At 37.6% G+C, this 108435-nt stretch overlaps 3 protein-coding genes, 1 long non-coding RNA gene and 1 pseudogene across 4 annotated transcripts; 3 read left to right on the forward strand and 2 right to left on the reverse strand.

The window, feature by feature from the left end:
• The first annotated feature begins 5136 nt into the window (after positions 1–5136).
• LOC114458454 (protein ANTAGONIST OF LIKE HETEROCHROMATIN PROTEIN 1-like) lies at positions 5137–9062 on the forward strand. Its single transcript, XM_028440824.1, has 3 exons — positions 5137–5904; positions 7787–7883; positions 7965–9062. The coding sequence occupies exons 1-3, from the start codon at positions 5198–5200 to the stop codon at positions 8421–8423; spliced, it is 1263 nt and encodes a 420-aa protein (XP_028296625.1). The 5' UTR covers positions 5137–5197; the 3' UTR covers positions 8424–9062.
• Positions 9063–22785: 13723 nt separating this feature from the next.
• Positions 22786–52916, reverse strand: LOC114458434 (potassium/sodium hyperpolarization-activated cyclic nucleotide-gated channel 2-like; annotated as a pseudogene).
• A 5163-nt stretch (positions 52917–58079) lies between these two features.
• LOC114458418 (uncharacterized) lies at positions 58080–63700 on the reverse strand. Its single transcript, XR_003673037.1, has 3 exons — positions 63601–63700; positions 58332–58401; positions 58080–58152 (listed from the first exon to the last, which is right to left on the reverse strand). It is a non-coding gene; the product is annotated as an uncharacterized LOC114458418 (long non-coding RNA).
• Positions 63701–67028: 3328 nt separating this feature from the next.
• Positions 67029–79980, forward strand: LOC114458423 (SURP and G-patch domain-containing protein 1-like). Its single transcript, XM_028440788.1, has 13 exons — positions 67029–67150; positions 67220–67323; positions 69295–69543; positions 69628–69739; positions 69812–69930; positions 72131–72254; positions 73537–73877; positions 73991–74097; positions 76189–76366; positions 77467–77573; positions 78129–78274; positions 79363–79492; positions 79632–79980. The coding sequence occupies exons 1-13, from the start codon at positions 67032–67034 to the stop codon at positions 79656–79658; spliced, it is 1863 nt and encodes a 620-aa protein (XP_028296589.1). The 5' UTR covers positions 67029–67031; the 3' UTR covers positions 79659–79980.
• Positions 79981–81572: 1592 nt separating this feature from the next.
• Positions 81573–105515, forward strand: LOC114458424 (serine/threonine-protein kinase STK11-like). The gene is made up of 11 exons (XM_028440789.1): positions 81573–81754; positions 85006–85774; positions 90143–90226; positions 90333–90422; positions 90659–90791; positions 91927–92063; positions 92159–92286; positions 100398–100455; positions 100545–100738; positions 102607–102832; positions 105049–105515. Exons 2-10 carry the CDS (start codon positions 85491–85493, stop codon positions 102798–102800), a joined length of 1302 nt encoding a protein of 433 aa, XP_028296590.1. The 5' UTR covers positions 81573–81754; positions 85006–85490; the 3' UTR covers positions 102801–102832; positions 105049–105515.
• The last annotated feature ends 2920 nt before the right edge of the window (positions 105516–108435 follow it).

The following is a 108435-nucleotide window of genomic DNA, read 5'->3' on the forward strand; positions in this document are numbered from 1 at the left end:
ATTTTTAATGAATTATTCCCCAAGTTGATCTGCACAATTTCTCTGTGATTGTGATTGATCTGACGCCATAATACCCCCCATTTTGGTGACGTTCTGGCTACCAACAGAAAATATATAGACATATGTCCCATTATTTTCCCATCGACACTGTGGAACTTTAAAACTGTAAAATTCTGACATCACCACTGTTGATGATGTCACAGTCCTACTGATACAGTGATGACACTGGTATATGCTCAGGTGGTGGAGGGTCGTCTTCTGATCGAGAGGTTGGGGGTTCGCAAGCAGTACCTGACTATGTGTCGAAGTGTCCTTGGGCAAGACACTGAACCCAATGGTCGACTAGCGCCTTGCATGGCAGTCCTGTCCCACTGGTGTGTGAATGTGGGAGTGATTGGGTGAATGATCTGATATGTAAAGCGCTTAGGTTCTACTTCAGTGTGGTGATAAAGCGCTATATAAATCTAGTCCATTTACCATTTTACCATATATATATATCAGCCTATGCTGAGTCAGCTTTGGTGAATACCAAAAATGAGAAAATAGCACTCGTTGAAATCACAATATTGACGTGTTTGTGACAAATCTTAAAAATAATACATTTTAAATAAAATAGTACACTGTGGTTTCATAAATCCCTTGACGGAGGTCAGCGCTCTCCGAGGGCTTTTCTAGTTCATTCATGTTTTCTCTGCAATTTTTTCTTTAAACAGAATGTTCCCGTGAGCCGAACAGAAAGCTCTAACGAACCAGAATTGGCCCGCGAGCCTCCAGTTAGACACCCATGATTTAGATGTTGTAATATTTCTCAATCAAACATTGACTGTAGTATTATTACACACTAGAAACACATAGTGATGTTTCAAAATGTTCTCCCCAGCAGTGGTTTCTAAGCTAGCGTAGCATCTGAACTAACAGAAAAGACTTCAGAGTAATTATAATCAGTGATTATAATGAAATCCTCGCATTAATTGGTTCTTAGGATTGTGTCACAGCTAATTGACCCTAAGAATGAGGTGCATGTGCACAACTAATTAACCACAATCATAGAGGCGATTAGCGGTATTAGCATTATTAACAGTGAGTGTGTAAATGAAGAGCTAACATCAGATCTCTTGGCCTCAATTAGGAAAAATTATTATTATTATCATTGCAATTGTTTTTTTCAAAGGCTCTTCCAAGACGTATTTGGAATGGGAAACGTTTCTCACAGCAGGGCCACAAACATGTGATTGTATCTGATCATTAACATTTAGCATTAGAATAATGAATAATCAGAGCATTAACACAGGAAACAACAAAGGTGTTTTTGGAGTCATTTTGTGTATTTTTTTCATCATTTGTATAATATTTTTTGTCTTATTTTGTTATTATTTTGTATATTCTGCTTTCATTTTGTGTATTTTTGGAGTCATTTTGTGTCATTTGTTTTTCAATATTTTTTTGTTATTTTATGCATTTTTGTAGCAGTCTGGTGCTTTTAGAGTCATTTGAATCTATTTTGCTATTGTTTAGTATATATATATATATCATTTTGTGTATTTTTGGAGTAGTTTGTTGTCATTTTATATATATTTTCATTTGATTTTATGCACCTTTGTAACCGTCCTGTGTTCTTTCTGTTGTTTTGTGTAATTTTGCATAATTTTTTGGTGGGCATTTTGTGTGTTTTTGGAGTCATTTTATTTATTTATTTTATCCTATGTGTTAATATGTGCATCCACTTACATCACTCAGTGGTCCTAATGTTATGGCTCAGTGTGGACACAGTGTGAGGTGTTAAAGCTGTTATTAATAACATGTCCCCTGAAGGGCTGATGCTGGGGCTGATGCTATTTTTTGCTGCTGGATGTTTGTCTGCTAATGGGCGGGGCTCTGAGTCTTGCTCAAGGACAGTGGGGCAGGGCTGTTATATATCGACTAATGGAGATGCAATCTGAGCCATTCTGGTTCAGAACAGACATGGAGACCCTCAGAGGACACAGACCCACTCTTAGTTCTACTCAGTGAGAAAAATCCTGATCAGAGCTGCTGTTTGATGTACAAAGGTGAATTAGAGCTGTATCGTGACTGTAATTGTAACTATAGAGCTGTATCGTGACTCTCTCTTTCCTCTCCAGTAGTTTTTTTGGACTCTTAACGACTGCCCACGCCTTCTCTCCACTGTTCCTCATCCTTTAATCTGTGTGTGTCCACAGCCCTGAGTCACTCTCTATCACATCTGACTCCTCTCCTGTCACGCTCTGCAGCTCTAAAGGTGCTGCTGACGTTACCACTTAAACCATATGTGTCAAACTCAAGGCCCGGGGGCCGAATCCGACCCTTTGGAGCATCTAATGCAACCCGTAGGAGAAAATGAAAATGACAGAGAAAACATAAATCACTGTGTGAATGAAACGCAAACAATATTTGCAGGTGCTCACAGTTTCCCACTGCGTATATTACATGATTAAAGTCATTTTTACTGTTGAAAAAACTTAAAACTCTTACAAAATCCTATTATTTCCCTCAAATTATGACATAATATTTCCCTTTAGTAAATAGAAATTGGTCACAAAATCTAAGGAATTTAAATTGAAGCTCCTGTTGGGACTGATATCTGTCAATTATTGCTGGACATTGTTGATTTCTTACATATTTTGTATTGTATGTATATGTAGAAGGGTAAACTAGGGAACAATAATACGTATTTGGCCCCTGAACTAATAATAGTTTGACACCCCTGGCTCCAAAGATGCTGCTGACGTTCCCACTAAACCATATGTGTCAAACTCAAGACCCGGGGGCCAAATACGGCCCATTGGAGCATCTAATTCGGCCTGCAGGAGAAAATGAAGATGACAGAGAAAACATAAATTGTTGTGTGAATGAAACTCAACAATAGTTGGTGCTCACAGTTTTCCCACTGCTTCTATTACAAGATTAGTCATTTTTAATGTTAAACTTTTGAAAAAACTCAAAATTCTTACAAAATTCTATGATTTCCCTCAAATTATGACATAATATTTCCCTTAATAAATAGAAATTGGTCACAAAATCTTGGGAATTTAAATTGAAGCTCCTGTTGGGACTGATATCTGTCAATTATTGCTTGGATATTGTTGATTTCTTACATATTTTGTATTTTATGTATACGTAGAAGTGTAAACTAGTGAACAAAAATACGTATTTGGCCCCTGAACTAATAATAGTTTGACACCCCTGGCTCAAAAGATGCTGCTGACACTGCCACTAAACCACCTATGGCCCACTTAGATAAAATGTTCCGTATTTGGCCCCTGAACTAAAATGAGTTTGACACACCTGCTCGAAATGAATATTCATATACAATATGTATGTATATGTATATTCATTATTCTAATGTTGACGTGAATGTTGATCATGTGACCCTCAGATCAGATGTAATGTGCCAAAAAAATAAAGACAATACGACTAAGAATACACAAAAAAAAGCAGAGAAATTTACAAAATAGCAAAAATTCACAAAAGGACAAAAAAAATACAAAAAAAAAAACACAAAGTAAAATAAAAAATGAAAACAAAAACACATAATTAACCAAAAGTTGCACAAGACAACTAAAAAAAAATAACGAAACATTTACAAAATGACTCCAAAAATACCAGATAAGAAAAAACAACACAAATACACAAAAATGACTCCAAAACCCAACTGTCATTTGTAGTTTCCTGTGTTAATGCTCTGAGTGGTCGCCCCCTGTGATAAAAGCTTTAAAGAAAACACTTGATTCTCCATAATCTCCTTATCGTACGATCTTTACTCTTTTTGCTAATCTAATTGGGTGGAACTGCAGCTTATTCTCATTCTTCTTTTATATGAGCTCCTTGCTGTGCAGCACACACACATGCATGAGTCACACACGTGTGCACGTTTGTCTCAGCAGGATCTCTGTCTGAGCCCAAACACACAGAGCCAGAGTTATCTCCTTCTCAAATATCCCATCATGCTCTATTTCTGTCCCATCGTCTCAGTCCAAGTCAGTGTGAAACCTTCATCAGATTATGTTTGGCTTCTCATTTACTTTATGTGTTGATGAGCTTCCCCCCCCCAAAAAAACCTCATTACAGCAATGAAATGTTATTTTTATGTTCAAAAAGCAATTAAGTAATGAGACAGTGAGTTAATATGAAGGCAGCAGAGGCCAGTGGAGTGTGAAAAGGACAGAGAGGGATAAAGGCTGAAGGAGGCAGAGGATTATTTACACAAATGGAACCTCTCACATTGTCGAGTCGCACAAAAGGACAAAAATCTGCAGCCCAGCTCAGGCTTTTTCAGTCCTGCAGCAGCTCAGAGGACACGTTGTGGGGGTCACGCTCACTCATACTCATGGGGAACTGCTGGTACTAACAATAAAAATCTACAAAATGAGTCCAAAAACACACAAAATGACAGCACACACCCTAAATAACCTAGGGCATATAAAAAGACAACAAAAACAGACAAAATGACAGAAGAATAAACAAAACAAGGAAACAATAATGATGAAATGACTCCAAAAAAACAATAAATGTCAACACAATTACAAAAAATGGCTCAAAAAACACACAAAACAGCAACAAGAAGACGGAAATGATGTAAAAAGATATATAAAAGAAAAGTCACCAAAAAGAACACAAAAATATAAAAATCATCTTTTAAAAAAACACACGCAGAAAAACACACACAACATGAGAATAGAATGACACACAAAAAATGACAGAAAAAAAAAATAATGATGAAATAACTCCAAAACACAAAAAATTCAACACGATGGCAAAAAACAACAAACCAAAAAAGAACCCAAAAATGTACAAAATGTGTCAAAAACACACACAAAAAAGACACATATACTAACCTTCAAAAATAATACAGATAATAATAATAGAATAATACACACAATGACATAAAAATGACTTCAAAAGCACGATCAGCAGATATAACAAAAATAATTCCAAACATACAAAAACGATGACTCAGAATTGTCAGTAAAACACACAAAACCTTTGTTGTTTCCTGTAATAATATTTAGATTTGTTTATTATTTTATATTGTGATCCTCGAATCAGAAAAATCACATTTTGTGATGAAAGTTGCCCATCTCCACTCAGAGGATATTATGTGACTTGTGCGTCAATCCCACAATACTTTGCGCTGTGACGTCACACGTCGTAGCAACCCGGAAGCGCGCTAGTCTTGAAGATGGAATCGCTCGCTCCGGTGATGAAGCTCGTGGTCCTGCTCGCGTTTCACCTGAACGTGACTCAGCAGAGAAACGTCCTCCTCGTGCAGAACATCATCCGGAAGCGGCGAGCTCAGCGCGCCTTCCTGCGTCACATGGCGAGGCTTAGCATGCTGCCTTTACCGCCACCGATAGCCAGGAAAGTGTGGATGAAAGTGCGGGACAAGGACTGGTGGGAGCGCGTGGTTCTACTGGAGTACACCGACGTGGAGTGGACAGAGAACTTCCGCATGAGGAGACAGACGTTCATGAAGCTGTGCGCGCTCATGCAGCGCTATATGGCTCCCAGTGACGTCAGCGTGCGCACCCCTGTGCCCCTGACCATGCGCGTGGCCATAGTGCTTTACAAACTGGGCAGCGGGGCGGACTACAACTTCATCTCCAACCAGTTCGGGGTCCATAAGAGCACGGTGAAGAAGTTCGTGTACATGTTCTGTAGGGCCATGGTCCAGGGCCCCATGGAGCAGCTCATCAGGATCCCAGATGAGACGCAGGCGCAGGAGATCTCCCGGGGGTTCGAGGAGCAGCATCACATGCCTCAGATCATGGGAGTGATCGATCGGATCCACATTCCGATCCTGGCGCCTTCAGACGTGCTCCAGGACTTTATCAATGAGAAGAACTGGGCCTCCTACGTGCTGCAGGCGGTGGTGGATAACACGTGCAGGTGTGTCACTGGTCAGCTGATCACAACCACGTGCTTTCATATCAACACTTCAACAATATAGAGATAAAAAACTTCCAAGTTTGATCTACAAATATCAATGGAAATTTAATTTAGATTCAATGTAATAAAAAACACAACTAAACTAGGGCTAAGACGATACGCAATATATCGGTTTCACCAGATCAATATAATTAAAAACAGGGGGAAAGAAAATACAGAAACTATGTATTAATTATCATCATATTTATTCAACTTTAAACTCTTAAGTTTTTCAAGTTCAAAACCAAATATACAATAATGGCATTATAAAACAGCAACAAAAACATGCAAAACGTCTAAAAGAAAACCACACAAAATGGCAAAAAATATATATATATATATAATACACATGAAAAGTACGTGACCCGGAAGTGAAGCGTTACACATTCCGCGATAACTTTAGCTTTACAACACATAAAAGTCTCTAAATCCTCCGAAATGTCCGTCAGGAGGTTCTGTGCCCAACAGCAGCTAAAGCGAAAAGGACACGTTTCGGATGCACAGTTGGAAGCAGCGATCTTGTCATGCCGTTAGCGTCGGATGACAGTACACTTCCTGGTCACGTACTTTGGCAAATTGGTAATGGAGAAAACAAATAAAGGTGTTTGTTTTTTGTTTTCTATACCCAAGCAAAAGAGCTTGAATTTGAAAAACAAAGTGTTTAACATTTTTTTCATTTTGGTTTTGGAAACAAATATGGGTGTTTTTTTTTTTTTTTTTTTTTTTTTCCATGTTTTTGTTACATAATGAAAAACGAATGATTCTTATCCTTTCTCATCATATTCTTGACTAAATGAACCAAATCAAGGAGCTACTACAGTATATATGTGGGTTATCCACATTACTTTGGTTTCCTAGCACTGTGCTATTGTTCAAACACACAAGCATGTTTACATTTTCAGACGACGGGGCTGCTCTCTTCTTCTGAACAACATGTCCAGTAATAACCTCTGGTACAGATGGAGCAGGTGTTGCCAAGTAATTGCGTGCACTTGGAAGCTGAACTTTCTATCCAAAAGAACTTTTTCTGTGTCCATAGCTCCGCGCTGCTCTGCCTTTATCTGCAAACACGTGAATAGCCAACCACGCACAAGGTCTTTATCGGTGGTCGGCCTCCACCATTTGGGGCATTACTGCTTTCTACTGACACGGAGTGTGAGGAACAGCAAGTTGGCCGCGTTAATCGCACATTTAAAAAAAAAAAATAGTGGCGTTAAAGAGAATTTGCGTTAACGTGTCAATTTTGACATCCTATTAAAAACCCAATAAAATGACTTAAAAGATGTCGTCATTGACATGATTACACGCTGTTAAACGTCCTGAAGTTGTGCCAAACATGCTTAAATGATTAATGTTGTAAACTGTTGTCATTAGTTTCATATTTCTGCTGTATTTGCACTGAAATCAGACACAATTTTGCATGAGATTTGGCGTCCAGCTACATATTGTAAATGTGTGATATTGTCCCAAAAAGGAGGCTTGATTGATCAATTTTGTTTAAAAAAATAAATAAATAAAATCTTTAATTCTTTGTTTCTTCTTTTAACATTTTTATTTTTTTCCCCCCATTTTTCTTGTTTAAATTATTTTTTTCTTTTTGCTCCTTTTCTTTTTTTTAATTCTCCGCTTTTTTTCTTCTGTTTATTTATTTTTTACATTAATTTTCCCGACTTTCTTTTTTCATTTCTTTTTTTTTTTTACTATATCATTTTTTTTATTTTTTATTTTAGAAAATAATAATATTGACTTCCATTTCAGGAAGTGAATTCCGTATTTTTTTCACAATGCGATACTAAACATTTGTTTAGTTGACTTCAGTCTCTCACGCTGACGCTTGTTTCAGTTTCTGGAGCATCAGCTGTGAAACACCGGGTGGATCACGTGATGAGGAAGTTCTACTGCGATCTGACCTGTTCCAAAGAGCTGAGCTGCTTCCAAAGGTAGCATTAGCTCGCCGTTAGAGCCGCACTGTGTTGTTCCTCAGCTCTGATGTAAAGTGACGTCCATCTCTCCTACTCCAGGGTGTGAGGACCATGGAGGGACAGGACGTGCGTCTCCAGGTGGTTGGAGGACCTTCTTATCCTCTCTTGGACTGGCTTCTTAAAGGCTACGCTAACGCTACAGCAGAGGAGGAGTCGTTCAACATCTACCTGAACTCTCTACGCGATACCGTGGAGAAAACGTTCCACATGTTAAAGTCCAGGTGGCGAGTTCTGCTGAAACGCAGTGATTTCCACTTCTCCTTTTCACCCACGGCCATCGCCACGTGCTGTGCGCTTCATAACTTCTGTCAGAGAGAAGGAGAGCACGTTAGCGATAGCTGGATGAGCTACGCTAAAGACTTGGACGCCTTCTTTCCTCAGCCGTGGGCGTCGGCTAGCGCACAGAGAGCAGCTAGTGGTAGCGTAGCGAGGACTGCACTGAAGAACCACATGACCAGACACTATCCACGGTGTACGGTCAACACTGTGCACGACTGACACGCCTTTATCCTTTTATACAAGCGTGAAAGAACAAGCTGAAATATTCTCGTCTTCTAAAGTGGTTAAACTAACATTTCCGTTTCATTGTCTTTTCCTAGTAATTAGACCCAATACAGGCTGTTAAACTTAACCACTTAACTTGTCATTGTTTTTATATTTATGCTAATACTAACATTAGCCCACCAGTTTTACAGCAAAACAAATGGAGGAAATGTGTGATTGTTTCAAATATAAACATGTTGACGAGGGTTTAGTCCATATCATAAAGATATTTACATTTCAGCAGGTGAAATGCTCATATTATGCCAGATTTTGTGCAAGAATTGACATTTCATATCCGTTTTCTCCAATTACCTAAAATCTGAGGCTTTATTTCAGATACTGGCATTAAAAACGAACGAAACCTCACGTTCCAGGAGTTCAGTCCAAAGTCAGATAGTCATGGGTGTAAAGCACAACCCTGTCACTGTAGCCTAGGATTTCTGTTACAGTACAGCTGCTTTAGCTTAGCCATCTGTTTATGTTTCACTTGATTTTTATTTTTGAAAACATATTTATTTTGCTATTCTAGATGTTTGAATATTTTTTTGTAAAATGTGACATGTCTACCAATAAAGTCAAGTTGGTAATTCACAATATTTTCTCATCTTTTTATGAATTTTCTATATTTTTTCTGTCATTTTGTGTTTTTGTTGATACTTTACAATGATACTTTCTGTCATTAATTGTATTGTTTTTGTGCCCTTTTTTGTCACGTTGTGTGTTTTTGTAGTTGTTTTTTCTGTCATTTTTTTGTGATTTTTGGAGTAATTTTGTGCATTTTTGTTACTTTAATTTTGGAATGATATGATGAATCTTTCTGTGTATAGTTCTTGTACTTTTGGGTTGTTTTTTTTGTCATTTTGTGTGTTTTTGGACTCAATCTGTGCATTTATTGGACGTTATATGCTACACGCAGTAGTGCACAGTGAATATCCAGCTATAGGAGAGTTAATAAGGCTAATAAAACATTGAGTCTCTCATTAGATGCTGCTGAATCATGAGGTTTGGCTTCATTTTGTTGTATTTTTCATTTTTTTGAACCCACGCAGGTTTCAGCCTGGCTGTGTGTTCCCAGGTGAGGTGAGGGAGCAGTGATGATGATGGATGAATAGATGGATGCTGTTGGGTTCCTTTATCCTCACCCCTGAAATAACGGCTCACTTTAGATGCATCCACACACACGCATCAATCTCTTTTAAAGCCTTTGAGATGAGATTGTGTTTGAGCCGACATGGCAACATCTATAGAAACACAGGAAGGAGAAAAACATTGGACACAACGCAGCAGGCAGGCAAGGAAACTGAACAAAAAATGTGCCAAATTATTATTGATAGAAAACACAACAAAAAATTCCAAAACCAAACATGAATGCCAGAAATGATCTCTGTATTAATTTTATTTTTTGTCTTTTGTCTTAATATTACTTTGTCTTGTTTTTTGTCATTTTTCATAGTAGCAATAGTAATGGATGAAAATGAAGAAAGAAAAAAAAAAAAACGACTGGAAAAAAAAAGGATAAAGACCTAAAAAGAAAACAAAATAACCAGACAAAAAGAAAAAAAACTCAGAAATGGAAGAAGAAAAAAGAAATCAAGACTTTAAAAAAAAATATATATATATATATATATATATATATATATATATATATATATATTATCAAAACCCACAAAATAAAAATAAAAAACCCAGACCACAAAAAAAGATAATCATGTGAATTTAAAAGTGTTCTAAAATTCAGATTTTTTTTTTTTTTTTCACTAGTGCCTGTGTTGTAGATTTCTTTTAGTAGCCCTAATCCTTTCCCGTATACATTAACTTGAGAAAACGGAGCGCAAAAAAAAGAAAAATTCATTGTATGGCCACTCGTATTGAAATATTTCTGAATGAAAATCAACAGCCATTAATATGAATGTGCAATGTGCTGCAGGGTATATTTTTGCCACAAAAATCTAAAAATGTAATTTATTTTTGTTATTTGAAATTCTTGGCACTGTCAGATTTCAGATCAGGAACATGTGTGGGTGTGGGTGGGGCAATCATTGAACAATACCAGTTTTATGGAAATGTTGGATGGAAAGTTTATGAGCTCAGTGTGATGAGTTAATAAGACGTGTGTGTGTGTGTGTGTGTGTGTGTGTGAGAGAGAGATGAATAGTCACACACCGTCAGTGAGTGCAGACCTTGACAGAGCAGAACAGATGAGATGATTCACAGGCAGAGCAGACCATTGTCCACAGTAAATATTATCAGAGAAAATATATGATGGAGGGAATTATTGAGCACATTTCTTCTGTCTCCGAAGAGGAGGAAAAATATTTCTGTTAACCCAACAAAATGACATGCTACGCTACAGCTGTGTCTGTAGATTCAGAACAGACATTAACAACTGACGTCTCCTCAAAGTAAATACGCAGAATGACATCAAAAATACAAATAAACTAAACAAAAACAATATGGCAACAAAAACTACACAAAATGCTTCAAAAACACACAAAATGAGATAAAAATACAGAAAATGACTCAAAAACATAAAATGAGAGAAAGATGTACAAAATGAGAAAAATACGCTATATTCCAATAAATAAAAAATAGACAATTACCATATACAAAATGAAAACATTCACAAAATCACAGAAAATACACAAAAGGCAAACTAAAATACACAAAATGACTCTAAGATTACAATAAGGAAATATGTAAAATGAAAAAACACACAAAACAAATCTAAAAACATACAAAATTATTGAAAAATATACATGACAAAACAGAGACACAAATTTACTCCAAAAACACACAAATAGATAAAATCATACGATTTGACAACAAAAACACAAATTTAGTGAAAAACACACAAAAGGACAAAATTGGGACCCAAAATTACTCCAAAAACACACAAAATAGATAGAATTATACAAAATAACAACTAAAATACACAATTATTTAAAAACACAAAATTTGATCAAATTAAACAATGAGGGAATATTTAAAATGAGAGAAAAATACACAAATTGACAACAAGTTACACAAAAATGACTCTAAACCCTAAAGCACCAACAAAATGACAAAAAAAAATCAAGAGAGAAAACAATACAAAAAACATAATCTCATTGTAGTTTCTTCATTATTCTGATGCTGACAAATGTTGATCATGTGACCCTCAGATCAGAAACGATCATATGTTTGTGGCCCTTGCTGTGATAAAAGTATAGCGTGATGCTAACATTGGTTTTTCTGCTCTTGTATCTAATATGTGAAACTAGTACAGTGCCTGTCAGAAGTATGTATTCATATAGTGGGAGGAGCTTAAGTAGAGTTGTCAGTTATGGCCAAACGAGTATGTGTTTGAAGGTTGCATGTATAAAGAGGTGTACATACTCTGTACTCTGTAGTGTTGTGAAGGTGTTTATTTGTGGGTGCAAAGTCAAATAGTGTGTGAGACTTTGCTGGTTTAATTCTATGAGACATGATCATGATAAATTGATAAATAGTAGGGCTGGAGCTATCGATTCTGTTTGGAATAGATTAATCTAGCACTTTATCAATCGAATAATCGGATTATTTTTTTTTTTGCGTTTTTTTTTAAGCAACCTAAACAAATAATGAAAAGGAAAATGACGCGGTTGTAGAATGATCAAGCATTTGGCTTTTATTTCTAAAATAAACAGCAACATTTGGCTCCAAAACTGAGCCCATTTATTGCAATTTAACCATGTAGTGTTAATAAGTGCCAGTGCCAACAATGAAATAACAATACAGTTAAGTCAACTAACTAACTACTAGCAAATAATATATCATTTCCAGGGTGAGCCTATTTGTTATGGTAACCTAGAAACGTGTGTGTATATGTGTTTGAAAAACACTGGAATTATGTTTTTAGTCTATCTCAGGCTTAATAAAGTATTTCTATTCTATATCAGAATATTGTGCTGCTGACATTATTAGAATTGTCACAGTGATGATCAGAGACAGTGTTTACAATCCATAACACTTCAGAGACGTACCACAATATTTAATGCTACAATTTCTCCTATTTAAAGCCCTTTTTCTCAAATGTAAAGCTTTTAAGGCCTTACATGTGGCTACATCAAATTTAATACTTTACCTTTTTAAGGATTTAAAGACCGTCCACCCTTGTTTGTGTGTGCACGCGTGCCGTGCGTGCTTCAGATCACACCGCTGACGTCTGGTACGAGGCTCCGCTGCTACACAGGCCGCTGCGTGTAGCCGCTGTAGCAATCTGTAGCTAGAGTTACAGCATCTACCAGACTATAACTGTTTGATTTACCTAAATCTAAGATTACCTGGCGGTCGTGTACTATTTTAGAATAATTACGCTGCAGGTTCACTGAGAAATTATTAGAACTGACTGAGTTATCTGCTGTTTTATATCCGTTGCTAACGCTAACCTCTGCAGCCACAGCCGACAGGCGCGTAGCCAAATACACATGCATATGTCAATATATCGAGGCTGGAAAACTTCAGCGTTTCTTTTTCATTTATTATGCTGTTAATTTATGTATTTATTGATTATCGGCCCAGGCCAAAATTAGCGCTACATTAGCTTGTTTCAGCGACGCTTGTTGAAACAGCATGTGGATGCTTCTGGTTCATATGCTGAATCATTGAAGTCGCATGCCAGGTATTGTTTTCAGTAAACACATGATTGCACCTTGTTCTCTTCATTTTTGAGGATGTAATGATCCCAGACTTTAGACGTTTAATGTCGCTTACTCTCCGCCATGGCGCCAACTGAATGCAGAATGTTTGATGATGCGCACTGATGATGCGCTATAGTGGTGTGCGGTCCCTGCGTCATAGGAATGTAACGATCCTTCGAGGCACAATTTTTGCCTCGAGGAATTTTTGTAATCAAGTAACTCGATGAATCGTTTCAGCCCTAATAAATAGTTTGCACCAATGTTCGCTGGACTTAAGCAAATGGATAATAAATGTAAAAAACCCAGTGGGAAAATTAATTGCACACTAATATATCACATACATCCAAGGTGCACATTAGGATATAAACACGTGGTGAAAATATCAGCGTTCATAATGCTGTGCGCGTGGAGAAATGTGCGTGTTTCGCTGTCCGCTTTGAGCACAGCCGCTGCCATTGCCCGGCAATAACTTCCGGGAATTATTTGAGTCTATTTTGCACTTCCGTTGTTACAACTCTCTCTCTAAAGCGCTCTGAGTGCGTACAGCGTGGACTGTACGTCCAAGGTGCGCATTAGATGGTAAACGCGGTGAAAATATCAGCTTTTATAATGCTGTGTTCGCGGACAAATGTACATATTTACGCGGACTTTGCGGGCAAGTGTTCACAGTTCAGACGCAGACGCCCCTCCCCCTCTCATGTACAGTCTAACCCGTGTTCAAAATAAAATTAAAATAAACATTTTGCAACACTAAATATGTCCAAAATAATGGATGCACACACTCGGACACTGCGCCAGGGAGATATGCGCGCCACACACATGTACGCGCACACACCGACAGACTGACTTATTGATATATATTGATTTATAGATAGATGTGGAGGAAAATAGAAAATCAGCGTGCGCTAGCTGTGCAAAATAGTACAAAGGTGAAGGAGACTTGAGATAGACAGGAAACCAGGAAGGAGCTAATTGTCCTCTAGAGGGTGTGTGTGTGTGTGTGTGTGTGTGTTATATGATTAATTGAAGTAGGACAGTCAGGGACGTTGTAGAGGACCAGCACTGCAGAGGAAACGGACTAGAGGACAGGGACCAATACTGTAACCCTTAATCACACCTTTTCAAAATAAAACAAGGTTCGACATTCACCTTTATTTTAAAAACCTGCACCATTATTATTAAACAGGCCTAGACTGACTGTTAGGATTACAGTGTGCGTGCGTGCGTGCGTGCGTGCGTGTGTGTGTGTTTGTGTGTGTAGAAAAGAGAAAGAGGAGACATTGAAGGAATGAATAAGATGCTGCTGCTCCCAGTTTTGTCCTTGGACTGCCCTCATCTCTGACGCACACACGCACGCGCACGCACGCACGCATACAATTTCATTTATAGTCCATCTCAGGGCTGGACGTCATAAATCTGGAGGTTTGCATGCATGTGAGTTCACTTAACAACACACACATTTATACACACAGCTGTCTGAAGTGCTGAGAGCTCACACACACACGCACACATGCACACACAGAGAGAGAGAGGCAGACATCTCATCAGGGATGCAGCAGAGCTGGTGTCTGCAGACAGAGATCTTTTCCTGTGATGTGACGTGTGATAGAACGAGTGTGGAGGTGTTTATATTTTCTTCTATTTTTGTGTATTTGTTTTTGTCATTTGTCTGGTGTTTATGTCGTTTCTTTGTTTTTATTAACATTTTGTATATTTTTTTCCTCATTTTGTGTAGTTTTAGTTGTGATTTTGTAAACAAAATGACTTTTTTTCTCATGCGGCCCTCATTCTAATTTTGTGTGGCCCCCAAAAATACACTAATGACTCCAGAGATTAAAAAAAAAAGATGCTAAAAAAACAAACTGTCATAAAAAGTACATAAAACCACAAAAAAATTACATCATTCCAAAAACATAGAAAATAACAGAAAATGTACAAGAATGACAAAAAAAAAATATGTAAAATTGATAACTAAATGACACAAAATGTCACCAAAAATACACAAATAATTCCAGACATAAAAGAAGGCAACAAAATCTAATGAAAGTACAAAAAACGACACAAAACTAGATTGCATGATTCCAAAAACACATTGATTACGGACGTACAAAAAGACAAATCATTGCACACAAAGACAACAAAAAAGGCAAAATGACAGGCAAATACACTAATTAGTAAAAATAAAATAAAAAATAAACAAAAAGACTACAAAATCATACAAAATGTCATAAAAAGTACATTACATGATTCTAAAAACACATAACAATGAAAACTTGTCAACAAAGATGATAAAAACACTAAATGACAGAAAAAATACAAAAATGTCAATGGAAATGACAAAAAACACACTAAATGGAGATAAAATAATTCAAAATGTCAACAAAAACAGATAAAAAAGCTTGGTCCTTTCCTGTGATTATGTTCGAATTAGTCAATATTTCATTTTATATTCTTTCTTCAGTTGATGGAAAGATAATGAACGAGTCCACACACAGAAGTTGTTACGTATGCCAATGCGCTCATCTTTTTATTGCACAACAATGTATCGTCTGTTTAGGAAACGCTGAAACAAACATCTCCACTCACTGATAGACCGGCTGATAGACAAAGACCAGGGCGTGGCTCTGCGTTCCCAGAGGCCATGGTGGACAGGACAGCCTTTAGGCCCCGCCCCCCACATCCACTCTGTGAAGAAGCTAACCCGTGTTAGCGCTACGGCTCAGGCTGGGAGCTGAATTGCGCCTGGACGTCAACGGGAGTGGTGAATGGCGTGGAGTCGGGAGCTAAAGCTTAGCGTAGTTAGCGTAGTTAGCGTAGCCTGAGATGGATCATCTGTTCTGTCCGTTTACGTCGTGCTGGAGGAGTGTGTATGTCCCATGTGGAATGCTACCAAGTCTACGAATGTGCTAGTCATTTTTGTAAGAGAACCTCTACTTATTTATTTATTTAATCGTCTACTACTTAGCTCGAACCAATGTCACTCACCTTCATTAAAAACCAATAAACGGCGTTATTATTATTCTGAAGTGGGACCAACGACCGACGTTACCGAAGGAAAGGCACAGGAACACGCACGTGCACACAAACTCAAGCACACAGAGTCCTGAAGCAGAGAGAAGGCTTTAGGGAAGCTAGCTAGGCAGGCTACAGTAGCTACGACGCCACAACTCCAACCTTTTAGAGAAAGAAAAAAACAAACCTTTGTACACATGTCGGTACACGAGAACGTCTACATGTGAAGGTCCCACCGCATGCATGATGGTTTTAAACCATGGTCCACAGAGCTGGTGATGGCCGCGGCTTTAAGAAGTCACGCTAAGTTATTACGAAGTCTTTGTCGTAGTGTCGTTTTCTGTGCAATGTGTTTAGAGTTCCAGTAAAGCGCATACACAACATTACTTCAGTTATTGTGCGAACGTTACCCACAGTTTTTCTCTTTTTTTCTGCTGCAAGCAGCTCATCTACTGTACGCCAGTGGTTCTCAACCTTTTCAGCCTGCGACCCGCCAAAATAAAGGTGCCTGAAGGTGGTTGAACACAGACATGAACATTGAAGAACAGTCATGTAGAAACAGGGCCATCTATAAAGGGGAGAGATTTTTGGGGTCCATCCATAAAGTCAGCAAAATGATGGTCCATTGTTCTACGAATCTGTGATAAACACATTTATTTATTTATCTGAATAATATCCACTGTTATCCTGGAAGTTTAGTATTATTTCACCCATAGTGTATAGTCATCTTAAAGATGTAAGTCCTTCTTTTAATCAGAAATAAAATGGGTTAAAAGTGACCAAAAATGGTATGAAAAGGTGGTGAAATGGGATTTTAAAAACCACAGAAATCAGTTAAAATGTTCACATTAGAGTGGGCAAAAACAGAAGAAAAAGTGGTAAAAAGGGTTAAGTGTCAATATTGGCAGAAAGTAGGAACAAAAACATGGCAAGAAAATTTGATGAAAATAGGTTGAAAAGAGTAAAAATAAGCAAAAATGGGCTCAAATTGTTCAGAAAATATTCTTAGTTTCTTGAAGGCATCTGGCGACACCCTCCCAGTGTCTTGTGACTGACCCCTAGGTTGAGAACCCCTGGTCTACGCTAACGTCTAGTCCACCAGAGGCCTCTCGCTGTAGAAAACGCTTCTCCCATACAGCAGTTTTGTGGTAAAAACACGACAATGTGCCCCACATCACTGTGTATACCGTATGTACACAACATGAACGTATACACAGAGTACAGCGCGCATAGTGTTGGAAGGCTCAAACCAACAAAAATGTGCAATTTTGTGTTTCCCTCATCGGGGAAAAGTCTTAATACTGACATTGTCATCGTAATACTAGTTTTCACTTAATCTGTTTGTTGTTTTTTTATACATATATTGCAAGTTGAAAATAAAAACACACATTTTGCAATTTTTACAGGCACACACACACATACCACAAAAATAGACTATGTGGAAACTAGAAGAAGTACTAGGCACAAGGTATATACAGTCCGTGTGCATGGGGCACATTGTTTAAAAGCAAACCCAACACATTGAAAGACAGAAGAAGAAAAAAGAAGAAGAATACCCTGATTTTGCTAACGTATCAACACCAAGGCATTCGGTACCATTATTAACTGGTACGGCGAGAATGAGAGGTTTGAAAACTTCATCGAAAAAACTTTCTCAGGAGTCGTCAGTCAGTGTCAAACAGCTCAAGAAGAAGAACCAGGAAAATACGTGTGTCACGAGGCCGGTACAGCGCCATCACTCGCTCAAACAACAGACTGAACACACACTAAACACAGCACGAACACGGACAGGAGTACATGCTTGGCCGGGCTGTACCAGCCTCGTGGATCATGATTCCTCCCCCCTTCCATGCCGGATTCGCTGGAACGCAGTCTCATAATGCTAACGCCTGAACGTTGGTCCCTCGGCTCTCCTTGGTCTTTCTCGCTCTGACTGTGGACTCGTGCGGTCCTGATAGCAGCTTTTTAGGGCAGAATTCTGGTTTCAGCACAAAGGAAATCAGGGGAAAAGGACCAACTGATCGCACACTGCAGTCATTGTTTCCTCGCATGCGTTCCTCGTTCTAAAGAAACACAAAATGCCAAAAAAAATGACTCCAGACATAAAAAGTAACCAAAAAGGCAACAAAATTATGCAAAGTGTCATTAAAAGTACATAAAACAACATGACTTGATTAAAAAAACACATAAATGACAACAAAAACATACAAAATGTCAACAAGATGACAAAAATTGCACAAAAATATAGGAAATATACACAACGACAACAAACACAAATGAAAAGACTCCAAAAACATGTGAACGGAAACATTCAAAATAACTCCAGATGTACAAAAAGAAAACAGAAGTGCACAAAAAGACAACAAAAAATGCAAAATGAAAGAAAAATACACAAATTTGATTAAAAAAAAAAAAAAAAATACAAATTAAATGACACATGAAATGTCACCAAAAATACAGAAATGACTCCAGACATTAAAAAGAGGGAAAAAGTACCCAAAAAACAACAAAATATCGTAATAAGTACATAAAACGACAAAAAATACTTGACATGATTCCAAAAATAAAAACTTACAAAATGTCAACAACATAAAATACGCAAATTGACTCTAAAAACACAAAGAAATTACAAATAATATACAAAGCGACGGCAAAAAAATTAGGTAAAAAAAATGTAAAAATAAAATGACACAAAAATACACAAATCACCCCAGACATAAAAAAGACACAAAGAAAACCTCAAAAAGGCAACAAAAATCATACAAAATGTCATAAGAAAGGACATAAAATGACAAAAACTAATATCAACAAAATGACAAAAAATACACAAAATGACAATAAAACTGATTGAAATGAGAACAAATGTTGGTCCCTCAGCTCTCCTTGGTCTTTCTCACTCTGACTGTGGACTCGTGCGGTCCTGATAGCAGCTTTTTAGGGCAGAACTCTGGTTTCAGCACAAAGGAAATCAGGGGAAAAGGACCAACTGATCGCACACACTTTCACTCACAATCAGATTTTGGCATGTACCTTTCCGATAGGAAAAGAGCAATACAAAGTTCCCGTGGTGCTGACGAAGCACGAAAAAAACGCGACTCAGTGCATGTCGTCAAACAGAGAAAGCCACGAAACGGATAGAAAGTATAAGATCGGAACAATGAGCCAAAGATTGAGAAGCCGTTTAATGAAGCCCTTGGAGAAAAAAAACAATCACCATCACCTTCGTCTGTGATTCACTCATCAGTAATTCAGTCACAAAGTGAGGGTTCAGAATTCACCACATCCTCCAGTTTCAGGGCAAGTCAAGCCGGTTCGGGGGCCAAATACAAAGTGGTTTGATAATAGGAGGGCCGCAGATTTCAGTTGGAGGAAAGAACGCAATTTTAACGTCATCGTGCCCTAGATTACACTTCAATGTAAAAGTGACGGATTGTTAGGTACTGACAATGTCTGAGCAATAAGTGACAGATATCTTGATGTGTCAAAAATATTGCTGTAATTTACAGTGATTTTGAGGGGATTGTTTGTGAAAAATTGCACAAATAAATTGGAGTTTTTTCGACATTTTGTGGCTGCAGTCGTGTGACATACACGTTGGAAAATATTCTAGAATTTCAATAAATGTATGAATTTTGGCCAGACTGATCTGATATCTACTGAGATATCTGAATAAGGCCTAGTTTACACTACAACATTTTCAAATAATAATGCTAAAGTTTTGTTGCATTTTAGCTATGCATTTACACGATCGGGTTTAATTTGTATCTTTTTAACATGGACTCTGGTTGAACTCGGCTTGGATGCTGCGCGTTGAATGAACAGACAAGCGATGTGTTTGGATTAGTGCAATAAAGATGCACAAATGAAGCTGCTTGTCATGTTTCTAGTTGAATGCAGAACGGGTGACGAGTAAATAAAGTTGAGTTATTAAAGAAACTCACCTCGGATCAATTTACTTATTTGAATAGTGTCGATCTGTGATGGGTTCAGAGTTAAAGGGACCCTGCACTGTTTTTACAAATGTGGCCTAAAACCTTTGAAATGTCCGTATTAGAAGATCTATGGCTGGACAATGAAGCAGAGAAGAAGAGCTCTCCTAAGGGACCTTTACTCTCCCTTAAACAGTGCGTTGACACGCTCTGGTGGCTGAAGTTAGCGAGTAAATCAGGGACTATTGAAGACGCAAAATCCTGAGGATAGACAGCTTTTTGGGTGGGATTTGATCCATTTAATGTTTATCATTCAAAAAATAATAGTTTACTTCTTTTTTTGGTGGGTACAGTTGATTAAGCAAAACATTTCCATGATGATATTTTTTCAACGTGCTGAACACATATTGCACACATTGGTGTTCCTCTTGGGTCAGTTTGACCCCAAGCAGTTTTAGCTGTGTAATTGTGTATTCAACAAAATTGTAATTGTGTTTTTGACACAAAAACTTGGTCAACGATTCTCTGAAAATCATTTTCTGGAGGCAAATATCCCTGGGGTCAGATTGACCCCAAGGGTGAAATGTGTTTGAGAATAATAGGAGGGTTAAAGCTGGAGAGTAGTCCCATTTTTAAAAGGCAATTAAATGAATATGGTCCATACTGTAATAATATGTTTTGTTAGGTATAGATCTTCTAATAACTACATTTCAAAGATTTTAGGCCCAAATTGTAAAAACAGTGGAGGATCCCTTTATAAAAAAAATCACACCGACACTAAATGACTGGATCCCGTGCATCATAAAAGACTTTGTCCCTTTTATTTTATTTACATGGCAGTTTGTAACTTATCTGCTGTCTTTTAATTTATTACGGCATACATTCAGTCGGACGCTTCAATTTTTATTACTATTATTATTATTATTATTATTATTACTGCGGCCACTCGTTTTGTGGTGATGAGAACACTAGCGCCCCCTGCGTCCCCACCTTCACCCACCCCCACATTCCTTCTCACTTCCCCTGGAACAATTTTTGGTTCAGGTAACAACAATAGCTCAGGTGAAGCCACAACAGCTGCTGGATTCTTTAGGATTTCACAATAAAAAGAAAGGAAACAAGAGAGAAGTTCACTTTCCTGTACACAATACGTATAGATATTTATACTCATATATATATATTTATATATATATAGGCGGGGTAGAGTATTGCAGAATTATATTGCATGTGTTAATAATAATAAAAAACAAAAAAAAAAAACCCCGAACAGAAACAGAAACAAACGTAAGTGTACACAACAGTAAATGGGCTGTTCAGTAAAGCTCAGATTAAATCCACCACCTTCGTATTCAGGCGTACAATCAGTGCGCTGGGCCGACGGCGAAACCACTTCCCAGATGTTTCATTTTAAAAAACACACACAAAAAAAAAAAACAACAAAGAAAAGAAAGAAAACAGGTCAGCGTCGCCGTCAGCGAGTGTCAAAAAAAATAAAATCGATGGAGCTCGGCTAAGCAGTGACAGAGTGAGTCAGTCCATTCTCTTCAAAACAACAAAAACACACACCCATACACACACACACATAAACCAAATATATGGCTTCTAACAGTTGAATCAAGGCAAGTTAAATAAATGGCGTTTTCTTCTTTTTCAGTTGATACAGACACGACCACACTTGGTGTTTTGAGCTCAACTTTGGTTTGGGTAGAATAATACAATGAATATATTTATCCCTCCAAAACTCTTTTTCTTCCACTATTTACACATCGACGTAAGATCGACCAGCGGTCTAAAAAAAACACTATTCCCCACTAAGGTTTGAAAAACAAGATGAAGAGCGATGAGTTCTCTTTTTGCTACGACAGCTTGTACACACACACACACACACACACACACACACACACACACACACACACACACACACTCACTATGGGGCGATGATTGTAAAGTTGCACGTGTTAAAATACACTTTAGCAACTTTTTGCACTACTTAGCAACAAATCACATTTAAAAAAACATGAATTTTTTATGTTACTTTTGTCCAGATTTACAGCAATCTTTGAAAAAGTTGTGAGCTATACTTTTCTCGTAAAAAATATAATGTAAATGTTAAATATAAATTTAAAATATTTAATATAAATCTAAGTGGTAAGTCTAAATTTAAATGTTAAATCTAATGTTACATAATAAATCTAAATGTTTTATCAAAATGTTACATTTAAATCTAAATATTAAGTGTTAAATCTAAATCACTCGCTTGTTAGCGTAAATTACATTTTATTTTGGTACTTTTATTTGCATAATAGCTAAATATTTAGTTTCACCTGATACATTTTGATTTTAACATTTAGCATTTACATTGAACATTTAAATCTAAATGTTAAATCTAACCATTTATTATTTATATTTAACATTTGCATTTAACATTTAAATCTGAATCTTATATCTAAACATTAATATTTAGATTTAACATTTAGCACATAGATTTAGATTTAAATTACATTTTTTACATTTAGATTTAACATTGACATATTTTTACAAGAAAAGTAATAATCACAAATTTCACAAATATTGCTGTAAATCTGTTCAAAAGTAGCATAAAAAATTCACATATGTTCTCTAAACGTGGTTTGTTGCTAAATATTGTTAAAAGTTGCTATTTATTTTTGCAATTTGCAACTTTACAATCGGTGCCACATACACACTTACACACACACACGGGAAAATAAAAGACACTGGGAAAAACACAAGAAACGCTTAAAATGTCATTGTCATTTGACCTCAAGTCCCTGAATTTCATTTTTGAAGTCCAGCTCCTGCAAGATTGCATTGCATGAATTCTACACAGTATGCAATAGTAATTACATTAATCATCTCTTTACAGTAACGACAGCAATATACAGTAGTTGGAAGCAGAGTGAAGGGGGTGATACTAAGACAAAAAGGCGCTGGCACAGTCGAACAGGCCAGTTCACCCCAGCTGATACTAGTTTTCATTGTATAGGCTCCTCCTTTTTCCGTTCTGCTGACTCCAGCACACAGTGCATCCAGGGCTAACGACTGGCGGCGCCGGCAGTAGCTGATTGGTCATCTAGCGAGGCTGACGGTGCAGCCGGGCTGACCTCAAAGTCCTACAAAAAAGGCCTCGTTCCTGAACTCTACCAGGGTCACAAGTTGGAAGACAGCCGGGATCTGGCAGAGTCTAGCTCCGGAAGGCTGACGATAGAATCTTTCTTTGGAGCTCCAGAGTCCGGAGGTCCTGGAGGTCCTGGAGGTCCTGGAGGTCCTGGTGGTCCTGGTGGTCCTGGAGGTCCTGATCCAGCAGCCGCTGCTACTACAGCCCCCGTCCCAGCAGATCCAGCAGGAGAAGGAGGCGGCGTGGAGGCAAAGGCGACCCTCGGTTGAGCCCCCGCAGGTCTCCCCAGGCCTGAGGGCCCTGGCAAGCTAGGATGAGGCTGCAAGGAGGGTCCGATGGAGGTGTTGGAGGTGCGGGTGGAGGGCGGTGGACTGGGGGCCGCGGGAGACGCATACGGTTGTCCCTCCTGGGGTAGCGACGGTTGGGACGCGGACAGGGCTCGAGTGTCCTGGCTCAGGCTGCCCGCGTGCAGGGAGTGGGTGCTCTTGTGCCTCTGTTGGGCGTGCGTGGGGCTGGGGGCGTGGTGCTGCACCAGGGACAGCTGGGACCCCGAGGGCCCCGCGCTCGCCAAGTACGGGAAAGTCCGTCCCGTGGCTGCGAGCGGGCTCTGGACGGGCGGGCTGGAGATGGCGGACCCAAACATCCCTCCGAAAGTCATGGGGGGCTGAGACTGAAGAGGAGACATGGACACGGGACTGGACAAGCTCTGCATCACCTGGAACCGTCGAACCATCCGAGGAGACTGCAGGTGAGTGCCCGGACCCACCAGAGGGCTGGCCATCTGCGGACAGAAGCTCATTGCCACGGCCTGCTGGAGGGTAGCTATGGCGGAGCCCGATGGCGGCTGAGTTGGAGGAGCAAAGATGCCTCCGATGGAGGGCGTCATGGACATGGCCCGCGGACGCTGCAGGTCCACGAGCTTCACCATCTCACGGTCATACTTGACGATCTCCTGGATCATCTCGTTTTCCTGGTTGTTGAAGACTCCCGAGTTCAGGTCATGCTGGACTTTGTGCATCAGAATGGAATTCTTCTTACCTGCAGACAAACAAATCGATTAAGTACAGCTTCTGATTACCCGTGATCACAGAAAACAGATGGAAAACACAGGATTCACATTCAGAAATGTGAAAAACTTTTTTCCAGCAAGTTTATTTTGTCTCTTTAAATAATATGTTAAGGTTCCTTTTATTCAGACACCTGTTTTCAGGAAATTAACTTTGATCTCCTGACATGTTTCGACTGCCAGACTTCCTCAGAGGGGTCTGTTGATCGCGTTGATGTTTCCTTATTAGTTATTTTTGGGAGGGAATATTCTCCCACACCTGTGACCATCAGGCGACAGGGGGCATGTTTGTGTTATTATTTCAGGAAGAGTTATGTCCAGTAAAGCATTTAAACATGGAAAGATAAGATAAGGAAACGGAATTAAGAAAACTTTGAAACCAAAATTCAGAGTTCCAAACTAAAGGTGCTTTCACACCTGTTTAATGGTAAATGGACTTAATTTATATAATGCTTTCTGACCACTGAGGTCGCTTTACAATATCAGCTCATTCACACACCAATGGGACTGAGCTGCCATGCAAGATGCTCATCAACCATTGGGAGCAACTTAGGGTTAATTTTGACAAGAAATTTTAATTTAGTTTTAGTCTTTGTCTTTTGACTAAAATTATTTTTAGTTTTAGTCAAGATTTATTCATCTGATTTGTTTTAATTTTAGTCTTATTTCAGTAGACTAAAATACCAAGCAAGTTTAGTCGAGTAAATCAATAACAGATTTACTGGACAATTTTTTACCGCTTGTATAGGAAACAAACTAAACCTACTGTAATTTGTGTGTATATGTAATATATAAAGCACAAATTTAAGTTTATTTCAACACAACTGTGTCTATTTCAATACAAAGCACTACTGAATACTCGCATCTCTCCTAGAGTGGCGAAGCCACACCCACTTCTTTACTTTTTGTAAGGAAGTGGGTCTGGTGATGAGGCCGTTTCTGCTCACTTCCTCACCCCAGAGTTGGTTGAGCCAATCAGAGCCAAACAGGAAAAAACGTCATAACCCCTGCGCAAAGCAGTATAAAAACAAACATGGCGGCTAACGCGGACTAGACCTTTGCAGCTGTGCTGTGCTCTGTTTTAAAAGACCTGGATATATCGTTGAAACAACAACAAGAAAAGGCTTTAAAACTGTAAGTTTGTACCGTACTGCAAGCTGTTTTTGTCTGGTGGCTCTGTTTAGAGAAAAAGAATTATGCTTGTTGCGCTATCGTCATCAGGTCTGCACAGTGTTTGATTGGTTGCTCTGCGCATGTTTGTCCCGCCCATCTCAATCACCTGTATGAATAATACAAGGAGATTAGGAATGATTACAGGCTACATCTCTCCCGTTTTCTGATTGGATTTTTGTCACAGTTTATTTTCGTCTCGTCCTTTATTTGTTGACGATAATGTCAATCAATTTAGTCATATTTTTAGTCTCAATCAATTACTTTGGGAAGGGAACAGGGAGGAGAGATTCAAGGTAGAAAATGGAAGGGTGGGGAAGAGTTGAATATTTTAAAGTGAGAGTGAGATGTGAAGTGGTAGTTGGATATATTGTGCTTCTTGTGTTAATCAAGCCAGTCTGGTGACAAGTGTGAAGCTTAGGTATAATGGTGGTGGCTGTGGACAGAAGGAAGGAGTGAGTGGTAGTACCTAAAACAGGTATTTGGGATCAACGTGTCTAAGGTTAAGCCCAGTATGAGTTTTATCCCACAGCCCAAGGCGTGCCAGTGCATCATAGAACAATGTATGTGCAAGAACCGCTACTGTAAACCCAAGCGCTGCCCCGGGCCCAAATATGCAGCCAGGCCAGCAGAAAGAGCGGGGGCCAAGGAGCCCCAGGCCCCCTCCCACGGCCGAGCAGCCCCCCAGACGCCCCCAAGGTCCCAAGCCGAGAGGCAGCCACCGCCCCCCACATACACACCCATGAAAGCCCCAAGGAGCCGAGGACTCAGCGCACCCCGCCACCGACCCCGACCCCTACTCTAGACTTTGTTTGCATGTTCATGCCGACCAAACGAGGATGACTATCAGAGCAAACAGACCATACAGTGTTTTAAAAGCTCTAGAGTTTGTCTGTGTGAATGGACCCAAAGTATTGAAAATGATGCTGGAAACAGAAGTAGACCATGTAAACAAAGCATCTAATCCAACTGATATTCAAGAAGCTTGTGTTTCCTGTGACGTGACTTGATTTCTGCTGGTAGAAACAGATCGATAGAAACTACAAAGCGTGGCTTTTAGTTTTTCCTTTTTGAAGGATTCTCTCACCAATGCGATCCAGTCGGTCGATGGCAACGGTCTCGAAAGCTCGTCTCATCATGGGGTATTCCTCTAGAACTTCATTGAAGTTGTCGACAGACAGCGAGTAGAGACGACAGTACGTCTCCGCCCGTACGCTCGCAGTTCGCCGACCCCTCGTCAATAAGCAGATCTCTGATGGAACGAAATCAGAACAAGTAGCAGCTTTAAAACTGTAAGAAAAAAAACAACTCTAATAGGCATAAAAAAACATTCTCACCTCCAAAATAAAAGCCATCGGAGAGTTTCATTGCAAGAGTGCCTTTGGTAATGACACTGCAGACGCCATGTTGGATGAAGTACATTTTCTTTCCGATGGTGCCTTCTCTTATTATATAATCCTGTGGCTGGAACACCTCGAACCGTAGTTTGGTCAACATCGCCGTCACAAAGTTTGGCTCCGCGTTGGCAAACAGCGGCATGGACGCCACCAGCTTTCGACAGTTGAAGTTGACGATTTCCTACGAGGAAAAATGTCCATGTTTTTTTGTTTTTTCGTGAGTCTTTTACAAATATATCAATGTCGTCACTGGATTTGACGGCTAGTATGTACCGTGTTTGTCATACCTCTCTCAGTGGTTCGCTGAGCTCCTCCAGGATGCTTTCCTCATCAAACATCTTGCCCTGGTACCGGTGCTCATAATAGTCATGGATTTTCTGTCGGAAGTCTGCAGGCAGCTTATGGAAGGACATGTACTGCTCCACTTGTTTGTACTGTGAGAAAGAGAGTCGGATATTAGACGGGAGAAAATATTTGCATTGACAAGACAAACCAGAGGAGGCAGATTCAGTATAAAATCAGCCCTTTACTAACTGTAATAAAGATTATTCCTCATTCTGCTCATATTTAAACTGATATTTCTCGTAAACTAAAAAAGAAAAAAGACTTGATTTCTGAAGAAAATGCAAACTCTTTTCGTCTCTTTCTCCCCTTCATTCTAAAACCCACCACGTCAATTTGGGGGCTCGTCCGGGATCAAATAACAAGCTTCAGAAATCTCCTTTTGAACCAATAAAGCTGTCCAGGACACACTTTAGAGAGCGATATAAAGTTGTCACAGCCCTCGGGGATAGAGGTATTCATCATTTGTATGAGCACCATCCAGACACTTGGCTGCTACAGATTAACTCTCTTTTGACATGTGCTTCAAAATATTTTCATGGGAGGGTTGTAAAACCAGCAGCACGTTGAAAAGCTCTCAGACATCGTGTCACAGATGAAATGTGAGCAACGGGAAGATGTGTCTGGTAGTTTGTACCGTAATATGAGGCGATAACCCTCTGAAATGGAAATAAAGTTCATGTGTTTTGAAAATAATTTTGTGCATTTTTCTTTGAACCTTTTAGTTTTTGGGGGGTTTTTTTTGCTCTCCTATGTTTTTTGTTATTTTGTGAGATTTGAAAGTGATGTGTCATTTGGGGATTTTTCATTGTAAATCTTTGTGTTTTTTGTTATTATTTTTGTGTGTACTTGTCTTTTTGTGTAATCATTTGTCATTTCCTCTCTAAATGGCAGGTAATAGTCATAAATGTTGATTCTCGCAAATTGGAAGTTGCAAATTAGAGTGGCCAAAAACAGGCTGAAAAAAAGTGGTAATAAGGGTTCAAAGTGTCAATATTGGAACAATTAGTTTAAACTGGCAAATAATGGACATGATTAATTGTGAATGTGGTTAAATTGGTAAAAATAAGCATGAAAAAAGGTGAAAAGATGTTAAAAGTGATAATAATGTGCATAAAAGGCATTAAAATTTAATGGAGAAGTAGTGACAGATATGGAATTAATGTAGCAAAAATGCATTAAAAGAGCAAAAATATGGCAAGAAAAAGTGATGAAAATAGGTTAAAAAACATTTTTAGCAAAAAAAAAAAGGTACAAATGAGCAAAAATGGGATCAAATTATTAAAAAAAATATTCCTAGTTTATTATTCCCATTGTCTCGCCACTGACCCTAAGGTTGAGAACTCCATACGTTAACGTCTTGTCCATCAACATCCACCAGAAATAAAAAAGGTTAAAAGTGACCAAAAATGGTGGAAAAGGTGGTGAAATGGGATTTTAAAAACCACAGAAATTGGAGTGGGAAAAAATAGACAGAAAAAGTGGTAAAAAGGGTTCAAAATGTCAATATTGGAACAATTAGTTTAAACTGGCAAACAAGAGGCATGAGAAATATTGAATGTGGTTAAATTGGAAAAATAAGCATGAAATATAGTGAAAAGAGGTTAAAAGTGACAATAATGGGTCAACATGTGACATTAGGTGGAAAAGTGATGGAAACTGCCGAAAATGTCTTATAAGTGGAAAAAATATGCAGAGAAGGCATTGAAATTTGATAAAGTGGCAGAAATGGGAGTAATGTAGCAAAAATGCAAAGAAAAAGTGATGAAAATAGGATAAATTATGGCAAGTTTTGTGTACTGTAGTTGCAGAAAATGGGTAAAAAAAAAATAAGCAAAAATTGTCTCAAATTCTTCAAAAAAAGATTCTTAGTTTCATGAAGGTATCTGGGGACCAACTCCATGGTCTCGCGACCCCAAATGGGGTCCTGACCCCAAGGTTGAGAATTCCTGCCCTAATAGAAACATAAGTTCATGCTTCATTAAACATGTTAAAATGTCTTAACATGTTAGAAGAAGTTTAGCTGAATGCTCTTATATCACTTTCTTGTATTTTAATAAATTAAAAAAATGAGGTTTATTGTAGCGAGCGCTGTACGTCTCTCAGACGTTCACCTACTTCCTGTCACCAGAGGAAACGACCCCTGGTTCCACCTACTGTGGAGCTGTTAACGCTGCAGCTGTTGTGCATCCCACTGAATGGAGGTGTTGATTGTGAGCTATGGTTGGCTCTGTGTGGGAGCGAGGGGAAAAAAAAGTCCTCAAATGGACCAGACTGTGCTTGTTATGCTGGGTCCCAAAAAAAAAAAAAGAGGTTAAATTAGCATTTTTCAGGCTGTCACGGTGCACACGTTCGCTCTGTTCGTGACTCTTTGGATGAGTCCTACTGCAGTAGAGCCACACACGCATCACTTACAACCTTTCACATACATGAATCATAGATATAGCTACAGATATATACTGCTCCTGGTGTTTGAAATGAATTTTAATTGTAAGATCTATCAAAGAACATCTTTAAAACTAGTCCTTTTCCAGCAGCCAGGAGATGGAAAAACTGCCCGTCTGTCATTGTGCTCGAGTCATAGACAGTTATATTTAGTTCTTCTGTTTCTTTACAGTGAATGCTTTCTGAATTTTGTGTAGACATCATTTGATGCAGCTGGGTATGTAATCTGTTCATTATTTTCCTCTTTTTAAAGCAAAGATTCTCTGATCTGAGGGTCACATGATCAACATTCATGTCAGGATATAGAATAATGACCAATAGAAGCATTAACACAGGAAACAATAAAGGGTTTGAGTGTATTGTTGTTAAAAAATTTAAAAACCATTTTGTATTTCTTAGAGTTTTAAGTCATTTTCTGTATTTTTCTGTCATTTTGAGAATGTTTGCTGTCAATGTGTTTTTGTTATTTGTGTGTTTCTGTCATTTTCTGATTTTTTGTTATTTTGCTATCATGTGTTTGAAGGTTTTTTCTTTGTCTATTTTTTGTTGTTGTTTTGTGTATTTTTGTTCTTGTTTTGTCTGGTTTTGGAGTCGTTTTGTGTGTTTTTAGATTCATCTTTGCTTTTTTGTGTATTTTTTGCAGCTTGTTGTGTATTCTTCTGTAATTTTGTGAGTTTTTGGAGACATTTTGTGCAATTACTTTGGGGGACTCCCAAAATGAGTGTATTATATGATAATACTAGTGTATTTATGGGACTGTTTAGAGTTTTAAATGCACAATCAAGTGTCAGATTCCTTAGTGGAGTCCCATTAAATTCCGCCCCGGACCTTAACCAGCTTTAGTTTAGTTTAAAACGAGTAAAGGAGGTTAACGGCTCTCACTGACACTGCAGCTGAAGCCAGTTTGGATGAACTTAAACGATAACTCGACCTTGTCACAGTGGCTGCTTTAATGATGGCTAGCGAACCTGGAAGCTTTCCAGAATAAAAGAGGGAAAAAGCTTTGATGGAGCACCCAAATCTTCCTTTAAAAAGCCCTCAAAAAAGAGGTGAAAGTCACCTCCATTAGCCAAATGTAGCAAAGACAGGCAACATGTGACCCTTGGTCTAATTTTATTTAGCCCTAGAGACAAGTAAATAACATGAAATGAAAAACATAAAATGACAACAAAAATGCATAAAACCACAAAAACAAACAAAACACAGGGAAGATACAAAATTAATCCCAAAACCACACAAAATGACAAGAAAAATAGAGAAAATTATGTTAAATGTCGCCCAAAACTCATAAAATGAGAGGAAAGCTCATAAAATGACTGCAAAAACGCACTAAAACACAACAAAAAAAACGAAAGACAGAAAAAGATACAAAATGAAACACAAAATATCAACAAAACCACAAAAAAATTAATATATATATGTTAAAATACTCCCAAAACCCACAAATGAGAGAAACATGCACAAAATGACTCCAAAAACACACAAAGCCTCAACAAAAATACACAAAACCACACCAGAGTACTCAAAATTACTTCAAAAGCACAGAAAATTACAAAAAAACATGATGGTAAATGTCTCCTAAAAACCACAAAAGGGGGATAGGAAAGTACATAAAATATTCCAAGACAAAACTAAAACAAAAATACTCAAAACCACAAAAAAGATACAACATGAAACCCAAAACACATAAAAAGTCAACAAAACCACACAAAATGACAAGAAAAATACAAAACATTATGTTAAATGTCTCCCAAAAGCCACAAAATGATTCCAAAAACAAACAAAACCACAACAGAACTAACAAAATTACTCCAAAAATACAAAAAAAAAAATACACAAAGCAGAAAAAGATACAAAATGAGTCTGAAAACATACAAAATGTTAACAAAACCACACAAAAGAACAAGAAGAATACATAAAACGACTGCAGACATGTTAAATGTCTCTAAAACACAAAAATATGAGATAAAATACACAAAATAACTCCAAAAACACACAAAGCCTTTGTTGTTTCCTGTGTTATTGTCTCAGATTATGCTGACATTAATTGTTGATAATTCAACCCTTGGATCAGATATAATCACACGTTTGTGCCCATGTCTGCATAGTGTGTATTTGTTGTGTATTTCCATTTAAGCCACTTTCCGTGTTTAAAGTTTAGTCATTCTCTAAGTTTTCTACTTTAACAGCAGGACTGATTTCCTTCATTATTCCACCTGCACATTCATCCCACAGCTCGTCTCCATTTTAAAGTCTAATCCTGGTTCATCCAGGACGGTCTGCGTGGATGTTTAATTCATTCACTAAAGCTCCTCATTACATCATGAAGCACATTCACCAAAGAGCAGGAATCAGATAGCAGTGGGCTATCAGCCCACATAGAGGAATGAACAACACACTGTGTGTGTGGTTGGGGTCTCACACACACACACACACACACACACAGCTCAGAGGAACAGAAAGAGGACGAGGAGTGAAGAAGAGCAGCTGATTACACACATTTAATCAATGTAATCTGGGACAAACTACAGCTTCATTCATAAACGAGGCCTCAGATTTAACGTAATCACAAGAAAATGATTTGGGAAATACGGAATTCACTTCCTGAAACGCTAAATGGCAATAGCGTTATCATTTAGTTTTCTTTGAAGTAAAAATCAAGCATAAATTACAATTTGACACTAAATATATCCTCACATGTTTAGGGAAGATATCTCACATTTATACAAGACTGTTTTTTCTTAAACGGGTAAAAACAAAGAAACGGAAATGTAAATTCTTGCACAAAATCAGACGTAATTAGACGCAATGTGACAGATTTCACCCTCTGAAATGAAAAATAGCTGTTTACGGGTTTCCGATTTTTTGAGCAGTCACGAAAAAACAAATGAAAAATAAATTCATTCACATTCTTAATTTCACCCACTTCATTTTTTTTCCCTCTCTTGATTTAAAATCAGGTCCTTATATGACACAGAAACGTCTCACATAAATTTTTTTTCACACTTACATACTATTTATATCCCGAAAACGTATGATAGAATGTCTAGAAAGTGTGAAAAACTGACTAATATGTCAAATTCCGCCCATAATCTCATTCAAAATCTTGCGCTACGTCCTGTGTTCCAGTTCGACTAGTGATCGTGTTATTCTGTGACTGACAATGAATGCAGAGCTCCATCTGCAGTGTGTTTTTACAAATGTGGCCTAAAATCTTTGAAATGTATTTTTTAGAAGAAATGTGCTTAACAAAACACCTTGATTAAGTCGCTAACTTCAGCCACCTGAGCGTGTCAGCGCACTGTTTAAGGGAGAGTAAAGTTCCCTTAGGAGAGCGCTTCTTCTCTGTTTCATTGTCTACTACCAAACCACAGAGTTGGAACTGCTGCCTGGTTTTTAAGAGCCACCAAAAGCAGCACAAGTTGCCATTTTGTCTGAAAAAGCTGCAAAATGATCTAAAAATCAGGCTGAATGCTTCACTCCGACAGAAAACAATGGGATGTTTACTGACAGTGGGGCAGTGTGACGTCATCAATCACGTTATTTCAAGATGGAGGAGCACAGGCTCTAAAACTAAAGTGGTCCCATTTTTAAAAGGCGTGCATAATATGGTGCATAATAATGTGTTTTTGAGGCATAGATCTACTAATAAGTACATTTAGAAGATTTTTGGCCAAATTTGTAAAAACAGAGGAGGATCTCTTTAGGAATCTGCTGAATATGAACCCGAACAGCTGCTCTTTCCTTCTGCCTCTGTGTAACTCTGCACTTTATTATGTATAAATAAGTCATGGGTTTTCCACCAAAGCCAGGAAACCAAATTCTGCCTAAATTTAACCTGCAGGGATTGAGCATGTGACGGCGCCGTTGGGTCCAAAATGGAGACGTCCACCCAAAGCTGGCTCCCTCCCTCTACACACACGCTAAAAAACGATAAAAAAAAACAACCACCACTCCCAGGCTGATGGGGAGGCATTTCACTGCTCTGTGCAGAGTTTCTGTTAAATAAACACCCTCTCATCTTCATCCAGCTGCAGAAAATCTGACATCTGACCACAGAAAAAGTGCTTTACTCTTTTCTAAGCAGAGAAACTGCTGCTGGGACTGAGAGAGGACACATTAGAAAGTATGTGAGGACATTCAAACCAAGCACAGAACTACTCCGAGCTTTTAAGCCAGGGCTGCTTTGAAGCCTGCAGAACAATAATCCAAACTGGTGAATAGGATGATTTATTTCTTTGGATATTTAACAATTTATTGAGGGAAAATGAAAGATATCTCCAGACATATCTGCATGTCTTTGGGGGAATCTTTTTGTCTTCTTTTTGAATAATATGTTAAGGTTTCAGGGGCGCACGGTGGTTACTGTTAAGCACGTCCGCCTCACAGCAAGAAGGAACTGTGTTGCGTGGGTTTCCTCCGGGTACTCCGGCTTCCTCCCACAATCCAAAAACATGACTGTAAGGTTGGTTGGACTCTTTAAATTGACTTTAACAGTCATGTTGATGATGAAAACAACAGCTTAAACAAATGATATTATTTTCAGATGGACTGATCAATGGTCCATGGCTCAACGTCTGGGACACTCTGATGGACTATCCTTTTATCCTATTCCTTTCTGTTCACTAACCCAACCAGTCAAAGCAGATGTCTGCCACCTCTGAATCTGGTTCTGCTGGAGTTTTTTCATCCCACTGTCGCTAAATGCTTGTTCATGTGGCTCTTGTTGGGTTCTTTCTTTCTTACTATGGACTCTATATTTTGTTAAGCGCTTTGAGATGACTGTGTTGTAATTTGCGTGATATAAATAAAGTTGAATTGCATTAAATTGCCCGTAGGAGTGAATGTGTGTGAAAGTGGTTGTTTGTCAGTGTGTTGCCCTGCGATGGACCCCCGGCAGACCCCCACAACCCTGAAATAGGACAAAGCGGGTGGATGGATGTTAAGGTTTCATTTATTCAAACTATTGTTTTTCAGGAAATGTACTTTGACTTCAACTGTCTGCAGTTAGACGGAAGTCAAGGAAACGTCAAAGCAATCAGCAGACACCTCTGAAGAAGACTGGCAGTCGACAGTAGGGTTTCCTGAAAAACAGTTGTCTGAATAAATAAAACCTTAATATATGACACAAACTATTGTCAGAGCATTGATTTCAATTTGATTGAAAATATTAATAAACAGGCTGTTCCTCGTTAGCACATCGAGGCTAACATCTAGTTTTAAATATTTTTGAGTATTCTCCTCTTTTTGGGGGGGTTCTTTTTACTGTTGTTTTTTGTGTTTAAGTAGATTGTGTATTTTTTGTTGTAATTAGTGAGAGTTTTGGACTCGTATTGTGCGTTTACTTCGAAGGCTGAACACAATTAGAGCGAGGATAGCATGTGGCCCCCGGGCCGCCGTTTGCCCACGTCCGTATAAGATCCTCAGAGGGATCGACAGTAGGTGTCAGGACATTTTGTAATTTTCTATATCGCCAAAATAGAAATCTCTCCCCCCATCTGTGTCACTCAGGACAAACAGTTTGCAGCACATTTGAAAGCTTTGTAAACTAAACAAAGCCAAATAATCTTGAGGGAGTTTCACACAAAGACTGAAAAGATCCAAAGAGGAAAAACAACCAAGCTCAAGGTCTGGGTCTCCCACAGGTTCCCCTCCCCCTCACCGAGCTTCCAGTTAGCACATAGCACCTCTCAAGGACAACACCAGCAGTAAGGATGGAGGGATGTGGGGGGTGGGGGGGTGTGTACATTTTGATCAGGAGGTTAAGAGTGTGTGAAAAGGAAAGATCAGGAGATTAGGAGGGAAAATGGAGCAGAAAAGCATTTAAACAAGTCATTTTTAGGGAAAAGGAGGAAGATATGGAGTGAAGTGTGAAGTGTGCAGGTTAAATATGGATCAGAGACGTTTAGAGAACACGCTCAGGTAGAGCGAGACGCACGCAGAGCGAGGGAGGATGACGAGGACGAGGATAGCGGCCATGTTTGCTTACGTCACCTTCAGGATGACATTGGCAAGACATGCCGGTCTGCTGCCTCATCAATTCTACTGCTGCACACACACACACACACACACACACACACACACACTTCTACCTGGCCAATCACACCCACAGCCTGTGATTGGCTGCTGAGATTCAGCCGTGCTCTATCGTTTCCCTGCTGTTAAAACTCTGCTTAGAAACAGAACGACAAACACGTCTGCTCCACTAACAACACTGTAACAGCCACCAGGAACTAAAATAACACACACACACACACACTGACTAATCATCAACAAAGGCATTCCACTAAAGATCAGGGGTTCTCAACCTTAGGGTCAGGATCCCATTTGAGGATGAGACACTGGGAGGGGGTCGCCAGATGCCTTCAAGAAACTATGAATATTTTTGAAACAATTTGAGCCCATTTTTGCTTATTTTTACCCTTTTTCTGCAACTACACCAAACTTGCCATATTTTAACCTATTTTCATCACTTTTTCTTGCTCCATTTAATGCATTTTTGTTACATTGTTTCTGCCAGTTCTCTGTCAAATTTCAATGCGTTTTCTGCAATTTTTTTTCCAATTTCAAGACATTTTTGGCACTTATTAACCCTTTCCACTACTTTTCCACCTGATGTCACATAGGTTGAACCATTATTGTCACTTTTAACCTATTTTCACCATATTTCATGCTTACATTTTGTACCAATTTAACCACATTCATGATTAGTCATGGCCATTATTTGCCAGTTAAAACTACTGTATTTCTGTATTTCTATTGTTCTTCTGTGTTTTTTAGGGTCATTTTTGTGTTTTGGGAATAATTTTTGTTATTCTGTTGTGTATTTTTCTGTCCTTTTGTGTGTTTTGGAGTCATTTTGCGTATTTCAGTTGTTTTCTGTGTTTTTACAGTCATTTTTGTGTATTTATGTTGTCATTTTGGGTATTTGGAGTCATCATAGTCAATTTCTGTTATCCGTTTGTGTTTTTTTTCTGTCTTTTTGTGTTTTTTGGTTGTGCTTTTGTGTTTTTTTTTTTTTTTTTTTTTTTTTTAAAGGATTTTTTTGGCTCTAGTGGCCTTTATATGACAGTTGCTAGACAGGAAGGGGGTTAGAGCGAGCAGGGAATGACACGCAGGAAAGGGTCCCAGGCCGGGAATCGAACCTGGACCCGCTGCAGGTGAGGAACTACAGCCTCCGTACATGGGCGGGGCGCTCTACCCACTGAGCTACACACCGCCCCGTGCTTTTGTGTTTTTTGAGTAATATTTATGTATTCAGGTTGTCGTTTTTGGTGTGTTTATCATTATTGTGCAATTTTGTTGTCCTTTCATGCATTTTTCTGCTCTTCATCTGTTTTGGAGACGGAAGAGAGAATCTGGAAAGAATCCCAGCAAGAGTGCAGCAAAAAACATGTCTACAGGACTCCACATCCCACAATGCAATGCGCCGAACTAGTTGTGTGAACAAACACCTGAACATGCAGGACAGCACCTGTCAAGGACATCCCTGCTCTTTTTCTAGAGAAACTTAAATATAGAATGTTTCCATCTTGGTAGATAAAACTCACCTTTTCCTGGTACTGGCGTCTGGAGGAGTCCAGGGACTGGATGAGTGCAGTGGCGTGGCCGATGAACACAGCGTAGCACGTAGCTCCAACGATCATGCTCAGCATGGTGAGCCAGATGTCTGAGAGACTCTCTGGAGCCTGTCGACCCATAACCGATGCACAGCATGTGGCTCATGGCCTTGAAAACAGCAAAGGAGTAGAGTTCTGACCACGTGTCGTTCTGTGGGAACATAGACAGTTTGAGACATCAATGGAACAAAAGGAAACTAGAAATGTCTGATACAGATGAGAGCTGGAGGGATGGAGAGGAAGGAAGGAGAGACGAGAGGAGGAGAGGAGACTAGGAGGGGAATCCTCTGAGGTCTAATCAGTGAAGCAGCTTCTCCCTCAGAGAGGGATGATGGGAAACACGGCTAATACACACATCAGGAGCCGTTCTGTCATCAGTCTCACACACTAACACACCAGCACTCATCATCAGGCTGCTATTACACCACACGTGTCAAACTCAAGGCCCGGGGGCCAAATTCGGCCCTAAAGAGAGAGTAAAAATGACAGCGAAAACTTGACTCGCAGTGTAAATCACCTACTAATTCTGTTGTAGAAATCTTAGTCCCTACAAATACACAAATTCAATGAAACTGCACATTTTTTCCAGGGTTCACAGTTTTCCCACGCTTATATCACATGATAGCGGTCATTTTTATTCTCAAATTGTTGTAATTACTCTCGTTTACCAAAATTATACAATTTTCCTCAAATTATTGCCCAAATTAAATAATAATTGACCACAAAATCAATAAAATTTAAGATCCTGCAGTGACTGATATCTGTCACTTATTGCTTAGATGTTGTTGGTGCCTTACAATACTATTATACTTGGAAGTGCAGACTAGGGCACAAGAATGATAAAATTGCTCGTTTTCCAGTCTGTGGTCCATTTGAGATTAAACTGGTCTGTATTTGGCCTCTGAAACACACAATAATAAGGAGGTTTTACCTAAAACACAGACAAGAACGTTTATCACAGTGACGCCACAAACGTGATGTTTCTGATCTGAGGGTCACATGATCAATATTCATGTAAGCATTAGAATAATGACCACTTATTAAACTTTTTCTTCTCATTTTGTGTTTATGTTTTGGAGTCTTTTTGTTTATTTTTGAAATAGTCTTTTGTGTTTTTGAACTCCTTTTGAGTGTTTCTGGAATTATTTTGTGTGTTTTTGGCATGATTTTATGTGTTGTTTTGTGTATTTTATAGTTAAGTTTTGTGTTTTTTAGGTCATTCTTTGTTATTTAGTTTTGTGTATGGTAATTTTTCTGTCATTTTGGGTATTTTTGTTGTCATTTTGTAGGTTTTGGTTATTAGTTTGTGTGGTCATCATGTAATTTTTTGTATTTTTGTGTAATTTTTGCTGTCGATTTTGTTATTTTTCTGTCGTGTCATGTTTTATGTGTGTTTTTTTTATATCTTTGTCTATTTTTGTTGTTTTGTATGTTATTGATTTTTTCTTTGTTTTTACATCATTTTGTATATTTGTGTTGTGTTCATTTCCTGTACTTTTGTAGTTGTTTTGTGTATATTTGTTGTTTTGCGTGGTTTTTATGCCATTTTTTGTCTATTCTTGTTGTTTTGTGTACTTCTGTTGTTAATTTTGTGTGTTTCCAATATTGGATCTATAGTGTGTAATTGTGATTCATTCAGGAGGCATTTTGTTCTATTTACTTGAAATAATTCTTCCTAACAGTCCCACATGTCATTTATTCGAGCCGTTAAAATACACACTATGTATCAGGAAAGCTCGAATATGGAGCCCAGCCTCTGTAAAGAAGACATTTTGTCGAGTTAATGCATCTCCTCCTCCTTTTAATAGCAGCTCACTGTCCTTAGCATGAACTCACAACGGTGATGTCATTAATTCAACACACACACACACACACACACACAGAGAGAAAAAGGTAGGAGCTGAAAATGAGACTTCAGCATCGCTCTGTGAGTAATGAAGTTACATGTTTTAATGTTTAGATGCACTGCCTGGTGAAAAACACAGGAACTCTCTGATCCTGCATCATAGATAAATGTGTCTCACACACAGTCATTCACCTGCTGCTACAAAGAAATGCATTAACTCTACATTATAGACACAGAAAAACATGGAATGTTTTATACAAACTCAATCGCTTCCAAAACAGCTTCCGCCTCAATTTTTGTTTAAGCCTATAAATCGTAAAAACACTTTAAATGCAACATACATTATCATTATTTTTAAAAACTAATGCACGTCATTGTTATGAAACTATTTTAAACCTTTTATTGTGGTTATAAAATTAATGTTTACTAAGGGTGTAAAAGATATCGATTCACGTTAATTCAGATTATCTCACAAGTGTCACAAAATTTGATGAAATTACACAAAGAAAAATTAATTTTAAAAAATACACAAAAAAACAAGAACTCACAAAATGACTCCAAAAACACACAAAACAACAAAAGTACACAAAACGACAGCAAGAATAGACAAAAATTATGTAAGAATAAGCCAAATTATTAAAAAAATAAAATAAACAAAGAACAAAACCGCTTAAACATAAAAAACACAAAACATGACAGAAAAACAACAAATCGACAGCAAAATTTCAGAAAATGACACAAAAATACAGAAAGTTACATGAAGAACACACAAAACTAATATCAGACAAAAACAAACTGACAACAAAAAATCCCAAAATGACAGAAAAATACACAAAATGACTTAAAAATGTACAAAAAGTGCAATGACAAATTGTCGACAAACACTCCCAAATCATCAACAAAAACGACTCACAAAACCACAACAATAAATTTTCAATGACAAAAAAAAAAAAAAACACAAACCAACATCAAAACCAGGCAAAATGAGAGAAAAAAAATTGCAACACAAATGACTCTAAAACACACAAACTCTCTGTAGTTTCCTGTGTTAATGCTCTGATTGGTCATTATTCTAATGTTCTAACATGTGATCGTCAGATCATGTTTGTGATAAAGTTTCTGTCTCTACTCTGAACTCTTAAAGGTCATGCATTGCCAAACAGACATTGTTGATCTGAGCAGAGAAATAAAAACTAACAGGTTGAGGTATAAATAGAGCAGCAGCAGCAGCAGCATGTGGGAGAAGTCTAAAACTCTAAATGGTGTGTGAGCAAACAGTGGAGTGAAAAGGATTCAATAATTGATGAACCACCAGCACTCTGACTCTGAAATAGACGGAGGAGGATCTGGTGGACCTCCTCAGAGACTTCTGACAACGATCTGTTGCTAATAATCATCATCGTCTCCCTCCATTAGCCGTGGATCGTCTGGTTCACCTGAGAACATTCCTGAGTGCTTTTCTCTCCGTCTCAGACACGATGAGTCATTATGTCACACAAATGTCAGAGTGAACAGCAAACATGGATGCAATCTAAGTACTCTGTGCTGAGGCTGTTTTATAGAGACGTCCACTTCAAAAATCATAACTTACAACATAAAAGAACCTCCAATCTTTCCCAATCATCAGAACACGAAAACACAAAAGATTACTCCAAAAAAACACAGAAACATACACAACAGAAAAATACACAAAATGACTCTAAAAATGCAATAAACAATAAAAAAAATAACACAAATGATGACCAAAAAATACACAAAATGACACATTAAACTATACCAAAAGCACACAAATTGACTGCAAACTACACAAAATGACAGAAAAACACCCAAAATTCCAGAAACACACACAAGGATAATGAAATGAGTTTAAAAACACAAAAGATGATTTCAAAAATAACAAAAAGACTTCAAGAAACACATGAAATGAGTCCAAAAACAAAAAAAAACTCTTTGTTGTTTCCTTTGGTAATGCTCTGATTGGTTGTTTTTCTAATGCTGACATGAATGTTGATCATGTGATCATCTGTGTGTATCAGATCATATACAATCACATGTTTGTGGCCCCGCCCCCTGTGACAATAGGTTTCCGGTCTCTGGTGTAAAGTAATGCAGAGATGGTCCAAACTGTGAAATGTGAAATTTTAGTTTTCTGTGCTTGGAGTCATTTTGTGTATTTTGTTGTCAGTTTTTTTTGTCATTAAGGGAATTTTTGTTGTCAATTTGTTTGTTTCTGGAGTCATTTTGTGTAATTTTGTTGACATTTTTGTGTCTTTGGAAGTGTTTTTTTTTATATGTTTGATGTCATTTGTGCATTTCTTTGTAATTTTGTATGTTATTTGTTATCATTTTGATTGTTTTTGTGTTTTTATGTCATTTGGTGCATTTTGTTGTCAATTTGTGTGTTTTGGAGTCATTTTCTGTATTTTTGTTGTGGATTTGTGTATTTTACTGTTATTTTGGTGTAATTTGGTGGACATTTTGGTGTCTTTGGAGTCCTTTGGTGCATTTTTGTCATTATGAGTGTGTTTGGAGTCATTCTTGTATCCTTTTGATGTAGTTTATTTATTTATTTATTTAAACCATTTTTTTCTTCCTGTTGTATCATTTTGTACATTTTTAAAGTCAATATGTGTCTTTTTGTTTATATTCAGGTTGTTCTTGTTGTCATTTTGAGTCTTTTTCTGTAATTTCAGTTTGTATGTTTCTGGACTTATTTTGTGTATTTTTGCTGTGCATTTTTTTTCTTTTTTTCTTTTCACCTTGTCTACACATGCTGTCATAGGTCAATATGTTTGCACAAAATGATGCTATGGTGTTAGCGTTAGCCTCCTCTGCTATCAGTAGCAGTGGTCTCTATAATGCATTTACACTGTGTGAAATCACTTTATATTATTTTCTCACCACAATGAAATGAAGCAAACAGTGGAGTGAGAGTCTGTAAGATAGATTTCATGAAACCAGTGTTTGTTTTCTATGTGAGAGAGAATAGATATGATTACTGTGGACACACACACACACACACACACACACACACACACACACACACACACACACACACACACACACACACACACACACACACACACACACTCTCTTACTTATTGATGGAGGTTTGATGTGATACAAACCAATGTTACTGTATCTACTGTTACATGTAAACTCTAGTTTAATACGTTTAGTTAGCTATTAAAACAATAAGAAGCATCAGTTCAGGTTGACCTGCTTTCAAATGTTCACAACAGGCGGTCCGGGGGCCACATGTGGCCCTCAGTCTCATTTTGTGCGGCTCCCAAAACAAATTATCCAAAAAGTTGGAATGAATATAAAAGCCAACATAAAAGATAAAAGAACTCCAGGAACGTGTTGACTTTTTAGAACCTAACTCATTTTAACCTTTTTGTGTACCGGTACATTTCTGTTCTTTTGTGTTTTTTGGTTTATTTTTGTTGTTGTTTTGGGTTTTTGGAATACTTTATGTCAAATTTTTGATGTCCTTTTGTGTATTTAGTTGTCCCTTTGTGTATTTAGTTGTCCCTTTGTGTGTTTTGGAGTCATTTTGTGTATTTATGTGTTGTTTTAAGAGTTTGGAGTCATATTGTGCTTTTTTTTGTCCTTTGTGTAAATCTTCTGTCCTTTTATGTGTTTTGGAGTCATTTTGTGTATGTTGTGTTGTTTCTTCTGGGTTTTAAGAGTAATTATTTTGTGCATTTAGAGGCTGTCGATTTTGGTGTGTTTGGCGTCAATTATTGTGCAATTTGTTGTCCCTTTGTGCATTTTTCTGAAAAGTTGTATATTTTTCTGAAATTTTGTGTTTTTGTGGTCCTTTTGTGCATTTTGTTGTTGTTTTGTTATCTTTCCATCATGTTGTGTAATTCTGATGTCCTTTTTGTAATATTTTTTGTCCTTTTATGTGTTTTGGAGTCTTGTGTTGTTTTTTGTTGTCTTTTTGTGTAATTTTGTGACCTCGTGGCTTGAATTACAGGCCTGAGATATTGTTAACAGTAGCCATAGTTATTAGTGTCCTTTATGTCATGTGTATCAAACGTGATTCTAGGGAACATAAGGAAGTAAAGATGGATAGATTTAAACACATAAAATCGTTAAAAAATAGTAAACAATCTCATCAGCAGATTTAAACACACATTACTGTTGTAAAGCAGTAAAAGAACAAGAGTTGCTGTTCCTGGGTTGAGATTACAACCAGTCCTGATGGCAGTGGAACACGTACAGGATCCAATTAGTTAAAGCCTGTGTTGGAGCGCTGCCCTCGTGCACTGAGAACACACACACACACACACACACACACACACCACTACCAACAACCAGCTTTTATCTCTCTGTGAGACCAGGAAACAAAGAGCACAGCTGCACCGTTTCTCTTTCATCTGTCCCTTTTTTTCTTGTCGTTTTGTGTGTTTTTAGTCTCATTTTGTGGTCGTGGAGTATTTTTCTCTTTTTGTGCATTTCTGCTGTTTTTAATTTCTGTCGTTGTTTTGTGTTTTTCAACTAATTTGTGTAATTTCTAGTTGTTATAAGACGATTTTATGTGTTTCTGTTTTGCGGTTTTTTTGGTGTCATTTTTGTGTTGTTTTGTCATTTTTGTAAAGAAGAGTTTGTGTGTTTTTTCGTTGCATATTTTTCTCATTTTATGTGTATTTGTTGCGGTTTTCTATATATTTGTGTATTTTGGTTATTTTCTTGTGTCATTCTGGCATTTTTGTGTGTTTTGTGTATTTTTGTCTATTTGTACGTTTATCATTGACGTTTATTTTTCTGAATGTTATGTCATGTTTTGTGTTTTTTTCTGTTTAAGTGATTGTTTCATGGTTGTTTCATGGGTCTTTGTTGTTGTTTTGTGTGTTTTATTAGTCATTTTGGGAATTTGCATTTTGTGTGTTTAAAGGTATTCTGTGTGTTTTGTTACTATTTAGTGTGTTCTTCATTTCATTTTGTGTATGTTTGTGTCATTTTTTAAATTTTTGCTTTGGATTTATTATTCTTTTCTGCATGTCATGTCATGTTTTGTGGTTTTTTTTGTTGACGTGGTTGTTTTTATGTGTCATTTTTGTGTATTATTCTGTCATTTCTGGAATTTGTGTTGTCAATTTGTGTGTTTCTAAAGTCCATTTTATGGATTTTGAGTCATTTTCAGAAAATTTGCCTGTGGATTTGTTTGATTTTTATGTGCTTTGTCATTGTTTGTGCATTTTTTTTTGTTCAAGTGGTTGTTTCATGGGTCAATGTTGTTGTTTTGTGTTTTATTAGTCATTTTGGGAATTTGCATTTTGTGTGTTTTAAAGGTATTCCGTGTATTTTTGTTACTATTTAGTGTGTTCTTCATTTCATTTTGTGTATGTTTGTGTCATTCTTTAAATTTTTGCTGTGGATTTATTATTCTTTTCTGCATTTCATGTCATGCTTTGTGTGTTTTTTGTGTTTAGGTGTTTTTTTGTGTCTGTCTTTGTCATTGTTTTGCATGAGTCATTTTGTTTATATAATTAATTAAGGCTCTGCTGTCATATATGATCAGTATTACATTGCCCTGTACTAGATGTGTTATAGTTGCAACGTCAAAGTTCATTAAGAAGAACTTCTTGATGCTAAATGTGCTTCTACAGGATTTTCTCACCTCCATCTTGTTGAGGGACACCCAGCAGTCTGAGGGGAAGTCCTGCAGCATGGGAACCAGGAACTGGAGGATCCGTCCCCAGTGACACAGCAGCAGCATCATCGCTATCAGGTTAAAGATCCTCATCACAGCACTGGCCAGGTCGTAGGTCATGTGGAAGATCTGGAACACAAAGGGAGGAGTTAAAGTAAGCCTTAGAAATGTGCAGAATCCCCAGAAGGACCAAATACGTGACATCAGTCTCACGCTCTGTCCAGTCACTTGTCTTCAGTACACAAACAAACACACAAGCATGATGGACAGGGGGCTGTCAGTATCCCTAACAACTGAGTCAACGGCGGTGTCTCTCACGTCAATCACTCTCAGTCACTGGACATCATCCGATATCATCCAACATCATCCAACGCAGCCTCATCGTGTCACAACTGCTGCAGTCCTTTGATCTCCTCCTAGTCCTCTGGAGCAGTGGTTCTCAAACTTTTTTGGCTTTAATACCCTTTTCTCTTACTTTTGAATCCTAGTACCTCCCTTTAGTCCGACTAATACATTTTGCTCAGAATTCTGTGAAAAAACAACTATAGATCATAATGATGCAATCAATGAGGATAACACACAGTTTAAAGAATCTCATTTTGTAAATAATCAGAATCAGAATCACAAAAAACTTTGGCTACAGAATCCACGAGAGGTAATTAGAAAGGCAAAGAGTAGCATATATATATATATATATATATATATATATATATATATATATATATATATATATATATATATATATATAGATGAGTCACTGAAAATACTGAGAATCACTGAGAATAAGTGAATTTAAACTGTATTTAGTGCCTCCTGAATAGATTTATTGGTTTTAAGCACTGTTTTGTCACTGGTTCATCCATAACGCCATGTGCTCTACGTCATCTCTGATACTTCCTGTGTTTGATGCGCTCCAAGAGCGGTTGTGTTCACAGTGAACCTATTCACTCTAACGTTTGTTTGGAAACGCTCTGAGACCCACAGAAACAATTACTCTTGAATGATCCTGTTTGATCCGCTCTAGACTTGGTTTGCATGTTCATACTGACCAAACAAGGAGGACTATCAGACAATACGAGGAGGAGCATCAGACCAAACAAGGAGGACTGTCAGACCAAACGAGGAGGACTATCTGACCAAACGAGGAGGACTATCAGACCAAACGAGGAGGACTATCAGACCAAACGAGGAGGACTATCTGACCAAACGAGGAGGACTATCAGACCAAACGAGGAGGACCATCAGACCAAACGAGGAGGACTATCAGACAATACGAGGAGGACTATCAGACCAAACGAGGAGGACCATCAGACAATACGAGGAGGACCATCAGACCAAACGAGGAGGACTATCAGACAATACGAGGAGGACTATCAGACCAAACGAGGAGGACCATCAGACAATACGAGGAGGACTATCAGACCAAACGAGGAGGACCATCAGACCAAACGAGGAGGACTATCAGACAATACGAGGAGGACCATCAGACCAAACGAGGAGGACTATCTGACCAAACGAGGAGGACTATCAGACCAAACGAGGAGGACTATCAGACAATACGAGGAGGACCATCAGACCAAACGAGGAGGACGTCAGACAAACGAGGAGGACTATCTGACCAACGAGGAGGACTATCAGACCAAACGAGGAGGACTATCAGACCAAACGAGGAGGACTATCAGACAATACGAGGAGGACCATCAGACCAAACAAGGAGGACTGTCAGACCAAACGAGGAGGACTATCTGACCAAACGAGGAGGACTATCAGACCAAACGAGGAGGACTATCTGACCAAACGAGGAGGACTATCAGACCAAACGAGGAGGACTATCTGACCAAACGAGGAGGACTATCAGACCAAACGAGGACTATCAGACAATACGAGGAGGACCATCAGACCAAACGAGGAGGACTATCTGACCAAACGAGGAGGACTAGCAGACCAAACGAACCCTGGAGCGTTTTAACCGCTCTAGGATCCGTTGGTGTGAATGCACCCTTAGTAACTGCTTATTTTGATTATCAGACAATGATGTGTTGGTCGCACACTGACACCCCTCACAGATCATCTTTGTCGCCAATCGTTCAATACTTTTACTTGATCTGTTTGAGTATTTCTTTAAGTTTGTGGCACGATTTCAATCCTGAAGAAGTTATCAGCTGACCTCCACCCATTCAGACCCCGCCCATCACTAAAGCGGTGTAAAAGCAGCCCTAGACACATTTTGACTTGTCATGTTGTGTTGCTTTGTGCAAAGATATTTTGTGAAGAAATAAGCTTTAAAAAGTCCCATGTGTTCTAATGATTGGTCATCAGTGCAGTGTCTCCCCTTTGTGTTCATTCTGAATACACGCCGAGCATCACTACCCATCATGCACTTCTGTGTGTGTGTGTGTGTGTTTGTGTGTGTGTGTGTGTGTGTGTGTGCGTGCGTGTGTGTGTGTGAGTATCACATCATATCTTCAGAAATCCAATTATCCAAAGGTCAAGTGAGCATCCAGATCCCACTGCACCAATTCACTGCTGCAGAATGCCAACGTGGGCTGCTGGTGTGGCCCCCACCACAAGTCGAAGTGGAACGTTTCACATGGTCACATCAGAGGTTTTAGACTGACTGAGGGACTGAGGGGCGGAGTCTCACAGATTATGTAAAAGCTGAGTGGCGATTAAGAGCAGCACAGGGTCATTGAGACTTTCTACAGTCTTCACTTCCTACGTTTACTGTCAGCTCCCTGCTAAACCAGAGGTTCTCAACCTGGGGGTCAGGATACCATTTGGAGTTGCAAGACACTGAGAGGGGGTTGCCAGATGCCTTCAAGACACTAGGAATATTTTTGAACAATTTGAGGCCATTTTTGCTTATTTTTACCCTTTTTCTGTTACTACACTAAACTTTCCATATTTTAACAATTTCATCACTTTTTATTCACTATTTTTGCACTTTTTAATGCAATTTCTGACACTTCTCCATCATATTTCAATGCATTTTTTTTTTTCAATTTCAAGACATTTTTGGCACTTTTCCACCTAATGTCAAATATATTGACCCCTTACTGTCACTTTTAACCTCTGTTCACCATATTTCATGCTTATTTTTTGCCAATTTAACCACAATCACTATTTGTTATGTCATTCATTTGCCAGTTTAAAGTTATTGTTCCAATATTGACACTTTGACTCTAATTTGCAACTTTTAACCAATTTTTGTGGTTTTTAAAATACCAGTTCACCACCTTTCCACCATTTTTGTTCATTTTAACCCATTTTACTTCTGATCAAAACATGGATTTACATCTTTAAGATGACTGTATACTATGGCACAAATAATAGTAAACGTCCTGGATAACAGTGAATATTATTCAGATGAATAAATAAATGTGGTTTTCACAGATTCATAGAACAATGGACCAACATTTTGCTGACTTTATGGATGGACCCCAAAAAATCTCTCCCCTTTATTCCCCCTTATAGATGGCCACCTTCAGTTACAGTGGGGTCCCCAGGATCTGGAACCTTCATTTTTGGAGTCGCAAGCTAATAAGGTTGAGAACAACTGTGCTATAAATGAACCTCTCCAATCAGTCAGTGACATACATATTCACAGCTAACGGTGCTGTGTTTACCAGCACCTCCGTTTGACCTGCTCCTCCTCTGGGCTTCTAATTGATAAACGATGTTTGCTCTGCTTATTGGACCACCTGGTGGCACCAGTGGGACTGTCGGTGCAGACAGATACACAGGAAGATGTGTGTGGGGGGGGGTGTTGTTGTGTGACAACAACTGTGATTATGCTGCAAAGTGTGTTTAGACTCACACCCACACACATATACACACACACCGTTGGTCACCAGCCAACACAAACATATTGGAGGCCAATCAACCAATCAGAAGTCATTTAATAAAATATATTCAGGATGTTTTGAGCTGATTGGACGAGAGGAAAAAGACATGTTTCTCTTAGCGGATTGGATAAATTAAGATTATTATAGAAACAAGCAGCTAGTGGCCCCCGGCCCCCAAATAATAAATGTACAAAATGATAACAAAACCTACACAGAGACAGAAAATACACAAAATGTCAGCAAAAATACACAAATGAAAGAAGTCTGTATAACGATTACGAAAACACACAAGAATGAAAATAGACAAAATAAAATCACATAAGAAAGTACTCCAACAACACACAAATTGACTTTAAAATACACAAAATAACAGAAAAATATACAAATTGATTTCAAGAAACCTGCAAAACAGTAAAGATAACACAAATGATGACTAAAAATACACAAATGACACCAGACATACAAAATTACGAAAAAAAACACAAAATGATAGAAAATTACACATAATGACTCTAAAAAACCCACAACCCACAGTAAACATAACCCAAATGATAACAGAAATACACAAAATGACTCCAGACATACAAAATAAGAGAAAAATACACAAAATGTCAGCAAAACTACACAAAATGGTAAAACACCTCTTATTATTCCAGAAACACACAAAATGACCAAAATCTGTAAAATGATGACGAAAACACACAAACAATGAAAATACACACACAAAAAGGAATAAATGTCTCCAAAAACACACAAATTCTCTACAAAAATACACAAAATGTCAAAAACTATCCAAAATGGTTACTAAAACTCACAAAACAACAACAAAAACACAAATTAACTTCAAAAAATAACATTTTAACACCCCAAATAATTCCCAAAACACGCACTAACTCCTGGTTGTTTCCTGTGTTAATGTTCTGATTGGTCATTATTCTAATGCTGAGATGAATGTTGATCATCACGTGTTCATAATAACAGTTGTGCGTCTCTGTTGTAGACCATGCGTGTGTTGTTCTTACCTCTTCCCACTGGTGGATGTATCGTATCAACCTGGACAGTCTGAGCAGCCTCAGCAGACTCAGGATCTTAGTGAAGCGAACAATCCTCAAAGCTCGAGCCGTTTTGTAAACCTCTGAGTCGATGCCTTTCTCCACGATGAGGAAGATGTAATCCACTGGGATGGAAGAGACAAAGTCTACGATAAAACCACGTTTTCAGATACTGCTTCTTAATGGTCTCGGGGTCCAGGATGATGTCCGAGTTGTCCTCGATGATGATTCCAGTGCGAAAGTTGAGGACCAGGTCCATGAGGAAGAAGGTGTCTGAGACCACGTTGAAGATGATCCAGGGCGTGGTGGTCTCCTCCTTGAAGAAGGTGATCCCCACGGGATGATGATCAGGTTCCCCACCATGAACAGCAGCATTGTAAAATCCCAGTAGAACCTGGCAGTGGCGTGGACATGCACAGTGTGTAGGTGTTGTGTAGTTGTGTGATGTGAGTGTGTGAGGAGGGGAGAAAAGAGGGCGGGAGGAAGACGAAAATAGAGTGAGAGGAGAAAAGGGAGTTAGTGTGGAAAGAGAACGACACAGGAGAGTTTCTACCAAAGTGTAAACAAAGACCTGAGCCACATGTAGAGAATAATAATAAGAGAAGGAGAAGAAGTCACCTCAGACTCCACAGCTACTCAACTAAACAAGGAAATACATAACATTGTTTACTTTTGGAACAAATACTTCAGTATAGGAGCATTTTATTAATTATTACCACAGCATTTTAGCGACATATTTAGAGAACAAGCAGAGAGAAAAATCTAAATATGGTAAAAAACAATGTAATCTGAATATTACAAGAATAACGTCCTACTCTGACAAGTAAAAAACAACACAAAAGGATAACAAAAACACAAAATGAGTTCCAAAGCACAATAGATAGACACAAAATGACAAAAATCTGCTAAATGATTACAAAAACACACAGAATTATGACAAAATCCCACAAAATTATGACAAAAACACACAGATTGACTACAAACTTACACAAAATAATGATAAAACACCCCAAGTAATTCCAGAAACACAAAAAAATAGTTTGAAAGCACAATAGATGGTTTCACACATTTTTAAAAATACACAAAATGACTCAAATCTGTAAAATGACTCCAAAACACCAAAATTTGCAAAATGAATTACAAAACAACAACAAAAACACATACATTGATGTAAAAAACATCCCAAATATTTCCAGAAACACACAAAAGGATAAGAAAAATATTTTAAAAATACCAAAATCTGTAAAATGTTTACAAAACAACAACAAAAGCACCTCAAATAATTATTACGAGAAGAAAGTCATAATTTTATGGGAATAAAGTAATAATACAATACAAAATACAACTTTATTCCTTAAAATCAGTGATTCCCAAACTTGTTTGGCTCAAGTATCACCGTTCTCTTATTTCTGAATGGAAGTCCCCCTTTGTCCAGCTACAACGTTTTGCTCAGAATATTCTTTTTTAATCCACTATAGAGCATAATGACGGCAAAAAAATAGGCATGACGAATCGTGAATGTGGTTAAATTGTAAAAAATAAGCATTAAATATGGTGAAAAGAGGTTAAAAGTGGCGATAATGCGGGTCAACATATGTGACATTAGGTGGAAAAGTGGTGGAATGGTTTTTAAAAGAGCTGAAAATGTCTTAAAAGTGGAGAATGTGCAGAAAAAGGTATTGAAATTTGATAGAGAAGTGTCAGAAATGGGAGTAAGAATGTAGCAAAAATACAGTAAAGGAAGAAAAGGGTAATGAAAAAAGGTTTAACTATATGGAAAGTTTGGTATAGTTGCAGAAAAGGGGTAAAAATAAGAAAAAAATTACTCAAATTGTTAAAATAATAATAATTCTTAGTTTCTTCAGGCAACCCCCTCGAAACCTGTTTGTGAGAAAGTCAAAAATACAACCTTTGACATTTGTTTGTGGAGTAATTTCTCCCGTTTACCTTTAGATTTATTGATTCATTATTGATCTCTGAGTGTTACACTTTATGTATCTTTATCTGATCTATTACATTTAATGTTAGTTATTGTCCCCATGCAGCAGTTTTAAAGTGACCAGGGTCACATGACGTGCAGGACGTGTCTCTGCTGACTCTGCGTTTCTGTGATAAACGGACCAGAGGGAGCTGTCCACTGCCTGTGGTGCTGAAACACAGCGACTCCTGTGACCCACATACAGCAGACCTGTGTCTAAGAAAAGGGCTGAGAGCCACACTTTGGTCCCCCCCCTCAATCTGTGGGAACATTCATCATCATCATCATCATCATCATTAAAGGGCAGGATGTGCACGCGGGACGTGACGTTTTCGCACACTTGGCTCAAGGTGACATTCCTTTAGTCGGAGCATCGGGTGCGCACACACACACACACACACGCACACGCACACCCACACCCACACCCACACACACACACACACACACACACACACACACACACACACACACACAGGGCTGGAGAGGGTTTGCCTGACAACAGGTTGTTTGAGGGATTTTTTGGGGCCTCCCTCACTGCCTCAGGTCCTGATCAGGACTGGTACCTGAGGGACTCCATACTGGGTCCTAGACTAAGTTATGGACCGTATGAAGAACCGGGTGGACCATGTGGTCTTACCTGAAATCGCTGTAGGGGTGTATGATCCAGTTCCCGGCGGACTTGACCCTCTCTTGCTCGCGCTCCACAGCTTTCTGACTGCCGAACATGCGTAATGAGAACTTGTTGACCCCGGGCTGCAGCATGCTGCTGAACTGGCGCTGCATGAAGGTGGCCTCGCTGGCCCCCCGGGGCTCCGAGTCCTCCGCGGCCCCGATGGAAGAAGAAGAAGCTCCATCCTCCGTCTCCGGCTTCTGGAAAGTGACGGAGTTGCGCTGCGGCTGCGCGCACGGAGGTGCGTGTCCGTGGAGCAGCGAGGACGAGGCTTTCCGGCTCGGCGCGTTGGAGAAGGACACCTTGGAGTCCCTCTTGTCGTGGCCGGTTCCTCCTCCTCCTCCTCCCGGGGTGATGGAGCCGTCCATGCTGGCCGTGGTGGAGTTACAAGCTCTACTCCCGCTCCTCTCCTGCCTGTTGGAGATGATGGAGCGCAGGCTCCCGGTGCCCGAGTCTCGCCTGCACTCCCCGTTCTTGTTGCATTTCATGTTGGAAGTCGGGCCGACGCGCGCGCTGCAAGCATCGCTCAGAAGCTCGAGAGCGAGCGCGTGATCCGCCGCGGGGAGGAGGGCAGCAGCAGCATCGCCCGGGCGTGAGTCCGACTCCGGCGGGAAGGGAACGCACGGCGGGCTCGGGCTCGGCTCCTTGGTGGAGTTCCGCCTGGAAGCCGAGGACGAGGCTCCCCCTCCTGATGTAAAGTTCTTCATCCTGATGCTCCCTCCTCCTCCTCCGCCTCCTCCTCTTCCTCCTCCTCGGCGCAGCCGCGGATGATGCTGCTGCTGCTGCTGCTGCTGCTGATGATGATGATGATGCTGATGCTGACACTTGGACTCTTCTTCTCCATCCTCCGCCTCGTCCATCAAGACCAAGCCGCTGCTGGCCGCCGCGGGCCGATTACCCGCCACCGCCGCTCCTCGGTGCGCATTTGGAGGTGGACCGAGGAAGAGGAAGAGGAAGATGAGGAGGAGGAGGAGTGGGGGGCGCAGACGCCGCTCACCTTCCTCTTCATCATGGTGGCTGCTGCTGAAGCCTCATCCCTGTCCATGACATTGAGCTTGTTGTCCAGAAATTACCTCCAATATGAGTGAAAGAAGCCAATCAGAAACCTGGAGCTACACAGCCAATCAGAGGCTACTTTTCACATTTTTTTAATTATGTCACACATAAAGTCAATTATATCCAATAATGAAATAAATCTAATAAACAAACTACCATTTAAAATGTAGTCATTATATTTAAATAAAATTAGGGCGTTTTTTCTGACACATTGGGACCATGTCAACCTTCCGCCTTCTCCTCCTTTAGCTTCTACTTTGGTGTTTTTCCGCCTCCTAGCGGCCAAACACATGTAACACCAGGCAAACTAAAATGAGTGAGACACGATGTTCAGACTTTGGTGTGTTCTCCTCTTCTACCTTGTGACAATGCTGACAATGTCACATCATGGTCAGAAAGAGAACATCTGCACTGCAGCGTCACGCAAACACAAGAGCATTAAGATTGAACTTTTAGATTTACATTCAACATTTACATTTAACATTAGATTAATATTTAAATTTAACATTTAACATTTAGATTTAACTTTTAACATTTAGATTTAACTTTTAACATTTAGATTTAAATTAACATTTAACACTTCTACCTGTGACAATGCTGACAATGTCACATCCTGGTCAGAAAGAGAACATCTGCACTGCAGCGCAAAACATAAGAGCAGCAGGTTTTGAGGATGAGTATGGATCTGTGGATTCACCTAGACAACAAGAAACAAGAACACACATTTTTTTTATTTGACCAGATTTACAGCAATATTTCTTTCTTATGTTAATATAATGTCAATGTTAACTATTAAATCTAAATGCTATTTAAATGTGAAATGTTAAATCTAATTGTTAAATGTTGAATCTAAATGCTAAATGTAAATGCTAAATGTTAAATCTAAATAAATCTTAATGTTAAATCTAAACGTTAATCGTTTAATCTAAATGGTGACTTTGCATATTAGCTAAATATTTTGTTTCACCTGGGACATTTAGATTTAATATTTAGATTTAGATTTAGCATTTAGATTTAGACATTTAACATTTAGATTTAAATGTAACATTTAGGTTTAACATTTGATGCATATTTATCAGACACAAACCCATTACCTTCCCTCTTCTCCTCCTCCTCTTTGTGCTTTGATCAATTTCAATAGTAATAGTGAATTTGCATATTAGCTAAGTATTTAGTTTCACCCGTGAGATTTAGATTTTATATTTAACATTTAGATTTAACATTTAGTTTTAATATTTAACATTTAGATTTAACATTTGCATTCAACATTTAGATTTAGATTTTGACAGGAAGAGATGAGATGATGTATATTTATCAGACACAAACCCATGACCTTCCTCCTCCTCCTCTTTGTCTTTGTGCTTTGGTTGATTTAAATCAGTAATAACAGTTATGCTGCTTTTTTATTTACTTTTCAGGCATCCTCCTAGATGTTCTTATGATGAATAAACGCCTACATATGCAAACTTACTGAGACTCACACCAATGACCTCCTGCTTTAGAGGAACCATTGTTCTCTATTGTTCACCCACTCATCCTTGCATAGTAGATACTACATACTAATGAGATGGACCTGATAATATAAAATCAACATATTAGATATAAACACATATATACGATCAGCTGGTAAACAACCATGTGGGCAGCTCATCATGTTTTCCTCCAACACTGTTAATATTCACAGTGCATTACTGCATAATCGCACACACACACACACACAGAGGTCAACCAGTGCAGCTCTAACGTATTTGTGCATTGAATAACACTGACTGTGCTGCACTATAATAGTGGTTTTATATCAGCGTATTAAGGAATTAGCAGCAGAGTGTAGGAATGCGCGTTGATAAGAATAAATACAACAAATCAACATTTCAGGGGTTCTCAACCTTGGGGGTCACAAGACACTGGGAGGGGGTCACCAGATGCCTTCAAGAAACGAAGAATGTTTTTTGAACATTAAAAATGTTTTATATGTCATGAGCTGTGTATTTTTGAGTGTTTTTATGCAATTTGTTGACATTTTTGTTGTTAGTTTTGTGTACATTGTTTTGTCAGTTTGTAATGCATATATTTTCTCATTTTCTGTGTCGTTTTCTATATTTTCTGTTATTTATTTTGGTTAGTTCTTTCTGTATTTTTCTATTAAGGCATTTTTATCTGATATCTTTGTTCTGTGCATTTTGTTTTTATGTAAATATGTATGGGTTTTGGCGGGAGTTATTTTGTACGTTTTTCTGTAATTTGTGTATTTTGGATATCATTGTAGTATTGTTGTGTTTATTTTGTGTGTTTTGAGGTATTGTCTGTATAATTGCACGTTTATGTTGAACGCACAAATAAGACCATATTACTGTCATTTTAATTTGAAGATAAATTTTGTTTATAGAAACATGGATAACATAGAAACACGTTACATAGTTCAAAATTTATCTTGATTAAAAATACAAAGTAAAAGTAATCACCAAGTTTTTACAGACCTGGAAAAAAACAGGGATTTAAACACCTGGAAAATGCAGAAAACAAGAGCCACGACTGTTTTAATCAGACCTTTACTGAAGAATTAATAAATCTCTTCTTCCGATTAGAAAGATTAATCATCAATTGATAACATACAGATCGAAGCGTGCTGAAAAATCCCATCTATGTGTCACAAATGTCTTTTAAAATCCAACAGTGGGAAGCTGAATATTTCCTTTGGTGTCACACATTTAAAGCATATAAAATCAACTATAAAACTAATACCATGTCTTCACATTCTCTGGTCAGACGTTGTGTTGACATTAATCGTTTAAAAAAGTCAAATTAATCTAAAACTGAGCAGTAATCCTCAGCTGAGTTTAAAGAAACAGAAAAGATTGTTTTAAAATAAGAAAAACAAATTGTGTGCAGTGAGTCTATGTAGGTGTAACGTCTGCTGTGGTAACCATGCTAGTTGGTGGCAGAGGTTTGATTGGCCTGTGAGCTCAGAGAGGAAGAGGAGTTCACTCCTGATGCTGACTTTGTGTCCGTGTTGGGATTTCTGAGGCTTTTCCGACACAAAGGACACGTAGCGTGCTGAAAAAAAAACAAACAGATCGTCATCAGATTCATATGAAATAAATCTAGGCTTTTGTGGAATTGTTTGTGAGGAATTGCAAGATTTATGGAAAAAAATTACAGTTCTTTCCACAATTTGCAATTGAAAATGACTGCATTCATGTGATATAAGCGTGGGGAAAATGAGAGCCCCTAAAGTAATGTTTAATTTCACTAAAATAGTGAATTTTAGATTTTTACAACTGAAATTAATTGGTAATTCTGCACAATTATTCATGTTTTCTCAATTCTACTGTCTCCCTGTGGGCCGAATTGGATGCTCCAAAAGGGCCAGATTTGGCCCCCGGGTCTTGAATTTGACACAGTGATTTAAAGAGCTGGTTCTCAAACCTGGGGGTCTGGACCCCATGGGGGTTGCCAGACACTTTTAAAGAAGCTTTTTTCCGAACAAGTTGAGCCCATTTTTGCCCTTTTTCTGCAACTACACCAAACTTTCCACATTTTAAACTACTTTCATCACTTTTCCTAGCCATATTTTTGCTCCTTTTAATGTATTTTTGCTACATTACTCCCATTTCTGCTCCATCATATTTCAACATTTTTCCTAGACATTTTTTTCACTTTCAAGACATTTTCAGCACTTATAAACCCCTTTTCTTTTCTTGTTTAACCACTTTTCTACCTAATGTCACATATATTGCCCCATTATTGTCACTTAATCTCTTTTCAACCATATTTCATGCTTATTTTTGACAATTAAAACCCATTTAGGATTTGTCATGCAAATTATTTGCCAGTTTAAATTAATTGTTCATACTTTTTAAGCCAATATTGACACTTGGAAACCATTTTCAACACTTTTTCTGTTGATGCTCTAGGTTTTGATAAAAAGCAAAAAAAAAAACAGAGTGCACATACCCGTTTGAGCCAAGGAATGATACAGTCAGTGTGAAATAAATGATTGCACTGAAGCTGCTGAACTTTCTCTCAACACTGTAGTCGTCTTGCACACAGGACACTCCAGACCAGCACCTGGATCAGAATACAGACCATCAACACAGACAATAAATAATACAAATATATAAGGACAAAAAAAAATACACAAAATGAAACAAAATTACCTAAATGGCACATAACACACAAAACAGCAACAAAACCAAAAACTAAAACAGAATCAATCACTCCAAAAACATAGAAAAATATACCAAATAAAATACACAAAATTACTTCAATTTTTTTTTTAATTACAAAAATACATGACTCTTAACACACAAAATAGCAAAAATACACAGAATCACTCCTAAAAACACACAAATGAGACAACTACAAAAATAAAACACAAAAAATAAAACAAAGTTACTATGAAAAAAAAAGAAAAAAATACTATAAAATACACAAAAGTACTAATAAGACTAAAAAAAAGACCATGCAAAAACACACACAATGACTCACAACACACTAAACCACTACACAAGCCCAAGAAGACTATAAAAATAACTGAAAAACACACAAAATTACTGTAGAAAAATGCAAAATCACTCATTATGCACAAAAACACACAGAATGACTCAAAAAGACCACCAAAAAAAACCCCTAAAAATCATTAATAATGAAAACCAAAATCCACAAATTGACCCATAAAAGGCTGATGGACTAAAAAGGGTTCAATGTGTTTATACTGACCAACGTGTTGTTCTGTGATGGGGATGATGGGAATATTCTTTACGTCTCTGTTGGCAGAAGGAGGACGAATATCATCCCAGGCCTGGAGTTTAAAACATAACATATATCAGCTCATTGTATCATGTTTTAAATAATATATACGATGGCTTGTAACATGGCACAGGGGCACGATGCGTATGCAAGACGCCTTCAGTGCAATTATGGCGCTCATAGTTAGTTATCCATAGACATTTGTTATGTATAGTCTAAATATTTTTTTACATGTTCCATGATGTATTCAATCCCATCGATGCCCAGAGTGAACTCAGGTAGACTGGAGTACAGCACACCCCTGAAAAACAACCAACAAAGAAGACAAATAAAGGTTTTGGTTTTTTATGCACAACAGGCATTTTAATCCTTGAGGGCTGCAATCCTGCATGTTTTAAAATGTAACCGTACTTTATTACAGCATCAGAAAAAGAAAAAGCTATTTTTGGTTCAGGAAAGTGAGGACAGTCCTCCACACCTCCAATATAACATTAAACTCTCAAGTTTATTTAAGAAACACATCAAAAGTGTGAATATCTATAAGATGTTGGAAATTATTTTCTGAATACTAAACAACAAAAATTGCAAAAGGACTCCAAAAACACACAAAATAACAAAAAATACTGAATATGACAAAGAAATACACAACATGAATTCCAAAGCATACAAATACACAAAAAACTAAAAATGTGCGAAATGAGAACAAAATACACAAATTAATAAACACCAAAAACTGCAAAGGACTTGCAAAAAACACACAAAATGGCAACAAAATACATAAAATTACACACAAATAAAATATACAAAATGACCACAAAAACACACATAACAAGAACAAAAATACACAAATGAGGAAAAAATAAATACACAAAATTATTCAAAAAATGCACAAAACACACAAAATGTGAGAAAAATAAAAAAAGATTACAAAATATGCAAAAATATGTGGAAAAATATACAAAAAGACAACAAATACACAAAATTAGGGTATAATATACAAAATGATAAAAAAAAAAAAAAACACTCAAAAAGACCAAAAAAACAAACATACAAGATAAATCTGCAGAATGACAAAAAAAAATTCACAAAATAACAGAAACTCCCAAAAAGACAAAAAACCAAAGAAAATGAGAGAGAAATCTACAAAATAGACAAATAGACAACAAAATGAAGTAAAACTGACAAAATGACTCCAAAAAACACAGTTTCTTTGTAGTTTGCTGTGTAATGTCCTTAATTCTAACGTTGACGTGAATGTTGATCATGTAATTCTCAGATCAGATACAATCACATGGTTTGTGGCCCTGTTGTGATAAAAGATGTACGTCTATGATCTATATTCTACAGTTGACTTGAGCTTTGATTTGTTGGTCCAACACTATAAATAAAATGTGTGTTTCATGATTTCAGAAATCAATGATCAAAACAAACCCAACGTTCAGTTGAAGCGCAGATAAATCAACTGGCTTTGCTCATCAAAGACTATTTTTAACATGTATTTAAAACATGTTGATAACACATTTAAATTGTAATTAGTGGCTTTCATTGTAATTTAACATCCTGCTCCTCCTTCCCATATATCCATGACAATTATATAAAGAAAATCTGTTCAGTCAGAAGGAAATAGTTACATGTTTTCTGGTCCAGCGTAAAAACAAAAGGTGACTAAAATGTTTCTTCCTCCTTCTCTTCCTCTTCCTCTGCAGCTCACGGTTCACAGGTGATGAGCTACACCTGAGACCTCATTAAGAAAACAATGTCACACCTGTGTAGGACATGTAGGCTACCTGTGGAGCTTTTTGTTATGTCAGAAGATTATAATATTATATCTTGACAATAAACAGTTTACTTTGGCTAGGCTTACTGTCAATAGTGACAAGACAATAAAAAAGTGATTCTAAAGTATTCTAAATATGAGAGCATGGAATAAAACATTTCTGTGTGTTATATGTAGGATTTTTAAATTCTTGTCCAAAAATATTTCAAGTGTAATAATCATTATATATGTATAATGTTTGCACATTATAGAACAGTCTTTGCATTGCAGCATTCGAATAATGATTAATCTGAGCATTAACACAGAAAACTAGTAAAAGGTTTGTGTGTTTTATTATTGTCTCTCATTTTGTGGATTTTTGTTGCCACTTTATACATGTTTTAGTAATTTTGTCTGGTTCTCCTTGTTGTCGTGTGCGATTTATTTATTTATTTATTTCGTAATTTTGCACATTTTGAGACATTTTGTGTATTCTTAAGCTTTTTTAAATGACTGTATTTTATTTTTACAAATAAATACATCTATAACAATGACCTCCTTTGTCAGTGTATTATTTATTTGAACAGCAGGTGGCGCAGACCTTCACAGAATACTAACACAGACGGCGGAGACGCCGAAGAAGAAGAAACCGACCGGAAATAATGTAAAAAAATAAAACCGGTAATAAAAAATATACCCATCATTTGTTCTCACGATAATTAATATATACCTACAGACGGTTATCTGAGCAAAATTAAATGGACTTAGAGAGACAGCTGTGTGTTTTTGATTTAACAGGAACCGGAGACACAGTCGGAAGCAAGTCACTAAGTAATATGGGCACCAGATGAGACACAACCGGGGCTCGTTGTTGGTTCAACATGTTTTTTTTTAGCACCGAGCAGCACTACAGACTGTTCTGTTTGTTTGTTGTGCGGCTGTCAGTCACTATGTCTGTCTATAGCTCGTGATTATAAGATGTTTGTTGGTCAGAAGTGACCAAAGAAGCGTTTAGCCATTAGCTTAGCCACGGCTAACCCTTGTGGACTAAACACTGACGCTGCTGGGACTATGTGTGTTTTCAATGGCTTCTTCTACGTTTTATGGATCTGAAAGCGACATGTCATCACGGGATCACACGGACTCGTCTTCTGATGACATGATCGATCACTTTGGAGGATCAATAACAGAGAAGAGAAGAGAATGAGGTTTGGAAACACAGATCCAAACCAAAGGATGTTAGTTTGAAGCCCAAAGCTTCACATGTGATGGTGAGAACTGATGGGAACCACAGACTGGGTCAGAACTTCCACATTAAGGAGGAACCAGAGGACTTCTTCGAAAGCCAACAGGAGAAACCAATCGAGTGCGGATATAGTCGCTGTTATTGTGAAAACTGAAGAAGAAGAGGAGCAGCCCCAGTCCTCCCAGCAAAGACCAACCGCAGAAGACCACGTCAAGGATGAAGGTTCCACTGCCAGCCGCGGTTCGACAACGTCCACGAGCGACCAACGACTCTAGTTCACCATGCGCCAACATGGATGAATCGGAACTGTACGACTCTGAATCTGGAGCTAGCGATGACGATGACGACAACGAGGATGTGGATGATGAGAACAATTGCCAGATAACTTCTCCGACTCTGAAGTCGAAACTGACGACGACTGGAAAACCAGAGCGTCGGGATCCAGCGAGAAATGCCGACCTCGCTAAAAGATTGTCAACTTCTCCGACTTTTGTAAACGCTTCAGCTCGAAGGGGCTGCTGCGGAAAAACAAGAGACTTATACGACGGAGAAAACCTCGAAGACGAAGGAGAAACCGTTTGCCTTGCGACGTTTGCGAGAAAAGTTTCAGTCGCCGCGCGCTCCTGAAGCGCCACAACCATGGTCCACACTGGGGAGAGACCGATTGGCTTGCGACCTCTGTAGTAACGATTTATCCCAAGACGCACCTGAAGAGGGCACATGATCGTGCATACGCGGGAGAAGTCCTTCGACTGTCCCGCCTGCGATCAACACTTCACGCAGAAGTCCAGCCTCAAGGTGCACATGCGAGTGCACACGGGCGACAAACCGTTCAGCTGCGACGTGTGCGGGAAAAGCTTTAGTCGCATGATCAACGTGAAGCGACACAATGACGCTGCACACGGGCGAAGAACCCTTCGGCTGCGAGGTGTGCGCAAAATATTCACGCGCAAGTCGACGCTGAAGTCGCACATGAGGATCCACACGGGGGAGAAACCGTACAGCTGTGACTTCTGCTGTAAATGTTTTACCAGAAGACACACCTGAGGGAGGACACATTCGCGTTCACACCGGAGAGACAAACCGTTCGGATGTGACTCGTGTGGGGAAAAAATTCAAACATTCCACGCAGTTAAGGAATCATGCCAAAGTCCACAGTGTTTAGAGTAATACAGTACATGTGTTCGATGGAGAACAAAATTAATTTTATTTATGAACGACTTTATTAGTGCATATTAATGAAAAATATTAATTCGCAGTGGCATTTTTGCTTCTCATGTATTGGTCAGACTGGAATAAATATTGCACATCTAAACATGTAAAAGTGCAACATCTTTTTCTTCACACAGTGTCAAAAGAAATGTTTACGTGTGCTAATATGGCTTATGTATTGGTTATGGTAGCCTCGTGTGGGGAGTTCCAACTCTGGTCCTCGAGGGCAAGCAGTCCTGCATGTTTCTAGACGAGTCTTTTCCTCTGAAGTCCTGGATTGATTTTTTTCAGATTCTTGTTTAACGTTGGAATTCAGACAATACGTCTGGTTTGAGTTACCCTGAAGGTGAGTAACAGCCTAAAGCAGTAATTTACCAAATTCTTTCAGCTGCACCTCCCTGAAAAAAATACTCAGGGACCCTCCATCATGACAAAATGTTGGAAACAAAGTGTAAAAAAAAGTAACCCTTTTTTTTGAAATAATGCAAATTTGGAATGTTCTTCACATCTCAAAAACAGCAATAAAGCTCTTTATTAATAAAAAAATTCCCCCCCCCCCCCACACACACACAAAAAAATAGTCATGTCATTAATGAATATGACAAGTTTTACAGAACTTAAATTGATAGTATTTTTATTATTATTATTTATTATCGGTAAAATTAGTTGTACAATACCGGCATATTGGATGTCAGCCAAAACTCCAATATCCGTGCATCACTAATATAAATATTAGTAACATTAATGGTATAAAAATGTATTTACTGAAACATTTAATGCAACAATGACTGGATCCTTTTTATAAACTTTGGTGATAGTGTATATATGAATATTGTTGTTTATAGAATAACATTTGAACAGAAAAGTGTTTTTTTCCAGTTCCCTCTACGCTTGGAAGAGAAAGCTTTATTATGAAAAAGTGATACCGGAAGTGTAATCCTTGTAAACTTCCTCTTGAGTCAAGACTTCAGCATTAGCCTAGCCTAGCTTCCCTGAGGCCTCCGTGGTCCAGAAGTGTGGATTTTGTGAGTAATAATTAATCCATCTTGCTGCGAGCATGGACTCCAGTGACACAGGTATGTTATTTAATCACATCTGCTTATTATAAGTGTGTAAACCTTTATATTTATGAACGCATAATTGATTTCATGTCGTTACTAGCATGAAAGTAGCTCACGTTAGCTCCGCGTAAGCGTTGCTAACCGATAGCTAGCTCCGTAAAAAACAGCTTTACTATTCATTGTGCGACACCCAGCTTCAAAATAAGAAATAATATACAGTCTTACCTTTTAACCGTGTAAAATTGTTGTGTTTTGAACTCAATCAAAACGGGTTTTCGGTTGTGTCTGCTTCCGTTTGGACCTGTCATATTTTACTGTGTCGTCTCAGATACAACTCTTTGTTTTACAATCCTTTTATGTTTTTTAAGAAACCCTGATTAATGCAGTCATGTTGTGTGCTATGGTATCTGCAACTAAGGCATTAGCTTTTCATTGATATGGATGTGGATTTTTTAAAATCTGATCAATAATATTAAACTTCTATACAATAGTAAACAGAAATCCACATTTTTTTTTTACTTCTATTTGATTTTTACAAACAAATCCAATAAAGTGTTTTCACTGTTTACAATATACATTTTTATTTATTTTATTTCTAATCAGTAATATAATTTTTCTTATAGCTAATAATAAACAAAATATCTCCTTTTGACTTAAAAAAAATGGCTTTTGCTATTGGTCCGGACCTCAGACAAACTTGACTATAGTTCTGGCACTTGCATGCGCAGTAAGCCGAATGCTGGTAGTTCCGTTGTAGTGAAAATAATTCTCTGCGTGAAAGTCTCTTGCAGCGCATGCGCACTATTAGCGTAGTAAATATTTACACAAGTACAATATTTTTCTACCCTAATTTTCCTACTAGATAAACCGTAATTCTAAACCGAACCCTAACCCCTAAAAATTAAAGGAAAGATTATTACCTTTTTTTTTTTTTTTATCAAAATGGACCGGCACGCATGTGCAGTTTGCCAGGTGCGCATGCCCACTGTCTACCGTAGGGAAACTTTCACGGTAGGTTTATTCTACACTACACTGTCACTGCCGGACTTGTGTCCTTCTCGCTATAGTTTCGTCAGTTTTATTTTAGCTCTAACCCTAACGTAGGAAATACCCTAAAATGTTTTTTTTTTGTACATGTACTTTAAAAGTGGAATTTGCCGTGTTAAATGTGTTAAAATGAAGAAAAAAAAACCCAAACCCAGGAAATATCCTAAAATGTTTCTTTTTTGTGCATGTATTTTTAAAAGTGAAATTTGCCATGTTATATATTAGGGATGTCCCGATACAACTTTTTCACTTTGGATATGATACCGACATTGCAGCTTTGCGTATCGGCCGATACCGATATTGATTCTATATATCAGTACGAATCATACATACTTTATTACTTATTTTGTAGTGAGGAATGTTAGAAAAGGCTTGATCAAGTGATGTTACTCAAACAGAGAACAATAGTCAACAGTAGGTTACTTTGTTGGAGTGTGAACCACAGTCACTTATGGATAGAAGTGCGTGAGCAGAACATTTTATTGTAGAGCTTATATCGATGATTTTAGATGCAGCCCGATAAAATCCGATATTCGTTTTCTGGCTGATATCGGACCGATATCCGGTGTCAGTTTTGAATCGGGGGCAACTCAACTCATTGAGTGCCATTCACGTCTATAGAAGTGAATTGTGTTTTTGGCTGGGGTTGCTTGGAGACAGTGTGACAAAGCTCTCCGGTGAATATCTAACTTGTACCATGATGTAGTGACCAACTGGTGACATGTAGGTAGCAGCAGCACACTTTTGGATTAGAGATCACCCGTTATGGGCAGAGCTCAGAGGGAGAGGAAAGGAGTTTACGAGACCGAAAATGACGCTAAAAGAGTTGATGCTGAAGTTCACAACAGCGCAACAGAGCATGTGTGGAACCTAAGTAGATTATTGAGAGTGTGTCGATGGTGAGATAAACAATAAACTATTAAAAAAAAAAAAAAAAATGGGGCAAGCGCTGACACTCGGCATGTCCGGGACGAGGAGGAAGTTGCGTGTGTGGGAACTAACAGGAAGAGAGACTTGGTGGAACGCCAAAATACAGTAAGAAATCCATTCAACTCTGACCCAGATAGCAAAATAATAATATTGTTGCCACCTAAAGCCCAGTCTCACTGTTGTTTTTGTAGTTTTATTGAAAATAAAACCAATGTTGAGGTGGACCCTAAAGCAAAAAAAAATCTTTCTAAGTCATTAATAGGTTTTTTCAGAAAAAGCTGTTTTTCTCAGGTTTTTGTCACAAACTGGTGATTTGTGTAAAACTTGCCTCTATTCAGCTGCTGATTACAGAAGAACGAAACAAGCAAGAAAGAAAAATATTTCTGATATAAATAGAGACTCTAATCTAGAATCTGGTGTCAGAATTCAGATTGTCATAGTACAAAATATTCTGTGGGTCTTTTAAAATTAGTCAAAATGCTCTAAAAAGGCTGGCACTGAGCAGGTAGAAATTTTGAAAATGGTTGGCACTGAATGAGATAATATGTTAAAATGAAAAAAAAACCATGTCAGAAGTGTGATTCGAAAACCCACAACAGTGGAAGAAAACACCCTTAAGTTTAGCGCTTAGACCACTCGGCTATTCTAACACGGTGTCAACACAGGTCTGGGTTCGGAACTATAGACACTTCGTAAAAAAAATCCCCAAAAATGTTTTCACTGTTTTGCATAACAAACTAAAATGTTTCATACCGTGTCATTTTTTTTACATCTTTTTATTTCTAACAATTATTTGTAGATAAATGTCAGTATTTCTTTTTTTACATGAAACGTTAAAACGATCAAGTTCAAACAAAACAAACTGCTGTAGTCCATGAAAAGTGACAAATTAAAACCAAATTGTACATTGAAGCACATTTAACCTCCAGCTTTTTTTATCTGTAAAGATTAAAACAGCAATGCAAAAAATATACAAAATTACAGAGAGATAGACAAAAAGGACAACAAAAATACACAAATTTACTCCAAAGACACTCAAGATGAATACAAATATATACATATATTAAAAAAAACTTAAAAAAACACATAAACAACAAGAAAAATGACTCATAAAATACAAAACAAAACAATACAGAATTGCTTTGTGTGTTTTTGAAGTTATTTTGTGTACTTTTGTTGTTGTTTTGTATATTTTCTGTCATTCTGCATTTTTTGAGTTGTTTTGTGTTTTTTAAAAAAAAATATTATACCAAAAAAAATGTTGTCACTGTTTTGCATAACAACCAAAATCTACTTTTGTTTACAACAAAAACGCTGTTCACACTGTTGAATTTTCATCTTTTTATTTCTAACCATAATTTATTTTGTAGATCAAATGTCAGTATTTATTTTTACATGAAAGTTGTTTTATCATGATTTTAACTGATGATTTTAACCATAATGTATTGAATTTTCTTTGTATTCATCATGAAAAACACCTGTTAGATTAATTGTGTATTTTAATAGTTGTGCAGAAAATTGTGAGTTTTGATTGTACTGTACTGCGATTATGATCTAATATGTTGCCTCATTAAAGTATGCAGCCTTGTTCTTAAGAGTTTTATTTTACTTAATTTCATTTTATTTTGAAGGACGAGGAGGGTGGAAGTCCAAGCCGGTCCAATCGCAGAAAAAACAAGATGAATCTGAATATTCTCCGTCAAGAAAAGCTCATCGCTCAGAAGAAGAAAGAAATTGAGGAACGAATGGCTGCTCAAGCAAAGATGAATGCTCAGTTAGCTAACAAACCTCCTGCAAGGTAACACACACACACACGGAGGTCTTTTATATTCAGCATCAGCTGTTGATTATATTCTGATCTCTTTAGTGCCCCCAGTGATGAAGCAGCTTCCTCCAATAAGTTTGTAAATGACGGAAGCTTCCTGCAGCAGTTCATGAAGATGCAGAAGGACAAAGGCAAACCATCATCTGGTGAGTATTTTAGGGGCTTTCAGGGGCTGAGCTTCACTGTTCGATGGACAATGAGATCCATTTTCAGCAATTTGCAGCTTTAAAATTGAATCATACGCTTCTAGAAAATAAATAAGAGTCATTGTTCCAGAAAACCACGCACATCACAAGTCAGTCAGTCGCTCTGACAATAGCTAAAAGCAAACAAACACAAGTCTCTATGAAATCCATTTTATTTTTTCCCAAAATCTATTTTTTTTTCCCCAAAATTTTGTGTTTTCCACATTTATTTTTTTTATTTTGTTTTTTTAAGAAATATTTAATCCTTTTTTTTAAGAAAATATTGGTTTTCAGCTCTTGTAAGGAAACAAAATAAATATTTATTAAAAAAGAAAAACATAATTAAGCAAAATGTATGTAAAAATAAAAATGTTATTTAAAACTGTGTAAGCTACAATTAAAAGGTTGATATAAGTTGTAGTGACATAGATTGATCTGATTATTTATAACATGTCTTATAAAAATGCACGTGAACAGCATTAATGTCACTCAATTTCCCCTCAGGGATCAATGGTTTACTGAATCTGAGCTAAGAAACAGACTTAACTTTGGCTTCGTGTCCATTAGCTTAGCTCATTAGCTTAGCCCTTTGCAATAGCTAACACAAAAGTGCGTCATATTCTGAGCAAAATGGTGACTCTCCATAGTTTATTCCCCAATGTATAAAATTGTTCTAAAAAGTCCTTTTAATGTATTTTTTCTTAAATAAAAGGTGCACATATTTAGTTTATTAGTAATACATTAAACACATTTTTTGTTATTTCCTTTCCCACTAAAGGTACACTTTAACCTATTCGACGGACAATGAAATCAATTTTCTGAAATCTCATATTTTCAAAAAACAAGAATAGCTAATAGTAAAACAAACAGCACAAACTGCTTCTCTTTTAGTCTTTTGCATTTTCCTGCTTTATTTTCTTATTACCGTAAGTTCCGGGCTATAAAGCTCACTGTTTTATTGGCCGCATTACAATCATTTAGCAATTTTCTAAGAAAAAATCCACACAAATGCTGCTGCCTAACTTAGGCTGCGCCCTATTGGCTGATGAGGGTGCCCTTTAGACAACTCGGCCAATCAGAACTGGCAGGTAGGCGGGCTGCTGTACTTCTTAGGTTTCACGGAAATTTCCGTGTTTCAACTGATACTTTTCCTTTACTACATGAAGTCTCCTGCTCACTGCCCCACGTCTACATATCAGTCCATTTACAGCTTTTTATGGTCACTTTACTGAAACCAGTCTGCTACACCACTTTGTCCGCTCTTCTTACCGTGAACTACCGCGGAGCGATCACTGACTCTGAGTCAGAATACGGACGCGTTCGCTTCTGAACAAATCCAACGTGGTGATTGGTAACTGTTGTAAATGCTGTTCTGATCTCTGCTTGCTCCGTCTGGTACCTGTCCATCATTACGGAAGCAAAGCATCTCCATCAGCAACCGTCAATCCCTGAACAAACCTAATGCGGTGAGTTACCAACTTTAAGGCTGTTATCCTTCTAGGGAAAAACTGGCTTACTTTTACTTCATCCACGTTGCTGCTTGCTGCAGAAGGCGCTCGAGGGCGGGGGGGGGGGTGGTCTCTCTCTCTCTCTGTGACAACATTTCTCAGCGTCGTTATGATGAGGCAGCTTGTGCATAATGACTGATCAGATGATTCTGTGCGAGCAAGAAAGATTTAACGTTAGCAATTTCATTGTTCCACCTGGTCTAATGTGACGGAGCTCAATTTTGTGGCGTCATGAAGCTTATAAAACAAAGGAAAACTCCACAGTTTAGCCGTGTCATTGTTAAAGCCGCAGGGTTCAAAGCATGATAGCGCTATAGTCTGGAAATTATGGAACTCCTATTATTTCAAACACCTGCTGTAGATTATCCAATAGAATTGTAATAGCCACCTCAAATAAACAATAAATAACCGTTTTCTTTTATAGTTCCAGGTGATACAAAGCCTTCCCCAGCCCCCGCTCCGTCACCTGAAGGCCCCCCGGTGCAGAAAAAGAGTGGTTTCTTTGGCCAGCGACCCGGCCTGGGTGTCAGCAGTATGCTGAGTCAGTATAAAGTCCAGTCCCAGTTAAAGAAGAACCCTTCCCTCAGCCAGAGGCCCAGTGTGTTCTGCTCTCCTGATGAGGAAGACGAGGAGGAGGAAGAGACGCAGTACTCCAAATTCTTAGACATGAAGGGTAAATGAAAGGGTTCCTTTGTAGTTTAATCAGCGTTTAGTGTGAGTAAATGTTCTGATAGTGTATTTAAAGTCTCTCCCCCAGAGGACTCAGACACCAGACTCATCATTGACAAGATGGCCTCGTTTGTGGCAGAGGGGGGGGCAGAGCTAGAGAGGAAGGCCATGGAAGACTACAAGGACAACCCTGTGTTCTCGTGAGTGTGAAATCTATCAGATTTTCATACTCTGTGTTCTCGTTAACTCAAACAAACCTTTTGTCTCTGTAGATTTTTATATACCAAAAGCAGTCTGGAGTATCTGTACTACAAACGACAGGTGGCTGTGTTGAAAAAGGATTTACAGCAACAGCAACAACAACAACAAGCAGTGAATGCATCAGAAACTGGTGAGTATACGTTTGGATTCTCACTGTCGTCTTCCCTCTCAGGACTAATTTCACATTTTAAACTTTAAAAAGATACGTATAAATGAATGAATGAATGTTCACTGACTAGAATGACATCATGACATGAAATAACAAGTGAAATGTTTGGTTTAGATTAGAAAATACCTTTATTACTTGTTTATAATGCTGTTTTATTCCTGCAGTCCATTTTTTTAAAATTAGATTGATATATATATATTGTTAGCAATAGATCGTCGAGATCAGACATGAGCAATTGGCAGCCCGGGGGCCACATGCACAGAATGACAGAAAAATAGACAGAATTTACTCAAGAAACACAAAAGACAACATCAATATGTACAGTATATCAATGTTGTCAAACTATGAATTTTTTTTTTTTTTTTGCTATTAATCGCATGATTTCACCAAGTTACTCATGATTAATTAAGGTTTTTTTTATTTTTTTCTGCTAAAAAATGTTATCAGTGTTGATAAGATAATGTGTTAACAGGATAATAACGTGTTAACGTTGACAACTTATAAATAGGTTACTTTATTTGTACTCGTAGGTAGATTTTCTTTGCAGTAAGGCGACAGTCCTTTTTACACACAAAACACAAGAATGTAACGGGCAAACCATGCATAGACTATAATACTTTTGGTTCCACTGTCATATAACTTAAAAAAAAATGACACGTAAAATACACAAAATGACATGAAAAATGCACAAAATGATTTAAAGATACATAAAGTAACAAAAAAAAACACACAAAAGGAAAAATACAGGAAATGATTCATAAGAATAAACAAAAGGACACCAAAAATTTGAAAAGCACATAACTCCCAAAATACATAATCATTACAAAAATGCACAAAACATGAGGGAAAATACACGTAATAACCAACAAAACACAAAATGAAAAAAAACCAAATACTAAAATATACACAAAATAAAAAAAACCACGGTAAACATTTTTAAAAATACACAAAACGGCAACAAAAACGACAGCAAATACACAAAATGACTCAAAGCTACATAAAATGCCACGAAAAACACACAACTCCAAAAATACACAAAATGACTCCAAAAATGCACAAAACATTAAGAAAAACACACAAAATACGCTACAAAACTGTGAAAACACACAAAATGACTCGAGAAAACTCACGGAACGTGGGGAAAAATTTATGACAGAAATAAACAAAACGACAACAGAAAAAAACAACAGAAACTTACAAAATAACAACAAAAAAATACACAATATAGCTACAAAATGACTCCAAAAACACACAAACTCTTTGTTTTTTCCCGTGTTAATGCTCTGATTGCTCATTATTCTAATTGATCATGTGACCCTCAGATCAGATACAATCACATGTTTTATGGCCTTCACTGTGATAGAAGTTGCTCATTTCTGATCGAGATTATATTCTGCGTTTCTCACTGATATTAATTTTCTCAGTTTGTTGTTGTTTTCATTGATATTTGCTAGGGGTGTCCCGATCGGATATCGGTCCGATATTAGCCTGAAAACAAATATTGAATATCGGATACAAATTTTCGGAGTTTACGATTATTATTTTTTTCAATTAATTTTTTTATTTATTTTATTCAATTGTAGAATACTGTAGATATTATGTTGAAGGTTAAAAATTATGTAACCAATTGGTCAGTTGTTCTCATACCGAGTAACATCACTTGATTAAGCCTATTCTAACATTCCACACTACAAAATAAGTAATTATTATGATTTTATTAAAGAAAAGAGAGAAGAAAAAAAAAGTATGTATGATTCATGCTGATATCGGCATCGGCCAATACTCAAGGCTGCAATATCGGTATTATATCGGAAATGAAAAAGTTGTATTGGGACATCTCTAATATTTGTCATTCTTTAAGCTATAGTGAGAGTTACTTATGAATTAAAGTTCTCTTTTGAACTTGTAACTTGAGTTCATTTAGATACCATCACTTTTTCTAAATAATAGTTTGTTACACATTTGTTTTATTGTTTGTGGTGAAAGCTCGACGTGTTTTTATTTTTTGTTTCAAAGCATTTATAAAAGTGGCTCCCACTCTCCCCCCTTTTTCTTCTTCTTATCCCCGATTGGCTCTAGAGCGGTGCTATCTGAGGGCCACTTGAGTACGGTTCTGTAGTAGAGTGTGAATTGAGTCCCAGTACTAATAGGCTGCTTAAAGTCTCCCCCCCAGTGGACGCGGAAACCCAGCAAGTGGCTGAAAAGCTGGCCAGGTTTGTGGCGGAGGGTGGCCCCGAAGTGGAAGCCATCGCTGCTGAACGCAACAGAGACAACCCAGCCTTCAGGTGCGTCGCTACGTCTCAGCTATTAACAGTTTACTGTTTAAAGCTCATCTTTTTTTTTTATCAGATGAACACACAGAGTAGGTCTCATAGATCTGTCATTTACAAATAGTTTGCTGGGAAAAAAGCAAAGGTTGAAAGGTTTGTTTTGATCTCCACTGTAAACATTCGCTTATTGACATTGCCCGAAAAGTTTGGTGCATTGCCTTGTGGAGTTTCGTAGACCACTGGTTCTCAACCTTTTCAATGGGGGACCCCCACTGTATCTGAATGTGGTTGAACACTGAAGAACAGTCATGTGGAGACAGGGCCATCTATAAGGGGGAATAAAGGGGAGAGCTTTTTGGGATCCATCCATAAAGTCAACAAAATGATGGTCCATTGTTCTATGAATCTGTGATAACCACATTTATGTATTTATTCATCTGAATAATATCCACTGTTATCCAGGAAGTTTACTATTAGTCATCTTAAAGATGGAAATCCTTGTTTTAATCAGAAATAAATTGGGTTAAACGTGACCAAAAATGGTAGAAAAGGTGGTGAAATAGGATTTTAAAATACACAAATATTAGTTAAGAGTGGGCAAAAACGGAGTAAAAAGGTTCAAAGTGTCAACATTAGTTTAAAAGTGGCAGAAATGGGAGGCAGGGTTGTGGTAATGAAATCTAAAAAGTAGGAACAATTAGTTTAAACTGTCAAATGATGGACATGACAAATCGTAAATGTGGTTAAACTGGCAAAATTAATTATGAAATATGATGAAAAGAGGTTAAAAGTGACAATAGTGGGTCATCATAAGCAATTAAATGGAAAAGTGGTGAAAAGGGTTTATAAGTGCTGAAAAGTCATTGAAATTTGATGGAGAAGTGTCAGAAATGAGAGTAATTAAGCAAAAATGCATTTAAAAGGAGCAAAATTAAAGGCAAGAAAAACGGATGAAAATAAGTTAAAATATGGCAAGTATGATGCAGTTGCAGAAAAATTGTAAAAATAACCAAAAATGGGCTCAAATTGTTAAAAATAATATTCTTAGTTCCTTAAAGACATCTAGCGACCTACTCCCAGTGTTTCGTGACCCCAAATGGGGTCCTAACTCCAAGGTTGAGAACCCCTGGTCTACAGGATTCCATATCCCACAATGCAGTGTACTAAACTTTTCTAACAATGTCAATAAGTGGAGATCCAAACAAAATTTAGACCTTTTACATCTTTATTTTAAACAATTGATCTTTGATGTATTGATCTACATTCATCCTTGGACTTTCTAATTTCTCTTTTTCAGTTTTCTTTACGACTACCAGAGTCCCGCCTACCGCTTCTACAAAGATAAATTACAAGAATATGGTGCTGCATCGTCCCAAAGCCTCTCACCTCCCAAAGCTGAGCCCCAGTCTGACGCTAGGCAACCAGTTGTTGCCTCCATACTGGGAACGGCTTCCACGCTCCTCAAACCCACCACTGCCCCCACTGCGGCTGCTGCTCCTGAGTCTGAAGCTCCGCCCCTGAAACGGAAAAGGAAGAGCCGATGGGGGTCCGAGGACGACCGGGTGGAGTTGCCCATCCCTTCCATTGTTGTTCCTGAGTCCATCAGTGCTCCAGACCCAGACACACCAGCTCTCTCTAGTACATACCAACTATTCTATTTGTTCTCTGGAATATTTAAACCAAACTTTTGTGTTTCGTTTTAAATAAATTGTCGCCTGCTTTGACGTTGGTTTACTGCTGTGTGTTGTTAGTCCAGGAGCTGAGAGGCCTTGGTTATAAGAAGGGGAAACCTCTGGGTCTGGTTGGAGTGACTGAGCTCTCTGAGGATCAGAAGAAACAACTTAAAGAGCAGCAAGAGGTACCAACGCATTTCAGCTGCTGTAGGGCCTCTATTTTTCTGTTTCAAAACCTCCAACGTCTGTGTCACTAAAACTTCTTGAAATGGCAGCAAACCTAGGGCCCTATTAAATCCGTTTCATTTTTTTTTCAAATTCCGTTTTATTTTTTCCCAAATTTCGTGTTTTCCGCTTTAATTTTTTAAATTCCGTTTTTTTAGAAATATTTTTTATTTTTTATTTTTTTAAATATTAGTTTATAACTCGTGAGGAAGCAAAATATAAATAAATAAAAAACATAATTAAAAATAAAGTAACATACAATTAAAAGTAGATGTAAATTGTAGTGCCATGGATTATTCTAACTGCTTCTTTTAAATTATTTATGTCATATAAAGATGTATGAGAACAGCATTGTCTCCCAATTTCCTCTCAGGGATCAATGATGTACTGAATCTGATCAGGTTTATTGATTAAGTTTTGATCAACTTAGTTTAATTTAACCTACTTTAAATTATCCTGATGACATCATTCCAGACCGTAAAGTCCACAAAACTAAATGGACACAAGGAAGCATTAGTTTTTTCACCACTAGGGGCCAGAATATTTGACAGTATCAGAAAATATCATTAATCTACAATGTTTCAGACTCTATAATCCCTGGTATCGATGGCCTCGTCCACAATAACAGAACAACTTGTCCCATGGATCTTCTGTAGCTCTGATGAGATGTTGTTTGATTGTAATATTTTAATAACGTTGCTCCAACAGACTTTTATTTTGTAAACCGGAAGTTCCCACTGAAGCGGTTGTAGTTGAGGTAGCTTGCTGACTGTGAATGTGTACCTACGAGGCACGGACAAAAGGCTGGAATAAAAAGAACTAAAGGACAACACGGACTGAGTTATTCTTAGTTAGCCAGGCACAACAGTTGAACACTGAGCAGGTGAAGATGATTAAAGCTGATCACGTTCTCACGGGGCACCGCTGCGCTACACGAAAAACGGACGGAGCTTTTACAGGCACAGCAAAGTTAAACGGGCACTTGGTGGCTCGGTATTTAGCAGTCAGTGATGATTTGTGTTGTTTTTGTTGGTTTAGGCGGAGTTTAATCCAACCAGGACAGGCCGGTGCACCTAATAAGAGGCCCCCGGTAACATTTCCCCATTAAAAAAACATAATTTGCCCCACGGTGACGGCGTTTCATGCCGATTCTGTCCATTTCCGCTTTTAACCATTTTCATTGGTCGATTCCGTCCGCGATTTTGTTAACGCAGATTTTATAGGGCCCGACAAACATGATATGGTGAATAGAGTCAACTTTGGTTATTGATTTTACATTGGATATGTTTCAGATATTTCACGAATTGTTTAAGTAGAGTATTGATGCACATACTGTGCTGTATTCATCTTAATCCCTTCTTATTTGCATCGATTTTTAGCCGATTTAGGAAAAATCCTTACATATCTAGTGACATGATCCCAAAACATTGTTTTTGAAACCTTTAATTTCCTCTAACCAGAGAATAACCCTCACGTTTTGCACAAAATCCCACACAGCCATGTGATTGTAATGCTTGTGCTGTGATGTGTCTTTGTACCAGAGCCTTTTTCACATTTGAATGCAGTCATAATAATGTGAACAGTTCAGATGAAGCTCTGCATTCATTTTCAGTCACCGGATAACATGATCACTAGTTGAACCGTGACATTTAGATGTTCAACAGGATTATGGACAGACATATTTGTTTGTGTGACACTTTCTAGACATTAAATCAAATAGTGTATAAATGTGTGATATTGTACTAAAACGTGCCTGTGAAGCATTTCTGTTTTATATTGGGGCCTGATTTTAAATAAACAAGGAAAAAAATGCCTACGGTCAGATTGGTTTCCGTTTCAAAACGTGGGTTCCGTTTTTTCCGTCTGTTTTCCGTGATCACAGAAAATCAGAGGCCCTTCAAACCAGACCTGAACACTTTTCGTTATGAGAACTGCAACAATAACTTCTTTTATTTGATGAAACATCTCATTTTACATCTCAGCACAATCATTTCCTTTGTTGCGTTAGCATTAGCATTCCAACAATCTGTGTCTTCGTCTACTTCACTCAGATGCAAGAGATGTACGACATGATCATGAAGCACAAGCGTGCGATGGCCGACATGCAGCGTATCTGGGAGAAAGCCATAAAAGATCACCAGCACGAGTACGACAGCGATGAGGACGTGGACGATCACTCCGGCACATGGGAGCATCAGCTGAGAAAGATGGAGATGGAGAAGACGCGCGGTGAGTCCAACCCATTGTTATCACAGCGGGGCAACACAAACGTGATCATGACTGATCTGAGGGTGATTTTATCCAATTTTGTTGTTTCGCGCATTTTTGTTGTTAATTCATTTTGTGTATCTTTTTTTACGTTTTGTGGGTTTTCTAAGTCTCATCGTTTTGTGTATTTTTGGTGTCCTTGTTTTTCTCTGAATCGTTTTTCAGAGGGCTATGTTGTTTATGCATCTTTGAGTAATTATGTGTATTTTTTGTGTCATATTAACTTAGTTTGTGTATTTTTGAGTCATTTTGTAGATTTTTTTGTTATTTTGTGTGTTATTGATTGAATCATTTTGGCCCTATGCTACGAATCTAGATAATTATATCCTGGATTAATATCCATTAGCTGGATTCAACTAACCAAACATTTTCTGTTAGAGAGAAGCTGTCCTACGACGGTCGATCACAACACGCTAATTTAAGCCAAGTGTTTTCAGCCTCGGTACGTGCACGTTCACATAAAAGGGGTGGAGATTGCAGCGTCTGACCAATCACTACAATGGAGAAAACTAGCAGAGCGAGCGTCTTTACATACAGCTTATGATCTTAAACAAATAGGCAAAGAGCAGCGAAGAGCAATAGTAGTGCTGCGCACCAGGAGGCGGAGCTTTTATACTCGCTCAGATCTGATCCACTTCATAACTTGGTCCCGACCGGTAAGGTGTTGCTTAAGTTTCAAATTATGAATAATTAAAATCCATAATTTAGACCAAAAACAACAGTGTTGTTACAGAAAAGGCAGGAATGAGAGAACACAGGCAGGAAGCTGCTGACACTGTTAATGTGATTTAGCCCCGTAAGACGTTAGCGAGCTTCGTAGTCTAGAACACACTGATTAAAACCTGGAAGTTAGCGCGATAAGAGGTAATCTAGCTTCGTAACATACCCCCTTTGTGTATTTCTGAATCATGTTGTTTATTTTTGTGTCATTTTGTGTATTCCTTTGAGTAATTTTGTGTATATGTTTTGTGGCCCCCATGGCACCCAGTTCATTATTTGTAATGCTCTATAGATGACTAAGGTTTGTAATGATCATTGATGTTCAAACCCTATGTTTTCAGAGTGGGCGGAGTCCCTGACAGAAATGGGGAAAGGAAAACACTTCATTGGTGACTTTTTACCTCCTGAAGAGCTGGACAAATTCATGGAAACTTTCAAGGCTCTTAAGGTAAACTTTTTTTTTTAATTAATGATTTTGAAGCTTGTATACATTTATTAGAAATACACTTGTAAAAGACTAACTAAACCCTGAGGTTTTGTCTGATGTGCATCTAGTGGGTGATTAAAAAAATGCTTTGATTATGGGCGGGGCTTCTGGAGCAGTTAAGACACACACAGTTAATAAACTTAAACCCAATTTTTGGCAGCTCTGATTAAATACGTATTTTATTTTCAATTATTTTCAATTTAATAATGTTCAATTAATCATTAGCATAGTTTACTTAGTTACTTCTTATTTCTGTATTTATTTAACAAGTAGGATTAACCTATTAACTAGAACAAATTGCTGCTGTAATTAAATAATTTACATTCCAACGCAGTCGCAGCTCAATTGTTTTAAAGTGTTGAGCTAGAAAGCTGTTGTTTATGAACTGTTCTATACAAAGCAATAAAAATATTAGTAATAATAATTAATTAATACACCTCATACTAATTGAATGCAGTAAATAAATAAACGTGTGGAATACTTAAATCATTTTATTTTATTTTGTGTTACTTGTAGGATGGCCGGGACCCAGACTTAACGGACTACAAAGAGTTTAAGCTGACGGTGGAGAATCTGGGTTTCAGGATGCTGATGAAGATGGGCTGGAAGGAAGGGGAGGGGCTTGGTAATGAAGGGCAGGGAATCAAAGCTCCTGTCAACAAGTAAGCAACCACCACCATATTTTACCTTTACATGTATTTATAGCTTTAAAATCGGTGTGTCATGCTACAATTTTCATTTTAGTTTGGGTTTCATCGTCTTTCCCTGTTTACTTGACTTTACTGGCAATTAAACGTCCCAAAATCATACCAAACATGATAATAATGGAGTCCAATACTGTTATTATTTACATTTATAGTAGAGGTCGACCGATATGGGATTTTCAGAGGCCGATGCCGATACCAATTTTATAGAAAAAGATTCAGCCGATGGCCGATATCTAAAGCCGATTTTGGAAGCCGATATACTTATAGCACTAAAGCACGACAACAATGTGCAATGTGCAAGTAGTCGGTTTAAACTAAATACTTGTGTAAGGTATAACCAGTTTAACCACTCACTCCTTCCCTCTGTTCACAGCCACCACCATTATACCTAAGCTTCACACTTGTCATGATATGCACAACTACAACATCACATCTCACTCTCACTTTAAAATAATCAACTCTTCCCCACCCTTTCCATTTCCTACCTTGAGTCTCTCCTCCCTGCTCCTTTCCCCCTCACTTTGGTGTAACACTGCCCTCTCTTTTTGTATCATCCCTATAATAAAGTGTTCCTTACCCTTCCTTAGGGAGGGCTGGTGATGGTCAAAACATTTTTTATATATATATTTCTTTTTTTGGCCGATTTTGAAAAAAGTCACAGGATATCACGTTCACTAGTCGATCCGTAACTTGTAGCGCAAGATTTTGAATGAAATTTGACATATTTGTCTACTTGTTTCACATCCAATCCCCTGTTTTCTGGTGATAAATAGTGTGTGATTGTGTAATATTGTCCCAAAACATGTACGAGTCATGTTGGGACTGATTTTAAATCAGGGAAATAAAGAAAAACGCTTCAGATTGATTTTTTCGTTTCACAACATTAATTCTGCATTCTCCGCGATCACAGAAAATTGGAGGCTTTAGTTATACGTATTGATGGTTTCTGTGCAGATGTAATCCCAAGTCTTAATGTTCCAAATGTGTAAATATAATCAGTTTTCAAACCGATTGACGGCGAGTGTTTATGTGTGTGTGTCCAGAGGAACTCAGCCTGTAAACGGAGCAGGATTAGGAATGGATCGTCCAGCTGAGCTGACGAAGAGTGACGATGAATACGACGCTTTTAGGAAGAGGATGATGTTAGCGTATCGCTTCAGACCAAACCCTCTGGTAAATATCTGATCCTTTTTAGTTTTTTCACTTTTAAAAATACTCATTATGCATATATTTTTATCCTAATTATTATCTTTCCTCTGAAATCTTCAGTGTTTATCTGAACATTAATCTGCTCTGTCTTTTTTCCCTGCAGAACAATCCACGGAGACCTTATTACTGACGTCCATCACTTTCTCTTTATGAGATTCTCTATTACACTCGATGCATTTTTCTGCATTTTATCCCTCGTTCACTTGTTACATTTTATTTTGACATGGCAACAACAGAACAAAGACTCTCTTAAAAATTAGGATGATTCATCCTTTATATCTTTATTTCCAACATTTGCAGTAAGTCCTCGATAGCCTGTGAAACTGTTTGTTTGAGTGCTTCAATGTCCAAAATAAATATTCCACTTTACTGAGACCTGAAAACACGGAGTCGTCACTAAAAAAAAAACAAACTGAAGAAGAAACATCAAGGTGAAGATTCTCCCAGGAAAACAAAGGCGGGGAGTCTGAAAATTAAATTCCAAATAAAGAAGAAAAAGAAAGGTCTTTCCACATGTCCTTTGATCTCAAGTGGACCAGATGGGAAAAATCACATCTTCACACTTTAGTGCCACACTTTTAAAGGTCCAGTATTATAGAATTTTTCACCCATCTCCATTTGTTCTAAGAACCCCAACAACATAGTATTTGAGATTTATTTTCTCAAACTTGTCTGTTTTCTGTTGTTTTAATCCTCTGAAAAGTGACTTTCTGAGCAATTCTAAAAACAGGCTGTTTTGCAGCCTACTTATGCATATTCATGAGTGGGCGTGTCTGTAGACGCTGACTCCACACAACAGTTGATCACTAGCAATTTTCTTTTGCTATTCACACACTTATTATTGTTTTCAGCCAAAAAATTGCACATTACAGTAAAACATATGGCTATTTAAAGGTGCAGTCTGTAACTTGGAGGAGAGAGAGGACATAGCATTAAATTTGAACATGTACAACTTTCAGATCCCTCCCCCTCCGCTGCTCTCTTGCCTGCCTCCAAAGTCCCTCCTCAGGAGAAAGCTGGCGTGAATGTTGCTAAATGGCCAGTAAACCACACATCAAAACCGATAAGACTGTCAGGTCACTTCATAAAGATATTGTCTGCTACTTTCTAATAAAACAACACCAACCAGTAACGTTAGTGTCAGAAACAAGCTAACGCTAGCCGGACTGTGTGTATTATGAGTCATTTTGTGTATTTTATTGTCATTTTTTGTGTATTTTGAGTAGAGCTGCAACTAACTATTATTTTCATAATCGGTTTATAAATTAATCACTTAATCGGATAGTATGGTATCACAATTTACAACAACTCAATTTATTTTATTTGCAGTATTAGGTTAAGGCAAGGTAGTACATTTGCCCAACAGCAAAATGCACCACTTGTGAGTAAATTGCACAAAACAGAATAAACAAAAAGATTAACACACAAAAGGACAACAAAAATACACAAGATGAGTACAATAAGCAGAAAAATACACAATGCCAATGAAAATACAAAAAAAACAACAAATACACAAGATTCATTTCAAACAAAATTATACACTGAATGACAAAAATATATATACAGTATATATATATATATACAAAGTCAAACAAAATGACATTTCAAAACAAAAACAAACTGAGGAAAAACTACACAAAACCAACAAAAATATATAGGAAACCCTTTGTTGTTTCCTTTATTAATGCTCAGATTGGGGCCTATTCTAAATGCTGACATGAATGTTGATAATTTGGCCCCTGCTGTGAAAAAAGTTCAAATTTTTCTCACATAAGTGTGAAGAAAAATCAATGTAAGCCTTACATTGCAGTACCCGTAGCTCCCTGTAGGTGGCAGTGTTATGCACACGTTCCTTGAATTTTTTTTTAGAATTCTTCAACAAAATTAGTTCCACGCCATTTATAATGTGTTTTATAAAACGTAAAAGTTTGAAACTATTCAATGGTTTGACGATTTTAGTCCTTTTCGGTCTGATTAAACGAGTTAAATGTGAACTTGATTAATGTTTGACGCATTAACGTCAGCGCTGTCAGTGCGAGGGGGAGGGGCCTGGGGAGGCGAAGAGGGCAAGATGGCGACAGCCTGAGAGCCAAGAGTAACACGGAGAAGTCTCAATCCTTTACTTAATTTCGTCATAGCTCAGTGAAATATCGCTTTTTATCCCGGGCGGACAGTGGAACAGGTGAAGAAGAGCTGCTGCGGGGAGCTGTGCTCACGTGGACGCCGGTGAGTGTTGGTTTTAAAGCGGACTCGGCTCATTAAAGCTGGAGTCTGAGCGGCTCGCTAACCGACGCAGCTCCAGTTAGCTCCGTGCTAGCTGCTCTCAGCTGCCTTATTTCTACTCTCACTGGACCGCGCTTATATATTTGAACTTATTATTCTATTTAAATCACGAGTGTGAAGTGAAACGCTTAATTTTCTGAGCTAGCTGCTGTCTCAGAATGATGTGAAGTTTGCCAATGCTAAGGCTAATGTGAATGTAAGTCAAAGTTGGCTAACTGCTGCAGCTGCTCGAGCTTCGTTAGCTGCTGCAGACACTCACTGTGACGATGTTACCCCCATTTAACTATAACTTATGCACTCCACCTCCAAATATGCCTTTATATATTTAACAAGCATTAGTATGTATATTATTTAATGGTTTGTTAATACACGTTAGTATTTATAAAAAATCATTTTAGGATGCGCTAATGAAGGTGTTGCTCTGCTTTAAATCAGAGTATTCCTAATCCTATATGTATTTATATCTGAGGGTCTGCTATTTTGTAAATATATATTTGTGTGTACCGTATTATTATTATTTATTGTTTACGGTATTGTGTTTTTTTTTTTTTTTTAAGACATTCTGTGTTTTTCTGTTATTTTTGTAGTTGTCTTGCGTATTGGAGTAATTTTGTATATTTTTCTGTTTTGTGTGTGTGTGTGTTAGGAGTGATCCTGTGTATTTGTTTTTATTTTATTTTTTACTGTTTTGTATGTTACGAGTTATTTATGTATTTTGTTATCATTTTGCATATTTTTCTGTTTTTTGTGTGTTTTTTTTTGTGTTTTAGGGAGTGATCCTGTGTATTTTATTTTTTTCTGTTGTGTGTGTTATGAGTCATTTATCTATTTTTATCATTTTGTGTTTTTGTACTTTTATATCTTTTATTGGAGTTTTGTGGGGTTTTTGTTGTAATTTTCTTATTTTTTTGTAATATGTTGGTTTTTGGTGTACATTTTTGTGTTTAACTTAGGGGGGCCCTCAAAATTAGTCAGAGGGCCGCATGTGGCCCCCAGGCCACCAGTTGCCCATGGCTGGTGTTTGGTTTAGTTGAACATCCAACATCCTAGGGATTCTTTTTCCTTGTTTCTTTAGCTTTCCTGTAGATATAAGTTAAGAAAATATTAAATGATTCACTGAACTCGCCCGTAACTATTTACTTTACTAAAATTATAATTGAAATTAGGGTTTAGGCTTAAGTATTCAGCCTAAACTATTTTGGTCATGCTGTACATGAAATAATGGAAATGTTTTGTTTAATGGAATGAAATGACGAACTAAACTACTACTACTAAATTGTTCCTGCACATTTAACCTTAGGCCACATTTATATTTAGTTTAGTTTGTTTTTTAAAGAAGATAATCCCTCCATCAAATTCCAGGTCCACTGTGTTGGATAAACTTTGCACTGCTAGCTTATAGCATATTTAAGAATTGATCGTGTGTATTTACTTTTGTGATGCCAATGTAAACAATGCTGTGTGTTTGAATAGATTAGCAAGAGTGTTTACACACGTTTCACATGCAATGTTAAAAAAAACACACACACACACAAAAACATATTAGATCTTCCTCTAAATGTTTTCCCTTATCATGGAATTTGTAAAAAAAAAAATAATTGAATGCATCTTTAAAATGAAATAAAAATGTTTGTTAGAGAAAAAGAAAATGGCACTGCACACATTGGGAATTAATAATTGGAAAGTGAATAAAAAGTAAAATAACGCAACATTGGCACAATTCAACAGAAATATTATCATAATACTAATAATCATGTAACAAAAACAGCAACAATGTATGGGCTTGTATTTACAATATTTATATATCATATAATAATTAGTGCTGAAATTTTAATCCGTGAATCGCTATTAATTTTTTTTTTGCACTCCAAACAGCGCAGAATCTTTCTCATTTCATGAGTTCCTGATACACCCATAATGCTGATGCACAGACCACAACACAAGAAACAGGAGAACCAACGTACTGTATAAACTGCTACGTAGAAAGACTATTTCAAACTAAATTCATCAGTTGCTCTGTTTATTTCATGACACAGATATTCTAACTATTTCGTCATGTTCAGTTTCCACTTCTCTGGAATGTTCTGTACTAAGTGCTGTTTTTTATTTTAATACAAAAACACATTTGCTTTACAAAGTTTACTAAAAATCCAGTAAAGCATGATTATAGCTCAGTTAAATTTAAGTTAGTGCTTTGTGAAGAATTCAATTTAAATATTCGTTATTCATATTACACATTATGTTAGTACTCAGTGATGGAAATAATAATTGTTTGAGCTCATTTATTCTCATATACCAAAATACATTTAAATTGAAAAAAACATTGCTTCTCGTGTCAAGTAATTGTTTTTTTTTTTTTTTATCAATAGTGGTATCGGCCGATACGCAAGGCTGCAATATCGGAAATTAAAAAGTTGTGTTTTTTTCACTTCTGATACGATACCAATATTGCAGCTTTGATTATTGGCCAATATCAATCCGATATCAGCACGAATCATACATACTTTTATTACTAATTTTGTAGTGTGAAATATCAGAAAAGGTTTGATCAAGTGACGTTACTCAAACAGAGAACAATAGTCAGCAACAGTAGGTATGAGGAAAAACTGACCCATTTATTATTAACCAATTGGTTACATACATTTTAACCTTCAACATAATGTCTGCAGTATTCTACAATTGAATGAATATAATATTTATCGGAGATTTTAGATGCAGTCCGATAAAATTCGATATTCATTTTATGGCTGATATTGGACCGATATCAATATCGGATAGGGACACCCCTACTAATTATTAGGTACTTATGTAAATCAACTCATGGGGGCATGTCGACACGTTAAATATTAGCGTCCTACTTAAAAAAACCTAAAACTCCAGCTTTGTCCAGTTTTATGTCCATCAGAGGTTGCATTTTAAACATTAAAATCACAGACGATCAGGATAATTTAATCGTGGAGGCCAAAATTGTGATCGCTATTAAAATTTGATTAGTTGTGCAGCCCTTATTTAAGTATGTGTTTGCTCATTTTAGTAAAAACCTAAAACAGGATTTTCAGTAAAACTCCTGAAACAAACAGTTGGGAGTAAACAGGAAGTGTCAGTATTGAAAGTGTTTTGTTTACATAAAAAATGTCCTATTTGTAAATTTCAATGTAATGTGGACCTGAAGGTGTTCTGATGTTTGACTTCAGTTTCCGGGCGTGAGCTGGTGGAAGCCCTGCTGACATGGAGGACACCTGAGGACTTCCTCTACACGTCGGATGGCTCACCCGACCCCCGGGAGCCGGACCTCCTCCCACCGCTCCACTTGGATCCAGTCCAGCGTCCCCCCTCCCCCATCGATGTGTCCTGAGAACAGGAGCTAGCATGGAGCGCTTAAAGGACATGTGCTATTGATTTTATTTGTAGGTGATAGAGAAGAAACACTACTGTAGAGTACGCCATGCTCTGGTACCTGCACTGATTGGTTCTGATGTTTACAGACTGGGATCCACCCACCTCCTACTTCCTGATAATGGCCTCTCCCAACTCTTGTGTTTCTAATAATTATTTTTTGCTAAAATAAGAACTTCTCGGAGCCCAAAGCTCACTGTTGAATTTATTACTCCACAGCAGAAATCTCTGCTATCTGCAGAACCTTTTTTTTTTTTTGCAAAGGAGGTCCAAAGTGTGCGACATGAGTTCTGAGGAGCTGCATCATCTGGACTATCTGAACGAGAACGAGCTGATGGAGATGGACACGTTCATCCACCGCATCGACTCCACTGAGGTGATCTACCAACCACGCAGGAAGAGGGCCAAGCTCATAGGGAAGTATCTAATGGGGGACCTCCTGGGGGAGGGGTCCTACGGCAAAGTCAAGGAGATGTTGGACTCTGAAACACTTTGTCGCCGCGCCGTCAAGATACTGAAGAAGAAGAAACTACGGAGGATTCCCAACGGAGAGGCTAATGTGAAAAAGTAAGTGGTTTTCCTTTGTTCCTTCATGCATGTTTGCAACTTGCAATGTTGAAGAGAAATAACAAATACATAAATAACCTGTGTTTGAATTGAGGATCGACCCATATGTTTTTTTGGGCTGTTACCGATTATTAGTAATAAAGGAAACCAATATATTGAACCGATATTCATTTGCTGTAAAATATTAAATTTTGGTGCTTTTGATAAGATATATATATATATCAGACATGGGCAACTGTAAGCAAGCAAACAAAATGTCTCCTAAAAATATACAAAATGTCAACAAAACTTGAGAGAGAAATATACAAAATGACAACGAAAACACACAAAACGCCTACAAATGTGCACAAAATGACATCAAGAATACTCAGGGTGTCCAAATACAACTTTTTCACTTCTGATACTATACCGATATTGCATCCTTGAGTATTGATCGATGTCAATACGATATTAGCATGAATCAATTGTCCACAACAGGAGGTATGAGAAACTATTCCATTTATTATTAACCAATGAGTTGCAGACATTTAACCTTAAACAGAATATTACATGTATAAAAAAATGAATTAATGGTTAAATTGGAAAAAATAAGCATGAAATATGGTGAAAAGAGGTTAAAAGTGAGAATAATGAGTCAACATATGTGACATTAGATGGAAAAGTGGTGGAAAGTGTTTATAAGTGCTGAAAAGATCTGGAAAGTGAAAGATTTGTGCAGAAAAGGCCTTGAAATTTGATGGAGAAGTGTCAGAAATGGGAGGAATGTAGCAAAAATGCATTAAAAGGAGCAAAAATATGGCAAGAAAAAGTGATGAAAATAGGTTAAAATATAGAAAGATTGGTGGAGTTGCAGAAAAGGGGTAAAAATAAGCAAAAATGGGCTCAGATTCTTCAGAAAAAACATTCTTAGTTTCTTGTAGGCATTTGGGGACCCCTCCCACTGTCTCGCAACCCCAAATGAGGTCCTGACCCAAACATTGATAACACCTGCTATAGATGAACACACTTCACTGGTAAACCTTGCAGTGCACAAGGCCTTGAAAGGCCCCAAAACTGTAGAAATGAGTAGAACCACAATATTTATATAGTTTTTGAGTAGAAAATGGTTCATAAATAGACTTAAACATTCGTTCATCTAAGGATGATTATAAATGCAGACATTTTTCTCCCTCTGAAATCTGTTGTCATCATGAGCTCTTTGTTCGGTGGAGTCCCTTGAAGGTTATTAATCCTCATTCGTTTTAATTAATGAGAGAAAACCTCAAGAGAGAAAATAGTACCGATTCCCCTCATCAGTGTATTTTTAGACTTTCTGAAATAGGATTAAGTCCCACATGTCGTCATATTTATGCACCATAGGACTAAGTAAAAGACGTACATGGAAACATACAAAAGTAAATCTACCGTAGTTCAGAGATAAAGATCTGTTTGGTGCAGCAGTTTCCATAGTAACCAGGACAGCCCTGAGACGATGGCTTGATAAAACTTGTTTTTCTGGAAATATCCAAGTCATGTAGGACATCATAATTCTGGTAAAGATTAAAAGGATGAACTTTTAAGGTCTTTAGTGCAACTTTAGTTTTTTACACTCAACAGTTTTCCATCAGATTTGACTTGTAAAAAAAACTACAGATTCTTTGCTCTGTAGTTGTTTAAAGCTGCCAAAGTCAATATTTTATTTTCAGATAAAGACAATGTGTAGATCAATAGATTAAAGATAATTTACTCAGGAAATAAAAACATGTTAAAGAATGAAATTAGCTTTCAAAAGTTTACGATCTCCACTGTAAACACCGTTTTATTGACATGGTGAGAAAAGTTTGGTGCATTTGAGTGTTTTTGATGTCATTTTTGTGTTATTTATTGTGTTAAGTAATTTTCTTCTCATTTTGTGTCTTCGTTGTCATTTTATATCTTTTATTCATTTTTTGTCATTTTGTATATTTTTCACTCATTTTGTGTAATCTTGAGTCATTTTATGTGGTTACTTTACAGGCCTCGCAAAATTAGCCCAAGGGCCACATGTGGCCCCCGTGCCTCTAGTTTCCAACGTCTGCTGTAGTGTACTTTATAGATATGCAGAGCTTGTCCTTCCTGCAGCTCGTGTGTCCTCAGCAGGTCACGCTTCTTCATTCAGCGCCTGCTTGTTGGCATTCCAGCCATCCAAATACTTCCTGTTTTTACAGCGTTGCTAGGATCTTTGCATTTAGCATGCTGCTGGTGCAAAGCCACAAGAATATTAAGTCTGCTTCAGGATGACAGAAGTGCATGAGTGCACTAGTGCAGATGGTTCTACAATATGCACAGAGTATCCGTGTCTTTATATCAGCAGTAAGTGTCAGTAAGTGACTGAGTGAGGCTGAACACTGTGATCCATCCCAGAATAATCCAGCATGTCAGTAGAAAGCATTCTAGTGGTGGGGTTGTGTTTAAGGCAAAAGGCCGACACAGCTTGATGTAACTGCAGGTCGATGAGGAGGGAACGGCTCCACAAGGTTTCCAGTTAGAAGACAAATGATGTTTCAGCAGCACAGTCAGGCCCTGAGAGCTTGATTTATTACACACACACACACACACACACACACACACAGAAGCCTGTTATAGCTCTGACCTGTCACTGCACCATATACAGTGTCGCATAAGGAGAAGCCTGTATCTACATTCATAGTTACAAATATCACTTTTTTTCCATATATCTCTTCAACTACACCAAACTTTTCACATTTTAACCTATTTTCATCACTTTTTATTGCCATATTTTTGCTACTTTTAATGCATTTTTGCAACACTACTCCCATTTCTGCCACTTCATCAAATTTCAATGCTTTTTATGCACATTTTTTCCACTTTTAAGACATTTTCAGCACTTATAAACCCTTTCTACCACTTTTTACACCTAATGCTGTCATTTGTTTTGTTTTTGTTTTTTTTCAATATCTGTGTTTTTAATGCAATTATGAGTGTTTTCGGTGTCATTTTGTATTATTTTCAATTACTTGTGTGTATTTGTAGTTGTCTTGTGTGTTCCTTGATGAATTTGTTACAATTTTTTGTATTTCCATGTTGTTTTGTACAATGTTCAGTTACTTTTGTTTAGGGATGCACCAAAATGAAAATTTGTGGCTAAAGCTGTATAAAATATAAACGCTTGGCCAAATATCGAATGTGGTTAAGTTTTTCACTATTTTTTTTTTTTTTTAATAGAGCATAAATAGCCTAGAATACATTTTTAGACATGGTTTTTAAAGAAATCAAATGTTTATTGAATATTCTGACATTTTTTTGATTTTCCATTAGCTTTTGCTTTTCAAAAAAGCACAACAAAGTTTTTCATTTAACCACATTCACGATTTGTCTTGCCCATTATTTGCCAGTTTAAAGTAAACCAATTGTTCCTACTTTTATTTACACTTTAAACTCTTTTTACCACTTTTTCTCTCCTTTTTTTTTGGCCACTCTAATTTTCAACTTTTAACATATTTCTGTGGTTTTTAAAATCCCATTTCACCACCTTTTTTAACAATTTATTTTTGTGATTGTAAAACAAATTGATTTACATATGAAATAACTGATGTATCCTTGTGTCCATTTGTTTTTGTCTAAGCGTTTTGGTCTGGAATGATTTCATCAGGATAATTTAAATGAAGTTGATCAAAACGTAATCAGTAAACCTGCTCTGATTCAGTAAACCATTGGGGGACAATAATGCTGCTCTCATACATCTTTATGACTTATTGTAAATAATCAAAATAATCCATGTCAGTACAACTTTGATCTCCCTTTGAATTGGAGCTTACACATGGTTTTAAATTACGTTTTTATTTTGACATATATTTTGGTTTAATTATGGTTTTCTGTATTATTTATATTGTTTCCTCAGAAGTTAAAACCTTCTGAAAAAAATGACGAAATATTTTAAGAAAAATGTATTTAGAAAACACGGAATTTGGAATTTATAGGGCCCTACATACTGTACATGGATTTCTAGACTATTGATAAATTGTAAAAAGAGAGTTTATTTCTAAATCATAATCTATTGATTGCTTATTGAATTGGCACTGATTTAGTTTCCGTCTACAGAGGTTTGTTAAAACCCTAACGGTTCACTTAAGTCATCAGGCAGCTTTTGTTGCTCTACTCCAACTCTACTTGTTTTGTGTGTGTGTGTGTGTGTGTGTGTGTGTGTGTGTGTGTGTGTGTGTGTGTGTGTGTGTGTGTGTGTGTGTGTGTGTGTGTGTGTGTGTGTGTGTGTGTGTGTGTGTGTGTGTGTGTGTGTGTGTGTGTGTGTGTGTGTGTGTGTGTGTGTGTGTGTGTGTGTGTGTGTGTGTGTGTGTGTGTGTAATAAAATGTTCTTGTGTGTTTTCACAGAGAGATTCAGCTGCTAAGAAGACTCCAACACAAGAATGTGATTCAGTTGGTGGATGTTCTTTACAACGAGGAGAAGCAGAAGATATATCCTTCACGTTCTCAGTGTCACATTCCTTTAACATGTTAGATTATTTAGCCCTGTGTTTAACTTAAGTTGCGTTGGCAAACTTTCTCTTAACTCCAGCCGTACGTATATGGTGATGGAGTATTGCGTTTGTGGGATGCAGGAAATGCTGGACAGCGTCCCAGAGAAAAGGTTTCCAGTATTTCAAGCTCACGGGTACGTTTCTTCTTTTTTTCCTCCACTTGATGTTTCTCCTAGTCCAGCAGCTATATTTAGCCTGAGCTTCATGGCTAAGTTTAGATCAGGGACTGCAGACCTTTACCGTTGCACTAACTGATTGTAGATTGTGTGAATATCTGCTCCCTGCCAGAGAGCTACTGAAATAAAATAGCTCAGATGTGATAAATTGTTTTAATCACGTACATAAATCCTGTAATTGCGGTGTGTTGCAGGTACTTTTGCCAGCTCTTAGATGGCCTGGAGTATTTGCACAGCCAGGGAATAGTTCACAAAGACATTAAACCAGGAAATCTGCTACTGACCACAGACGGGGCGCTGAAAATCTCTGACCTGGGCGTAGCAGAGGTGAGTCTGACCAATCAGCATTCAGGACCATAGTTATACATGTTTGTGTCCAACTCAAGGCTCGGGATGTTAGATTACAGATTTTCTTGGTGTGATTATTGTCAGAATTAACTACAATTACCACAATTATTTTTGAATTATTTAATTTCACGTGAACACTCCTTATAGGTCTTGAATTTTCATTAATTTTCATCCTCGGATGCTCTCATATCAAAATAATACATCAGCAATGTAAAATAACCAAAAAAGTACAAGAAAAATGTTGAGAATCACATTTGGAATTAAGAAACAAAAAACAAATCGTATCTGCTGCGAAAACAATCTGTAATGGCTATATATAAACATAAATATAAATTATATATTAACTACAGTATGTACCTCTCTCAGAGAAAACAGGAATTAAAGCTAACAGAGGAAAGTATATAAAAATATATAAATATTGGAAATATTCTGAATAAATAATATCAGATTATATATAATTTGAGTAAAATATATGATTCTAATTAAATCCTGAAATGTATAAAAGCAAAAGGAGGTGATGATTGGACATTTAAGTGAATTTATGGTTAAAGCCACCTATTGATTGGATATTAAATACTTAATATCATTTGCAACTGCGGCACATTGAAATTATTAAAAGAAATCAACAGTTTTTGAAATTCCTGCAATTTTCCTCAAAATATTTCACAAAATTTTCCCAAATTGAATAAAAATTGGTCTATAATCAACTACATTTAAGTAAATTTAGGTTTAAATTTACTTTTTTTCAGCTATTACTTACTTTAAATATCATTATACGTAAAGGTGCAAACTACGGCTCGTTAAAATTATTAAAAGAAATTTAAAACATTCTAAATCTTGCAATTTTCTTCAAAATATTCCCCAAAATTGTCCCAAATTATATAAAAATTTGTCACAAAATGACAGAAATTATAATTAATATCATGCATTGACTTCTTGCTTGGATAATTTATCTCACATTGTTGAAAGAACTCTGATTACACAAAATTTTAATTAAAAAAAAAAATGGTACAAAATCAAGGACATTGAAGTGAATTTAGTATTTCTTGGATATTTTCCCACCTATAATCTGCACCCTGAACTAAAATGTATTGTTTTCCGTCGTGTCCTCCAGGCCCTTCACCCGTTTGCAGAGAGCGATACGTGCTGCACCAGTCAAGGATCTCCAGCCTTTCAGCCTCCAGAGATCGCAAACGGCCTGGACACGTTTTCAGGATTTAAAGTGGACATCTGGTCTGCTGGAGTAACACTGTGAGTAGACGAGACTAAAACTATACAACCAGGACAAGGATGTTCACCTGCTGCTCACTCACAGCTTCACACTGATGTGCTTCTTTTGTTTTCAGATACAATATAACAACCAGTCTGTATCCGTTTGAGGGAGACAACATCTATAAGCTGTTTGAGAACATTGGGAAAGGAGACTATGTTATTCCTGAGGAGTGTGGACCTCTGCTGTCTGACCTGCTGAGAGGTACGTTTTATTTATTAAACCCAACAACCTGAAAGAGGAAATAAGCCCGCAGGTTTTCGGCTGGAATTAAAAAATAAAATCCTTGATTATGGGCGGAGCTTCTGGAGCATTTAAGACACACTTAGTTTATGCTATAAAATCTACATAGAAGCGAATTATCTAATCACTATCCTCTCAGTCCGTCGTACTCCACAGTGATGTAAGAAGCCACCACAAACCTCCATTCACAGGCAATAGCAAAATTAAATTGTAGTAGTTGTTTCAGCCCATATAGGGCATTCACTCTGACATTTTACAATAAAATACAACAACATTTAAAAACTTTGACTAAAATGTGAAAAGTTGTACTAGAATCAATCAACATGAATTCACACCAAATACATTTGATTTCAGCAGAAAAATAATTTTGGTTTTGGGTTTAATTACTCTTTAATGCAGAGTTGTTCAATCTAGGGCTCGTGACCCCATGTGGGGTCGCCGGAAATTCAAATGGAGTCGCCTGAAATATAAAAAAAACACTGATTAAAATAATTTTTTGGGAATTTATTATCTTTCTTTCTCAAATTAAAACACCACACTGTCTCAAACAAATGTAGTCTGTTTTCCCTTCCTCAAGTACACATCTAGTAAAATAACAATACAGTTTAAAAATTAAATAATTGAAAAGTTTATTAAATAATAATAAAAATTGTAATTATATTTTTGTAATTTTTAGAATAATATGTTTTTCGAATTAAAACTCCACACAATCTTAACACAAACTGTATTCTATACTTTCACTTCTTCAAGTAAGTAAGTAGTTTATTTATAAAGCGCTTTTTGCAGATAAAATTACAAAGTGCTGTACAGAGTTGTGGTAAAAGTATAAGTGCAAAACAATAAAATAATAAAACAAGAGTGCATAAATATCATAAGAACAGCAACATTAAAGGATAAATAAAAATTAAAATCCAGTTAACTAAAAGCTTTTCTGTAAAGTGTAGTCTTCAGCAGTTTTTTAAAAGTGTCCACACAGTTGAGCTCCCTGAGAGACTGGTGCAGGTTATTCCAGAGTTTGGGAGCTACAGCCTGGAATGCCAGGTCTCCTGTAGTTTTAAATTTAGTTTCTGGGGTCTTTAGGAGACCCTGACCTGAAGACCGAAGGCATCGCCCTGATGAGTAGGGGCACAACAAGTCCGAGATATATTTAGGGGCCTGACCATGTAGTGCTCGAAACTTGAGAACTAATATTTTATATTCTATGCGAAACTTAACTGGAAGCCAGTGCAGAGTAGCAAGAATGGGGGTGATGTGGGATGTTCTAGAAGCACCAGTTAAAAGTCTGGCAGCAGCGTTCTGAACGATCTGGAGTCTGTTTAGGGTCGACTTATTAAAACAAGTAAAAACAGAATTACAGTAGTCAATACGAGATGATATAAATGCGTGTATGACCAGTTCCAGATCTGATTTTGATAAAAGATGCCTCACTTTAGAGATATTTCTCAGGTGGTAAAAACAGTTTTTAGTCAATTGACGACAATGTCCCTCCAAAGACATGGACTGATCAAAAACAACCCCAAGGTTTCTGAGGCTGATTTTAACAGATGAGCCAAGATCACCAAGAGAGTTTTTAATTAGAGGGATGTTTTTATCAGGAGCAATGATCAGAGTTTCTGTTTTGTTTGAATTTATCTGGAGATAATTTGATGACAACCAGTTTTTGATACAGGATATACAGTCTAAGATCTCAGATAAAAAGTGAGACTCTGAGTCATTAAAGGAGCAGTACAACTGGATATCGTCAGCATAAAAATGATAAGACACGTTTTTAAAACCACGGATCAACCGACCAAGAGGCATCAGATACAATAAAAACTAAACAGGAACCAGAACAGAGCCCTGGGCTACTCCACATGACAGGTTGGACTTATTAGACATTACATCGTTAATAGCAACATTAAAGGTTCTTCCATTAATGTAAGAGGTAAACCATTGGAGAACAGTACCAAAAAACCCCATCTCAGATTTGAGTCGATCAACCAGTATACTATGATCTACAGTATCAAAGGCAGCTGTCAGATCAAGTAAAACTAAAACTGTGTAATGACCAGAGTCAGCGACCATCATCACGTCACTAGAAACTTTCAGAAGAGCAGTTTCAGTGGAGTGGATTGATCTAAAACCAGATTGATATTTATCATAAATATCATGCTGTTCCATGTATGAGGTTAGCTGCTTAGCAACCATTTTCTCCATGATTTTAGACATGAAGGGAAGCTTAGATATGGGCCGGTAGTTTATAGGCTCCCCCGGATCAAGATTGGGTTTTTTAAGAATGGGGTTTATTATCGCATGTTTAAAAAAGCTGGGGACCGAGCCAGATAAAAGTGAGAGGTTTATCAATTTTACCACCCAAGGACCAACAACATCAAAAACGTTTAAAAGCAGAGAAGTAGGAACAATGTCTACAAAGCTCGATGAGGATTTCATCTTTCCTACTAAAATCTGAACATCCTGTAGGCTGACAGGAGCGAAGGAGGACCATGAGCTCACAGGGGCTGATGCACTGCACAAGCTAACCAAGGGAGGAGTGATGCTAGCCCTGATATCTTGTACTTTATTTACAAAGAAATTTAAAAAATTGTTACAGTCCTCCTGTGTGTGTACAGACACATGGGACGGTGAGGGTGCAACAAGATTTTCAATAGTATTGAACAAAACCTCGGGGTTTCTCTTATTTTGCAAAACAAGATTAGTAAAATAAGCAGAGCGGGCATGCTTTATTAATTCATTTAGCTCCATTATCTTTTCTTTTAAATGGAGTCTGTGCACCTCTAGTTTAGTGGTTTTCCACAACCGTTCCACTTTTCGGCAGCTTCTCCTAAAGCTAAAAATAGCTTCATTCATCCACGGACAAGGTTTCCTATTAGAGCCTGGAGTATTTTTAGCTGGTGCTACTGTGTCCAAAACAGACAGACAATGGCTATTGAAGTTTGTCATAAAAGTGTCAACATCATCGCAACTAGCTAATGTAGTTGGATCGCTTCATTAAGAATGCGTCTCCGCTTTTTCACATTAGAAGTAGTCTGTACCAGTGTGATTGACAAATTAAATATGATACAGCAATGGTCGCTTATTTGTAAGTCTTCAATACCTAGATGGTCAATCATTAAACCAAAAGAAAAGACCAAATCTAAGGTATAACCTTTAGTGTGTGTTGGACCTGACACATGTTGCACAAAGTGAAAAGAGTCCATTAGAGACATCATCTCAGCTGTCATAGGACAGGACGAATTATCAACATGTAGATTAAAATCACCAAGGATTAATACACTCTCCAGCTTAACAATAGATGACATAAACTCAGAGAATTCATCTAGGAATAAACGAGCAGGACCAGGAGGTCAGTAAATTAAAACACAGTAAAAAGAGTGTTCATTTCCAACCTTACACATCTGGAGCTCGAAGAAGTTGAACGTGTTTATGTCCAACAGTCTGCAGCTGAAAGCGTCTCTGAATAGGAGCGCTAATCCTCCTCTACGTCGTGTAAGCCGTGGAGTTCCAAACACGGAGCAGTCCGTAGGACACAGCTCATTAAGATGAATGTAGTCATCTTCCCGTTGCCATGTCTCCGTAATGAACGTCAGATCCAATCCGCGGGACATAAAAAGGTCCTTCAGGAGGTGAGATTTGTTGGCTAGCGATCTAGCATTCTGCAAGCCGAGGCGTAGAGTCACTTCCTCGTCGGCCTGTGGAGAGCTGCGGCGCAGCGGACGAAGCCACCTGTGATCCACACCCCGATGCCGGTGACGGCATCTGCGGAGCGGCGCTTCGAGCGGCAGGTGACGCAAGCCGGAGACCAGACGCACTGGAGCCACGGGCTGAATCCACCGTAATCCATATGTTAACTGACATCCAGGATCAGTCCCAGGGTTTGACCTCTAGAACGCCTTTATCCTCAACAGGACTCCACCACGTTTACCCCGTTTTTTAGCACGCTTCCTCCGGAGAACAGGTGAGCGTAGCAGGAAGTCAGGTACTGACGCCAAGTGAGGATGAAGTCTGGATGTTTGATCCTTAGAGTTGAAGCCCAGACATACATCATGTGAACGATTAAGAAGAATAAGTTCCTGACAGTCGTAAACTATTTATTTATTTATTTATTTATTATTTATTTATTCAGTTTATTTCCGACATGGTTACATTCACTTTTTTTTTTTTTTTTTTCAGCTCAGTGATATTTTTGCACAGAAAACCGATCAGTGCGGCTACAAACAAAAGTTCAAGTAGAGCGGGCAGACGGCAGCCGGTACATGCTAGCGCCATCTTGTTAAGCGCGTTGTTCTTCAAATATTAATCTAGTTACTCTATCAAAATAGGGTCACGACGAGGGCTGGGCGATTTTGCCTAAAAAAGAAAAAAATCAAATTTTTTAAAAAGAAAAAAATCGAGTTGCGATTATTTTTTAATTTTTTTTAAATGACTCCAGACTTCAGATATATTATCAAAAGTGCAACTTTATTGCTGTGATTGTCCTTGAGAGTTAAAATGCATAAAACAATCTCAAAATAAAAAGTAAATGATTCTGTCATTCAACAATTAAGAAATCAGATAACTACATATTTTTACAACATAACTGTACAATTTTTAAAAAATGATAAACTCTTCACCTAGCATCTCAGCATAGTACGATTAAAAAATTAAACATGTCTATGGCACACATATAGCCTACCCAAAGAATAAATAAATGTAAACAAAGAGGGGGCTGTCTCACATCGCGCTACGGTAACCCACAAGGACGGAACACGAAAAGAAAAAAAAAAATCTTTTCTTTTTTTTTTTTTTAATTTGCCTAACAAAAATCGTTTTATCTAAAAATTTGATAAATTGTTTTAATCGATTTTTTTGCCTAGCTCTGGTCACAACCAAAAAAGCTTGGGAAACACTGCTTTAATGCAATCATCATAACTTTAATTATGTGTTGGATGCAATGACTCTGCTAGTGACAATTAAAGGATTTGTTTTTGCTTCAGTGGAAACCTAACAAACATTTCCATTTGGATCTTTGAACTCTTATTTTTTGGGAACCTGTTTTGTTAGGTTGTCTGGCACACAATGTTACACAACTGCTTGTTTTTCTAAAATAAACATGAAGTCATCCTACAATAGTGGGTTAAAAACTCCAGTTGAAACAGAGAGAGATTTGGCTTTTAAGAATAGAAAGTTGCTGAAAAAACGGGATTTGTTTAGTGAGACCCGGTGTCGTAATGTTTCAGATGTTTGTGACTCAAATTTTTGTTTGCTTTGTGACTCGTCACATTCACTAATACACAACAGTAGTAGAATTCAGATTCAGAATACTTTATTTTACCCTTTCAGTTGCATCCCGTCCAAGAAACATGACGACAATCGCATATAACTCGGGATGGGAATTGAAAACTGGTTCTTTCTGAGAACTGGTTCCCAGTAATCCAATTCCTAAGAATCGTTTGTTTGCTTGCCTGTCAATTTCGCTTACCAGTTTCTTTTACGTCACAAATACGTGATGTCACACGCAAGCAGCGTATTTTGGTTCTCAACTTGACTCATGGCGGAGAAGAGGAAAGGATTGCCAGCCTCTGGGGGGGCCACGCACTGGCAGCCTCATGTGGATGCTTCACCCACCTTTCCTATAGCTTGGGGCGAGGATGGACAGACGACCAACAAAGGCGTTGAAATATAATCCCTTCGCTCCGTTCTGAAAACAGTCAAATGACGTGTGACGACCTTGATTAGATTCAGTTCAGAAACAAAGTTCCAGCTGGCGGTGGGGAGCGTCTTTCTGCACAACACCCAGGTGATAGAGTAGACAGCCTTGGGCGGCCGACTTTGGGAGGCAATAATGATAAGCGATTTGTTTTCGATTCAGGCTAGCTCAATTATGATAGCCTTGAGTCCCGGGTCTTCCAGCAGTAATAGTAAGTAAAGTAAGCCGCACGTTCAACTTCTCCAAGTTGGAATCAACTTCGCGAAAACGTTCCAAAGCAGCTCCTGCTTGCTCTTGAGATCATTCACCATGAGTGTTGAGAGCCCTGTTCCATCCTTCAGAAATGACTGGCAGCCTTCCCAAAACAGCTGCTAACGTAATACGGACTTTGCAGGAAGCTGCCAGCTCCAATCAGCAGGATGCCTGCTACCATATTTTCAATCACGTAGATGTCTTCCACGGAAGGAACCGACAAGACACACAACTCGCCACTTGTTGCAAGGGTTGAGTGCATATCCAGCCTCAAACATACTTCTTGGACAGGCGGGCTCACCACTGCCAAATTTTTTTGTCAAAAAATTGGTCGATTACATTGAGAGACCAACTAATCATTTCCATGATTCCAGTTTTGTATGAGATGCAAATAGAGGCTCCTATTAGATTCACCAGACAAAACAAAGAAGCAGCAATGACAGATACGGGTGGGAAAAGAGGGAGCAGAGAAAAATGCGACCACCTTGAGGACCAACTTGAGCAGAGAACCTTTATAAAATTGTTTGAACTGAAATACGTAGCAGTTTGTTCTCAATTAAGCTGCAGATTTTAGGTGGAAAAACAAATAATTTAAACAATAATGTGCAAGTGTGGGAAAACTGTAATCCCTGCAAATATTGTGAAGTTTTGTTGAATTTGTGTATTTGGAGGGAGTGAGATAGTGTAAGTATCTACAACGGAATTATTTGTTAAATTACACCAAGTTTACTCTAGTAATGGCGTATATCCCAATAAACTGTGCCTTCATTTCCATGTGCGTCCAGTAGATGTCGCTCCGACACTGCAGGAGGACGTGTGTGAGGTTTCCTCTAACAGTAGAAATCCCTCCGTCTGCTGACGTAGTTTCCATTGATCTGGAGCCTGTAGCTGAATACTAAACATGCTGCAGTGCTGCTGCTTCATGACCAGCCTCCGATTCATATTTGGAACACAATTTTATGGAAATCTCACATGTTTTTCTCCTTTTATGGAAATATTCCATTACAACACATTTGATTTCATCACATTTTCAACAGTTTTGTTTCACTTAGTGATTGTTCCCTAAGCCTGTGACGTCAGTGTTGAATGACGCAGCACCTCAGAGATTGTCTGTCCATAATTACAGCGTCTAAAATAAGCCCAGTGACACAAAATGTGTCCTTGGACATGCACAGAACTACCATCAGCTCTCTACATGATCCTCTCTTACTGTAGACTTATCTGTGCTTATGATTTAAATTGAAACAGCATCCTCTTCCTCTTTTCTAGTCTGTTTTATCCTTTAGATTCAGCACATTTTATTTTGAAAATTGCAATCAGTGCCACATAAGTAGAGTTGAATGATATGGACCAAAATTCATATCTGGGTGGACGCCCAGAATACCAAAAGGGTCGCCTGAAATTTCTAGTAATTGACCAAAAAATTTAGTTTTTTTAATTAAAATTACAAATGTAATTAAAATTAAGATTGAATAAAATTACATTTAATATAAATTAAATTAAAAATTGAAATTAAATTAGTTGTGGCTTATCGCTCACCAGAGAATTAAATAGAAAATCAATTTTAAATTAAATAAAAAAATTACGATTTACATTTTTTAGTTATCATACTTTTTCAAATGAAAATGCCACACACCATCTCAAACAGATGTATTCTATACTTTCACCTTCTCAAAAATAAATCTAGTTATCAGGATAAAATTAAATAGAATAAAGTTTAATTAAAATAAAATTACAGTTTAAATTTTTAAAGTTATACTTTTTAAAATGAAAACATTTCACACGATCTCAAAAAATTGTATTCTGTACTTTCACCTTCTCAAATAAGGGGGAGTAAAATTTAAATTAAATTAGAAATAAAATTAAAATAAAATAAAAAATTACAAGTTATACTTTTTCCAAATTAAAATATCACACACAATCTCAAACAACTGTATTCTCTACGTTCACCTTCTAAAATATAAATCTAGTAACAACACAATATCACAAACTAATTGTAAAGGTTGGGAACCTCTGCAATGAAGTCTGACCAGAAAGACAATTCTGGGATAAATTTACCGATCAGTTCTGAATATTCTCCTAAAACGAGTATATTTTAATTTTTTAAAAAATGGTTTCTCCTCTTGTGTTTCAGGCATGCTGGAGTATGACCCTGTGAAGAGATTTTCCATACAAAACATAAGGCAACACAAGTGAGTGACCCCCACCCCGTCTCCCTATTTTGTGTTTACAATGACGCTAACGTTTATATGTTGGCTTTTTCATTGTCTCGCTATACTAGCTGGGTACGGAAGAAACACCCCCCGTCTGAGCCACCCGTGCCCATCCCTGCCAGTGCAGAGAGCAGAGACCCATGGAGGAGTATGACCGTGGTCCCTTACCTGGAGGACCTGCACGGCTACACGGAGGACGACGATGACGAGCTGTACGACGGAGAGGACGAGATTATATACACTCAGGACTTCACAGTGCCAGGTAGGAGCAAAAAACACCCAAAACAGCTTTTAGATTTTACAACAGCAGAGGTGCAATTATCATCATTAGATTCCATCTGAGAAGAAGTTTTATCAGTTCCATTTGGTTTCTGTTTCCTGTGACTGTTCTTCAATGTTCATGACTGTGTTCAACCACCTTTAGGTACAGTGGGGGTCCCTGGACTCTGGGACCTTTATTTTTATGGCCAATCCATGAAGTCAGCACAATGATGGTCCATTGTTCTATGATTCTGTGAAAACCACATTTATTTATTCATCTGAATAATATCCACTGTTATCCAGGATGTTTACTATTATTTGGGCCATAATATATAGTCATCTTAAAGATGGAAACCCTTGTTTTAATCTGAAATAAAATGGGTTTAAAGGGACCATAAATGGTGGAAAAGGTGGTGAAATGGGATTTTAAAAGCCATAGAAATTAGAGTGGGCAAAAACAAAAAAAGGTGGGGGGGGGTTCAAAGTGTCATTATTGTAACAATTAGTTTAAACTGGAAAATAATAGGCATGACAAAAGGTGAATGTGGTAAAATTGACAAAAAATAATCATGAAATATGGTGAAAAGAGGTTGAAAGAGTCAGTAATGGGTCAACATACTATAGGTGACGTGTGATGGAAAGGGTTTATAACTGCTGAAAATGTCTTTAATGTGGAAAAAATGTGCAGAAAAGGCATTGAAATGTGATGGAGAAATGGCAGAAATGGGAATAATGTAGCAAAAATGCATTAAAAGGAGCAAAAATATAGCAAGAACAAGTGATGAAAATCAATTAAAATATGCCAAGTTTTGTGTAGTTGCATAAAAAGTGTCTTGCTATCCCAAGGTTTAGAACCCCTTAATTACACTACCGCAGCACCACCACAAACACATCCAAATCCTTCATTAGATCTGCTGACGGTCAACAGACAATGTGAAATACACAAAATGACAGAGAAAATACAAAAAGATGAAAACAAAAACACACAAAACTGGCATAAAATAGAAGTGTTTCCTGTCCTCCGCGTGCAGCTCACTAATGATCCTAATTAAATAGAGGCCATGACAGCGCACTACATCGCAGTGGTTTAATTACTCTGTGGAAGTTTGAATAAGCTTCTGAGCAAGTTTGTTTAATGAGGACAATGATGTCATTTATAGTCGCTGACAGAGGAGAGACAGCACAGTGTTACTTAAATCTTATTACTTTGTGCACTTGGTCTGGTCTACTGTGTATTTTTAACACATCTAAAGCTAAATTCCAGAAAGACAAAAAAAACTTTCTTTAGCTCTCTGTTTGGATTGATGATGAAAGGGTTTTTCTTTAGTTATTATTATTTTGTAATATGGAACAAACCGAGGACTGGGCTGTACAAAAAAGTCAAAAATGGATTTAAAAAATATAAAAGTGAGGTCGCACACTCTTGATTTTAATAGTTATTGTTCAGTGTCTTTGTTTGGGTTTAGATTTCTTTGTTGTAAACCCATTTTTTCAAATATTCCTCTCCTTTCTCTTTTTTAAGAGAATAAAAGTCTTTAAAACTCAATTGTGATCTGTAATTTTAACACGAAGACAGAATCAATAACTTGAATAGACGACTTGAGCTGTGCCTTTTTTTATCACTTCCACTTGTTTTCCAACTCGTCCAATCTGAAGAAGGAGATCCATTATTTGTTGCTAGGCAACAGCCACTTTTCATAAAAGCACTACCAGTCAATACTGGGATTCTCTGAAGTGGTGGCCCACATAAAGTGAATGGAGCCGTCTAATAATAGACACACAGAAGCACATATTATTATTATTTTTTTTTTAATGTTTTGCAGTTCTAGAATGTAAACGTTTCACATATTGATGTGTGTGTGTTTCCAGGACAAATGGCTGAGTTGGACGAGGACGAGGGAGACGTGGACCACAGTCCAGAAGTTTCTAAGCCGGTGTGTCTGAATGGGACAGAAGGAAAGGCCAAAGCAGAGCGCCGCTCCTCATCGTCGTCCAACCCTTCACGCAAAGGAGTCTCTACAACCAGCAAAATACGAAAACTGTCGGCCTGCAAACAGCAATGACACCCCCCCCCCATACACACCTGCACCACCTGGTGAGTGGGCGGAGCTACCGCCGTCTAAATATGTTTGTCCACATTGTAGCGTTTCGAAGCCATGACCAAAATTTCAGATCCTTCCCGGCGACGCCCACAGCTGCCGTGTGTGTGTGTGTGTGTGTGTGTGTGTGTGTGTGTGTGTGTGTGTGTGTGTGTGTGTGTGTGTGTGTGTGTGTGTGTGTGTGTGTGTGTGTGTGTGTGTGTGTGTGTGTGTGTGTGTGTGTGTGTGTGTGTGTGTGTGTGTGTGTGTGTGTGTGTGTGTGTGTGTGTGTGTGTGTGTGTGTGTGTGTGTGTGTGTGTGTGTGTGTGTGTGTGTGTGTGTGTGTGTGTGTGTGTGTGTGTGTGTGTGCGCGTGTGCGTGCGTGCGTGCGATGACTCACTTGCTCTGAGCTGAAGTGGGCTGATGTTTATTGTCTGCTGCTCATTCTCTCTCTGCTACAGCTTCATGTCGTCACATTTTCTAACATGTGCTTCAGTGGGAATTTCTTTAGAATCAGTGTCCGACTAATATCCACCGAAAATTCAATCAAAGAGATCCTCCACTGTTTTTACAAGTTTGGCCTAAAATCTTTGAAATGTTCTTATTAGTAGATCTATGTCTAATAAAACATCAATAAAGAAAAATCAATATTTTGCACCATATTCATTTTATTACCTTTTTTAAAAGTGGGACTACTTTACCGTTTTACAGCCTGTGTTCCTCCATCTTGAAATCACGTGATTGATGTCACATGGCCCCATTGCCCGTAAACATTCCTGTTGGTAGACTTTACACCGATCTGATCTGCTATATCGGATTGGCCGATAGTTTTTTATTTTACGCAACTACTGTGACCGGCTGTAATGTCTTAATTCTCCGTTCCAACCAATGACGTCATTGTCATGATGAAACTTCCAGTAGATGCTCCTGTTGTTTCATCATCTCATTTACACTGAAGACGTTCCACACCACCGACATGTTTGCTCTACGTGACACGGCTCTATAGTATTTCACTGGCATCTGTCGGTCAGAGCAGAGCACTGGGTGAGGCACTTCCTTATAGTTTCTTTTTGATACCGGACATTTCTGTCCGTTTTAGTGGGTTGGTGGACACAGGTGCGTGTGCCTGTGCCCCACCTCTGCTATGCACCTATGAAAAGTAAAATCTACTACTCCTGCACTCCCTCAGTCACAAGCATGCGCCTAGAGGTACCAAAACATGTTATCGTTTGATTTTACATAAATCAGTACAAGGTAGTAAAAAAAAAAAAAAGTACTAAATTTGTTGCCCATCCCTCCTCATATGATCGGATCGGTGATCGTTTTTATAAAAACTCACTGATTGGTGATTGGCCAAAAAATCCTGATCGCGTAAAGCCTACCTGTTAGGGCCCGAAATGTGACAAAACCTGAATTGTTATATATATAAAAAAAAAAAAAAACAAGAGGCTGAGCCCAAAACGTTAAAACTTTGTGTGTATATATATATATATGTCATTATTTTTTCCCCTAATATTCTAGTAATTTTATTACATCGTAGAGTGAGTCAGTAATTTATGGATTAAAGGAATTATTGCCTCAATATAGAGCATAGTATCATACACGAATGTGTATGCGTGTATATATGTATAAGCCTCGGTAAGTTTTTATCTTTACCCTCATGTATACAGTGTGTGTGTGTATATGTATATATATATATATATATATATATATATATATACAAGGCAAGATATTTTTACGTTTTGGGCTCAGCCACTTGTTACATTATTCACCAGTTGTAACATTTCAGTTGTTTGTTTTTTTTTTCCTCTCTCTCTCCTCAGGTCGTTGTTAAATGTTGGGCTCTAACAAGCCCATTGTTTTCTTTTGGAGTGAAGCATTCAGCCATCATTTTGCAGTTTTTTTTCAGTCAAAATGAGAACTTGTGCTGCTTATTCTTCCTTAAACAGTGCGCTGACGCGCTCTGGTGGCTGAAGTAGAGAGTAAATCACGGACAGTTGAGGACACACAAACCCTGAGGGTCAAAAGTCTGTGATTATGGGTCACAACTGTTTTTATCCTCTTTGGGTAAACAACAGAGGTTTACATTGACATCTTCAACTTTTCCTGTTTTTTTAGAGCAACCAAAAGCAGAAAAACACGTTGTGTTGAATGTTGTCGTCAGATTGCATAACCTTCGCACACAGGTGTGTGTGTGTGAGTCTCACTGTGTGTTTTCCTCTGTTTTTCACAGGTCGTTCCATCCTCGTCTGTTTGGACTCGGAGTGATTAAACCTGCTGATGTTATTGATGCTGCCCCCAGCTTGGACCCCCACACACACACGCACACACACAGATGCACACAACACACACAGTCTTTGTTTTTTTGTTTTTACACAACCCCCCGATGGCCGTTTTTTAACCCGACATTTTGGCGTGTACAAAGTTCTAAATTTAAAAAAGCTGAAGTTGTCAATAATTCTGTATTCAAACCTCGTGGTGAGGATGATGATGATGATCCACACAAACCTTAAACCTGCATGCTGTACGAAGCTGGCGAAAGGGGGAGGAGCCTCCGATGGACTGAAGCCTCCACATCGTCACTGACCTGTTGGGTTTATTTTCTTTTGTTGTTTTTGTTCCATTGAGTTTTATTTTTGTTTTTCTTTTCCAATGAATATTTTTTAATTATTATTTATATAAAATATGTCCCAAACAGTTGTTGGATGAGCCTTTGTTTGAAATCCTGGTGGTGATTCTCCGTGTCGCTCACAGCTGAGTCTGTGCGTGGCGTCTGATCTCATCACGGTGGTGAACGTCGCCTCCTTTAGATGAGATGAGATGAAGCCTCGTCATCAGAGGAAACATCAGATAGAGGGTGAGTCACTGAGGGAGGGCAAGCGCACGTCACTGAGCATTTTCACAGCCATGCCACAGCGTGAGGACACACTGTGGGTTTGTCTCTCTGACCGATACACACACTGTACTTCAGCTGACATGATTCACACTGCAACAAATACTACTGAGGAATCAAAAGCGCTACATTTTCACAAAGATGTGCTTCAGTTTGCGTCTCGTACTCCGCATCACACAGATAAAAAAAAATCTCTGAAGACTACACAAAAAGACAACAAAAATGCACAATAGGACAGAAAAATTACACAAAAGTAAAGCAAAATAACTCCAAAAACTGAAATACAGAAAAGTACAACAAAAATATACAAAATGACAAAAATACACAAGTTAATCCAAACACATAAAATACACAAAAGTGACTCAAGACACGCAATGACAGAAAAGTACAACAAATATATATAGAATGACAGGTTATCCCAAAAGCACAGAAAAATACACAAAACGTACAAAGGAGTCAAATACACTCAATTAAAAACCCAAAAGGACAATGAATTTACACACAAGGACAACAAAAATAACTGGAAATATAAATTACACAAAAATGACTCAAACACACAATAAGACAAAATGACACAAGCTACTGTAATCCAAAAGCAAACAAAATTATAGAAATAAAATACACAAAAATGATTCAAACACACAAAATAACATAAAATACACAAATTTGCCTTTTTAAAACCCAAAAAGATGAAAATACACAAATGACTCATTGCTTTTTATTTTTATTTTGTGTATTTCTGTCAATTTTCTCTCCATTTTTTGCTACCCCTTTGTGTATTTCTCTTTTTCTTTGTGTATTCCTTGGATTTATTTTATGCATTTACTTTGGGGACCAGATGTGGGCCCTGGGCCTCAGGTTTCTTATGACTGTTGTAAATCATCATCATTAAAGATCACACACTGCGGCACTCCAACGCACATTTATAGTTTTGTTTTTTACAAAAGTAGATGATGGTGATTTGGTGTTTTTGGGTTTTTTTTTTTTTTTTTTTTTTTGTTTTTTTTAAGTTAACAAAAATCCTCCAGAATCATAAATTGTAGTTTAGTTCTCTCTGTTGGTTCTATTACTGGGATCAGGATGGAGATAAAGGTCTGTTTTAAAGCTTGTTTCTCTCCCAACAACAACAACAACAACAACATGGAAGCTCCAGGATACCAGCTCCTTCTAACTGCTGACTGAGACTGAGAAGGAGACTTTTGATCATTTTATTATTGATTTCAAACTTTGTTTATTGTTTTTAAACAATATTTCATGTTTTAAATTAAGCACATTAAATCAGTGTGTCTGTAATGTGCTTTACAAATTGGCTTCACCTAGTAGTACGTAAAAACATTACTAGTTGTCCAGTACTAGTTGACAATTCTGTGTTTATGGAAAGTCATTTGATCATAAATGTGATATCAACCATAGTTAATCTCTACTAGTGCATGAGTAGAAGTAAAAGTGTCACTAGTTAGCAATATATGCTAATGAGGGGCGGGGAAAGCCATCATTATGCTCTATAGTTTTTATTTTAATTTATAGTAGTTTTTTATGCAAAAAGTTGTATAAAAGGGAGTACTTGGATTCAAAAACAAGAGAAAAGGGGGTACTTGAGCCAAAAAAGTTTGAGAACCACTGCTTTAGGTCTACTAGTACTACTGGTGAATCTCTTGGCTTAAAACATCCTACTCATGTGATAATTTGAGTGTACTAATAGTACTATTAAAGAAAAAAGTGTTTTACTAGGAAGGTTTTGGATTTCAGGCCCAAAGTGTAATGAAACTATGATTATGAGGAATAGCCTACAAGGCAATCCAATTTATTCATGAGGTTTTAATTTGATTTGTTCATCTGTCAGAGATGGCTACAGTATTCAGCCTATCAGTATAGACCTTAGCAAAGCCTTGTAAAAATAATCCCCAAATAGCTCAATATTGACCACAAATAATATTTAATTCTGTCACTAATTGATGTTCATTCATCACAATCAAAAACATTTAGTTTTTAGATTATTTTTTAGTGATGCATGCATTAATAAAACAGGATAATAAAGCAATGATATCATTGGTTTTTGAAATGCTAAACAAATCCAAATCAGAAGCAGTGTCTAAACTATTGCATCCCTTGTTGCACGTCATGTTTGATAGTTCTGGTTTTGGTTCTGACAGAATGCAGGAAGTTGATCAGGGTCTCCAAAGGCTTGAAGAACCTTCATCAAACAAAGATGAGCTCTGGCTAGTCAGAGTTGGTGATCCTGAAAAGTTTTTATCAGACTGATCCAATCTGATGTTTTAAAAGTCTCAAAAGTAAAATGAATTATGATCATGGATTGAAAAAATAAAAGGATTACCAAATCCAGATCAGCTTTATCTGGATTAAACTTTTACATAAACAGGACCCAGATGCCTTCAAGAAACTAAGTGTTTTCTTAACAACTTGAGCCAATTTTTGCTTATTTTGTACCATTTTTCTGCAACCACACCAAACTTGCTATTGTGTATTTTAACCTATTTTCATCACTTTTTTTTTTTACATAATTTTGCTCCTTTTAATGCATTTTTGCTACATTACTCCCATTTCTAGTTGTCACTAGTTGTACTAGTTGACCTAATGCAAATTAAGGAATTAGGAAGGATTGGAACCAAATCCAGCTCCCTGATTGGTTGCAGTATTTTTCGAAAGCCAATGGCAAGCTTGAATTTACTTTCCCCGCCCTCTTACTAGCATACTAGTTCATTAGTG

This window comes from Gouania willdenowi, unplaced genomic scaffold, assembly GCF_900634775.1.
Source record: "Gouania willdenowi unplaced genomic scaffold, fGouWil2.1 scaffold_119_arrow_ctg1, whole genome shotgun sequence".
NCBI classification, from domain to species: Eukaryota; Metazoa; Chordata; class Actinopteri; order Blenniiformes; family Gobiesocidae; genus Gouania; species Gouania willdenowi.

What these genes read in the sequence shown, in the direction of transcription:
- LOC114458423 (XM_028440788.1), top strand. Translation starts at nt 67,032, where the DNA reads ATGAATCTGAATATTCTCCGTCAAGAAAAGCTCATCGCTCAGAAGAAG. An exon ending in CAAATTCTTAGACATGAAGG is followed by an intron (nt 69,544 to 69,627) that starts GTAAATGAAAGG and finishes TCTCTCCCCCAG; the next exon opens with AGGACTCAGACACCAGACTC. An exon ending in AGAGACAACCCAGCCTTCAG is followed by an intron (nt 72,255 to 73,536) that starts GTGCGTCGCTAC and finishes TCTCTTTTTCAG; the next exon opens with TTTTCTTTACGACTACCAGA.
- LOC114458454 (XM_028440824.1), top strand. Translation starts at nt 5,198, where the DNA reads ATGGAATCGCTCGCTCCGGTGATGAAGCTCGTGGTCCTGCTCGCGTTT. An exon ending in GTGGTGGATAACACGTGCAG is followed by an intron (nt 5,905 to 7,786) that starts GTGTGTCACTGG and finishes CGCTTGTTTCAG; the next exon opens with TTTCTGGAGCATCAGCTGTG. An exon ending in GAGCTGAGCTGCTTCCAAAG is followed by an intron (nt 7,884 to 7,964) that starts GTAGCATTAGCT and finishes CTCCTACTCCAG; the next exon opens with GGTGTGAGGACCATGGAGGG.
- LOC114458424 (XM_028440789.1), top strand. Translation starts at nt 85,491, where the DNA reads ATGAGTTCTGAGGAGCTGCATCATCTGGACTATCTGAACGAGAACGAG. An exon ending in CTGACCTGGGCGTAGCAGAG is followed by an intron (nt 90,792 to 91,926) that starts GTGAGTCTGACC and finishes CGTGTCCTCCAG; the next exon opens with GCCCTTCACCCGTTTGCAGA. An exon ending in TGGTCTGCTGGAGTAACACT is followed by an intron (nt 92,064 to 92,158) that starts GTGAGTAGACGA and finishes TTTTGTTTTCAG; the next exon opens with ATACAATATAACAACCAGTC.